The following is a 141044-nucleotide window of genomic DNA, read 5'->3' as shown; positions in this document are numbered from 1 at the left end:
AGATCGTCAGAGACAGTCCTTGAACCCAAGTCCTGCAGACATGGAGCCTGAGTGTAATCCTAATGCATGAGCATGAGGATCAGAGTTTTCAGGCCTGCCAAAGTTGGTTTTCTCTAAGGTTGTCATTCTAGACGTGGTTCTCATTGCGCTCCCTACTCCGTGGCCTCTCACACTGTCCACTCCATTCACCATTTCTTCTGGCACAATTATATTCCATTCTATTAATATGCTATCATTTGTTTAGCCATTCAGAATTTCAATGCAATTCAACATTTACTGAGCATTCCTGGGAGGAGGAAGAGTGTGGCCTCAGGCTTAGCGAAGACAGTGCCCATTCTTAGGAAGTTTATGGTCTAGGACAGAGAGAAGAGACCACCACCCCCACCCCCCCACACACACCCCAGCTCTAGAGCCAAGTACATAGGTGAGTCAGAAAAGAGGACTGGTTCTGGAGAGTCTGGCAGCCCTGGGGGAGCGCTTTGAATGGTCTCCTCCCTTCACTTCACTCCCAGCCAGGAGGTCCTCCCTCCCTCCCCCCTCCTTCCTTCCCTCCTAATCTCTCCCACAGCCCATGTGCAAGACCCAGGGATTGTGTTGGTACTGACAAGTATGTATGTTGGGGGAAAAGTAGGGATATCTTCCACCTTCGCATCGCCTTCACCTTCCCAGCATATCATTTTCCCCTCTTGTCCCCTGAGAGCCAGCCCCTACATCAAAGAATTAAAAAGAGGTAGGAGAGGCAGCTCAGTAACACGCATCACACAAAGTAGATAACACACACTGTGTTCCACACCCATTGTCCCCCACTTCTGCAAAGAAGGTAGAGAGGTGCCCTTCCTTGTCTCTTCTTCCAACATTCTCCATCATTACTTTTACACCTCTCAGTTTGGTTTGGTTTGGCTCTTTGCATCTATTTTGCTGTTATCATTGGGTGTCATTTTCCTGCTTCTGCTTGCTTCACTTCACATCAGTTCATATAAGTCTTTCCATACTTCTCTATTCCCCATAGTCCTCATTTTGGGGAGTCTCTTCCTAACCCACCCCCCTCCACCACCTGCCTCCATCTCCTACATAGACCTCTTGACTGTCAGAGATGAAGAGCCTAGGTCACCCCAGCAGCCTTCCCTCTAGGCCCTGAGTCCTGGGCACTGTCATTTGACCCATTTATGTAAACTTGGGGCCTCTGGGCTTTGCACAGCAGAGGTGTTGTAACATAAATCTGCAGCTGACACAGTCACCACAGTTGTGTAACGTTCTCGACCTTTGTTGAGCACGTGTGTAGGAGCAAAAAGTACAGCATGGTGGGAGTGAGCCATGGCTGAAGCTTGGCCAGGATGGATAAGAGAACAAGGACTCACCAGAACAGTCCGGTGTAGAGTTAACTGGCTCACCAAGGGGTCAACATGAGGTGAGAGGAGAGGGGGAGAGACTGGGTCACTGTAGGGGAGACAGCCTGTGAGAAAACTAAGATCGAAAGTCATGGTGTCCACAAATGTACAGACCAATAAAGACATGGTAGTTTGGAAGGCAGCTGGGGCGGGGGGGGGGGGGGGGGGGGGCGGTGCAGGTTGTTGGAGTCTGCAGCCTAGCCTAGAAGGAAAGGAGTACAGCAACGCTGCCTATATACTGTGATCTTATTTATTTAACTTATAAACAGAGTACATCATGCAAAATGCCAAGCTGGATGAATGAAAAGCTGTAAGGTTTCTGGGAGAAATATGAACAATTTCAGATATGCATTTGATATTACTCTGATGGCAGAAAGTGAAGAGGATTTAAGAAGCCTCTTGATGAGGTAGAAAGAGAAGTGTAAAAGCTGACTTGAAGCTTAACATTAAAAAAAACTATAATCTCAGCAAATGGTCCCCTCACTTCCTGACAAACAGAGGAAGAAAAAATGGAAGCAGTGTCAGATTTCATATTCTTGGGCTCAGAGATCACTACAGGTGGTGACCGTAGCCATGAAATTAAATGATGTTTGATCCTTGGAAGGAAAGCTATGGCAAATCTGGACAACAGACTTAAAATAGAGACATCACCCTGCCAACAATGTCCATATAGTCAAAACTATGGTTTTTCCAGTTGCAATGTATGGAGGTGAGAGCTGGACTATCAGGAAAGCTGAGTGATAAAGAATTTTTGAATTGTGGTGAGAGCTGGACTATCAGGAAAGCTGAGTGATAAAGAATTTTTGAATTGTGGTGCTGGAGAAGATTTTTGGGGAGTCCCTTGAACAGTAAGAAGGTCAAATTAGCCAATACTTAAAGAAATTAATTTAGTCTATTCTTTGGAAGGACAAATACTGAAGATGAAACAACTACTTTGGCCACATAAGAAGATAGGACTCATTGGAAGAGACTCTTTTATGGGGAAAGATTGCCGACAAAAGGAGGAGAGAGCAGAGAATGAGATGGATAGATGGTGTCATGGCAGTGATGAACATGAGCTTGGACAGACTTCAAGAGGCAGCAGAGGATAGAAGGGTCTGGTGTGTGATGGTCAATGGAGTCACAGGAGCTCACAACAACAACTAGTGCAGTGTCCCAAATATTGTCCTTGGCCTATTTTTCTCCCTTTTAATTTAAGATTTGTATCAATTTCATATTCAAAACTAAAATGCCACAGTCACTGACCTCAAAAAGCCTCCAGCAGAGATGGAGAGCTATCCAATTTGTAGGCACCACAGAGTGAGGGAAAAAAGCTAATACATTGGACCCAAAAGACCCAAGTATATCTCTAGGCAAAGACCTAACATTTTTATAGCCTGTTATAGTTTCCAAAACATTTTCCTAAAAGCTACCCTATGAGGGAGTACAATTCCTATTATCTCCATTTGGCAGATGAAACGGACCCTAGGAGATTAAGTAATCTGCCCATGGTCACAAAACTAGGAAGGGCCAGAGAAGTGGAATGAGAACCAGGTCTCCCCACTTTAAGTCACAACTCCAGAATCAGGTTCAAAAGATCAATGACTGGGAGAAAAGACTGAACAAGATTGCACAAGAAAAACACCTGCGGTCTTAGTGGACAGCAAATGAATTACATATCAGTGGTGTCACACGGCAGCTGAAAACATGAATACCATCCCAGGTGGCATTGAAAAACGAACACAGTGTCCAAGATTCAGCATCCTCTGCTCTGCTCAGCCTACATCTGGAGCTTTGTTCTTAGGTCTGAACAGCACAGTATGAGAAGACAATTAATAATGCAATTTTTAAAAATGCAGTTTGTTGCCTTCTTGGGGAAGGCGTAGGGAGGGAGGGAGAAAAAAATGGAACTCAAAATCTTATCAAAGTGAATGTTGAAAACTATCCTTACACATAATTGGAAAAAATAAAATACTGTTAAGTGGAAAAAAATTCAACTAGCATCCCTCCCACTGCCCCACCATCCCACCCCACCCCACCCCACTCCACCCCTTACCCACTTATTGCTTGATGACTCAGCTGGGAGGAGGTGCGTTGGCTGAAAAAACCTGGGCTTTTCAGGCCAAAGCAGACAAAAGGGGACTGAAGGACACAGTAGCCACCCCCCAAGATTTGCAGGGCTATTATCTGGACAGCTGGCAGTCTGATGGCACACTGAATACTGCACCACGTCCTGAGTTCAAATCCAGTCTCTGAAACATACTGGCTGTGTGACCCTAGGCAAGTCACTTCACTTCTCTCTGCCTCAGTTCTCTTAGCTATAAAACAGGAATAATAAAAGCTGCTGCTTCCAGGGTTGTTGTAAAGATCCAAAGAGGTATTTGTAAAGCGCTTTGCAAACCTGTTCTGAAGGATTCTGCTTGGCTCCAGAGAACAGAACTGGAAGCAATGAAGGGAGAAGGGGGCCAGATACCAGCCACTTGGGAAAGGCAGCTTTCTGTTCAATGCAAGGAAAACCTTCCCTAAGGGCCCTGGCATCTCCAGATCCATGATGAGATGGGCTGCCTTTTCATAGGTAGTAAATTCCCCATCCCCATAAGTGTTCAGCAGGGGCCCGCTTTGTTGAGGATATGGTGAGAGGAGGATTTCAGTTTGAGTCCAGAGTGGATTAGATGCCCTGGGACATCCTTCCCATACTGAGGCTCTGCAAGGCTGCAGGTCAGTCTAAAAGAGCAGGCTGTCACATTACTCACATATATTCTCCTATTGGGTTACACCTGAATCAGGCAAGAATGAATGGAGGGAGGGAGGCAGAGTTTGAATTTGTGACCATGAAGGGAACTCCCCAGGAGAAAAGTCTCTGTCCCAATGCAGGCATCTGCTGAGAGGCTGCACCTGTTAGCCTAGGGAGGAGCCTGAGAGAGCTGTGCCCAGGGTTAGGGCAAAGGCAGGGCTTGAAACAGGACTTCTTGCTGTGAGGCCAGCTTATCTCTGCTACACTCCATGGCCTCTCAGCAACAGGCTAATACTTTCTAGAAACATTAGGTCAATCACTCGTATCATACACTTTCAGGTTATACAGTAGATTACATTGTAAGCTCCTGGAAGGCAGGGCCTGTGTTTTGACTGATTCCTTTTGTATACCTGGGGCTTAACCTGCCATGTGGTAGGTAATTAATTGATTGATATATTGATAATTCAAATGAAAGAACAACTCATTTTTATTATTTCATCCCAGTTTACAAAGCATTTTCCTCACAACAACCTATAAAACTCAACAAGCAATTTTTAGAAATTGATTTGTTTATTTGTAGTTCTCAACATTCACTTTTACAAGATTTTGAGTTCTAAATTTCCCTGCTCCCTTCCCTTCCCCCTCCTCAAGATGGCATGCACTCTGATACAGGCTATATATGTAAAATCATATTAAACACATTAGTCATGTCAGTGAGCAATTGTTAAGCACCTACTATATTCCCAGCTCTGTACTAGGGACCGGAAATACAAAGCAAAAATCCCAAACAGTCTGCAGTGAGTTTACATTCTCCTTTCACTACCCTGGTGCATAAGTGAATGGATCAAGTGACTCTTCTCAGCCCATCCCCGTGGGTCCCTGCTGCCTCTGAGGTCAGATGCCAAGTTCCTGCTTTCCATTTTGAAGCTCTACACAACCTGACCCCAAATTACTTTTACATTACCCCTCATCCCCCAGTCGTCTGTAAACCAGCCAATGCATTTCTGGAACTCAAGACACTCCATCTCCCATCTCCAAACCTTTGCACTAGTCATCTTTCCAGCCTAGGATGCACTGTCTCCTTACCTACCACTCTTTTTAAAGATGCAGCTCCAGGACCACCTTCAGCAGGCAGCCTTCCCTGACTCCCTGAAGGCCTTCTGACCCTCCCACTGTAGCTGGCCACCCTTCCTCCCTCCCAACTTGTTGGCCCCGAACTTCCCGTATACTGGGGTCTATTCAAGGTTATATACTGAAAAACTGCCTAGATTTATGTAGGTACTTGAGATCTTCCCCATTTCACTCTTTCCTTCCTTATCTAGGTTCTCCCAGATCCATCTCCAGTTCTCCTGATTTATATCTTGCACCTGGGCCCAGATAGCTCAGGAGGAGAAGGTGAGACTTCCCTCACTTAAATCCAACTCACTTGCAAGTCATGGCATCACCTTCCTGATGTCATGGTCCTCTTCCAGAACATAGGACAGAGACCTTAGTACTCCCAGCTCCTTGCCCAGAGCCAAGCACACAGCAGGACCTTAAGGTGTCTGAGTGTCTTTGGATTGATAGCTGCAGTACCAATGATTTGCTGTGGGACCTTGGGCTAAATTCTCTGGGCCTCAGTTTCCCCACCAGTAAAATGGCAATCATTGCTGGGCCTGGCTTCCTGCCCCCAGGGTTGCTGGGGGGGAGGACAGCTGAAGAGATAAAAGCTAAGCTCTTCCTCTTCCAGAGGGAACTGAGCTAGAGACAGGTCAAAGTTTAGAGGCACTGAGGCACTACAGTCTCCCTTACAAAAGCCACAACCTGACCCTTCTCTCTTCCAGAGGCTTTGCTCCTGCTCCCACTGCCCAGCAGGACCTTGATCCCTCACCCCCTCAACTCCCCATCCCCAACGGAGTGGTCTGACTGGCAGCTCTTAACTGCATTCACTTAAGGGCCCTTGTGATTACAAATCCAAGGAAAAGAGGAGGAAGGCAGGAGATGGAAGAGAAAAGGAGGGGAAAGGAGGGGGAGGAGGAGGGAAGGCAGGGGAAGGAGAAGTTGCTCGAAGCTCCTTCCCCAAGGAATGCCACACATCGATCGCCCTTAGCACCCTGTACTGACTGGCTTCTGACTTCCTGGGTGAGAGCTGACCTAGGCCCTGCAGCAGCAGCAGGTCAGAGCTTGGGGGGCTGCTCGCCTCCTCCCGTTGGTTGGAGGGCATCCTTTCCCTCCCTCTCCTCTGGCTGGGATCCAACCAGCCAGCAGCCCACAGGCAGTGCTGGCCCTCAGCTCTTCCCTAGCTTGAGTTCTAATCATCTGGGACTGGGAACTGGCTGCTCCCAGGGCTGAAGGCCACGAGGGGCCCCAGGGCAGGCAGGGAGGGCTCCGTGGATTGGTGTCTACCCGCTCCCCACCATTGCGTGCTATCCCTGGCACTTGCTTGGCTGCAATGCCCTTCAGTCTTCTTGGCTGTCTCCCCTGCTGCCCTTCACCCCCCTTTCCCCTGCCGGTGTAGCCTGAGCCTTCTGGGCACCCTGTCAGCCTTGTCCCACCCCAGTCCACTCGGGTCCCCTTTTCTCACACTTCCCGGGCCTTCCCCCTCCTTGTACCCAACCACAGATGCCAGTCGAGTACTCGGCAAACCATCGACTGGTCGGTCACCCTGGCAGGACTTTGGACACAGACAGCTTAAGCCTCACGGAGCTCACTTCCCAGGTGAGAAAACGAGACCCAGACGCAGGAGACGCTGGCAGACCGAAGCTAGTCTCGTGGAAAGAACTCTGGATCGGCGCCCGACTTCAAGTCCAAGCGCGGCCACTTAATACTAGCAGTATGTGACCTTGGGCATGCAATTTCTCCTCTCTGGGCCTCAGTTTCCTCACTTGTAAAATGGAGTTCCCAAGCAGGCATGTACAAGTAAGTACCCATTCCGGGCTATTTGGGAGGAAAGCCCTCGGTAACCAAAGTTTTTGTAAATGTGAGTGGTTCTTAATGACTCGAGCTCAAGGTCACTCAGCTGGACTGCAGCCGAGAAAGCCTCAGGTCCCAGGTCTTGGAAATCCCTCGGCTCCCTCTCCCCCGAGGCCTATTCACATTCCAATTCGGACCTCCTTGGCCCTCATTTTAGAGAGTACCATGTTCAGACTGGGCTGGGACCTTAGAGGCGATGGGGACCCTCCACCCGCTCTGGTGCCAATCTACTGCCCTAAACCTGCGGGGAGTCAGACTGTGACGATGGGAGGGAGGGGCCCAGTTCCAGTGAGGGGGAGGGGGGACGGGAGAGGGGAAGAGGGTCCTCTCCCTCCCACTGATCCAGCACTGTCTCTCCTCTCGGGGTCGGAAGCCAGAGAGCCAGCTTCAGGTACAAACCACAGGACTGAGGCACAGCATAGGCGAGTGAGAGGCAGGGCCAACTGAAGTGGGGGGGGGGGCAGTACGTAGCCCGCTCCCCCTCCTCCCAAGGACACTCCCCCCCCCCAGAACCCCGCTCAGGGCGCCCCCCGCCTCCCCCCCAGTCAGGGTCCGCGTGATTCGCCCTCAGGCTCCATGGTCTGGGTCCCACCCCACCTCTCCGCCCCGCCAAATGCCAGCCCCTGCACCACAGCCAATCCTAAAGCCAGATTCAGGGAGGTGTGTCTCCTCTTTCCTCCCGGACGCCAGCAGGAGGGGAAAGGGAGAACCACAGGGAGGGGAAGGATGGGAGACTATGAGAGAGGGGACAGAAGGATAAGAGGGGAGGAGGAAAGAGAGGAGAGAAAGAAAGAGGTATGAATGGGAAGGATTGAGGAGAGAGAAGGACTGGGGATGAAGAAAGGGCTGGGAGCCGGGGCTGAATGGGTGGGGGCTGAGGTAGGGGTCGGAAGGGAGAGAATCGGTTGGTAGAGTGAGGGTGGGCTTGGGGAAGAGCTAGGGACCGAGAGGAGGCTTTTCTCGGGAGCAGAGGGAGTTCCGGGGAGTAATGTCCTTTCTCAATACTGAGAAACCCCTGCTGTACCTAGGTATAGTAGAGAAGTGACCCGCCCAAGGGCCCACAGCCCCCAGTCTATGTAGGCATCCGAAGCAGGCCCAGCATCTCCAGCCTTTGAAGGGAGCCCTCATTCCCAGCGCCAGCTGCCCGAAAGATGGAAGTTCCCCACCTCCCACGCCGGGCACCCCTCTGGGCCTCGGTTTCCTCCCCTATAACCTGAAGAATTGAACTAATATCAGCCTCTAAGGTCCCTTCCAGCTCCAAGTCTATGACTCCACCCTCGGACTGCTTCAAAGTGCATTCCATTGACTGTGGGGCAGGGGCGGGATCCCTACATCGGGCAATCAACCCCTCTGGACAGATGAAGAAACTGAGGGAGAACGGGGAAATGACTTTTCCAGGGGCACCCTGGCAGGACGCAGTCGAGACCGGAGGCGCGGGGCGGAGTCTGATCATTTACACACACACACACACACACACACACGCACACACACGCACACACACGCGCACACACCCCTGACAACTCTGGACCCCCCCTCACCCTCCCGGGCAACAGGTGTCTGCGGGAGAGGTCTGGGGTGGGAGTGGGGGCGGGGCGCCGGGCGCATGCTCCGCTGCGGGGAGAGGCCCAAAGCTATCTAGGCCTCCCCGCGCTCGGCCCCTACTGTGGGTGTCCCACTGTCAGCACGCCCCGCCCCCCGCCTCCGGCCCCGCCCCCCTGCCCGGCCCGGAGCCTCAGCCTGAGCCTGAGCCCCGGCCGCGAGCAGGCAGTGGTGGCGGCAGAGGCACGCGGGACTGGGCACGCGGGGGCACTGGACTCCTGGCGCGGGAGAAGGCACCGATGGGCACCTCCTCCCTCCGGGGCTCGGTTCGGCTCCGCTCGGAGGGCGTCCGCCGGGTAAGAGCGAGCGGACACTAGGGGCACACGCGGGGCCAGTGCCCAGGGGACTGGGGCACACTCGTGGCCGATGTCCCAGGAACGAGGGCAGCGTGAAGGCCGCTTCCCACCCCCATCCCCAGGTGGCCGAGCCTCCCTCTTCGGGCACCGGGTCTCCCAGGGCGAGGAGGCCTCTGGGGCCCGGGCACGAGACTTGTCCCTGAACTTGGCACTTGTGGTCCTTACCGGGAAGTCTCCCGGCCTGGGGAGAACCAGAGAACTGGCCGCCTGAGGCAGGCAGCGCCGGGCCCCCGTTAGGCGGTCCCCTTCCGGCTGGGGCAGGGGATCCCCGCCCGGTTTCAAGAGCTTTGGGGTGCTGCTGCTCTGGACCCACCAGGCCGGCCCAGGTCGGGACGCAGTACCCCGAGGCCACCTCCAGGAGGCAGGATGAACCTGAGGAAACGCCCGGAAAGTGCCATTGGGGCCAGCATAGAGTGAGACCCCCGACCGCCCATGGGGCGGTAGTTCCAGCTTGTTGGAAACCAATGGATGGCCCAGCTCCTGGAAGGGAAACCCGGGTAGTCAAGAAAGCTCTAGACTGAGGGGAGCGCCCGGCGGGGCGGGGCTTCGCTTCGGGCTTGGCACCCTCTCTGCTGGGCCCAATTGGGGTTCGAGGGAACGCAGGACAAGAAGGGAAGGTCTCTCGCTCCCTTCCCGGCACTGACGGAGCTGCGGCTGCTGCTGCTTGGCCCATCTCTCCTTCTGCTCCTTCCGAGGTCCGAGGCCCGGGATGGCGCCCAGAGCTGGCTCGGTTCTCGGCTCCGCCTCCCTGGTGCTGCTGGGGGGTCGCACGGCTGGGTGCCAGCTTCCGGCGGGGGTGGGGGGAGCTTCTCCCACTTTCCCCCCAGCTCCATTGTCTTGCAGACTTATCTGTTGCCAAGTTTGCCCCATCCACCAGGTCCTGGCCAGAAGTGTATCTGAGCCCCCCCACCCCTCCCTGCATCTCGGTCCCCGGGGGAGGCTGCCGGCTACTGGGCTACTGCGGAGTCGGAGGAGCTGGCCTCCGGGCCCATCCCCGCCCCCGCCCCGCCTCCGCCTTATTCTGGGGCTTCCGTTGCTTTTTAACTGGGCCTTCTTTCCCGGCGTGGGGAGAGGGACGGAGAGAGGAAGCGGGACCCGGGTTCTCCCGGACTCTGGGTGACTGCACCAAGTGTGAGCTGAGCCGAAAGAGACTCAGCGAGCAGAGCTAGCTAGCTGCCTTGTGGCCAGGGCAACTGGAAATTCATTGAAGATGGAGGCTGGATGGCTCCCTGGGGAGCCCCTGTGCACCACGACCCGCCCACTGAGCCTGCCCGAAGCTAAGGTGCCTGTCCTCTCCCAAGGTGCTGTTGAGTTTGGGGGGAGGGTCCAGAGAACATCTTGTAATCCCGTCCTTCCCCTTCTCTTCCTGCCAAGGCTTTAGTTAAGAGCTCGCCCTCAGTGGCAGAAGCCACCCAGAGCCCAAACGATGCCCTGACAGGTAAAGAGAGGGAATGCCTGCTCTGCGCGGTCTAAGCCTGGGCTGTGCCCTCTCGGAGGACTGTGGTGGTCTAGGGGGCAGTGGGGGCTAGCATGAGGGCTTTGGGGAGCTTGACGGTTTTGTTAGACTTTTTGAGCCTTTGGGGTAACATTGTTGCTGGGGGTCGTTATCCTGCGATAGTTTCCAGTGTTTGTGAACTCAGAGTCACTGGCATTTCTCTGTGAAACAAAGTTCTGGATTTGTCTTTCCTGTAAGAGGTTGCTTTGAACGCCTTTAGCAGCACCTAGCCTGGCAGCCAGAGAGAAAAGCTGGCCTTCAGATAAAGATGAGTGAGGACTGGAATTTATTAAAGGCTTACCTGGTGCCAGACTCTAGGGCTACAGAGAAAGGCAGAAACACCCTCTCTACCCTCGGGGACCAGAGAGTTACTGGATATGTACACAAGACATATGTTGTGTAAATGGAAGGAAGGCCCCCAGGAGAGGCACTAAGCAGTAAAAAGGATGAGGACAGTTCCAGACAATTTTGGGTCCCAGGAGATTTTGTTCCTAAAGTGAAATGAAGAGAGAAAAAAGGTTTTCCTCCCCCTTGGTCCCCAAATGTAGAATACCAGTTAAGAAAAGGCATTTCTTCAGACTGTGAGAAAGAGCTTTATGAGCCTTGAGATACAAAGTATGGGCAAAAGCCTCCTATTAGAAAAGTTGTTGCTGAAGGTAGTATAAAAATGGCCCAAGGTTAAATTCTCCCAATTTTACAATCCTTCCCCCAAAATGAACAAAACTAAATAAGGCCCTTGACTTTCTAGTCCTAAACCTTTTCTTGGGTGATAAAACATCTTGATCAGAGAGGATTGGGCTAGGGATTTTGCCTTACCCCTTGCTGTGTCCATGGTATTTAAAAGGGAGAGAAAACCCAGCCTGCTGGGTTAAGCGCCCTGGGAGTAGCCCTGGAAGCCTTCTCTTCCTAGGTGCCACCTGCAGCTGAGAGAGAGAGAGAGAGGTTGCCCAGAAAGGCAGAGACAACCTCCCTCCTCCCCCATCTCCTGGCCTACCTATGAGCCCAGTGCCCAGGGCCCGAAGGACTTGGGTTTTGGGGATTGCCTCCTGTAGCTCCCTGTTAGTGAGGGTGGAGTGGAAAGAACTTTTTGGCCTTGGTGCTCTGGTGCTCAGTTAGCTATGTGACCCTGGGCTGGTCACTTGCCTTCTGGGAAATGAAGATTCAGTTTGCGCTCCCAGGGCCTTCGGAAAGAAAGCCCTTTGGGAGTCTGAGCTCATTAGAGTGGCTATTCCTCTTAAGAAATGTTTCCTTCAAATCGTATATATCACAGCAACTGAGATTGTAGAATTGGAGGTGCTAATGAGAGGCTTGTCTAATAATCTTTATTTGGTGCTGGCCTATGTTGGTTATTTAGTCAGCAAACTGTAATCAGCTACCAGTTGGATGCATCAATATTCCAAAGCTTTCATTAATAACTCCAGAATCAGCCTACCTACCAGGAGGGGGCTACCTACGCCACCCACTGGGGGGTCCCTGGACTCCTCATTCCATCTTGCTTCCAGTTCTTTGGTGTTGAATTGATATTCTGAAGAGGATCTTTGAAAAAAAACTTATTTTCTAGGAAATAAACAGAATATTGCTTGTTAATTGGCCTTGCTGAGGGTCTGTGGGAAGGAAGCCAGCTCTCTGAACTTTTCTTCCATAGTTTTTATGCTCTTGACTGTTCCCTTGAAATGTCTGCTGACTTCTTGGGGATAAGGCATTTATCCTTTTTGACTTGACCAAAAATGATCTGGATCACAAAAAGGCACAGAATTCAGTAAATTTGATCAGTGGCAGTCTGGCACCTGGATAGGGCATTTTGCTAGGTGTTGGGGTAGAGAGGATTTACAAAGTATTGTGCAACCAACCCTTCCCCTGGGGCTTATTCCTACCCTTCGGTGCTTCCCCCCTTTTTCTTCACATACACACCCCCCCCCCCCAGCCAAGTTCATCTCAGGAAGGAGTGTCCTATACAATGACGTGCACACACCTCATACATGTACATACCATCACATTCTCCAAGTTTGACCAATACACCCTGGGCAGGAGTAGCTGCTTCAGGTTTCTCTTGGCCTCAGCAGGCAGGACTGGGCCAGGCTGGGCTGGACACAGACCAACCGCCAAAGCAACTGATGCTCCGGGTCCCAGGTCAGAATTCAAACCCAAGCTCTGTCACTTCCTCTTCCATCCTCTTTGCACAGCTGAGGCTGACTTTAAGTCTTTGATTTGGAAACTGCCCCTGTGGCTGGACGCCTTTTTCCTGTCCTGTCTAGAGTCATTTTTGAGACTAACAGACACCCACTCCTGAAAGTGACCCTGCAGGTTCCTGGAACTGAACACAATGCCAAGCTACTGCTGTTAATGTGCAAAGCTGTGGGAGCTCACAAACAGAATATAAATCAGGAAGGTGAAGCTCCCTCTTCTGACCTACTTGCCTCCACTTAGAATTTAGAGGTCACAGATAATCCTTGGGACAAGTGTCACTGCAAACAACCAGTCTTGGCAAAGCAAACCTTGCCTCTGATCTGAGACTTCAAGGACAAAAGGTCTCTATGGAAAGGTTGAGGAAATAGAACAGAATTCTTGTTTGGCTTTGAATTCTTAACGTGAGGTGAAGTACTAGCTTAGTGGACACAATTTGTAACCGAAGCAGCCTGGAGTTACGAGATAATCACGTTTCAGTGACAAGTTGCCAAGATACAGTAGAAGGGAACTGGTTATTTAAAGAGAGCAGCCTGTGAGTGCGTGCTTTTCTGAACCATGTGAGTGGGGGTCATCAGGCTGACCAATGGCCACAGCGCTCAAGGAAGCTTTCCCTAAAGGGCAGTGGGTACGGACAGAGGCCACTGATGGCAAGGACATTCCCCCCACCTCTTCATCGGCTTCCATAAGGAAATGCTTCTGGGGACATAGGGCCAGAGACATTGAACGCCTTCATGAGTTTTTCTTTAAAACCTCTTTTCAGACAACTTTCTATTAGGCTGCTAAAATATGAACTATTTAAATCCATGTTAATAATATATAACAATCTAAACTATTGCCCATTGCTGCCTGCCTGGGGGTTGGCTGATAAATTCTGAGTTTAGAACTGTGTTGAGTCTGCCTCTTCTCTGAGCTCAGCTTATCTTGGCTACTGGCCTCCTTACCTCTATGTCGAGTCATCTTGCCTCTCAGCTCTGTCCTTGCCTACAATGCCTGTAATTTCCTGCCCTGAGAATGCTGGTGCAGTAGTGAAGTTATGCAGGCTTTTGTTGGGAAAAGGCAGACTTTAAGAGATTCTGTGAGCAAGACCAGGGGGCAGGGCTGAGCTTGGCTCTGCTGCCCCCAGGGAACATTAGATAAGACAGAAGGTTCCTGTGAAGGCCTCAATTTCTTCATTTGTTTCAATCAGCACCTTCAGCTGGGTACTTTCTTCCTTCTAGGGGAGTGCTCCTACTGAGAGAGATTCCTGCCTCTCTGGGGCTGAGATAGTTTCATGAGAAATTCAGCTCAGCTGTGCCCTTCCAACTGGGGATGGACATCCACAGAGCTTGTTTGCTGCCTCCCACTGGCCTAGGTCCCAAGAACCCAGAACCACCTTAAAGCTAGGACCAGAGGCCCTGCATATTCTGGACGCCTCCCCCAAGCCAGGTGGTCTGATTTTGATCTGTGCTCTTCTGTAACCTTTCCACAGGAGGTCTACCAACATGGTAGAATCTTCTTTGATGTCTGCTGACATGCCAAGAGTTACAGTGGAGCTCTCTGGCTAGTCACCTACTGCCCCTGAGTCCAGGTGGACATCTCTCTGAGAGCATTCCAGGTGCCCTTCTGTTTCATGTTTAGCCCCTTTCCATGGTCCTTTGGGGGATCCTGCTGCAGCCTCTCAGGGCCAGCAGAAGTCTGGGAAAACGCCTATGGGGAGAATGGTTTTAAGGCTATTTTCTTCCAGTTTGTCTTTGTTAAGTCTGAGATAAAGCTCCTTGCTAGTATATAGGGCAATGGAGAAGGTGCTGCCCACAGCCTTGGACACAGCATTTGTATGATGTGATTTGGACTAAGAATGGCCCAATTGTCTTTGGTCAGAAAGAAAAAGCAGCCAGGGCACTTGGCTTAATGTCTCTCAGGGGGGAAAAACTGTGCTCCTCTTGTGCTGACCTGACTGTAAGAAACCCAAAGCGTGAGAAATGAAGAAAAAAATATTATATTTCAAGAGGGCTTGTTTCTCAGACTAATCTTACGGTAGTCTCTAGAAAGAAATGAAGATTATTGTTTCTCAGATCCAGAAGAGAGAACAAGGATCTCAGTGGACATAGCACTGAACTTGGAGTCAGGAAACCCTGGGTTCAAGTTCTGCCTTCAAGTCTTAGAGCCGTGTGATACTGAGCAAGACTCTTCTGGCTTTCAGTTTTTTCAACTCTAAAATGGACTTAATGACCCCAGAGATGCCCTGAGATGTCCTCAGATCCCCTGAGATCCCTCCATCTCTGGGTCTATGAATCTGGTTCAGTTCCATGGTTCTTGTTTCTAAAGGGTTGAAAAGCCCTCCCTGGTCAGGAGGCAGAGTAGACAGGGAATCATTGCATTTAGTGATGGAGGCCACAGGCAGCAGAATATTTAACTGTGAAGATCAAGGCAACTGGCACAGTGACAGACAGAAAAAAAACAACTGGAGTGAGATCGAAGAATCTGCATAATCGTCCCTGTGTAGCACAGTGATCCTGAGGGTCTGGGGGAGGAGAGAGCATACACTCCATTCCCCACTCCCTTAGAGGCTACCCTGCTCTTTACCTTGAGTACAGTCAGTAGTGCGTTTTTATTCAACCACCAAGCATAGATTAAAACACCTACTGTGCCACTCAGTGTTCCTGTGCCACTCAGTACTCCTGCTGATAAGGCTGCTGCTGCTCCTTACTACCACTACTGCTGCTACTACTTAATGCTGCTGCTGCTACTGCTGCTACTATTACTACTACTACTACAAGTAAGCAGAGAACCAGGATACCAGCCAACATTCCCTCACTCCAAATCTAGCGGGGTCTCTTTTCCTCACTGTGAGTCTCTAAGAGGAGGCTGGACAGCTGAACTCATCCATAGAGCTGAAAGGGACCTCCAAAGTCATCTAGTTTATCCCCCAGATTTGACAGATAGAAACAGGTCTAAGACAGTGAAGCCCCTTGCTTATAGCTTGTGCCCTGGGATTGGAAAAGGGGGATTAGGCAGAAGAGACAAAACCACAGAATTTTCTTGAGTCTTTCCTCAGACTGCTCTTACAAAGTTGGATTTTTGTATCTTGGTCACAAGTCTAAACAAAGGGTGAATATTTAACCACCTTCTAGGACAGCCAATGATCTTTGACCACTAATGGAGCATGAAATTAGGACACAAACAAGAATTCTAAATCAAAATTTTCATGTCATCAGTGTGGCAATAGTGAATTTCAGGTTTAAAGCTTTATCGAAAGGATTTGGATTCTTAAGAAAACAAAAGTTGGAGCTCCAACCTGGGATGTTGGACTGGTTATATTGGTTCCAACCTGGGATTTGGACTGGTATATTGGAATATGGAGAAAGGGAGGGAACCCTGGGCTAGGCCTGGTTCTAGACCCTGACTCAAGCTTGCTACATGATTTTGAGCGAATTCCTTCCCCTTTCTGAGCCTCAGTTTCCTAATCTGTAAAATGAAGGGGTTGGACTAAGCTGTCTTCCAGTTCAAAAGATTCTGAATCTACAAGGATAACTGTGTTTATCTGAGAGAAACTAGTTGGCCAGCATCATCAACAGAAGGCATGTTTTCTTCTCTATTCTGACTCAGACTGACTTCTAGAAGTTTTCTTTCAAAGGTTAATGATCTAGGTCAATGGGGGAAATAAGAATCTTTCCAGGTGTTGTGACTCCCCTCCTCCATCCCTTGTGTTCTGCACCAGAGTGTTCTGGAGGCATAGAACTCAAGCTAAACTTCTCAGCCATTTAGCCAAGAGGAGATAAAATTCTTCTTCACTTAATGGCATATGCAAGAAGGCTGCCAAGGGAGCTGCCTATTAGACTCTGCTTTGTTATTCCAGGACTATAAGGAAAAGCAGGCCACCCACACCTCCCCCCCAAAGTCCCTCCTTTTCAGGGGACCCTGTGGATAGGGAAACTGCATGATCTGCTCTGGCTCTGCCTAAATGGCAAATGACTGGAGCCAAGGCAATCCTTTTATGGAAACCCCCTTTCTAGGGTAATAGCGACACACAGTGGGCATGTGAAAGGTTTCCTGGTGAGGGTGGGGGGCATTTCCCAGCCCTTTGTTAAATGTAGACTCCATCTGATGGACTTAACTTCCCTAGGAGAAGCTTTTTCATTGACTCTTCTTTTCTGGGAATAGATGAGGGAATCCAATGATTTTAGTCACCTTGATGAAAGGTAGTGACAAGTCTGACAAAGTGTCAAAGGCTGTAAGTCGTCTTTTCCTCCTGGTCACAAGCTAATCCTCAGGAAATCACTGGCCTCCTTGGCCAGTTTCTGTCTGTGAAAGCAGGAGTCTGGGATGGAGGCCGAGGATGATGGTCACCTCCAGCTCAAATGTTCAAGGCCTTGATTGTAGCATGGAGCTGAAACTTGATTAAAGGTTAAGGATTGAATTTCCCCGAAGTTGAAGGGAGGAAAGGACTGAATCTTTACTGGTGAGAGGACTCATTATGGAGTCAGACCACAGAAAGCTTTCTAAGGAGATCGACAGTTCATTTTTATCCTTGTAGTCTCAGTACTTCTCACAATACTTTGTGAATGATAAATGGTGGTGGTTGTGAGATCTTGGGGAAAATCCCTTAACCTCTCTGGCTCTGTTTCCTTATCTGTAAAAGGAGCTTGAGGGACTAGCTCGCCAAGGCTCTTTACAATCAAATCAACCAAAAAGCATTTATTATTCTCCCACCAACCCTCCCAACCCCCCATTAGGAAAAAAAGAAACCTTTGTAACAGATAGACACAGTCAAGCCAAACAAATTCCCACATGGGCCACATGTCTTTTTGGGTACTCTGGCCTCATCTGAATGTCTCTCAGGAGGGTGGCTGCCTCTTCAGAGTGCCTCTGATACTGTGGTTGGTCAGGGCACTGACCAGCATTTCTTCAAAGGAACTTGTCTTTATAGAATTGTAGTGGTTATTGGATCCTGGTCCTGCTCACTTCACTCTGCATCGCTTCATACAAATCTTCCCAGGCTTATCTAAAACCATCTCTTTCTTCACTCCTTGTGGTACAATCATATGATATTCAAATGCCATAATTTGCCTTGCCATACCCCAACTCATGGATAGCCCATTAGCTCCTAGTTTTTTACCACTAAAAAAGCTGCTATAAAAATGTCTGTAGATATGGGTCCTTTTCCTCTTTCTTTGAAATGAGGATGTTATCCTCATTATTATAATCCAGTCCTGGGTCCAAAGTTTTAGAGAATCCTTTATTTTGAGGTATCAATTTTAGCAATTTTTCTGCAGATGAAGGCTGATTGGTTTTGACTTTACTGTTTCTTGCCTTTTTTTTTTTTTTTTGCAGTATGGTTAACGCAGAAGTATATTTTGCGTGAGTTCACATGTATAACAGGTATCATATTTATTGCCTGTCTTCTCAGAGGGTGAGAGACAGGCTGAAAAAGGGGGACAACTTGGAATTAAAAATTAAAAAGAAAAAGAGAGACATGTTACCCAACAGGAGGAGCAGTTTTACTCATTGATACGGCTTCATAATCAATCAGTGCAGAAAAATCGCCCTTGTAAAAATCTCAATATAGGGTACTTCTGCCCTGCGACACTTTAGCTCCCTCCTTCCTGGCCTTCATATCTTATGTAGAATCCTTTCATTCTTGTTACTGGTTTTTTGAATGAATGAAGAAGTAGACCAAATGTAACAACAGCAGAACAATAACAACAATAGCTGGCATTTATTAAATTCTTCGTGTCTTAATACCTAGTATCAAGGAAAGATTGTCTACTTCAGTCTTCTTATTTTATTTTATTTTATTTTATAAAGGAGAAAACTGAGGCCCAGAGAGGAGAGGGAGTTGCCCAAGGTCACACAGAGACAGTCAGTGGAAGAGCCAGAATTTGAACCCAGATTCTCTGACTCCAAATTGATGAAAATACTCCTCAGCACAGAGGCAAACCAAGTCCTTGGGCATCCACCGGAGACCTTCCAGGGTGGTGCTGATGGTTCGATGACCACACTCTAGGTCATTCTGAATAAATCTGTTGTTCAGGCTGCATTTCCCCATCCCGTTCACAACATATAATGGTGGACCTGCTCAAAGTGCCCTGTGAAATACTGGTGTGCTGTGACATTTTCAGGTCTGGCAGCACTGTGTCTGTCAAAATTTAAACTGAGGTTAGGTTCATTTGCATGAATGAACTCAGACATGAGTTGTGCTCCACACACCCATGCAGGGTCCCAGTGGCCATTGCTTCCCTTGAAGAACACCAGAAACTTTGAAGGTTGCTTCCTCTCTCTCCACCTTCTTTCTTTTTCCCTCTTTCTCCTCCCTTCCCTCTCCATCTCCCCCTTTCCCTCTCCATCTCTCTCTTTCTCTCTGTCTGTCTCTCTGTGTCTTCTGTCTCTGTCTTTCTCTCTCTATCTCTCCCCACCTCCCTCTCATCCTTTCTCTCCCTCCCTCTCTCTTTCTCTCTCTCTTCCCTCTCTCCTTTCCCCTCTCTTCCTTCTCTCTTTCTGTCTCTTTTTCTCTAGTCTATTTGAGTAGGGCTGGTTTAGTGCCTACAGAGCTTACTGGCCAGAGCTGGCAGTGCCTGCCCCTTTGGCCCCCATTTGCCCACACCAGCTTTTGCTGATTCTCCAAGGTGCTGGCTTAAGCCCTGGCAATGTTCTTCCAGTTCTTTGGGAGCACTTTGGCCATGGTTCTAGGTAATGAAATGGAGTAAAGGAAAAACAACAGTCACTTAAACCATGGACCAAAAAGACTGAACACATTTAATGTTGTCAGGGAGCACTTGCCCACCTTCTGTCCTTCAGTGTCTTGAGGAGTAGAGATGGCAGAACAGTGAATGACTCCTGGATGTTCCCGTTTCCCCCTCAACCTCTGACAGGAGCCTCCAAGGATTGCCCTCCATTGCGTCCTCAAGCCTTGAAAGCCCCTGAAGTGTCCTGACCTAGTCTGAGGTGCCTGGCTAGCTGGTCTGAGGGTGCAAAGTCTGGGCTAGTGAAGCACTGGAGCCACAGTCAATGCATCTGCATAGGAACTGGCCTGGCACCCCAGGTTTCCAACACCTGAGCCAACTGATCCAGACCTGGCAGCCCCAGAGAAAGCCTACCCTCCCCAAGCCACCTGTGGCTACAGCCAGCCAGAGCTATTTAAAAAATGCTCATTTCAGTCTATTTTGCATGAATACATTCTACAGTTAACTCCACTACAACTGCTCAAGTTGCCTGCCTGAAGAAGGGCAAAATGGGAAACTGAAGGACTGAGTTAACCACCCTCTGACTACTGAGTAGCTCCTTATATTAGCAGCTGATTTCCAGGTTAGTGTTTCCATAAAAGGCTGGGACTCTGTTGAGGGACATTAGGAGGAGTTATTGGGCCAGTGGTTTTCATCTTCCCCTAGAAACGATATGATAAATGGTGTTTAGGTCAAAGGAGCTGGTTACTCTCACCATGGAGCCAACATCTTGCCCCTCCTCCCCGCTTTAGGCAGGGTACGTGCTTGGGAAAGGACCTGGAATCCCATATTCCTGTGGGGATTGTGTATTCCTGACTGAAGACCTACTATCCAGCTGGCCACATGCTCCCCAACCCATTAGAAATGTTCAGACAGCCAGCAATAATACCAGCTAACATTTACGTAGCACGTACTTGGTGCTAGGCCTGTAGAAAACCATTGACAATTATTATCTCATACGAGCCTCACAGCAGTCTTGGGAGGTATATGATATTATCATCCTCATTTTCCAGAGGAGGAAACTGAGGCTAACACTTTGGGTCTTCAGTAAAGATGGTCACAGCTATGTTCTCTGCTTTAGCAGCAAGGCTCATTGGGCCAGTTAGTCATCTTCTTTTGGTTATTCCTGCCCTTTTTTTTTCTAAAATTAAAAAAAAATCAGAAGAGAAAGGAACCCCATTAGATAACAGAATTGCAGAATTTCTGTGGGTAGGTTTTGGCAGGCATCTTTGGAGAAGCTGAGGCCACTTGGTGCCTTCTTGGTACCCTGAAGCCACAGGATTGTCTTGGCACTTTTTGAAGTGCTCTGTAATGTATCACATTTACACAAGCAATCCGGTCACTCACTTAGTACCTGTGTTACTGTGGGTAAGTCTCTTCCCATCTATGGACCTCAGTTTCCTTCCCTGTAAAATAGGGGGTGTTGGATTCAATGGCCTCTAAGGTACTAGGTTCTTGCCAGCTCTGACTTTGGGATCCTCCGACCTTGTGCCCAGAAGAAGACAAGTCAGGGCTCCTGCTGAAATGCAATCTGTACTTGTACAGATTTGGGGTACCAAGTTTGGGGAGCCTGATGTCCCCCAATTTCAGTGTTTCCATTGAATCCACAACTCATTCATTCTGCCTTGTTGTGGTCCACTGAGAATGTCACTCCATATTTCTTTTTCCTTTTTACCAGCCCTTCAGGGTTTAAGTAAAAAGTGTGACAACTTGAATGGCTGATTAAAAAACTAAACAGACAGGCATCTAAATGAGCATTTTATTTCAAAGTACTCATTTTCCCTTAAAACATGCCGAAACTCCATTTTTTAAGTGTCCTCCAAGCCAGATTAGAAATCCATTCTTGGTAGTTTCTAAAAACACCAAGTGCTCCCATTGCTCTACCCTCCCTCCATGGCTCCCTTCTCTGATATCTGAGCTGGTGTACAAGAACTAATCTCTGTTCAAGGCTACTGCTCTAAATCCATGAGACTCTAGAGAAAGGGGTTCTGTGAGCCTGACCAGGACTGGGAGTCCAAGAGAAACTTGATGGGAAAGACAATAGGAAACAGAATGACCATTCATCAGTGAGTTTATGTCCTGCTCTAAGAACTCTGGATGAATCAGGAACTACTTGTCCAGCATATTTGTAATGAAAAATAGGGGAAAACCCATTGTATTGTCTAGGAATTTCAAGAGAAAACAATTGAATTAAAGAGAAATAGTATTTTATTTAATTTTAATAACTTTAATTTTCTTTTTTACAGCAAAGTGGTGGCTGTAAACTTTTTGTAAAAATTTGGAAGGGGCCTCTTTGGCACTATGAAGGGTTTTAGACTTAGACATTAATAACATTGGTTTCTTCTGATAACCAGGATTAGGGATTTTTGCTCTTTGCCTTACAGATGGCATTAAAATGGGCTTTTCTGAATTAAATGAGCAAGAATCAGAAGAAAGGAGGAAGAAAAGGTTGGGAGAGAGTGGCAGAGTCTAATTAGCTCAGTTACAAGTATGGGAAAAGAAACAATGGGCCATTTAGACAAACTCCCTGAGGAGAGGAAGGGAGGTGGTGGGGAAGACACTCAAACTTCTCTAGGCACAGGACAGGGACTTTGGGGAATGACAAGTGATGTCAGCCCTGCTCGAGTATAATGAGAGTCTCTTCCCCGTAATTACTTGTAAGCCTTTTATTCTGGAAAAATGTACATCTAAAGCTGAGGCTCTTCCGGAAATGCCCCGATCTGCTAGCACTACCTTTTTGCTGTGGTTTCTAGACCCCTGATGCTCCTGTGGGCCATCGTTATGGAATCTCCTCCTGAATGATTTTGCCTAGCCCTCACCTCATTATTGATTGTTCAGAGTCAGATGCTGTGGTGTTTGTTCGCCTTTCACTGGCCAGCAGGCGAACTAGGACTGGGTCAATCAGTTCTTCATGCTGACCACGAAGTGGTTTCATTGGCCAAGTTCTGCTTGGTTCCTGGGGAGAAGGAAGAGGAGGGGAGGGGCCTGGGAAATGGGTGAAGAAGGACAAAGAAAAGCAGTTTGCAACTGGCCATGCTCATTTGAAAGCTGGCTCTAAGTCGGGGATGCCTAACTCAGCAAATACCTGTATTCCTTCGGTGGTGTGAAATCTTGACTGAAATTGCAGTCAGACTGCTACTCTTTCTTAGGACTATGGAATCTGGGAGGGCTGTAGACTGTTTTATAGATGAGCAAAGTCTGTTATTAAAGGCATTGAGTTGAGAGTTGCCAAAGGCAGAAGAGGAAGTAGAAGTCGACTGAGAAGAAATGACAGGTCAGCCAAACAGCTCTCCCCTGGGGAAGCACTGAACTGGCCAGGAGTGTTTCAGGGGCTTTGAAGGATCTTCCCTCAGGTTTCTCATGTTTAAAGAGGACGACAGTGGACCTCTCCGATCACTTAGCTTGAGTCTTTGTTGATGCTGCCCTGTCTCCAAGGATTCAGCTACCTGCCTTTCATTTTCCTTCATTTTCTACTAGCTCGTTGACAATGTACTTGGAGAGACAGCAGATATTCCACTCTCTGCCACTGCTAAAGATGCTGCTTATTTCTCTTCTAAGATTTAGGGGGGAAAGATTTGTGTGATCTGACTGGACCTGTTGGCCCCTCGAGTCTCACTTTTATGATTCTGTTGGTTTACAAATATTTATTATTGAGGAATTATTTCCAAATGTGTAAGCCCTGAGCATATTCCCATTTCAATTCCAATGCCTAGGACAGGGCCTGGCCCATAGGTCCTTAGTAAGTATTTGGGGAATGAGCATACAACACTGCCCTTCCTTTGCTTCCCTTTCCCGGCTTTGGCATCACTGAGGCCTCTCATGGATCTCCTAGTAGTGTGAACTTCAGACCTCCTTTCCCTTGCCTGTTTCTAGCCTTCACTGTGATGACAGAAGGCACAGTGATTCAGGTGAGGTGCCACAGGTGCAGAGGACAATAGGACTCTCCCCTCCCTGCTCCTAGAAGTTGTGCAGCCCCAGGTCTCATCAGCCTCTTGTCAAGCTTGTGGTCCACTAAAACTCCCACATATTTTCCGGACAAGTAGGTATTGAAACCAGGCCTCCTCCATCCAGCACTTTTGAAGTTGATTCTTTGAACACAAGGATGAACCTTTACATTTTTCCTTATTGAATTTTATCTTATTTGATTGAGTTCAGGGACTGAGCCTAAGAAGAGGAGGCATCAGTTAGGACAGAGCCCTAACCTTGTATCAGGAAGATCTGAGTTCACATCCACCTTCAGACCCTCCTTAGTAGTATAACTGTAGGCAAGACACTCGACTTCTGTCTAACTCAGTTTCCTCATCTATAAAAATGAAGATCATAACAGAACTTCCTTTGCAAGGTTGTTGTGAGGTTAAAAGTTGATAAGTGTTTTAAAAACCTAAAGTGGGGAGCAGCTAGGTGGCACAGGGGGTAGACCACTGGACCTGAAGTTAGGAAGATCTTGGTTCACATCCAGCCTCAGACACTTACTAGCGAGTTTCTGTTTGCCTTAATTCACTGGAAAAGGGAATGGCAAACCAGCAACTAAACAACAACCTTAAATACTATAAAAATGCCAACCTAAGAAATCTTCTCCCAGCCCTCTTGGATCCTGACAGTCATTCATTGTGTTAGTTTTCCCTTTCATCTTCCTTCAGTAAATTAGATGTGCCTTTTTCTAAGTCACTGATAACACTGCGCCCAGCCCAGACCCTGGGGCCCCTGCACCATCACCCTCCTGCCATATTGACATTGGCCTTGGAGGTCATCCAGTCCAACCCTCTAATTTTGCAAATGAGAAGACTGAGATGTGGAGAAGAAAAATGGATGCTCAGGAAGAGTCAGGGAATGGATGGCAAGGCTGAGGTTTGCCCAGACATCCTCTGTCCCCAAACTCAAGACTCCCTCTATTGTGCCATGCTTGGGGAGGCCACTGCATGGTTTGAAATCACGTCTCTCACCAAGGGCTCCCAAACCATCCTGTTAGCCAACTAGCCTAGAACTTGGCCACCTTCAGAGCAGAGAAAGGACTAGGGATCCCTGCTCTCCTTCCCTCTGACATCTGCAGTCCCAGACTGAGGGAATCCTTTCTGCCTGCTGACTTGGGGCCAGCTTCAAGGGAAGGCTCCTGTGGCCCTGGAGCCAAGCCCAAAAGAGCCTGAGTCTCACTCAGGAACCGTCCTCATTTGTCCAGTTGGCGAAGATTGCTATTGAATGTCATTTTCTACTTTGTAAATATCTACTAGGTATGTGCAAGGCATTGGACTGGGCCCTATGGTCCCTCTGCCCTCAAGGGGCTGCCATTTTCTTGGGGGTGGGCTGCAGCCTGAGCCTAGTCATGTGAGGAGGAGGGAGATGACACAACCCCCACATCTTGAGTTCTGAGCTGCCCTCTTTCCATGAAATCATGTATGGGAGCAGCTGCAGCATCAAGATTTTAAAATGAATAGTTTCTATGCTGGCGCATTAGGTCATTTTGATGTGAATCACAGAAGTCACTAGGTTACAGTCATGTTGTACAAAAGGTGCCAGAAAGTGCAGAGTTTTAAGCCAAAGAAACTTCTAGCATGTGCCATGTGCTTCTGAACAATAACATGATATTCCCAATCTCAATCACAGGTTATTTTCCATAGCTTTCTAACATTGATCCTCCCAAGGAGATGGAGGCACAGGTTTTCTGAAAACATAGGGTTATAGCCTTAGAGTTGAGAGAACCCTAAGGGCTAAGTCATTGTTTATTTTCCTCATTTTACAAACAAAGAAAGTGAAGTCTAGAGAGACTCACCCCATGTCACAGGGTCTAAGTCAGGATTCAAACCTAGGTCTTCCGTGAAGGCCTGAAGCTCTATATACTACATTTCTCAACCTCCCATGTAGTCCATTTCAAAGTCATTGTTTGACAGATGTGGAAACTAAGACCCAGACAGTTCCCAGGGCCACAGATTTAGCCTTGGAAGGGACTTGGGAAGCCCCCAAGTGCAACCCCCCCAAGTTGTACTTGCCTCTGCCTCAGTTTTAATCACATGGGCCATGGGAATAACATTATTAACTAGCCTAGAAAGCTTTTTGATGAACAGCCTGTAACATTACTATAGATGATGGGATGCACAAATACTTAATAATTAACCTTCAGACCAGATCTCCTTCATGGTTTCTGAGGCCCCGTGCTACGTTGCTCTCAATATGCTTCGAGTTTTTAAACTTCCAATGGGAGCTGAGTGGGCAGTCAGGCTATGTCATTCTGGGGACACTGCCCTGTTGAACCTGCCCTTTGGCCACTCTCTGTTTGGCTCTGGTCAAGGGGAAACTGATTCAAAGTTTGTCTGCTTGAGTAAAATATTATGCCAATGACTCTGTGCAAATGTTCAAGGAGGAAAGGTTGAAAAACAAAAAGGGAAAAAAACCCTTTTTGAATTCCTACAATAATGAAGCTTCATGAAGCTTCACAAAAGAGTGTCAGTGGCCAGAAGGGACTGACTCTCCTTACCTTTGGTCTTCTGTTGACTTGGTTGTCTGTGGAGTAGGTTTGAGATAAAGGTAAAGGAGAATGTTCTTTTGTTCATTAGTTATAGCTCACATGGTCCATCTGTCTAGCAGCCCAGGCCCTATTCCATAACTGCACATGGAATGTTTGGGAACATCCAAACTAGAGGAGGCTCCATCATTTAAGCCTGAATATTTCATTTGCTGCTATGTGGCATCATTTGAACAAATCTCTCCCATGTTCATGCAGCTTTCCTACGTTGTTTGTTTACTTACTGAACTCTGCTCCTTTCTAGTCCCTCTGGTTTATTTCTTATTCTGTCTTCTCTGCCTCTGCATTCTAACAAGCTTAAGTGTTTCAGAAAAACATGAACATTAGTACAGTATAGTGGGAAGGGTCCTAGATTTGGCAAAGGGGACCTAGGCTCAGACCCAGAGCTTTCACTACCCCCATCTCATAAACTTAGTTTAGGATAACAGACATTTCTTAAAAGCCTGCTTCAGTAATGGCCTATCCTAGGCCTATCCTGCTTATCTTGTTACGTCCTTATTCAATACAGACATTATATATATATAAATCCCCTTCAAGTCATTATATGCCTTTTTGTTAATTACATTTTCCCACTTTATTGATTCTACAATTATGTGAGGTTAAAGCCTGAGTAGATAGTGTTTCATTGTTTCTTCTGAATCTGCCATGGGGTAGTGTGACAAAGAAGACATGATTCATCCTTTAAGACTTGATTTTTTACTTTGGAAATGGGGAGACCTTGGGAGTCAGGGACCATGCCTTCTTGAGCTCATGATAGGCAAGGAGGGAAATGTCACATACAGACTGTGAGAAGAGCAGACTTCAGAGTCCAGATATGGACCATGTAGGAGCCTATCTCCTGAGATGCCTAAAAGGGAAGGCAGCCCAAGAGCAAGCAAAGATCTGAGAATGAAATTCTGGAAATGTGCTTGAGTTCCTTGAGGACAACGAGTCCTCAGCACCTAACACAATGCTGAGGCCCTAGGACAGAGGAAGCTTTTCCATTAGCTGATTTGTTCTAATCAGGAAGAAAAGCAGGGGGTCAGTGCTGAAAAGACCGATGTATAGGGAGCTCACTGACATACAAATCTGAAATGTACCCATATAAGAAATGAAAGCAAAAGCAGGTAACTGGGGATGGATAAAAAAGGAACAGCCACAAAAAGAATAGTGTGAGCAGGATGCAGGGCGCATGGGGAGAATGCTACAGATGGGGGGAAAGGCCTTTTTCCCTCCAAGTTACGTGAGATACAACAGCATGAGAGCCCTTTTTATGATGGCTTGAAAGCGTAGAGAAGTGAGAGATGGTAGAGAACCCCCTCCCTCCATGAGGTCAAGGCAGCAGCCCTGAATTAAAAGAGCTCAGGTGCTCCAGAGCATCCTGTGGGATGATAGAAGTACCACTGCATTAGGGGAACTAAGTGCCCCAGTGGTCCAGAAGAGAAGGTGAACACTTTGACCCAGTGGCATCAATTCCTGGTCAGATTCTACACCTGAATGTTACTGTGTTTGTCCTTCCTTCTCGAAGAGGACCATGACATCAAGATGATGTCATGACTTGCACTTGACTTTGATTTGAGTGAGGGAGTAGGACTGTGCAAGGTCACCAACCTCACTTTCTTCTCCTGAGCCATCTGAGTCCAGTGGCCTGATATTCATCAAGACAACTGGACACAGTCCAGGATGCAATGTGGGACCTCGGCCATTTTAGGCTAAGTTCTTTTCAGATTCTCACTTTGAGTGAGATACACCCATTCAGTGAATAGGCCTCTTTAAGTAGTTATTCAAGGTATGACCTCTTTTAATAAAAGAAAAAAATAACCAAAAAATCAAACTGGGAGGGGAAGACCCTCAGGGTTCTTAGGTAAAAGAGAAACAGTTACTATTTTGTATTTACATTCACTCTGTGCTAGGTGGGTGGGGACTTGTTGTCCAGTCTATGAGCCCCAGAGTGAATTGGCCGTAAGGCTTGTTATTGGAGCAAGAAATGTAGCCAGTAAACCTAAAGGAGAAACACCTGAATAACTGAGGGACCAGAGGAGAGTCACTAACACTTTAGAAATTGGTGATTGCTGCAGACAAACTGGAAGGAATTAATTCAGTAACAAGTTAGACCAGATTCGTTTGGAGAAGCATAGGAGAAGAGGGGCCATCAGCACAGTAGATTAAGGATTTTCACAGGACATTTGCCCAAGACTGACATGGCCTCTTTGTGGATGAGGCTTTCTGATCAAGAACACTGCACTATACCTGGGGATTCAGATGTTGCAGTTTCCAGCCCCCAATAAAGAGAAGTGTTAAGGATTAAGCCTGGACACATTTCCCTATTCTCCATATCTGTACTGGATGGAATCCTTCAACAGATGTCAACAAAACAATCCAGATCATTTTATCCTGGTGAATTACCTTTGAGAGTCGCGTGTCATGTTGACTTATATAACTGGCAAGGTCATTGCCCCTTTGGCCCCTTCTCTGTAATCTCCCCCTAGTAAAAGTTTCAACTTTACCCCCTTTTTGTGTTCTGTACAGACAGAAACCAAGCTCTGAGGCAGCCTCAGTCCAGCTGACACCTGCCTCCATCTCACTGACAACAGACAAGGCAGCTTTCAAAACTGCCCATTTTTCTTATTTGAGTTTTCTGACATGAAGGTGAATTAAGGTAAGATTTTGTTTCAAATGATGCCTAAATAAAGAGAGCAGACTCAGGGGTCTGAGGACCAGCTACCTTGAGAATGAAGGGAATGAATACATCCATCACCTCTGTGAACCCTGGAGGGGCTGTGTCTGTGTGTTCCTTGGTAGGAGAAGGGAGCATTTGGTTTCTGTTTTAAATGCTAGTTATGCAGGTACAGAAATGCTTTCTGCTTGCAGCCACACCCATGGACTGGTGCCTCAGCCAGGTGTATTTCTCTATTTGCAGATTCCCGGTAGAGTTGCTCAGGATTGTTGATGAAATAAATAAATATTTCTATTGTGTGCTCAAGGCACTAGCTTGGTTTTTATTTCTTTGGAGAAAATTATTGTTTTCATTTCTGTTTCCCCATAGGCTAGCCTAGGGTATTGGACTCACTCAGAGATGACTTGCAGCCAGTAGCTAACACTGAGGTTGGCCAGCCTGGCATGGATTTGGGGATCCAACTTCTTCCCTCAGGTCCAAACGGGAGCTCTATATTTTAGTACTTGTAGTAGCTTCGTTACCAAGTTAATCGTTATGTGGGAGATTGAAGTTGGCTAGACTCCTCCAGACAGACATTCTAAGGTGGAACAATTCACTTTTGTCTGGGGGCAAGCAGGAAGGCAGAGAGGAGAGTTCCACTTGAACTGTCTCTTGAAAGATGGGTAGTATCTTTCAATAGGCAGGGGTAGAGGTAGGGTGGGCGGGAAGATGGTGCTGATTGGAACATGGCTCTCCAAACCCTGGGGGTGTCCAAATAAATTCTGGGTCACCCTGTGCTGGGAATGTTGAAGAAAGGACTTCAGGCAGGGTTTGGAGAAGAGTCTCCCCTTCTCTCCATGGAGAGCGCTAGTTCCCACTCTCACTGCACAAAGTAGTGTGGGTGTTAACTGAGCTTTCAAGACGAGAGGCTTGCCCAGACTCACGTTACCGGGTCCCCTGACTTGGAACCCAGAACAGCTTTTAGTCTAGGCCAATGTTTCTCACTGACTTGAGTGGAAGGGGCTGAGACCCCTGGGGAGGTGGCAGCTTCTTGTTTTAAGGCTCTGAAGATACTTAGTGTCAGGAAGTTGGAATCTGCGGTCTTAGTGCTACCGTTTCAGCTCATTTTCTCCTCTTTGTGGGTTGTTGAGTCTCTACTTTGTATAAACAAATGCTTCCAGCAAAGAATATGATTCCTTGGTTACCTCCCGTGGTAGTTAATTTCCTGAAGGTGATGAACCTGTTAAGCACTGAGCTGAGTACTGGAGGGAGAGTTCAGATAAGGCACCAGCACAAATCATTACAGGAACAGGCTGAAGAAGGCAGGGTACAATACAAAGTCTAATGGAGATGGCAGGGGTGGGGAGTCCTCACCCATGGTTCCAGGAAGGCTGTATGGAAGAAGTGGTAAGAGGTGGTTTAGAATTAAGGAGAGCAGGAGTGATAGAAAAAATGTGCAAGAAGGTGCTTTATGTAAGGAGAGAGTATGAGCAAAGAAAAGATGTGGAGGTGGTAAAAAAAATGGCATGTGTGTATGGAGGGCAGGGGAAGGAGTCCAGTCTAGGTCTGGCCAGAGCAGGTATGAAAAGGAATCTTATAAGGCAACTGAAAAGGTAAAATGGGGCCAGATTTTGGAGGTCCCTGAATGGCCAAGTTAAGGAGTGTTGACTTTATTTAGAAGAAATATGGAGTCCTCAGTGGGTTCTGACTGTGACTAGATCTACCCATAAGGCAGATTAGATGAACCCTAGGCTTAAGGATAGACTGGAGAGGAAGGGAGTCAGAAGCAGGAGAGGGAAGGACCATGTGGAGGTATTTACTAACAAACTAATGCTTCCTTCTGCATCACAACCCCATCCTAGTCTCGAAACCCTAGAGAATGAATCATTTGGTGATGCCTTTGACAGAAAGGAAAAGAGAACAAGCCTGGTTTGGGAAATGGGACTGGCCTGCTGTGGGGGGGAAGGGGGGCATCCTGACCCAGAAATCTTCTAGGCAGTGAGAGATGGAAGTCTTCAGTTCAAAGACAGGGTGGGCCTACCTCTGGGAGACTTCTACAGAAGACCATTGAAGCTAAGGCAGTGAACAGGATTAGCAAGAGAATTTTAAGAGGCTGCAGCAGAACCTGGGGAAGCCCCTACCTTACAGAAGAAAGTGAGGACCCAGGGAAGAGGAAGAAGGAGAGCAACAAGCAGGGGTGGGGGATATCTCTGGAACCCACAGAGACTGGAGTGTTCAGGGTGGGGCTGGGGGTGGAGTGGAGTCACCTCCTGTCCAGTCATAGAGATAGCCCAGAGGAAGAGCAGGAGGGAACTCAGGGAGAGAGCACTCGGGTTTGGCCACTCGGAAATCATCGGTGACTTTTGAGAATGATTTTGTAAATTGGACAGGAATGAAAAAGGAGAGGGTGGAGGCATGAGGAAGTTGGCATGCCAGATGAAGATGACTGGGCCACAGAGAGAGAAGAATTGGAGGAACTGATGGTTAGAATCCAAGGACAAGAGACAGCTTTTTAAAAATTAGGACCACGTGACCATATTTACAACTAGGAAGCTCCCCTCATAGAGGGCAGAGCTGACTCCTGGAACAAAGCCCTGGAAGGAGAGAAAGGGAATGGAGTCCAGGTCACAGTGATCTGGATTACTCTTAGTGAGGAGAGGAGTGTGGGATACCCCGGCTTTGGGCACAGGCAAGAAAGAATGTGTTTGACTGCCCAGTTTAGGAGAGATACTAAGGGAGTAGGTAACCCATAGCCTCAGTGATTTTAGTAAAATGGTCCATGGTAGAAGACAGGGTAGTGAGGGGTAGGGGGTTGAGCCTAAAGAGATGAACAGTTCTGCAGAATCCCTGCAGAGGGCTCAGTTGGGTCAAAGTCCTTGTTCTTCTACTTTCCACCCTGCCAGATATAAGGGCCTTTGAGAGCAGAGTCCCCAACTCATGGGTAAGGGTCCTGTAACTAGGACCCAAGCTTCATTGAGTCACAGATACTGACAGCTGAATGGCTCTGCATGAGCTTGTATGTGTGTGAAAACAGGATGATCTGTGAGGGTGCAGCTTCTGGCTCCCTAAGGAAATAAACCAAAAGGTGTCGTATTCATAGGATGGTGCTTTGGGGATGTAAAGGCAGCCTCCTAACAAAAATCAGGGGCAGAGCCTGTGATCTCCCAGATATCTCACTAGCATCAGTGCTACAAGCAAAAAGGGACTTCACTCCCAATACTTCTGCTCCCCAGGCAGCCATCAAAGACAACCTAGCTGAGGAGTCTGAAGATCAGGCTTTCCCCCCAGAGCACTGGCATTCACTAGTGACAACCCTCTCTGCTCTCCAAGTGTCCTCATATGTGCTATATGCACAGGGACTGGCCCTGGGATTTCTGGGCAGAGTCAAGTGGCACAGATTGAACTGTGCACCATAGGAAGAAAGATGAGGCCACCTCACTGGGTTTTAATTTACATGGCACATGCTACAGACATCATTACACTTAAAGCTCACTAAAGTCCTGGGAGCTGGGATTCCTATCCCTTGAATAATAATTATAACAATAGTATTTATCAGGCCCTTTACAAAGAATATCTCTTTTGATACTCACAACAACCTGGGAGGTAAGTACCATTGAGATTTACATGAAAGCAGACAGGCTAAGGCACTTGTCAGGGTCTTGCAGCTAGTAAGGGTTTGAAGATGGATTTGAACTCAGGTCTTCCTGAATCCAGGCCCAGCCCACTGAGCACTGTAGCACCTCTTAACTGCCTTGAGAGTGGGGGAGCTGACTGGCATCAAGCCACTGAGAGGTAGCAGTGTAGTCCCTAGAATCTGCAGGGTTCACAGCCTTTGCCCTCTTTCCATGTCTCCCAAGGATGACCTGGCCTCCTACCTCATGGAACCCATGCCAGGTTTGATGATCAAGCAGCTTCCAGGCATATCTCACTCATCTCCTTATCCAAGTCAACTGCTTATTATCTACTATAGCTGAAGCTGGAAAAAGACAGTTAGCGAAATGGTTTGTTTGGAAGCCAATGTCTCCCTGACCAAAGTACAAGACATTATCTCCTGACTTAACTTTGTGGTTTGGATTTATTTACCTCTCTTTCCTAAGTTTAAAATAAACCTTTAAAAAGTCAGATTAGTCTTTAAACACAAACTAAGGGGGGGAAAGGACAGTTTTCAAAAACAGATCGTAACTTCTTAGAAATGGTGAGCTGGAAACTGACCCCAATGTCCTCTAGGCCCAGTCTTGATGATACATTTCCTCCTTAGTCAGGTCAACTTGAACGTCTGTGGTTTAACAGAAAGGTAGTTCTCCTAGAGTTCCACAATCTCAGAGAACCTACTTGCTGGCTCCTAAAGACAAAGTTCCTTCAGCAGTGGGAAGGAAGACTAAGTGGGATGGGGACTGGGATACAGCCTGTCCATTGCATGTCATGGCCCTTGGTCCCAGGCAAGTGCTTTTTATTGGGCTGAAATATGTGACTGGTTTCTGGAAGTTGGAGGTGGTCAACTGTTTAACCTCTTCCTTGCCTCGGTGGTTGCTTTCGAGGAATACTTCATGGTCACTTCTTGTGGTCAGAATATCTTGTCCGAGGCTGAAGTGCTGGGGTTGAGGGAGGAAGGGCAAAACCTTTCCTGGGCTGAGCTTTAGCAGCATAGAATAGACATGTTCAGTGTGTCCCTTCCTGTCCTCCTTCAATGTGGGCAAAAGTCCCAATCTGCAGCCCTTTCCACACAGTGCATGCACAGGTAAAGAATTTGTGGTTCTTTGTGACTGAAGCAGCTGTCAGGATCTGTAACTGGAGTGGAGATTTCATTAGCACCTTCCTTTGTACACCACCTTCCTCATAACAATCTTCTGATGTAGGAATTACAAGTGTAACTTCATTTGACAGATGAGGAAACTGAGGCTCAGAGTGGGGAAAGTGATCCATCCAGTTACACAGCAAAGACATAGAGGAATCCAGCTACAAACCCAAGTCTTTTGGTTCCAAGCCCAAGTTCTAAGTGCTTTCCGTGAATTACATGGTACTGGCTTGTCTTTGCCTTTTCAATGGGAAATGAAAAATCACCTGTGGAATATCATTCTGTCTAAAACTTGCTAAATGTCTTTCAGCAGCTCAGTTCTCAGATGATTCTAAGATCTAACAGGAATTTAGAAGCTAGAAGTTACAAGGAGAGAGTACATTTAATATATGATAATTTCTTAACCTAATTAACTTGACAAATTAAACATTTTCTTAATAATACGAAAATCATTTAAATAGTGCCTACTATGTGCCAGGGACCATGTTAAATGCTTTACTAATATCTCATTCAATCTGCATCACAACTGTTGAGATAGGATCTGTTATCCTAATTTTTTGCAATTGAGGAAACTGAGGCAGGCAGAGGTTAAGTGACTGGCTCAGGATTTCACAGCTAGTAAGTTTCTGAGGTCAAATTTGAACTCAGGTTATCTTGAGTCCCAGGCTTAGAACTGTGTGCACTGTGGCACCCCCATCTGACTGCTGCAAACTCCTTGAAGGGAGACTGTCTTGATAAATGATTGGAGATCACAGATCCCCAGACTTGGAGAGCTGAAAGGGCGGTCAGCAGCCAATCCATGTTCCCTAAAGAACCTGCACCACCTCGTAGCCAACAAGGACCTGTCCAGCTGCAGCCCATTCTGATGCTGGACAGCTCCCGCTTGGTGCTCCTGGCAAGGCTCCTTGGCCACACACCGGCCCAGGATCCCTGATGCCTGACACAAGTATCACACCTGCCCCCTCCCCATCCTCAAGTCTTCTCCGAGCTAAATAGCTTTAGTTCCTTTGTCAGATCCTCCTAGGGCATGAATGGGAGGCCCTTCCCCATCCTGGTAGCAATCCCCCACCCCCCATGGTTTCTAGCTTATCATTGTTATTTGTCTGATGTGGTGCCCAGAACCGAAGCTAATTCTTCTGATGGCGAAGAGAATAGGAGACCCTCCCTCCCCACTCCTGGCAGCTCTGCTTCTCTTACTGAAGTCCAAGACCATGCGACCTTTGGGACCAGCACATCATGCTGCTGACTCATGCTGAGCTCGCAGCTCACTCAAAGCTCCAGGTGGTTTTCAGACAGACTGTCTTCCCTACCTTATACTTGGGCTGTTGGCTTTCTGTTCTGAATCCACATATGACACTTTACATGAATCTCTACTGAATTTCTTCTGATTTGATCCAGTCCAGTGCTCCAGCCTGATTTTTTAGGAATCTGACTTTATCATCCCATGTATTAGCCATTCTCCCAGCTGTGAGGCTGCAAATCTGCTGAGCATGCTGTTTCTGACTTTGCCCACGTCACTGATAAAAATAAAGCTAAACAGTGAGGCCAAGCCTTGATCCCTGAGGCACTCCACTGGAGACCTGTTGCCAAGCCAACCAACAAGGGATGGTTAATTAATTACCCCATCACTCAACTGGTTCAAAATCTATCTCATTGCAGTCCATACCTCTCCATCTTTTTTCACAAGAATGAGACTGGAGTCCTTCACCAGAGGCCTTGTCAAATCTAGAACAAGCAAACCCAGAGCATTCTTGAGATCCTATGAGCTTCGTAACCACATCAGAAAAAAGGTTTGCTTGGCAGGGTCCTAACCTGGTGAAGTCAGGCCAGCCTGGTAATTCCCACTGTCCTTTCCAGACACCCATGCCATGAGTCATTTGTGATCTGTTCTAGATTTTCCCAGGAGTACAAGTCAAACTCCCTGGCTTGAAGCTGTCCAACTCTGTTCTGAATCTTCTTTGAAAGTTTGATGTCTGCCCTGGTCCAGGCCTGTGCCAGCCCATAAATCTTCTGCAGCCTTTCAGAATTGCAGGTAGTCAAATGTCTAGTCTCCTGCTCTAGCTTCTAGCATCTGGACACCTGTTAAAAGCTGAGGTGGAGGGGGAGTTCTCTCAGGCATTGATTGAGCCCTTCAGATCCCACCCACTCCCATTTCTCCTCTTCAGTGAAAAGGTTTCCCTTTGTACCTTGAATTTTCTTCAAGATTCTGACCCTTGTGGGCTGACTTCACTACACCAAAGGCTCCTGCTCCTTCTTGTGTCAGGTAGATGAAGCCTGTGGACCCTTCTCTGAATCGTATTTAAATGCACAAAATAAAATACCTGGGATCACAAAGCAAACCAATTATATTTTTTAAAAAGATACCATTTTTTTCCATCTTCCCCATTTGCACCCCCTCCAGATTAAGAACCCTAACCCTTAGAATTTCAGGGCATGAGATCCAGTCTGTCCTTGCTCTGAACCCTTTCAAATCTGCTTTACTCAGACCTATGCTGCATGTCAGACTATGCCCAACTTTCCCCTGTCATGGAATAAGTGGTCCTCACCCCTGAGGGTTCCCCAAATTTCTGATTGCGGAAGCCAGGAGGAGCCAGAGTACACAGAGCATTGGGCCCAGAGTCAGGAAGATCTGAGTTCTCATCCAGCCCAGGCACTAGCTGTGGGACTCTAGGCAAGTCACTTAACCTTTGCCTGCCTCAGTTTTCTCACCTGTAAAATCAAACTAATAGCAGTACCTACCTCCCAGGGTTGTTGTGAGGATCAAATAAGATAATATTTGTAAATCCTTTAGCCCAGTGCCTGGCACATAGTAGGAACTGTAGAAATATGATTGTGACTGTAACAGTTTTCTTATTAGCAGTGAATCAAAAGGTTACCACCTCACCCAGGTCCAAAATGGTGCCAAGGCCTGTCAATTTCGCCTCTGTACCATCTCTCAAATATGCCCCCTCCTCTCTGCCAGCACCGCTAGCCCTCTAGTGCAGACCCTCATCACCTCCCACCTGGCCTATTTTCTTTCTGCCATTCAGCTATGCCTCAGATAACAAGTGACATTTTAGCCAAGTAGTACATCTGATTTTATAAAGATGATTTTCCCTTCCTCTCTCCAGGTTAAAGACCTTTAAAGGGACCGGCTTCACCTTGCCACGATGGTAGACACTGAGAGCCACATCTGCCCCCTCTCTCCACTCGATGATGAGGATCTGGAAAGCCCACTCTCTGAAGAGTTCCTCCAAGAGATGGGCAGCATCCAAGAAATCTCTCCCTCCCTTGGTGAAGACAGCTCCGGGGCCTTTGGTTTCGCAGAGTATCATTGCTTGGGAAGTGGTCCAGGATCCGATGGGTCTGTCATTACAGGTCAGCGATTTATTTGCTGTCAGGTTTGTTTAGACTTTTGTTCTCAGACAAAACCATTCACTGTGCAAGAAATCAATCAATGAATAAATACTCGTTGAGTACCTACTGTGTTCCAGGAAAGAATGAACACTTATTGAATACCTACTGTGTTCCAGGTGATTTTAGGCTTAGGTTTAAATGTTCAGCTCTGGGGATGCAAAAAGAGGCAAAAGACAGTCCTTACCCTCAGAGAGCTCATACTCTAATGGAGGAGAGGATCTATAAAGCAAGTTGTGTACAAGATAAAAGGGAAATAACTAAGAGAGTGAAGATCCTGGCTGAGGAAGGGGCTGAGGAAGACCTCCTGTAGACAGCTGAATTTTAGCTGGGGCTTAAAGGGAAGGTGGAAGGTGGAACTGAGGAGGGAGCCATTCCAAACACAGGGGAGGACCAGAGAAAATGTCCAGAACTAAAAGCCAGAGATTCTTGTGGGTGGAGCAGCCAGGAGGCTGGGAGGACCTATCTGGGGAGTCCAGTGCACCAAGACGAGAGAGGGAGGCAGGTTATGAAGGACCTTGAATTCGGAGCAGAGCATTTTATACTTGATACTGGAAGCCAGGGGGAGTCACCAGACATGTATGGACCTTCATGTTAGGAAAATCACTTCAATGACTGAATGGAGGATGGCCTGGGGTGGGGAGAGCCTTAAGGCAAGCAGACTCTGACCCCCAGCAGCTACTGTCATAGGCCAGGTGGGAGGTGATGAAGGTCTGCACTAGAGGGGTGGCGGTGCTGGCAGAGAGAGGGGGCATATTTGAGAGATTGTACAGAGGTGAAATTGACAGACCTTGGCACCATTTTGGACCTGGGGGAGGGTGTAAGAGAAAGTGAGGAGTCCTAGGATGACTGCTAGGTTGTGAGTGTGGGAAGCTGGAGGGTAGGAGGGGAAGAAAGGGGGGAGGGTTTAGGGGCAAAGATCACAAGTTCAGTTTTGGACATATTGAATTTAAGATGTCTGCTGGATGTCCAAGTCGAGATGCCTGAACAGCAGATTGGAGGTCAACAGAAAGTTTGGGGCAGAAAACAGTAGTTTTGACAATTGGCAGCATAAAGATGGATATTTGTCAATGGGAGCTGATGAGATCACCCAGTAAAATAGTACAGAGGGAGAAGAGCAGAGGGCCCAGGTAGACCCCTGGGGACACCTCGGGTTAGAAGGTATGATCTGAAGGAGGATTCAGCCAAGGAGGTACAGAAGGAGCAGTCAGAGAAGGAGGAAGAGAACTAGGGGGTCCCCAAAACCTATAAGATTAGAAACAGAACAAATAAATCTCACCACCCACTTCATATCTGAAGTAAACTGTGCATTAATTCTTCAGGTGAACAACCTGTTTTAGCCTACCACACAAATCAGCAGAGACCACTGTGGTTAAAAGAGGCAGCTTACAGAGCATGCCAAAGCAGTGGGCACCCCCAGATGGCAGACCAGCCAGCTGGCCATAGGACATCCCGCTGTGTGCCAGTCATGTCAATCAGGCTCTCCCTCCCAGTTTCGCTTGCTAGGGAGTGACCTGTCAGACCAGTTTCAAAGAGAAGAGCCCCTTTAAAAAGCTATTTTTCTAGTCATAATTAGATTTCTGTTTTCTATCTAATCTGATCCTTTGTTAGACTGTTTTCTCAAAATGATGCAATTTACCGATGGAGAAGGACCTTGTCTAAAGCATATTTACTTTTTATAAAAGGTTAAGCCTTGGAAGCCTAGTGAGTGAAGGTGGATTGTTCCGAGCAAACAATAAGTTTCATGTTTTCCTCATGACCACAATATCCTGAGGCTTCCTTCTGGAAGCAGGCAGACTGGAGAAAGAATTTCTCTAATCAGATAAATTACTGCAGTAATTGATGAAGAGGAGGGATGACTTCATGTTCTAAGAGTCAACTGCATGTGGCCTGAAATGAAGAGGAGGGTCCCCAGGAAGTCTGGCAGATTTGTCCTGTGCCATTCATGCAATGAATTAGCTATCAGAGGCAGAGGAGGACACCAGAGCAGCCTTGAGCCCCAGAACGGTGGCAGGAATGGGAGCACAGCCTCAGGTGGGGGCCCTGGGGGCTAGGAGAGAAGGGAGAGGGCTCCAAGTCAGAGACCTACGATAACCTGCCTCAGTACAAGGAGTCAGCAGTCAGGGAGGGAGGCTTTTGTCTTAATCCAAAGGGCCACAGGTTGCAGGGACTTTGAATGGAACCCTTGGCCAAGGACAGGTAATGATAGTCTTCCACTGAGACCCAAGAGAACACCCCAGCCCTGACTAGAGGCATCGAGGAAGGGAGGGACCTCCTGCACCTCCTTCATGGCAGTCCTACAAGTGGGACACAGGAATCAGCTGTCTGGGCTCCCTTCTGCTGCTCAGGGCTGTCCCTATGGAGGTCAAAGGGGTTTCTCCTGTGCCCCAGAGCAGGATTGCTCTACTCCTGACCATGGGGAGCAGGGGAGGAAGGGGCTCCTGGCATACCCTCCTCCTCCAGCCACAGCTTTCCTTACTGGGCCTGTGTGTTGTTCCCACCACCACCACCATTGGATTACAAGCTTCTTGAGGCGAGGTGCCATCTTTCTTTTTACCACTTGCATCCCCAGGGCTTAGCACAGTGCCTTTGTGGGCACTTGATAAATATTTATTGGCTTGGTTTCCTCCCTCATTGAACCCACCTGGGCACCTACTGCCCAGGGTACAGAGGGAAGCAATCCCCCACCCCTCCCCAGTGCCAGAGTGTTCTATCTGTGTACAGAATGGTTCAAGAGGAGAGCTCAGCCACTTACCAGCCTTCTTATGTTTTTTGTTGGCACTCTTAGTGTCCTGATTTTTTTAGATGGTTCTCACATAGACAGCCTTTGGGCAGTGAAATGCTAGGGCCTCCAGTATTGACCAGACTCTTCCCTTTCCCTCAGACACCCTTTCCCCAGCATCCAGTCCTTCCTCTGTGAATTATGCTCCAGCTGCAGGCGGTGCTGATGATTCTTCCACGTTAAACATCGAGTGCAGAATTTGTGGGGACAAAGCCTCTGGCTACCATTATGGCGTGCACGCCTGTGAAGGCTGTAAGGTGAGTGTGGCAATGGCCAGACCACAAGCCCAGTGTCTGACCAGCAAAAGTGGCAAATGGTGATGTTAGGTGAAGCCTGCGAGGGTCTCCTTGGGTGGCCTGGGGCAAGTCTGGGCCTCAGTCTCCTCAGCTCCAGAGGAAGAGATGGTTCAAAGGCCTTCTAGGACTGGACACTTGTCTTTGTTCCATCCACCTAAAAAAGAAAGAACATTCCACAGCCTCCTCCCCTCCTGTCTGTGTTATCAGAAATTCATCTTCTGTGGGTGTCTCCACAGGCCTCTCCTTTCCTTTGATGAAGCCTAACTAATGTTCAAGGGGAGTGCCGTAGGAAGAGGGTTGTCAGACCATTCGAATCTCTGACCTGCTCACTATTCGTGCATGGTCTTAGAGAACCATTACCAAAGGGAAGCGTGGAGGACACTTCCTGCCACAGAGTACGAATCTTGGGCCCTGAAACAACCCACTCTCCTGGGCTCCTCCCAGCTCTGGCTGGGCCATGGACATCCTGCTGCAGCCCAAGGACCAACCTTACTAAGTACAAAGAGGTCACAAGGGGTATAATGGGGTCTGGACACAGCAAGCCATGGAATGGGTCCAGGGTCTGCGATCTGCACAGGTGAAGGGTTGGGATCTGCACTGAGACCTTTGCAGGCCCAGCATATGGCCAGGGTGTGAGCTGTGTGAAACCAAATTTACTGGGCTAGAAAGTATTTGAGTGGCTGGCTCCTCTGGCTATCTATGGTCATTTTCATGGAAGAACAACAAATGCCTCTTGCATTGGATATCTCCCAGGCATTTACCCTGAGTCTCCGTTCTGGGGCTGAGGAGAGAGAGGCTCCAGGCTGCTTAAAATTTCTCTCCAGTCATGGCCTTGAGGCTTATGCGTTGTGCACTCACCCTGAAAAAGTGAGAGCTAGGAGACCCTTCAACGCTGATCAGAACTTTTTTAACATGATATTTACTTTCCCCTTAAATTGAAGTCATCAGTGGGGGCTCCCCACCCAGGCCCACTCCCAATAAAGTCTCTGGTGCCCCAGGCCACCTCCACACCACAATGAGGCACCAGTGTCAGGCTTCTGGACGTTTGAGACTGTACCTCTCTATTCCAAAGGCAGCTGGACCAGTCACCCAGAAGGGCAGCCACATGTGGCCCACACCCTCACTCCCTCAGTTGTAGAGGGTTATGAGTTGCTCCCTTCTATTGGGACCCACCCTAAAGAAATCTCAGCTTCTTGAGGGGAGCTGGGGGGCTCCTGAGGTGACCAAAAAGGACAGAATGGTTCAGTGGTTTGAGTTTCAAGGCATAATTCCTAGTTGTTACTTAGCCTCATGGTAATCTGTCACAGGGGTTTTTCCGGAGGACCATTCGCCTTAAGCTGGCTTATGACAAGTGTGACCGCAGCTGTAAAATTCAAAAAAAGAATCGTAACAAGTGTCAATATTGCCGTTTCCAGAAGTGCCTTTCAGTTGGAATGTCACACAATGGTAGGTAAGGTCACCCTTCCTCTCTCTGGCCCTCTGGCCCTCTCTCCTTCCCTCCTCCTTCTTGCCCTCTCTCCTTCCTCCCTTCCCTCCCTCCTTCCCTCCCCCCTCTTGCCCTCTCTCCTTCCTTCCCTTTCTCCCTCCCTGGGTTTTGTTTGGTTTTTGAGAGTCCTGCTGGGTGGTCCCTCTTGGTATTCTGCTGCTTAACCACCATAACATGCTTTTCATTCAAAAAGTCCTGAGGATGGGGGGGATGGGGAGTTGAGCTCTCATCAGAGAAAGAAAAAGGGATGGTTTTGTCCCTGAGGAAGAGGATAACAGCCTTCCAAGCCTCTGAATTTCTCAATTTGCTTCCAAGCCTGAAAGATGGGCTCTGCTTGAATCCAGCCCAGATGTTTCCATGGTCATGGTGGGGGGAAGGGAGAGGAGCTGTGGCACTGGAAGACCACCAGAGTTTCCCCAAGATGGACAGGGCCTCCATGAGCAGCCTGAATTAGTTCATGGGGTGCAGGGGGAGGGGGTAAGGTCTTTGACTCCTCCAGGCTCAGCCCTGGTGCAGAGGCAAGAAGAGGCAATATAGGTGAAGTCACTTTGAATGCCCAAGGGGTGAGAAACCAAACCCAGTGACAAACTGGCCCTCATTGCATGCATTTTCCACATTTTTTAGAACAGATTAGAAGAGACTACAAGGTTGGGACTTTATTCCTCAGTTCTTTCCAGATGCACCTCTAAGCCCTGCCTTAGGGTAGACTCCCTCTCCTGGGGTGGGTGCAAGAGCATCCCCAGCTCAGGCTTTGAAAGCACATGCTTCATCCCTGACACCCAAATGGGTTCCTTGTCTATCCGTGGGTATAGAGACCAAAAATCTAGGAAATAAGCTCCCCACCAGGGACCAGAAACCAGTAGCCTCATGGATGACCTAATCTACCTGGAGAGTCCCCACCTAGTGCCAGACAAGCAGCAAACATTTAAATAAAGAGCATTTACGATCTTTAGCCCGCCCCCCCCCCCACTTTCCAATTCATCTTTAAAGTCTAGCATCTACACATTCCATTACTACCCAATGAGGTATTTGTCTTGTGAGTAGCACTGAGTACACGGTGCAGAGTAGGCCTTAATAAATGCTCGTTCTCTTCTCCCTTCCCTACACAGTGAAATTCTGACTTCTGTGTTCACCTTGACCTTGTCATGAGAATGCAAAATCAAAGGTTACCAGGAAATGACCTTTATCTCACTTGTCCATTTTTAGAAGAGCCTCACTCCTATCCTAAATGGGGATCTTCAGCCACCAGTCATTCTCCTTTTAGGCACGAGAGTCTTGCTTGTGACATGATTTTAATTTCCATCCATATTTCTCCACTATCTTTCCCTCCAGCCATCCGTTTTGGGAGAATGCCGAGGTCTGAAAAAGCAAAATTAAAGGCAGAGATTCTTACATGTGAACATGATCTAGAAGATTCAGAAGTCGCAGATCTCAAGTCTCTTGCCAAGCGCATCTATGAAGCCTACTTGAAAAATTTTAACATGAACAAGATCAAGGCCAGAATCATCCTGGCTGGGAAAGCCAGCAACAACCCAGTAAGTGTCTTTGTTTCCATTTTACTGTGGGGGACAACTGCAAGGGGGTCAGTGTAGAACTCAGAGACCTTGGTGCGATCAACTCTCTTCCAGATCATTCTGTAAAAGAAGAAACTGAGGCTCTGGATAGTGGGGGAGGAGAAGAGAAGAGGGACCTGCCCGAGGGCAGACAGTCAGCACTGGAACAGACGTCTGCTGACATTTGTTGGCGCCTTGTCCTTGCTGATTTCCCAGCTCACTTCTGCTGTTCTTTCCACCGATGTTGTTGTGATTCTTGTTTATGTTGTTTTCCTGGCTTGGCTCCCTTCACTCTGCATCAGTTCACAGAAGTCTTCCCAGGCTTCTCTGTATTCCCCACATGCATCATTGTTGTTCAGTCATTCAGCCTTGTCCAACTCTACTTGACCCCCGGGGCTTTTGTCCAGATGGTTTTCTTGGCAAAGATATTGGAGTGGTTTGCCATTTTCTTCTCCAGTGTGCTCCCACTGTACAGATGAAGAACTGAGGCAAATAAGGGTTAAGTGAATTGCCTGGGGTCACACAGTTCCTAAGGGTCTAACCTCTCAAGGTCAAACCTCCCAATTTCAAACTCTATCTCTTAGACATCCCGTAGCATCTCGTAGCTGTCCTATCATTTCTTATAGCTCAACAATATTCCGTTATGTTCATGGACCACATTTTGTTTAGCCCTTCCCCAATCAATGCACATCTACTTTCTTTCCAGTTTTTTTGCTACATGTGCTGCAGTGAGTGTTTTGGGGTCTATGGGGCTCTTTCTTTGACCTCCTTAAGGTATTTGAATGACTGTGGGACCTCTGCACTGAGTCACTTTCTTTATCTTTTTTTTTTTTAATTTACTTGTTTTCGGTTTTCTACAATGGCTTCCATAAATCTTAGATTTTCTCCCCCTTCTTCCTCCCTCTCTCCCCGAGATGGCGTGCAATCTTATATGAGTTCTACACATACATTCTTATTAATAAAGTTTCACCTTAGTCATGTTGCACTGAAGAATTAAAATGAATGGGAGAAACTATGAGAAAAACCATAACAAAGCACAAGAGAAAATGGTCTACTTCATTCTGTGATCCAATTCCTTAGTTCTTTCTCTAAATGTGGAAGGCTTTTGGCCTCAAGAGTCCATTGGGAACTTTTTATGTCCTTGCATTGCTGTGAAAGGTTCAGAGCTTCTATAAATATTTTTGTACATGTGTGAGACCCTTTCCCATTTTTATGATCTCTTTGGAATACAGTCCTAGAAACAGTATTGCTGGGTCAAAGGGTATGCACATTTATGTAGCCCTTTGGACATAGTTCCAAATTGCTCTACAGAAGGGTTGGATCAGCTCACAGCTCCACCAACAATGAATTAGTGTTCTAACTCTCCCATAGCTTCTCCAACATTTATCATCTTCCTGTTTTGTCGTGTTAGCCAATCTGATAGGTGTGATGTGGTACCTCAGGGTTGTTTTGATTTGCATCTCTCTAATCAATAGTGATTTAGAGCATTTTTTCATATGACTATAGATAGCTTTAATTTCTTCCTCTGAAAACTCCCTGTTCATATGCTTTGACCATTTATCAGTTGGGGAATGACTTGTATTCTTGTACATTTGACTCAGTTCTCTATATATTTTAGAAATAGGCCTTTATCACAGATGCTAGTTGCAAAAATTCTTTCCCAGTTTTCTGCTTCCCTCCTAATCTTGGTTGCATTGGGTTTGTTTGTGCAAAAAGTCTTCAATTTCATGTAATCAAAATTATCCGTTTTGTACTTCATAACGTTTTCTATCTCTTGTTTGGTCAAAAATTTCTCCATTCTCCATGAATCTGATGAATACACTATTCCTTGCACCCTTAATTTGTTTATAGTATCAATCTTTATACCAAAATCATGTATCCATTTGGACTTTACTCTTGTGTATGATGTCAGGCATTGGTCTATGCCCAATTTCTACCTCACTGTTATCCAGTTTTCCCAGCAATTTTTGTCAAACAGTGAGTTCTTATCCCAGAAGGAGTCACTTTCTTAACATCGTTCAACATCAGTATACAGTATGTTTGGGCCAATTCACAACTCCACCAATAATGTATTAGTGTACTGAGTCTCCCACAGTCTACCCACAATTGATTATTTCTCTTTTGTCATCTTTGCCGATTTCCTGGAAGGAAAGTAAACCTTCGAATGATTTTGATTTGCTTTTCTTGTGTTGCTAGAGAATGCTTTGGCATAATCTTTCACGGTCTTGTTCATCATTTGTAATTCTCTTGAGAAATGTTAGTTCCTCTCCTGTGACCACTTCCCAGTTGGGAAAAGGGCAGCTTTTGTCTATTTGCCATCAGACGACCATTGTCCCTAAAGCACAGAAGACAAATCAGTGGTTTAATGGGAGCAGCAGCATTTATTAGCATCTCAAGTTCACAACTATTCAACTAAAGGTTGCTTGACATCAGTTCCTGTTTTCTCTCTTTGTTTAGCACAGAGAGACCTGGGTTCAAATCCCACCTCAGACACTCACTGTGCAACCTTAGGCAAGTCACTTATTGTCTCTCAGACTCAGTTTCCTCTTCCATAAATAGGTGGCTATGAAGGATTCCTGTCTATAAAGTGCTTAGCAAACTATGGTGCAACAGACATGTCTGATGATTATGGAGTGAAACAGAGAAAAATTTCCATTTTTAGAGGAAGTACAGTACATCATTGGGAATTTTTTTTAAAAATTTTTTAATTCTTATCCTGGAAACCTCTTCATTCCTGCCTCCTACACCTTATTGCAGCCCCAGCTCTCCCCCTCACTTCCCAAACCCCCACCCACACGCCATGATCTGGATCTTCTCCTTTTAGTAGCAGGAGGTGTACTGGGGCAGAAGGGCTGTGTGTGTGTCAGCAGGCAGGCTTTGGGAAAGGACATCTCATCCCCCAAACACATCTGGAACCACCACCAACATCATCATCTACCCACATACCTTTCTAGGCACTGATCCCCCATGCTTGAACTAATCACCAATTACCTTCCCAAAGTAGCCAGTCCGGTCCTCGAGCATCTTCTTTTCTCTTTCCGAACGTGGTCAGACAAGTTTCCTCATGCTAATGAGTAGTTTGAAGCTGTTCTTATTCTGAGTTATAAAAGGAGAGTTTTCATATTTCACAAGCTGCTTTCTTTCATGAACACACCAAACCTCCTTTTACAGAGTCTTTCATTCTGCGGGATATTCTCAATCAAAGAGAAACAGGTCATTTTGAAGTTCAAACAAGCCCTATTTATTAATTTGGTAAAACCGTGCCCTGGTGGAACAGCCCAAGAATGTTCCAACAGTTCAAGGGTGCTGGCAATAGCAGTGGAAGCAGGTCATGCCCCCTTTGGGGAGAGGGAAAGAGAGCAGAAAAGGCTGGTGACTTTCCTATGCTTGGGTTAAGTTGTTTGTAAAGAAGATTTGAGAAGAGGAATGTGGGGTTTTGCATCCAAGAAGGGAACTGATCCCTTTGGGGACCTGGACTCGGCCCTATGGGTTTGGCTCTTGTAGCTTTCCTGCTGGAGACTGGTTTTGCCAAGGGCATCAGATGAGGCAAGGTCAGGTTCCTCTGAGGACACACACACATGCACAGATACATGCATATGCACATACACACACACACACACACACATATCAGAGAAGAATCTGTTTTATATTTAGATTCTGCCAAGAGGGCTGGATATGGGGCACTCAGGGAGAGCCAGCTCTCTGATGGGAGGGCTTGCCAAGTCCTTTGTGGGACTGTTCATCTACCTTTGGGGTCTACCTGGTCCCCAACTCTCACCTGTGGCTCCAAGGAGTCCTATAGCACGTGTAGTGGCCACAGCCTGGTAAATGGTCTTGGTAGACAGGCCAAACCAGGTGGAGCATAACCAACAGACCTCAGACTCTTTGGTGATTTAGGGGCTATCTACTCCAAGCACATGAAGATATCCCCCAGTGGAATGGGCAGAAGAGAACAATTTGTTCCAACGACCATGAAAGTGGCTGAAGCAGGCGCTGTGAGTGCTTAGAGTTTGGTCAGACATTGAAGACACCAAGGTCTTCCCCACCCTCAGCACTCACCCTGACTCTTGTCCTGCCACTGGACTTTGATGGCTCAGGGAGACAGAGCAAGGCTGACAGCTCTGTGCAACTCGGCCTCAGATCCAATTCCACAGGTCACAACATCACCCCATGATGTCCATATCCTCTTTGAAAACAAAGGACAACGAATCAGTGTAACCCCAGTGGCATGTGGCCCACTCCAGGGATGGAGGCAGGGAAGATTTGTCCTCATTGGAGCTCAGTGTCTGCTCAGTGAATCACATTCAGCAGACACATGAACTTTCCCTGGTGAGCCTGGCCCTCTTCTTTTCCCCTGGTGCCCCACCTAGACTGAGCACTGTCCTGTGGGCAGTCCACTGGCCTGTGCTGGGATACCTCCCCTCTCCATTCACCAAGGAAGATAGCATCTTCTGCCTGATGAGAGCCCTGCTGCTGCTGCCTTGGGCACATGGGCAGCCTTGGACATCTGGAGAGAGGGTTTTTCTTGGGATTCTCACCAGTGGGCTCAGAGTATCATTCTCAAGGCTACACTGATCCTCACTCTTCTTCCAAAGCCATGGAGTATAAGAGAGAGGAGAGGGTAAGTAAGCTCCAGTCCAGATGAGAGGAGCCTGAAAAAATGGGGCTGACATCCTGAAAAGTCTAATATATGGTTCACTTCAAATGCAGACATTCAATAGGGTCTGGCCTGTCCCTGATCCAGGCTCAGTCCTGGAGGACTCTAAAGAAGAAAAAGGAGAAGCTGCCCCATCCTTGGTCAAACAGGAGAGCCAAGGCCCACTGTTTCCCATCTCCACACCTTTGTGCTGGCTCTCCCCTTACCTGGAATGTCCTTCTCTGAGCCTATTCCCCCCTCTTAGCATGTCTGTAGCTTCATCACTTGAGGCCTTTCCTGATTCCCATCCTTTCCCACATACCCCAGCATCACCTTGTCTTCACTTCATATACATACGTGTGTGTCATACTACATCTTTGTGTCTCATGTGTGTATGGGCTGTTTCCCTCTAGAATACATGCTCCCTGAGGGCTGGGACTGTTTCATTTGTCCTTGTCTCCCTAACAGCCAGTCCAGTGCTTGGCACTTTGTAGATGTTTAATAAATGTGGGTTGATGAACTGATAGAATGTCACAATCTCATCACCAAAGTACCAAGGACTGTGAGAACAGAGGAGGATGAGGGCACTCCAGTTAGGGAGGAGAGGAAATTGGGGAGAGCTCTCGGAGGGGGCAGCATCAGCCCTGGGCCTTGAAGGCTTGGTGATGGAGGAAAAGGATGAAGATGTCCGTGAGAGGAAAAGGATGAAGATGTCCGTGAGAGGCAGGAAGAAGAAGGGAGGCCAGTGAAAAGTCCAGGGTGGGGCAGCTACCCCTCTGCACAGCCAGCCTCCCTCGTGCAAACTTCAGTGCAAAAATAATCTCATTTATTAGGAACAAAAGTGGCAAGAATTGTTATAATTATTGACTTAAGTGCCAGTTGTTATGAAACCTCAACCAATGATAATAGCTCACATTGATATCATGCTTAACATGTGCAGAGTTTTTTGACAAATATTCCCTCATTTGATGTGGGGTGTGGGATGCTTACCTTCCACAAGAGGAAACTGAGGCTGGAGAAACAAAGTGACTAGCCCAGGGTCACCCAGCTGGTCAGATTTGTCATGAAGACACTGCAAAGAAGAACTATATTCATCATCTGGGATGAGACCATAAAGAACCCTGTAAAAATCTCAAATGCTGCTTCTTTCCTCTTCTCCCATCCCCCTTCTTGGATTTGATGGTTAGCATCCCTTTGCCCCAGCAGACACTTCCAAGGAAAGCCAAAGTCAAACAACCCCCTGAAAGGACCCTTGAAAACACATGCCACTTAAAAGGAACTCCAAGGGTGGGGCTACTCTCCACACATGCCTCCCTGTGCCCCCTAGGCCACATAGGGAAGAATGCTGCTTCCCATCCCCTAGAGCTTTCTGTGGTGGCCAGGCCAGTAGAGAGAAGATACCCAGCTGGTCCAACCCAGGAAGAGCAGGGGAGAAGCAAGGCCTGTATAATTGAAAAGCAGCATCCCTGGGAAAAGAGGGGAGCTCAGACAAAATCTCAGAGCACAAGCTGGAGAAACCTTAGAAAGTTTCTAGGCCAAGCCTCCTTCCTGAGAGAAGAAAACAAAGACTCCTAGACAGTAAGGAAGTGAAAGAGCTTTCTCCAGGTCCCTGGGAGAGGGAGGCTATGGCAGAAGCAGCATTAGAACCCAGGACACCTGAACTCAGCACTGGCCTTTTTACTCTACCACCTTGCCCTGCAGAAGAGATCAATAGCCCTGCAAGAGAAGAACAGTGGAACACATTGGAGTTTTGCACAAAATAAAGCAAAAAGAGAAAAACCAGCAAGTCTCCTAGTCTGGTCCCACTGCCCACCCAGGGCAGGCTGTCTGCACGCCACACCTAGCTACCTTTGCCCAGGGTGTAGGAAAGAAGGCAAGCCCTTTCCACCAATTAGCCAAGGAGAAGCTTTTTCTCCTTGTTCTCCAGGCCCCTAGAGGTTAGCTTTCTGCCCAGCAACTGACCTTTGGAGATTGACTTTTGAGACTGAGCCCTCAGGAAGAGTGGCAGTGGGATTCATGTGTCCCTTTAACCTCGTAAAAGGGGAGTATGGATTTTGGAGGTGGCTGCTTCAAGCAGCCCTCCTCTACCTGACCTGAGGGGGTGGGGCTAATGCAAGGGTGCCTGAAGATATGTCTTTTTCAAAGATGAACATCTTATCCTGTATGGCTTCAAAACCCCAATCCTGGAGGGAAGGTGGGCTGGGCATGCCTTGGTCTCCAGGCTGCTGCCTTTGATTATTTGCAGTACCAGGTCTACAAACTTACACTTGATCAAATGTCTCCCTCCCCCCAGGGCCTGGGAGAAACAGCCTGGCCAGGGGATCCGAGTAGTATAGATGCATGTGTGAGAGACATCATTCCATCTGGGCTTTACATAAAGAATGGAATTTCAACTGGAATTCAGCAGAAATCCCGGAATAGACAAGAGATCCATTTCCTTCATAGATTTCTGGTTCTCCCGATGAAGTATCTAAAGTTTGCGTCAGCCACCAATCACATTGAATGTACACTCGAGTTAATACCCGAAGTCTAAAGATTCCCTTTGGCTACGCAAAATTGGAAGGGACCTTACCAGTCCAGGCGGTAGCACCGTGGACAAATGATGTCCCTGACTGAACTTGAACGCTCACAGCGACAGAGAATTCACTGCCTCCCAAGCCCGTTCCATCCCCTTTGGAAGGAGTTCTGATCGGGAGGAAGACTCCTTTTAAGTCTGAATCTGACATGGAGGTCTTCTTGTGAAGCAGCTCCAGGGAGAGGAAGACGCTAGATGTCGGGCTAGAATCCCAGCTCTTCCATTCTTTCTCGATGGGATCGCTTTCTCTGAATCTCAGTTTTGTGATGTGTAAAATGGGTGGAATCAATCTTGTCCCACAGCATCGCTGGGATAAGGCAGACGGCAGGCAGATCTTTAAAGTACTTTCTAAATACTACGATGTTCCGCTATCTCACCGTTGCAGGGACTCCGTCCATTGGTTGCATGCAGCTTGCAGCCCTCCCAGATATTTTCGTACTCTGTGATTACTTGCTTGTTACAGAAACCTTGCCTCCTCATCCGATTCCACTCAGGCGATGCTCCAGAAAGGGACAGAACTATTGCCCCACTTTCTTCCGGACAGCCTGAGTCGTGCTGGCATTTGGAGCTGCCCTGATGAACTCCGAACTCGGCCAAACGACCACTTACAAGAGATCTTGTGGCCTCTCTGTGCAGCGACTTCACTCACTCGGCAGATTTTCCTCTATGATGACCTAGGGATAGATGGAATTGACCTTGACCCGAGACACTCACTGGTCTGACCGGCATCCCCAGTGTTTTGACATCCGGATATTTAGGACACAAGCCTGGGGCTTTTCTTGTCTCCATTCAAGTTGCTGATAAAAGGTGATGTAGGTTCCTGGCTAGGGAGTCAGAGGAAGTGGGTTCGAAATCTGCCTTTGTCCCTTACTGCTGCCTCTGTGACTTGCTGGGGCTCCAGTCACCTTAGCTGTAATCACAAATCATCTCCTTGATTTCTGTTTTCAATAACAATGGCAGAGCCAAGGGGCACTCTCTTCCAAAGTCGGCATTGAATTCATAGTAGCTACTTTTTGGGTCCAGTCAGCCAACCATGTCTCACTCTACACAACTGTATTACTGACATTTCTCTCCATCCTTTTCACAAGAATGAAGAGAGATTTTGTTCCCTGCTTCACCAAAATCCAGGTGAATGATATTTGGGACAGTCTCATGAGCTACTTGGACTACTGAAGAAAGGGGTTGGAGCTGAACCTTGATTCTGGGCCCCAGGGAACTCCCAGGTGAGGAGAATCCATTCCCCAAACTCAGGTTGGCACCTTCAAGGGAGGCTCAGAGCAATCTTCCCAGGGTCACACAGCAGCCAAGGTGTCAGAGGCAGAACTTGTCACCCAGGTAAAAAAGCAGCAAGTTTAGTACAACCTGGCCTGTTGGTGATGCGCACTAGCCAGAAATTCATAGAAGACAAAATCCAGGAAAGGGGTCCACAATAGAACCCGTGGCCCCAGGTGTCTAAAGCCCTTTGGATTAGAAGGTAGATTATGAGAGCAAAAGAGAGATTCACACAAGGCTTTCCAGGAAAGTATGGGCTGGAGAGCCAGGAAGAACTGGAGAGCCAGGAAATCAAATCCAGGAAGTCCACCAGGAAGAGGCCCCAGCTGGGGTGAGCTAAGGACTATGAAAGGCCACATGCAGAGGAAGCACCTCCCAGTCAAGAGTGCAGAGGGGGCAGGGGGTCTTTGCTATGAAGCAGCCCCTGGGGAGGTCATCTACCCATCTCTGGTACCCTTCAGTCCTCCTGCTTTCCTAAAAAGTCCCAGTTTAACACTTGCCCATCTCCAAGTCTACCTCACCTGCCCTGCTGTCCAATTTTCTCAGAGGTCCCTGATGCTGGCTCAGCATCACATCCACTAATGATTTGGCCTGGTGCCTTCTACACTGAGCTGTTAGGAACAGGGTGGCCTCATACCAACTTGAAGTCGGGTAGACAGACATTTGAACTCTCCCACTGACCTGTTAACTATGGGACCACTGGCACAACTGAGCCTCAGTTTCCTCATCTGTAAAGCAGGGAATCACAGTTGTGGTACCTACCTCACCAAGTTGTTACATGGCTCCCATGAGAGAAAAGATCCAAAGTTCTTGCAATAAATTACCTACTGACCTACTCCGCATGCCTGTGAAACAAGGAAACATATAAGGAGAGAGGGAAACATATAAGGAGAGAGGAGATCGAGCATAGAGACTAAGTTAAAGAGAAGTTCCCTATGGAGGAGTCAAGTTTCTCTTTTGTGAGAGATTTTGTGCTGATCACATTGAATTATGGGAAACCTCAGGGCCTCCAAGAAGAGATCCAGACTCACTCAGATATCACCCAACAGTCCACACAGGAAAAATTCAGTAGTGAAAACTGTCTAGTATCCGGATAAGGACACTAGAGGACACTTACTGGGTGTGTGTCATGGAGCCTTGGGCAGCCAATCTGCAGAAGCGTATGGATGGACGCCATAGAAAAATGTTTTTAAAGTGTGAAATAAAATGCATTAGGATCACACAGGAAACTGATTATACTGAAATGCAGTTAGCAAAATATTTTTATTTAAATATTCTATTTTATCCAATTACATATAAAAACAATTTGTAGCAGCTATCTTTAAAAATTTTGAGTTCCAAATTCTGTCCCTCCCCCCCTCAATAAGAAGGCAAGCAATTTGATGTTTTACATGTGCAATCATGTAAAACATTTACATTAGTCATGCTGTGAAAGAAAACAGATGAAAAGAAAGAAAGAAAAAGAAAGAAAGCAGAAAGGAAGGAAGGAAGGGAGGGAGGGAGGGAGGGAGGGAGGAAGGAAGGAAGGAAGGAAGGAAGGAAGGAAGGAAGGAAGGAAGGAAGGAAGGAAGGAAGGAAGGAAGGGAGGGAGGAAGGAAGGAAGGAAGTTTAAAATAGTCGGCTTCGATCTGCATTCAGATTCCATCAGTTCTTTTTCTGGAGGTGGAGAATATTTTTCATCCTAAGTCCTTCAGAATTGTCTTGGATCATTATATTGCTGAGAACAGCTAAGACATTTACAATTGGTCATCCCAGTGTTTCTGTTACTGTACACGATGTTTTCCTGATTCTGCTCAATTCATTTTGCATCAGTTCATGTAAGTCTTTCCAAGTTTCTCTGAAACCATCTTGCTTGTCATTGCCTAATAGGCCAATAGTATTCCTTCATAGTCACATACTACAACCTGTTTAACCATTCCCCAGTTGATGGACATCCCCTCAATTTCCAATTCTTTGCCACCACAAAGAGAGCTGCTATAAATATTTTTGTATATGTGGGTCCTTTTCCTTTTGTTTTAATGTCTTTGGGATACACACCTAATAGTACTATTGCTAGATCAGAGGGGTATGCACAGTTTGATAGCCTTTTGGACATAGTTCCAAATCGCTTTCCAGAATGGTTGCATCAGTTCACAACTCCACCAACACTGCATCAGTGTCCCAATTTTCCCATACCCCTCCAACATTTGTCATATTCCTTTTCTGTCATATTAGGCAATCTAATGAATGTGAGGTGGTCCCTCAGAGTTTTTTTAATTTGCATTTCTCTAATCAATGATTTAGAGCACTTTTTTTATATGGCTGTAGATAGCTTTGATTTCTTCATCTGAAAACTGACTGTTCATATCCTTTGACTATTTACCAATTTGGGAATGACTTATATTCTGATAAATTTGACTCCATTCTCTATGTGTTTGACAAGTGAGGCCTTTATCAGAGAAACTTACTATAAGATGCTTTCACACATCACAGTTTTCACAGTTATGTATTTCCCTCCATCCTGTTTTTCCCTTTATCCTCTCTCTGTCTCTGTCTCTGTCTCTGTCTCTGTCTCTGTCTCTGTCTCTGTCTCTCTCTCTCTCTCTCTCTCTCTCTCTCTCTCTCTCTCTCTCTCTCTCTCTCTCTCTCTCTCCCCTTTTACCTTATCCCTCCTCAAAATTGTTTTGCTTCTGACCTCCCCCAGTCTGCCTCCCACTTCTCTTATTCTGTATCCCCTTCCCCTCTTACTTTCCTATAGGGTAAGGTAGATTTGTATACCCAACTGAGTGTGCATGTTATTCTGTCTTTGAGCCAATTCTGATGAGAGTAATGTTCAAGCATTGAACCCCCCCCACTCCCATCCCACCATCTTCCCTCTACTGTACAAGCTCTTTTGTAACTCTTTTATGTGGGACAATCTATCCCATTCTACCTCTCCCTTCCCCCTTCTCTCAGTACATTCTTCTTTCTGACCCCTTAATTTTATTTTTTTAGATATCGTTCCATCACAGCCAATTCATATCTGTGCCTTCTGTCTATACATAATCTTTCTAACTGCCATAATAATGATTAACTTTTTAAGAGTTACAAGTATCACCTTCACCTGTAGGAATGCAGACAGTTTAACCTTATTAAGTCAATTATGATCTCTCTTTCTTGTTTACCTAAAAATGCTTCTCTAAAATCTTGAATTTGAAAGTCAAATTTTCTATTCAGCTCTGTTTTTTTCACCAGAAATGTTTGAAAATCCTCTATTTCAATTGAATGTCCTTTTCTTCCCCCTGAAGCATTATACTCAGTTTTGCTGGGTAAATGATTCTTGGTTATAATCCTAGCTTCTTCAGAATATTATATTCCAAACCCTCTGATCCCTTAATGTAGATGCTGCTAAATCTTGGGTTATCCTGAATGTTGCTCCACAATATTTGAATTATTTCTTTCTGGCTGCTTGCAATATTTTCTCCTTGATCTGGGAGCTCTGGAATTTGGCTATAATATTCCTGGCAATTTTCATTTTGGGGTCTTTTTCAGGAGGTGATTGGTGGATTCTTCCAATTTCTATTTTATCCTCTGGTTAAAATTGGGGCAGTTTTCCGTCATAATTTCTTGGAAAAGGATGTCATCCTTTTTATTTTTTAATCATGGCTTTCATGTAGTCTGGTAATTCTTAAATTATATTACTTTGATCTATTTTCCAGGTCAGTTGTTTTTCCAATGAGATAGTTCACATTTTCTTCAATTTTTTTCATTCTTTTGGTTTTGTTTTATTGTTTCTTGGTATCTCATGCAGTCCAATTTGCCCAATACTAATTTTTAAGGAATTATTTTCTTCAAAGAGTTTCTGTACCACCCTTTTTATTTGGCGAATTCTACTTTTTAAGGAGTTCTTTCTTTGGTTATTGTTTGTAATTCTTTCTCCATTTGGCAAATTCCGCATTTTAAGGAGCTCTCTTTAGTGCATTTTTGTACTTTTTTTTTTTTTTTGCCATTTGGCCCATTCTGTTTTTTTAAGGTGTTTTTTCTTCAAGTGTGTGTGTGTGCGCATGGGGGGGGGGGATGAATGGGTGTGCCTCTTTCATTACTCTCTTTTCATGATTTTCTTGCACCACAATCATTTATTTTCCTCTACTTTTCTTTTCCTCTCTCATTTATTTTTGAACTTCTTTATGGACTCTTCCAGAAATTCTCTTTGAGTCTGAGATCAATTCACTTTTTATTTGAAGCTTTGGGTATAACTTTTATGACTTTGTTGTCTTCTTTTGAGTTTGTGTTCTGTCCTATCACCATAGTAACTTTCTATGGTCAGATTCTTTTTTGTTATTTGCTCATTTTTTTCCAGCCTATTTGTTGACTTTTAACTTTATGTTGAAGTTGGACTCTGCTCCTTTAGGTTTTCTGTGTGGCTGTTTTCAGAGATAGTTTTGGAGGTCTTTAAGTTTTTGGTTCTTCCAAGATGGTATGATCCAAGGAGAAGCATGGTCACTGATCTCCTGGCCTGTGCTCTGGTCTGTGAATGACCATAAGCACTCTCTTCTGCCCTGCAACTGTGACCAAGGTCCCTACTCTTCTAGAGCCACATGCTGTGGTGTGCTAGTGCTCCTCCTCATTCTGGTACTGTGCCCAGGAATCACATATGGACAATGCAACAGAGCCCTACACCCAGTTCTGGCGAAAGGTCCCCTGTAATCTTCTAACCAGCTATCCAACTCCCTTACTGTCTGTGGGCTGAGAGCTCCACGGTTGCTGCTACTGATTCAGTCACCCCTCAGGCTTACTGTTGGCTTGTTGGGGCTCGGCCTTTGAGGAAGTGCACTCCATTCTCACCCCACTTTTCTTGCCCTTTTCTTGCCAACCTTTTAAGTTGTCTTGGCTTGGGAAATTGTTTCACTCTGTCCCTTTGTTGGTTCTACCACTCCAGAATGCATTTTGAGGTCTTATTTTAAAGTTGTTTGGAAGGGAATTTGGCAGAGCTCAGGTGAGTCCTTGCCATTACTCTGCCCTCCCAAAATATTTTTTAAAATGGTCCCAGAGCCCAGGTTAAGAACCTCCATGTTAGACAGAAAGCCTATAGGGCTTTTGCTTGAGTGTATATATTTGTGGCAGCAATACAAAAGAGGAGCCTTGGACTCTGGAAGAAAAGAGTAGTCTGGATCACCTTCAGGAAGTTGAAAGGCTTCCCCTAAACTTTCCCTCAAAATAAAGGCCCACTTTTAAATACCAATAGCCTAAGCGGGGCTATCTCTGAAGAATAAAAAATGAAAATCACACAAAAGGGCAAATGGTGAGTGTGGGTGGCTGTTAATACACAGCAGACCTAGAAGAACTAGGGCAAAGGACACCATCAGGGAAATGTCTGAAATAAAAAAGGAAGTAGTTAGGAGGGATAAGAAGACAACCTGAAGGCTCTGTTGATATGCGGATGATTTGGGGACACAGCACAGCACATGATTTGGGGAAGGCCCCCAGCATGTTGGGTGAGCCCTCCGTGGCTAACTAATGGGAACACTTGGATTAGAGTCCCACAGAACAGGCAGACAAGGGAGCTACAGAGTGCAGTGGATAGAATGCTGGAGTGAATTCAAATCCTGCCTCAGATATCAGCTGTGTGACCCTGCTAAGCCACTTTACCTCTGCTTCTGTTTCCTCATCCGTAAAATGGGAATAATAGCACCTAGCTCTAAGGTTGTTGTGAGGATCACATGAGATATTTGTAAACCACTTTGCAAAGACACATAATACAAAGACCTACTTGGATTCATCTTCATGGCGTGGGGGTGATCTTGGGTTCTGATAGTCTCTGTGAAAGGAAGTTTTGGCTCTGGGTAGATCCCACTGAGAAAGACTCTCAGCCCTTGGTGCTTCCTTCCAGTCCACCGAATCATCTTTACGGGCTGGGGGAGGAGACCCTTAAGTGCCCCCCACTGTATCCAGCCATTTCCTCTACAGCTGGGCTTCAGTCAACATGTCACAACTAACTGTGTCAGTACCTGGACAAACCTCTTAAAAACAGTTGTCTTGGTATCTTCTTCCATAGCCTTTTGTCATACATGACATGGAAACCCTGTGCATGGCAGAAAAGACACTAGTGGCCAAGCTGGTGGCCAATGGGATCCAGAACAAGGAGGCAGAGGTCCGGATATTCCACTGCTGCCAATGTACCTCGGTAGAGACTGTCACAGAGCTGACAGAGTTTGCGAAATCAATCCCTGGCTTCGCCAATCTAGACCTGAATGACCAGGTGACTTTGCTAAAGTATGGGGTCTATGAAGCCATATTTGCAATGTTGTCGTCAGTAATGAACAAAGATGGGATGTTAGTAGCCTATGGAAATGGCTTCATAACCCGCGAATTCCTGAAAAGCTTGAGAAAACCGTTCTGTGACATCATGGAACCCAAATTTGATTTTGCAATGAAATTCAACGCCTTGGAACTGGACGACAGCGACATCTCCCTCTTTGTGGCCGCTATAATTTGCTGTGGAGGTGAGTAGTTTTAGAAGTCAGTCTGCGACGATCTTAAATCTTGGGGTGGTACAATGGAAAATATACCATTTTATTTTTTTTAAAAACCTGCCTTGGGAAATTGAAAAAAATGATACTTGATAACCACCAATAGACATTTCCATAAGTACAATTAAAAAGATCATATATAAACTGAATTGTTCACAAGGTTTTTGGTTTTTTTAAGAGCACATTAACCAAAAAACAATTTTTTTACTGTTTGCCTCTGATCTCTTCTCCTGGGTATGTTTTGTCACTGTTTAGTTTTGTTTAGTCTATGCAGACAGGGCTAGGTGACTTGCCCAGGGTCAACCTGCTAGTAAATGTCTGAGGCCAGATCTGAACTCAGGGAGATGTCTTCCTGAAGCGCCTCCCAGCAGCCCCCAACAATAACAAAGGCCTGTGTTTTAGCCTGACTTCATTCTACAGAATTGTAAAGTCTTTCTGTTCTTACTTTCACATGAATTGTGATGTCTACAGCACAATGATGTTCCCGTCTTGCCATGTCACATTGGATTGAGCCATTTCAAACCATACCTCCCTCGACTGCCCCAGAAGCTCCTGGAGGGCAGGCCCTGTCTTTGCTTTGCATGGGACTGAGCCATTCTTTCTTCCCCCATTCATGCATAAGTGCACCCCCTAGTCCTTTCCCATTGTTTTGCTATCATGAATAAAGTGCTATGGTATAACAGATGCAGATAGGTGTAACATCCTTGGGTAGGGGTGGGGAATGCAGAGTCCTGGTAATGGAATCATTGGATCAAAGGGAATATCTATGGGTTAATTTGCTTCTCCCAACCTTACCAGCTCATAACACACCTGTTTGTTGCTCATGGCCCAGCTAACTTGAGCTGCTCTGTCTTTCCCAGTGTAGTGGGTACAATTCGGTTTGGTGTTTGACTTGCATTTCCCTGGTCAGAGCAGTCATTCAGATGGTCCCTAAGGATTGTTCTTGGAGAACACGTGAGCCCATGCTCTTGTCATCGTTCCTTGCAGAGTGGCGCTCTCGTCATTCGAACAGAATGGTTTGGGGCAAAGCCGTTTCTCTCCTTAGATGTGCTTTCTGCTGCTAACAACAGTGGGAGACGATAATTCTGCAGGAGATAAATATGGGCCTCCCTGCCCAGCAGGGAAGTTGGCTATCCTTCACCAAATGTTTGGCTCGCTCATACACCTTAAAATAGAGCTGCTGCAGAAGGCCAGCAGAGGCTGTCCCCAGAGGAACTCTGTAGAGAACGACAGGAGAGGTCGTTTCTGCCAGGACGATTGGGCTGACCTTTTCTAGCCCTTCAGGAGATGGAAAAGCTGAGGATCCCATCACTCTTCCTTAAGGGAGTCCCAAGTGGTAGAATCCTCTCCTCCCCTGCCCCAGTTATTAGGCCTGGATCAGACATCCTGAGAGAAGCTAGGGCATGGCAGCAACACAGTTGAGGCCACTCCCATGCTTGGAATGCTCTCCGACCTCATTTCTGCCTCCTACAATTCCTTGCTTCCCTCCTCACTATTCAGGCAACCCCTTCTTCATGAGGCCCTTCCTGCTCCCCCATACATTCCCCCCCAAATTCACTGGGTATTTCATTTGTAAATAAATTCATTTGTGTTTGTGTTGTCTTAGAGTGGGAGCCCTTCGAGGGTAGCAGCTGTTTCATCTTTATCTTTTCATCCTCAACACTAAGCACTGGTTTTAACACTGAGGTGGCTGAGTGATTACTTCCATGGTTGAGGACTATAAAACACTGAATTAGTGATGTACCTTTTTAAAAGGCAATATCTCACTTTTGTGTAATGCTTTATTATTTATAGACTATAAACAATATACTTTCCCTTGCAAAAGTCCGGCTGTAGGCTGTGCAAAGACCTGTAATAAGACTCAGTAATTGAGACTTCCTAGGTCCCACAAATGGTGTCAGATTGAGGATCAGACCACTGTCTCCTGATGCCAACTCATGCTCCTTTTTGCTGTGCTCTGTAGAGAATATAGACATATTCTCCACACCTCAACCTAACTTATCTGTGCTCTAGGGACAGCACCAGGTACTAGGAAGAACGCCAGATCTAGAACCAGTCTCAGACCTAGGTGTGAGTCCTGGTTCTGCTAGCTGTGTGGGGATCCAGCAGGCCCTCAGAGCTTCACTCCTTCCTACACATCCCAGCTCTCAATGCTTTTCCCAACCCATGATGACTGATTTTGCTGTTGACTATCATTTCTTTCTCCTTTTTAAAAAAAATATTACTTTCAATTTTGTTGGATCAGTGACTCAGTAGATCAAGTGCAGCGAAATGCATATTCTTCAGAATTGTTCTGCACAGATCTAAGTATGAGCTGGTGCCACTTTAAAGATGTGAATCTTTAGGTTTTGACTACTAAGGAGGTTGTTGTTTTTCATTCCTACGTGGAGCCCAGGTGGGCCTGGGGCTGCTCACTGGATCTAAAGATGCCTCTTTTTCCTTCTGAGACTAGATCGGCCAGGCCTCTTGAACGTGGGACACATTGAGAGAATGCAAGAGAGTATTGTGCATGTGCTCCAGCTTCACCTGCAGAGCAACCATCCTGATGACATCTTCCTTTTCCCCAAGCTGCTTCAGAAGATGGCAGACCTTCGGCAGCTGGTCACAGAGCATGCTCAGCTGGTGCAAGTCATCAAAAAGACTGAATCTGATGCCGCCCTGCATCCTTTGCTGCAAGAAATCTACAGGGATATGTATTAAATTTTTAGGTTTTTTTTTTTAAAGACAGAACTTTTTCCAGAATATTTAAAGCCAACAGAAATATTAATGATAGATGGGAGCAAAAAGACTTTGCACAAATGTCAGCTGTGTTTTAATCCTAGAACATGGAAATCACTCATGATCTAGACAGCTGGAGTACCACATTTCTATTGGTTTTTGAAACAGTTTCAGAGAGTTTGTCAGGTGTCCAGTGATGGATGGTCTTGGATGATGAGAGTCAGGGTAGAATTGGGGGGTTCTGTCTGACTCTGCTGAGGCCCATGATTCTGATCAATGCAGATTTATTCATATTATGTGATTTAGTATTTGGTTAATTGGTCACTTCATCCTAAGGACTCAATCAGTTCTGCTCATCACCTTGGGTTCTCCTACTCATTCTGTGCTCGTCTAGGTAACCATGGAGCCTTCCTGATAATGCCCTCAAGTCATAACTGGAGAGGTCCGAACACAAGGGTTGAGGTGCTTAACAAGCAGCAAAGGATTTCTTAGAAAGATTTCACTTCCATGAGGATTTCGATGAGGTTCTTGGCACTTTTCTAATTAAGATCTTCTCAAAAGGCTTTTTTAAAAAATTAGACAGTCAAAAATCCACAGTTTGCACTAGGCATTCACATTTACAGTTGTTGAGAGTGTACCAAGACAACTGATCTCAGATTTATGCAGCAGACTCCACAACAGTTTCTCCAAGCCAACACAGAAAGTGCTGGTTTGCAGAATCTAGAAGGATTTCAGTGCTTAACATCACAAATTGGGTGATAGCTGAATCAGAGAATCTGACTAGAAAGGACCTCATTATCTCATTGGGCCTTTTTCATCTTACAGTTGGCAAATGGAAACTCTTGGAAGGGGCCCCCCTGCCTGCCCATTCAGGGTCACTCAGTCTTCCTCATGGAATCCAGCCAACACATCACACTCTTGTCTTGTTCTTCCCCCCTGGGCTTTCTGCCTTCTGTCCTGGTCACATCTCTCCTCAACAATGCTTGTTTGGGATTGCCAGGTCTTGTGAACCAGTCCTCCTGCTCCTCTTGAATCTTTCTCCCATCTCTGGATCCATCAGTACAAACTGCCTCTTTCCCCAGAGGTGAACCAGCATGATCTGAACTCAACTGACCATGGCATACACCCAGGGATTCATTCTGAACATCCTATCCACCCTTTCTCTTCTTTTCCCTTGTCTGCATTTTATTAAGGGGGCTCCTTTGATCCTTTTTTCTATGACTTTTTAACCTTTTTTTCCATAGCAAACTCCCTAGTAGAGAAAATTAAGCCAGTCAGATTTAGCATGCCAGGATACTGAGTGGCCTGGCCGTCTTACCTTAGGGGCATACACTTCACTAACAGAAATGACCTGGGGAAACATGGAGATTCTTCAGAATAGACAGTGGCTTCTGCTTTACTCTCCAGGTTTAACAGCATCGGGGTTATTCAGTGAGCCTCCTTTTATTTACCCATGTCAAACTATTTCCAGGGTTACTGTTTCCAGCAGCAGCAGAAATGTTGGTCACATCCTACATTTCTGTCCAGTTCTTCACATTGGGGATTATCCACCTAAAACACGTTGTCTTCTCCTATAGTAGATAAAGAGCCCCCAGAGCATCCTATGAGCAATGGCTGTGAATACCAGAATACTACATCTTGTTCATTCAGACTGAGAGACAAAGCACTTTCTTTTCCAAGCAGGAGCACTAGAGCTCCCTGAGGTCTTGATGCTCTTTGGCCAGTGAGCTGGTTGGGCTCCTTGCCCCTCAGCCTATTTTCACTGGTTATATTAGATCCAGAATTTCAGCACTAGAAGTACTGGAGCCTTCATCAATCACTCCCTCATTTCTTGGTGGAGATGGGGTCATGGCATGTCTTATCTTGAGATTGTCAGGAATTCTGCTAAAGAAGAACCTTAATAATATGTTACAAGGAAGAGGAAAAAATGTAAAGGAATGTCTAGCTTAGCATTAGTTCTTGAATTAAACCTAACTTCACAGGGCTGTAAGAGACCTCAGACACCTCCTAATCTAACCCCCTCATTCTACAGAGGAGGAAACTGAGACCCCAAGAGGTTAAGGGACTTGCTGAGGTCACACAAGTGATAAGTGTCAGAGGTGGGATTCACAGTCAAGTCCTTCAGCCCTAGAACCAGCCAATCTCCTTCCCAGGACACTGGGACTGCTGACATCCCAAACCTTTAGCAAGCTCTTGCTCACTCTCAATATGAGACAGGACAGCCATTCATGTCTAGCAACACTAGGCTGAGCACAGGCCCATGCTTCAGACTCTGGAAAGCAAATTATTTCAGTTTGGCCAGCCAGACTCCCAGATGATCTGGCTTGTCTCAGATGACTGTGAACCCTGCAGGTGTGAACTCTAGGTGATAAGGCTGGATATCTGCAGGGTGACTCTGGTGGGCTCTGGTTGGGTCCCAGCAGTGCTGACCATCACATCCTTGGTTCACAGAGGCTTACAGCATCTCAGCACCTACCAATGATCATAAAACATTTGCTCCAAGTCTACATGTATTTAAGTCCTTGGCCACATAAGGTCAAGATTCTAACAGGTTATTTTCTATGTGGGATTATAGTCTCAGGGAGAGCTCAGAGAGTAGGTGGCACATTTAGGGTTAGATGCAGATAAGCAAACTCCCCAGGGAGGGGAATGGACCTGCCTAGATCACATAGCTGGTCCTCCTGACTACCACCCCAATATATCCATGTCATCTTTAGAATGGGAAATCTAGATAACATAAGGGCTGCTCATTGAATTTTCCTTTAAATTCCAAAGAAAATGACCAATAAGCACATTCCTCTGCACAGAAATTGGTCTTGGGGCATCTGTCTCTACCTCTAGCTTACCCTAGCCTGGAAGAGATGACAATTGGCCACAGCCTCAACCCCTCTTCCATGCTGAGTGGACAATGGAACAAACCCCCTGCATCCAGAGGTCTGAGACACAGCAAGTCTCCCATCCCCACAGGACTCCTGGAAGCCACTCACTTCCTGTTCTCCCACCTGCAGGAGCCAGGCACAGGAACAGGGATTATCTTCTCTGCAAGGCTACAAACTTGGTCTCACTCTGAGTCTGATGGTAAAGAGGTCTGAGAACATGCACTCACAACATTGGGAATTAGTGTCTATTCAGAATGGAGACTAAATTCAAAGCCAGGTTCTTCCATTCTGTCTCCATCAGAGTTGGGCTTCCATATCACGTAAAGTCATAAAACTTGGCTTATCATCCCCCTCCTGTTCAATGTTTCCCAGACCTTTATTACAAACCCCTATAGGGGCAAAATGAACATCTCTCTGACCTCACAGTGTAGAGGGAGATGACTGAGATTCTGAGCACCAAAGAGCACATCCATCACTCTCCCTGTTTTTTAAAAAGAGTGTCTGAGAGCTGTTTCTATTGGGTCAAACTCCTTTCCTCTCAGTCAGAATTTGATAAACATATGGTAGCCTCAAAATAGAGAATCTTAAACCTTATTGCTGGGACTGCTGTGGCTAGTGCCCTCAAGTTGATATGGAGCAGAGGGGAGGCTGACTTGCCTGCAGCCCCAGGCTTGGCCTCAAGGGATTCATCCCAGGTGCATGAACACCAAAGACAACCCCGACCTTTTCATGATTTCAGCACGAGAGTTCACACTCTAGTGCAGCCCAATAGTACCTCAGGAGATACTTACAAAGAACTAGTGCCAACAACTACTGTACTGAGGTGCTGAAACTTGATTTCTTTTTTAACAGGGCTGAGAGATGTGAGTAGGCAACCCTCAGTGTAAATGAAAAGGCTAAAACAGCCCCTCCTCCCTAGGCCTGTGTGCTCCTTGCTGCTTGGGAGCAGGTCACTCTGTCCTCTTCTCCCCATATCCATGAGCCTCCCATTAGGCAGAACACTAGGCCAGTCAACAGGGAGAAGCCACGGGCAAGCAGCCAAGCTACAGCTGACAAAGCCAAGGCCCCAAAATAAACCCAAGGAAAAGGGTGAATGGTGAGTTGTCAGGAAAGCAGCAAAGACATGGGAGCAATGACAGGTCGGGGCCACACATTGCCATCAGTGATGGACCGTCTCTGCATGCCCACACACCAGCACTTTGGAAACCAGGCAGCTGTGACCTGGAACTTTCCAGCCAACAAGCAAATCAATAGGAGACTCTTGAGGGGCTGACTAATGGGAAGCAGCAGCGCAGGAGTCCCCACAGGAAGATCCTCCCTACTTTCCATTTTCATCTGATGTACTTTCAGATTGGCATTCACATCAAAGGCTGGTCTTGGCTTCCCAGCCAATGGCAAAGCTCAGTTCTCCATGGGCAGGGCAGCCTGCGCTCTTTCGATGGCTGACTTTCATCTAACCTGGGACGTGATAAGTAATTGGATTCATTACTTAGCTTTTTTCTTTTCCTTTTTTTGCAAAGCACCTTTCTTGTACAATCATCTGAGGGAGGTAGATATGCTAATCTCCACTTTATAGAGAAGGAAGCTAAGGCCAGAGAGAGGTTGGCTGACCTGCTTGGGGTCACCCCAAGGCCTCTCAAACCTCTTTCTCTGTCAACCCCCAGTAGAGAAAAAGCAAACTGGTCACTGTTGGCAGGAACTGCTGAGCACTCATTGTTTTTGTAAACTGTCTGTCAGCAGCAGCATGGTCTCTGGCTCCACTGCCCAAAGGCACCCTGGATAGGGAAGCAGCCACCTGCAGACATTTATTGTTCCCTTTGCAAGTCTCCACATTAATGTGGCCCAGTACCAAGAGCACCAGACCTTGGTTCCAGGTCAGGTTCTAACATTCACTGTAAGCTATATCACCTTCTGAGCCTCAGTTTCCTCCTTTGTAAAAAGGATCTGATGATCATGGGATGGACTGCCTCCCAGAAGGTCTGGAAGGAAAAGTCTTTGTTAAGCACAAAAAGTCAGTTCTAAAGAGGTCATTTGTCTTTTGTATTCTAAACTCACCGGGTTGCCTCTCCACCTGTCCAGATGAAGACTAGGGCAGGAACAAGGGGAAAGAGCTCAGCACTTTCCCTTCACCAGTTACAGGGCAAGAAAGAGGGCAGCCACACCACAAGCCCAGACCCAAAGGATCCATGCCCACACAACAGCTGAGATGACAAACAGCAGTGGCTAACAAGAATGTTCTCCCTCTTTTGTCCATGTTCCCCAGCTACATGCAGCAGCCCCTGATGGGGAAGGCACAGGGGAACAGGGAGGATGGTGGGTTCTGCTCTGGGTCCTCCTTTTTCAGCACCTGTAACCCCAAAGTTGGCTGAAGGAACTCTCCCTTTCAGCTCTAAAGATTTCATCCTACCAGAGACACTCTTCCAGGATGAAGAATTAATCCTTTCATTTGACCAAGTTTCCGGTGAGTTCCTTTTCACAAACTGAATGGCAGGTTTTTATTGAGCCATTCATCCCACAAAGCTTTGGGACTGTCTCCTGATGTGCCCAGAAGGGAGGGAATCCCCCTTGTAAAATATGTAATATGGGTCTAGTCTTGAGTGAATGACACAAAGCCTGTCGGAAGATCAATGTGTGAGACACTACCTGCCAACTATTTCCCAGGGGCTCAGTGCCTCTAGCCATCAGGGAAGTCAAGTATAGTCCTGGAAGCTTCTGGGAATACTGGAAACTTTAGAACCACAGTGGCTTGTTCAGAGTTTTGGGCTTGCTGGGATATTGTCAAAAATCTCACGAGCGAGAAACGGCCAAAGCAGCCAGTAGGCTGGGATTCCAGCCCTGCTCCATCCCCTGCACAGGCGTGAGTCTTCCCCACCTATCAGCTGGGCAATGATGTTCACACTGCTCAGCTTGTAGGATAGTTGTGCCAATGAAACATGCTCTCCATCCTGCAAGGTTGGGGGATGTCTCGGACCAGGGATGCCTTGTAATGTCAGTTCAGAAATGTATGAGGAATGAAGTTTAATATGATTTTTTAAAGATGTGTGTGGGAGGGGGAGTCCATGGAAAATATGCTACTAAGGTTGTTCCAGAAAGATTCAACCTGGAAGCAGCATTAAGCATCAGTTAGCCCAAGCTCATTATTTTACAGATGAGGAAACGGAGGTGAGGGAGGCTGGGTGCCCAAGGTCACGTGGGTGGTGACAGCCGAGCCTCAAATAAGCAGGCCTCCTGACTCCATGCTGCTCTTCTTCCTGCCTTATGCTACCTTCACCATCTCAGCCAGATCCTTTTAAAGAACCTTGCCATCTCTCAGCACTCAGTGACATTTCGATGCTTCCTATGAGTGACATTAGTTTCAAAGGGAATTTTGCAGGGAAGTTGGTGGTTTGGAGTCACCCAAGCCATGTCTTGGAAGTCCTACTGAGACCTGGAGCACTACTGAGTATCTTCACGGTCCATGGTTAACCATCCCCCAACCTTAACAGTTAAATTCACAGTTTCATAGCTGCCTGAAAGAGGAAGGCTCTGTTTGTCTCACTATGTGGAATGAAACCCAACCACCTCCAAACGAAGCAACCCAGCACTGACTCAAGGACACACTGTTTCTTTCTGATGCCCTAGCTGGAGCTCCTGTAAAGGGGTAAAGGGAGAGTCACCCTACTCTCCACCCTCTCTGCCCCCATCTTTAATGTGCCTTTAAAGACTAGATGGTCCTGTGCCTAGAGGGCCACAGGGCCAAGAGATGAAGGGAATGCCAAAATTTGGCAACCCTCTGAGAAGACCTGGGGTCTCCAGGCTCTAGACCCCACTGCTCATGTAAGGGCTGTTCCCCCACGCTTAACTACACAAACCAACTGCTGGAGGGTTTCAGTTCAGTTCTGAAGCACTCAGGGCAAGCTTCTACTAATCATTTCAAAGACAATTTTTCTTTTAAAAAATGGCAGCAGCACTCAGTGAGAGGGCTTTGGAGCATCTGCATGAATGTAAGCATTATGGCTGGATGAATGAACAAACCAATGAAGGGTTCACTTAGGCCAATGTCTACTACACTGCCCTTTGGGGTTCCTTCCAGGCAGATGCTGGGAGCTGTCCATCTCCCAGGCTCTTTCCATGTCTTTGTAATACAGGGATACTGCACTGCTAGAGTAACATTTGGGTCACTTTACAAATCCCATGATGCAAAGGTACGTTAATCAAACAAAATAACATCTGTGACATACACGATAGGCTTTTAAATCTGTGTCTTCTGTGAATTCTTACAATGTCAATAAGGTGCATGGTTTTCTGGAAGATTAGAAATACAAAATGGGTGGAACAAAACAAAGTTCTGGTCATTCTGATTTAAGACATGTCATTTCTTTTTTAATTTTTTTCAGTTAACAGACATTTATTTTCTCTCTTCACCTCCCTTTCTCCCCAAATGGAGAAAAAAAAACAAAACCCTTGTAACAAAAATGCAGTCAAGTAAAACATCCCCACATTGGTCAGGTCCAAAAATGTTTGTCTCATCATGCATATAGAATTCCATCCCCAATCTACCAGGAGATAGATAGCATATTTCAACCTTGGTCCTTTGAAATGGTGGCTGGCCATTGCATTGATCCAAGATTCTAAGTCTTTCAAAGTTGCTCATCTTTATAGTATTGTTACTGTACACAGTGGTCTAGTTCTGATCACTTCCCCCTAAGTCAGTGCAGAAGAGTCTTCAAAGGTTTCTCTGAAGCCATCTTTTTCATTTCTTGGCACACAAGTGTAGTCTATTACATTTATATGCCACAATTTGCTTAGGTACTCACCAGCCAATGGTTTCTAACTCTTCTTTCTTTGATCTTTCTGAGATAAGCTAAGTAAGGGTATTACTGCTGGGCCAGGGGGTGCATTTATAGTGACATTTTAGGCTTTCCAGAATGACTGGACCACTCTCCAACAGGGCATCATTGGACCTGTTTTCCCACAGTCTCTTCAAAATTTGCCATTTGGCTCTTTTGTCAACTTTGCCAATCTTATCAATGTGAGGAGGAACCTTTAAGGTGCATTTCTCTAACCATTAGTGATCTGAAACATTTCTTCATGTAGCTATGAAAGCTCATATTTCTTCCCTTGAGATCTGCCTGTTCATACCCATTTAGCCATCCATCAATTGGGAATTACCTCTTATATCCTTCTAAATTTGAGTCATCAACTCCTGATACATCTTGGAAATAAGACCTTTCTTAGGGAACATTTTATTTCTACTTAGTGACTCAGAATTTATTTTCATCTTTGTCACATTAACTGAAGTTCCTGGCACCTAATAGGCACTTAACCAATGTTTATTGGTCAACTAGACAGGGTAAGACCCGCCATGTCCAATCTCCAGTTTGCAAAAACTAGCTCTTCTTTCTCAGTCAGCTGAACAGCATGCCTCATGTTTGCCTAACAAAGATGACTCTAACACATCTAAGGAAGCTCTCTCTCTCTCACTGCTGCTGTTAATCATCAAGTATTCATACCAAAGAAAGCTGTCACCTTTAGAGGCTGGTTCACTTAAGTGTCTGCACTAAGTCAGTAAGAGGGAAGGCCACAGAATTGTGACTGCAGGCGCCACTCCATCAAGTTGTCAAAAGGCAGTGTGTGTGTCAGTGTCTTGGCCTTTCTTCCGCTGACTCCTACAAATGCCCATGTTTCTCTTCGCTTCCACTAAGCCAGGATCTCCAAGAGGGAGGGTCTCACTGGACCTGGGCAGAAATTGCCAATTTCCAGAGGGCGGTATTCAATTTTGTCTCTTGGTGTGTTTGTGTTTATGTCAAAACTTCTTAGGTGCCTTTACTGCCCTAAAAATGTCACAAAATTTGGCGAAAGCTGTTCATTCATAACACTACTAAATAGGGAGAATTCAAAAGGAGCTGCTACTGATGAAGCTTCCTGTATAATCCCACTAACTCAGGTGAATGTCTCTAGTGTTCTTGCATAACAGCAGGACAGGGATAGAATGGGGCTGAAATGAAACGCTCAGACCTCAGGAAACAGAAAAGCCCTAACTGACAAGTTGCTGTCTGACACTTGGGTAAGGGAGGAGGGAGGGAGAAGGGAGATGGCCTTTTTCTATTCCCAGGGATGGAGCATGGGTGCCTCCTATCTGGCAGAGTAGAAAGAGCCACTTCCAATTTTTTACCTTTTCTTATGAGCTTTCATTCACTAAGAAGGGACTGAACTGAGAGTATCCACTAATGATTTCTAGCTTGACTTTATAGGAACTTATGTTCTGGGGATGTCATACTATAAGACTGATGAATGTAAAGAGCTAATTTCAAGGTACAGTTTGCCTTAAAAGGTTTTTAAGAGAATAAACTATTTTTAAAAGTCAATTGGTGGGTTGTTAGTGACCTGTTCATTTGATGGGATGAAATATTTCCCCCTGGACCACAGACTCTTCTCGAGTCTCTTCTCAAACCAAAGGCTTTCCTTGTTCACCACCTACTGGACAGAGACTGGAATGAAACTCCCTGTAATCCTCAAAGTTCCTTAATTTAGGCAGCTTGCATAAAGCACTTGGGATAACAACATGATGTCAGAATTAAATCTGGTCCCTTTAGGCAAAACCTGTCATTCTCTTTCATTCTAACTTTTAAAAACGGGGCCATTTTAAAACAGGTCAGATCTGATTACAGCATAAACCTCTTAGTAAACCAAAAGACATTCAAGCAAGGCCCTGCCCCTGCTGAGAGGCACAACTGACCCTCAGCACCCCCGTCAATGGGCCTGGGCCTGGCCTAGAGGAAGAAAAGATGAAATCTGGTGATTGTGGAGAGTCTCTGGTACATTTCTGGTGTGCCCTCTCTAGCATGCTGCTGACTTAAGATCGCTACTGGGCCTGAAAAAGCTAAATAAATGAAAATGGGAATAATACAGAGTACATCACAGAAAGTGCTGCCAAGAGGGACAGCACCCTGGACAACTTCTACCCAAATATTGCTGAGAGGTAAAGGAGATTCCCCATCATGAGTGTGAAGGGTTAAGAAGCTGGCTGCAGGAAGCATGGGGCTGAAGCTGGGGGAGAAAGCCTATGCTTGCCTCCCCTGCCAGAGGAAGAGGAGGGGGTGGGTCTCTTGTTGCTCTCATCTGCTCACCCTTCTCTCTCAGCCCCTGTGGATGGATGCCAAAGGCAAGGATTGTCCTGGGCTCCCCTGTTCAGTGGCACTGTGTAGCACTTTTGGACCCAGGATGGCATGGGACTAGGCCAATGGACTACCTCAGGGGCTCACTCTAAAGAAGTCTCTGAATTAGAACTACTCAGATCAACTGAAGCCCAAATTCCCACTGGTTTCCAGAGTTGGAAACAGTGAGCACAGCTAAGATGATAGAAATCCTATAAGGGGGCTTGGCTCCCTTTAGAAGCCACAACAATGGCCAACTGAAGGTCCCCTCAGGTCCTCTGTTCACAGGAACAACTGAGAGAAAAGTGTCGGGACAGCAAGAAGTAGCCAGGGCCTCTGTTCCTGCCAGAATCTCATGTTCAGGGCCTCGAATCAAGCTTCCTAGAGGCAGCTCTGGACAGAGAGTGTCTCTTCTCCACATCTTGCTGTATCTCCTGAGGGAAAGCACTGAGATTCTCACGAACACAGGGGAGGCAAAATCTTTTCGAGTAGAATAAGCTACACTCCTGAAATGGGAGAGAAAGGTGAGACTGTCACAGACTTCTTTGAGTGCTGCTGTCTTACAGCCATTAACGCCTCAAGAACTTCAAGGGCAGCTGCTTTAGCCTGGCAGGCCAGCCTGGCTCCTCTCCCTCCCCCTCTCCCCTCACAATTCTCAGTGACCACTCTTGCAACACCATGGCTGCCTTCTACACCCTGCTAATTCCCCTCCTTCCCCCCATCCTCCCAAGCCCCATCTCCTCATGCTCTAGGACAGAGGCCAAGACCAAGCAGAAACTGCAGGAGATTCAGGAGACACAGAAACAGGCTGATGAGTCAAAGGAACACACACTGCTGAAGTAAAGTCCCAAGCACAAGGACTGTGGTCGAGGGGACACCAGCCTGCCCTGGGTTTCTCCAAAGGGCATCAGATCTCTCTTCTATCCCAGGCTCTGTGACTCCCTAGCCTACGCCCTCCACTCTCCCATCCCTAACACCCAGATTCCTAAGATTCAGGGCTGGGGGGGCGTGACCTGCTAGGTCACTGACTCCAGGGTTCTTCACCTTGCTTGAAGCCCTTGGCAATCAGTGTGGTGAAGCCCAGCAACTCCTCAGCTCATGTTTTTAATTAAGGAGATGTTCAAAGTCAGAGGGGAATGAAAACAAAGAATTTTTCTCATCCGACTTCACGGATGCCACAGACCCCCATGGACCTCAGGTGAAAAAACCCTTATCAAATCCAGCCTCACTCTACAAATGAGGAAACCGAGGCCCAGAAAGACCAGTGACTTGTCCAAAGCCCCACAGATGAGCCACCTGATTCTCTGGCTCCAATTTCCAAGCACTCTCCTGTTCTGAGTGATGATGACAAACTGAAATATATCCTGAGGGTGATCTGAGTAGTGAAAGGACTGAAAACATCATCATAGGAGCAACAAATGAGAGACATGACGCATTTAATCTGAAGGTCAGGTGGAGGTCTGGACCCCAGGTCAAAGGTGGCTGAGAGATTTCCACCCAGTGCAACAAGAGCATCTGGCCATTCAGAAGAATGAAATGGGCTGCCTGGGGAGGTGGTGAGCTCCTCCACCCCAACAGTCCCAAGAGGAAGCCAGCCGCCTGGCTGTGGACGAGCTGTCTCCAGGCTGGCCAAGACAGCCAGCCAGTTGAGGCACCATCACAACCCGGCCCTGCCCAGTTCCCCACCTGGCCAGGTCTGCCCTTTTCTGCTCTATCACCACTATCTACCCTGCTCCAGCAAGGACAAAGGGAAACAAAGCTGCATCCTCTCATACCTTCAACTAACAAACAGAGACATCTTCCACGGTCCCGGGACAGCTATTTGTCCCATCCCAGCTTCTCATGGTCCAGGTGATGGTGTCAGGAGGTTTTTCTCCCCATAGCTGATACTAAAGGCCTTTTTCCCTGCCTAAAGCTTGGTGGGAAATAAGAGTAGAGCTGAGCATCCTTACCAGCACACCCTACCCACTCACCCCTGAACAATCCTCATGAAACAACCTGTCCATCTCAGGGCCCTCTCTCCAAAGGAGCTCCTAATGATTCCCCAGGTGTTACCCTGCCATCCCACTGGCAGGCACCTTCCCCTACCACACCTGGCCAGCACTCATCAATCTCCACCTAAAAATCTTCTAAAACCTGCTCCCTTTCTCCCACAGTTGACCTTTGGGGATCTGGCAAATGTGAAGATTGTGACCATGTGCCCCCAGACCCCACCGCCCCTGGGTTGCTGGTGTCTAGTTCTACCAATCACTTTTTGTTTGGTTTGTTCCAAAGTCCTCTCGTGACTCTGGTGGCATCCCTTGTGTGGGAGGGTCTTTCCTCAAATGTGTCACTCAGCACTCTTGGGGGGCGGAATTGGGGAGGCAGGGGGGGGACGACAGTGATCACAGCAGAGGGCAGCAGGCACCTCACCAGCTTAGGTCTTTCTCAGGGGACCCAGGAAGGCACTGACTTGCTTGCCTGTTCAATCATACTACTGACTCAGATGAAGCTTGCAGTCCACTCTGACTCCCAGATCTGTTTCTAGAAGCACACCTCAGATGGCACATGTCTTCTTCTCAAACTCAAGCATAGGCTTAGACACAGTCTTGTTCATGTCCCTGCCAAGGTTCAGTGCCCAGTTCCAGCCTGTGGTGATCACTCTGATCCTGACTGTCATTGAGTGTGTTCCAGACTCTCCTGCCAGCTCGGTGGACAGATCCCCACCCCGTTCTGTGTTTTCAGCCAAGTCCCTGGTGAAGATACTGAACATCCCAGGGTCAAGGGCAGGCCACCCTCAGAGGGCCTGCTCCTCAGGCTGGTCAGTCACCTCTCCTCCTCCAAGGTGCCTTTAATCCATATTTGTCACCCAATCAGGAGCCTGGTGCCTGTTGTCTCCCCTTCCTTCCTCAATGGGCCTAGTGCCTGTCTCACAGCCCTTCTGTCCTTCCCAATGGCTGCCATGTACTAGGGCACAGAACATTCATTCCAATGCCCAGTCCTCCAGCCCACCTCAGCCACACACCAAGATCTTGCTAGCCACAAGTGTTCCATGCCCATGTTCATGCCCTTTCTAACCACAATTTATTGCCATTCCATGACTCCGTCCACTTCACAAGCCCACACCGCAACCTATTGCCTCCCCCCCTCCCCTCCCCAGCCCTCAGTTCTGCCTTGGGCTGTCACCCCTGTGCACTGCCCTTCTTTCCCTCTTCAGATCACTGGGTGAGCCAGCTCAATTTCTGTCTGTCTCCTTCCCTTGAGTCCCTCATTCCTTAATCGTATCACTGATTATGCTCCCATCCTCTGCCTTCACTCCTATGAACATGCTGTGAAGGAAAGTGGAGAAAATCAGGAAACTTGCTTGCCTGCACCCATGTCACACAGCCTCCCACTGGGCCCTCAAAGCAAGAGGTGATTCTCCCCACAGCAGCTCCTCATCCCCCTTCTCCTTCAGGTGAGAACTTTGCCTCATGTTTTACAGAGAAAGGTGGCTGCTGGTTATGAGTTTTCTTATCTAACATCACTCCAACCCCTCTGCTACCAGCATTCCTCCTTACCAACCTCTCCAAGGATCCTCTCTGCCTGTCTCTTCCAACAAATCAGAATGCCCCCTCACTAACCTTCAATCTCTCCCTCTCCATTGGCTCCATCACTCCTGCCTACAACATGTCTCCCCATCCTCAAAAAGCCCTTCTTTATCCCCGCTATGGTCTTGTATCTTTCCCTTCTTCTGACTAAATTCCTTGGGAAGACCACCTACAACTGGCACCTCCATTTCCTTCCCTCTCCCCATTCTCAGCTCTCTGCATCCCGGCTTCCAACCTTGTCATTCACCTGAGGTTGGTCAGAGTCTCCTAAGAGCTCTCCATGGCCAGATCAAATGGCTTTTCCCATCCTTGGTGCTCTCAGACCCAAAGGCATCCCTCCGCCCATCTCTCTCTTCTCCTCAGGTTTCTCTGCTTTCTGAGTTTCTTGACACTGTTCCACTCTGTTCTCTCCCTGCCTGCTCCTTCTCCAGCTCCCTAGCAGCAGCCTTCCACACGCAGCCAGTTATTCCCCAGGGCACGTTCCTGGGCATTGTTTCCCTTGGCAACCTCATCAGCTCCCATGGACGCAATGGTCACTGCTATGCTGATGACTCTCAGATATCTGCTCATTCAGCTATCCTCCAGTCTCATCTCAAACTGGATGTCCGTAGGTATCTTAGACTCAATAAGACAAACAGAATTCCTATTTTCCCCCAAATCCTGCCCCCTCCTACCTCCTCCCATCCTCCCAGCCCCCCAGGCTCACAATCTGGGAGTCACCCTCGACTCCTTGCTCATCCTCACTCCTCATATCCAATCTATTGCCAAGTTCCCTGATTTTATCTTCACAATATCCCAAATCCACCTAACCCTATATATAACCCTCTTCGGCACTGTTCCAGTTTTCCATGTTCCTACTGTGGCCAGGGAACTGCCCCCTCCCATTTACCCCCTGAAGCCATTAAAGACCATAGCCCCACAGTCATGCCACCTGACTCATTCACTGATCTAACTTCATCCACCATGTGTAATGGGCCTGTCCTATCTCTGATCTCCTCTCACACCCAGATTCCTTTTCCAAGTCCCTCTGGTGCGTCTGTGCAAGCTCTGCTCACCTTGTCCCTATTCTCTGAATTCTCCTTATTCGGTCTCCCATCTCAATTCGAGGGACTTTCCAGGTAGTTGTGCTATGGGTGAGAGATGGCTCCCTGATTTGATCACTGCACCTTTCTGTTTCGGCCTTCAGAATTTCAGAGCAGCATTCTGGATTACAAGATTCCCCCCCACCCATAGCACCTTCTGCCCACACGTGAGTGGGTCCTGAACCCTGCCCAGGGGACCCTTCCTCTTTCTCTCACATTCTCCCCTCAACCCCCAGCTTCCTAATCTTATCACTTGGGCAGCTGGCTTCCTTGTGTTGGTCTAAATCAGGCTCAGAAGGGTATTTCTCCCCATCACCTCCTTCACCTTGAAGGCTGAGGTCTAATGGCTTAGATTTCCTCTGGCTACCTCCTGGCACTAGCTCAAAAGCCTGGGTGAAGTATGTGATGACAGACAGATGGATTGACTGAGAGCCTGTGCTTCTCCCCTGGCCCAACTAGGCTCCTGGGTCAGTGGTGAGGAGGTCAGACCCTAGGGAGGCAGGCTGTTCAGTACAAATTAACAAATGTGTGCTAAGTGCCTACTGTAGCAGAGCCCTGGGCAGAGGCAATGCCTAGCCAGGCTCCCTACATGTTCTCACAAAGCACCCATGTCAGAGGAGCCAAGATGGCAGAATAGAAAGATACACATATGCTTAGCTCTTACCCCACAGCCCATAAAATGCCTGCAAAGAAGAACTCTCAACAAATTCTAGAGTGGCAGAAGCCATAGAACAACAGAGTGGAGGAGATTTCTGTTCCAGAGAGACCTGAAAAACGGACAGGAAAGGTCTGTCGCGCACTGGACCCGGAGCAGAGCCCAGCCCTGCCTTGACCATGTGGCACTGAGAGGAGCAGATCTGAGCAGGCTTCAGGGATGGAATCTCCAGCAGCAGCACAGATCCCTCAACCCAAAGGCCAGTGACAGAGTCTTTTCAGCTGGCCGAGAGGGGAGCGGAGTGTCCCCATAACTCAGGCCCCCTCAGGAGGCAGCAGCAGAGGCAGCAATGGACAAAGGCTCCCAAAGCAGGCAGTGGCCCACATCCATTACTGAAGGTCTCCGAGTAAAATGAACTTAATCTCACACTGAATAGAAGCCCTGCCCCCTCTGAAAACCCCTAAGGCTAGGGAGCAGCACATTTGAATCAGCGCCCAAGTGCTGGCTGGGCGGAACTGGAGGTGAGGTGGCTGTAGAGAGGAAACTCAGAAGTCAAGTAACTGGCTGGGAAAATGCCCAAAAAAGGGGAAAAAAATAAGACCATAGAAGGTTACTTTCTTGGGGAACAGGTGTCTCCCCCCATCCTTTCAGATGAAGAAGAACAAGGCATACTGTCAGAGGAAGTCAAGGCTTCTGCCCCCAGGGCCTTCAAAGGGAACTTACACTGGACTCAGGCAATAGAAGACCTTAAAAAACAAGTTAGCAGCTTACTAAAGGAGAACCAAAAAAATGCTGAGGGAAAACAACAGCTTTAAAAAGAGGCTGACTCAACTGGAAAAAGAAGTCCAAAAAGCCAACAAGAAGAAGGAGGTTTTAAAAAGCAAAATTAGCCAAATGAAGGAGAGGGTTCAAAAGCTCACTGAAGAAAATAATTCGTTGAAAGAGAGAATTGAGTTCAGGGAAATGAATGACTATGAGTTAAACCAAGAAGTTAGTAAACAAAACCAAAAATTTGAAAAAATAGAAGATAAGGTGAATCAACTAACTGGAAAAACAACTGACCTGGAAAATAGATCCAGGAGAAATAATTTAAAAATTATTGGGATACCTGAAAGTTATGATCAAAAAAAGAGCCTAGACACTGTCTTTCATGAAATTATCAAGGAAAACTGCCCTGATGTTATAGAATCAGAGGGCAAAATGGATATTGAAAGAATTCATCGATCACCTCCTGCAACACGAACAGAGAAACTCCTAGGAATATTGTGGCCAAATTTCAGAATTCCCAGATCAAGGAGAAAATACTGCAAGCAGCTAGAAAAAAACAATTTGAGTACTGTGGCAATACAATCAGGATAACACAGGATCTGGCAGCTTCAACATTAAGAGATCGAAGGGCTTGGAGTGGGATATTTCAGAAGTCAAAGGAACTGGGACTGAAACCAAGAATCACCTACCCAGCAAATCTGAATATAATACTTCAAGGGAAAAAATGATCATTCAGTGATATAGTCGAATTTCAAGATTTCATGTTGAGGAAGAGACCAGATCTGTATTTAAAAATTTGACTTCCCAAGACAAGAATCAAGAGAAGCATGAAAAGGTAAACAGAAAAGAAAAATCATAAAAGACTCTCTAAAGCTGAACTGTTTACATTACTACATGGAAAGAAAATATTTTTAACTCTTGAATCTTTCCTCAGTATTTGGGTAGTTGGAAAGATTGTACATACACATACACACACACACACACACACACATACACATAGATAAATAGAGAGTACAAGGTGTGTTATATCAGAAGAGATGATATCCACACACAAAAAAATAAAATAAAATAAAAATTAAGGGGTGAAGGAGGAAAATTCTGGGAAGAGAAAGGCAGAAATGGAATGGGGCAGGTTATAACTCATAAAAGAGATAAGAAAAATCTTATTCAATGGAGGAGATAAGGGAGAAGGGGAGAGGGGGGAAAAATAAAGCTACTCTCCCCACATGTGGCTGAAGGAGGGAATAACATGGTCACTAAATTTGATATGAAAATTTATATACACCACAGGAAAGTAGGAGAGGAGGCGACAAGTGGAGCGAGGGGATGTTAGAAAGGAGGGCAAATGGGAGAAGGGAGTCACTAGAAATAAACACTTCAGAGAAGGGACAAGGTCAACTGTAGGGGGGGAAGATAAGGGGGGGATACGGCAGGTCAGAGGGCAATATAATTAGTATTACACAACATGATTACTGTGGAAGTCTTTTGCTAAACAATACATATTTAGTCTGTATTGAATTGCTTGCCTTCTCAGTAGGGCTGGGGGAGGGGAGGGAGAGAAGTTGGAATTCAAAGTATTAGAAACGAATGTTGAGAATTTTTATTGCATATAATAGAAAAATAAGAACTGCAGGGATAGGGGGCGGAGCCAAGATGGCGGAGTAGAAAGACGCACATACACATAGCTCCGAACCCACAACCCACAAAACGGCTACAGGGAAGTAACTCACGGCGAATTCTGCACCCAGAGGCCACGGAACATTGGAGCGAGGGAGATTTCTGTTCCGGAGAGACCTGCAAACCTCTCGCAGGGGGTCCTTCGCGCTGCAGACTGGGCGCTGGGACCGGGAGCTGAGGGCAGCCCTGCCGCGGCCGCGGCTCTGGGAGGTACAGATCCAAGCAGGCTTCAGGGACGGGATCTCCAGCGGCGGCACAAGCCCCTCCACCCACAGGTGACGGGGGTCGGTGAGAGAGTCTCTTTGGCGGGTCAAGAGGGAAGTGGGGTGCCCCCATGATTCGGGCCCCCCCAGGAGGTAGAAGCTGAGAGGCAGCTGCAGACCGGGGCTCCCCAAGGGGGCAGGAGCCTGGATCCATTGTGGAAGGTCTGTGCATAAACCCCCTGAGGGAACTGAGCCTGAGAGGCGGCCCTGCCCCCGACCTGACCACCTGAACTTAATCTCACACTGAATAGCAGCCCTGCCCCCGCCAAAAGCCCTAAGGCGGGAAGCAGCATTTGAATCTCAGACCCCAAACGCTGGCTGGGAGGATCAGGAGGTGAGGTGGGTGTGAGGAGAATATTCAGAGGTCAAGTCACTGGCTGGGAAAATGCCCAGAAAAGGGAAAAGAAATAAGACTATAGAAGGTTACTTTCTTGGAGAACAGACATTTCCTCCCTTCCTTTCTGATGAGGAAGAACAATGCTTACCATCAGGCAAAGACACAGAAATCAAGGCTTCTGTGTCCCAGCCCACCCAATGGGCTCAGCTCATGGAAGAGCTCAAAAAGAATTTTGAAAATCAAGTTAGAGAGGTGGAGGAAAAGCTGGGAAGAGAAATGAGAGAGATGCAAGAAAAGCATGAAAAGCAGGTCAACACTTTGCTAAAGGAGACCTAAAAAAATGCTGAAGAAAATAACACCTTGAAAACTAACCTAACTCGATTGGCAAAAGAGGTTCAAAAAGCCAATGAGGAGAAGAATGCTTTCAAAAGCAGAATTAGCCAAATGGAAAAGGAAATTCAAAAGCTCACTGAAGAAAATAGTTCTTTCAAAATTAAAATGGCACAGATGGAGGCTAATGACTTTTTGAGAAAGCAAGACATCACAGAACAAAGAGAGAAGAATGGAAAAATGGAAGATAATGTGAAATATCTCATTGGAAAAACAACTGACCTGGAAAATAGATCCAGGAGAGACAATTTAAAAATTATGGGGCTACCTGAAAGCCACTGAGTGGGATAGACTTAGTGAAGACTCCTCAGATTGTAATTTTTCTCCCAGGGGTGAGGTAAGGCCTAAGGCTCAAGGTTACAATATTTTTAGAATAGAATAGTTCCATATAAGGATATAAAACTGTGTAGTGTATTAGGGTCTCAATGATTGGACAAAACTTACATAATTCCTCGATGTCTTCATTTCAAAAGGGATTGGTTAGATTTCGTGTCTAGAATGTAAGACCATATTCTCAGCTAACGAGGATAATGGTCAGTGGGGGAAGAGGGACTTGTGTTAGGGTCTATATAAATCACTGTCCTGTTCTTTGTCTTTGGCTTTCCTACTCCTACAGGGGAGCCCCGCTTCTCGAGAATCGAATAAATCACTTTTCTGTCATCACTTTGAGAGACCTCTGAGTAATTGATTTATGTAGGGACCTGAGCCATCCCACACACCATGATCAAAAGAAGAGCCTAGACATCATCTTTCATGAAATTATCAAGGAAAACTGCCCTGAGATTCTAGAACCAGAGGGCAAAATAAATACTCAAGGAATCCACAGAACACCGCCTGAAAGAGATCCAAAAAGAAAAACTTCTAGGAACATTGTGGCCAAATTCCAGAGTTCCCAGGTCAAGGAGAAAATATTGCAAGCAGCTAGAAAGAAACAATTCAAGTATGGTGGAAATACAATCAGGATAACACAAGATCTAGCAGCCTCTACATTAAGGAATCGAAGGGCATGGAATAGGATATTCCAGAAGTCAAAGGAACTAGGACTAAAACCAAGAATCACCTACCCAGCAAAACTGAGTATAATACTTCAGGGGAAAAATTGGTCTTTCAATGAAATAGAGGATTTTCAAATTTTCTTGATGAAAAGACCAGAGCTGAAAAGAAAATTTGACTTTCAAACACAAGAATGAAGAGAACCATGAAAAGGTGAACAGCAAAGAGAAGACATAAGGGACTTACTAAAGCTGAACTGTTTACATTCCTACATGGAAAGACAATATTTGTAACTCTTCAAACATTTCAGTATCTGGGTACTGGGTGGGATTACACACACACACATGCACACACGCACACATACATAGAGACAGAGTGCACAGAATGAATTGAAGAGGATGGGATCATATCTTTAAAAAAAAATGAAATCAAGCAGTGGGAGAGAAACATATTGGGAGGAGAAAGGGAGAAATTGAATGGGGCAAAATATCTCTCATAAAAGAGGCAAGCAAAAGACTCATTAGTGGAGGGATAAAGAGGGGAGGTGAGAGAAAAACATGAAGTCTAGAACTACAGGGATAGGGGTATGAAAATGTATCTTGCCCTGCAAGAAAAGAGAGAAGATGGGGATAGGAGAGGGGTGGGCTGTGATGGAGGGGAGGGTACATTGAAGGAAGGAGTAATCAGAATGCAAGGTATTAGGAAGCAGGGGGAGGGGAGTAATGGGGAGAAAAACTGGGCATGTTACAAAGTGAGGTAAAAGCAATTAGTATTAAAACAATAGACTGAATTAATTACTGAGAATAAATCAATGACATCTTCAGTTTGGAGAAAAGAATTTCAGTCTAAATTCCCTGGAGGAAGGTAACCTCGGGTAAAAGTTGGCATTGATGGAAAAGTCTGGGCTTTAATGGTAAACTTGATTTTGTGATTGCCATTTAATCAGGAACTAGGACATGTGTAGAAAGGCATGTACGCCACTTAAGACTTGCCTCAAAAGACGTTCCTTAGCCAAAGTGAAACTATAATCATATTTGAAACCTGGTTATTGGAACTTGTCATTTTTAGATGCTATGGGACTCTTAAGTGACTGTTCTTCTGAGTCTAACTCCAGATATTGATAGCAAGAAAGGTGGTCTGAGCCTCCAGTCCATGATGCCAGTAAGCCTGTGAGATGCTGGTATGAACTGCATAGGTGATCTCAAGGGAAGGGTGGGAGAGCGGCTGTTCAGCACGGGCTGAGGTGGGCTTCTCCTGACTCAATTTCCCCACCGACACCTGGCAGACTTTAAGCCTGACTGAATACAAGTGGACAATCTACTCCTGCCTGGAACTGACATGAAGTTGGGGAGATTTTGTATCCCTGCAATGTCACTACTCTTGGTGGCAATTTCCTATAGTCAAAAGGTTGGTAAGCTTAACAGCAGGTCTATTCAATTATAGATTATTGGTAGGGGAACATCCGAGGTTGTCTAAAATTAAGCTATTAGGCATAGGACTTTAGACCAACAACAATAAGTTAGGGCCCTTTAATTCTTAGCAATACTGTGGAGACAATTAGGTCAAGAGCTTGTGAAGTTAGCAACATAAATATTATTTGTGTCTTAGTTGGTTAATGTCTAAAAAAAAAAAATCTTTTGTGGTCCAGATTGTAAATGCTTTAAAAAGAAGTATCACCTGACCCAAAGTTGGAATTGCTTTATCTGTTATAAACTGTGTTAAAAATAAATAATAATAAAAAAAACAACAACAAAGCACCCATGTCTGGAAGAGAGAGGAGACAACCTCACAGAGGAAGGCCAACGCAGGGAGGTTCAGGGAAGAGCATTTTAGAAGGGTCCAGGAGGCGACCACGCCCAGGGCTGATGGGCCCAGTGTGGGGGCAAAAGGACAAGGGCATGGAGGAAAGTCAATGAGAAAGACAAGGCAGGAGGGCAGTGCCAGCCTGCCAAGGGTTCTGAAAGCAAAAGACTCAGAATCTCAGGTAATGGGAGAGGGAACCTGTATGAACTCAGAATATGGCCATGTCTATACATCCAGATCAGTTTGTCAGGGGTCCAAGAGGTGGCCTGGAGCAGAGGAGGAGTGAAGCGGGGAGAGTCCCGGAAACCCACGCAGCCATGGGGCTTTAGAAGGCTGGGCCAGAAGAGCGTCCTGGGTTCAAAGCCTCCCCGCCTGCCAGTGAGGTATGGCTGGCCTGGCTTCCAATCCAGCGACCTGACAAGCCAGCCATCCTCCCCCATGTAAAAGGACCATTACAGAGAACCACCAAAGTCCTCTGAAGTCTGAAGGGGAGCTGGGTCCGGGGGATAGCTCCCCTAGGCAGAGGGACAGGAAAGTTGGGGCTCCCAAAGAGTCTTTTGCAGCAATGGGTCTGAGCATGGGGAGAGGGAGAAGGGGCCTGGGGACAGCCAGAATCAGGAGCTGGGGTGAGGAGGTAGCACCAAGAAGGAGCAAGCAGAGATGAGTCAGGCAGGACAGGCCTCCACAGGCTGATCCCAGACACAAAGTGACTGCCTTTGACAAGGGGGCCCCAAAGGCAGCCCTCCAGAGGAGCTGGGGCAGAAGCCAGAAGACTGTAAGGAGTTAAGAAGACAGCTGGCAAGATGGGAGCACTGAGCTGAGGCAACTTTCCAAAAGTGTGGCTCACCAGCTGGAGGAAGCCTTTGGCCTGGAGTGGGCGAGCCAAGGCATTGGGCGAGAAAGATGGACAGATGTAAGGACATAAGGAAGGATGCCCTGGAGAGGCTTTGCAGCAGAGATCCTTCCTGGGGACAGAAAGACATGTCCTCCCACCCACTCCCAGGCCCTGCCTCCAGAGGCCATCATCAGAGATGCTGAAGCTCTCAGCCTACCTATTTCCCTCCCACAGGCCTTCCCTTTCCCTGCAGCAGACACAGCCAGCTTGGCCCTCATAATCCCACTGTGGGAGCTGATGGTGGGGAAGGATCCCCAAGGGCTGCAGAGCATGAGCCGACAGTCAGGGGCCCTTCTCATCCTTTACATCGACAGTCTCTTTCCTGGGAGGTGGGGGAGGGGGGAATGGGGGGAGGCCAGCCCCATGCAGGCCTTCTAGTCCAGGACCTGATCCTCAGCCACATCTACTTTCCCTGATTTCTGGCCTCATCTTAAGTGGCTCTAACAGAGACTACCTGGTGTCAGGAATGCAGAACCTGGGAACTGGAGTCAATAGCTGGGTTCAAATCCTGCCAAACTGAATAGCTTTCTGGCCTGGCTGTTGCCAGCCAGCAGATTCAGAAATAACTCCCATGCCCATGCAGGGTCAATCCCTCCCTGGACACATCAATACACATCAAATGTTCCCACGAACACAACCACTCCCGTTTTCTGCAAGGTTCTCAAGCAAGCGATGCAACAAATGGACCAGGTTTCTGTGCTGAATCTGACTGGGCTCCTCTCATGCCTTGCCCTCATCCATCTACTCAAAGTGACCTTTCTGAGCCTTGGTTTCCCCAGCTGTTGAATGGACATAACATCTCATTCTGAAGGCCAAGTGGGCTGGGGAAGGCCTTTGCACATCCCAGAAACCTGACTTTCTACTCTTATCATTTGTGCCAACTTCCTCCTACCTACCCTCAGTGGGGGAAGAGATGCCAGGGAGGGCAGCTCATCTCTAAACCTGGTTTACCAAGTGCTCTGCTACTTTGTCAGCACCTGGGAAAGCAGACGGCAAAGGGAGGAGTTTGAAGGGGTCAGACAGACCAGCCATCCCCCAAATCCTGACCTGCAAGTGGTATTCTTCCTGCCTCAATGACCCACAAGAACCTCCAAGGTCCCTTCTCATTGGCAAGCCTCAGACAGCTTCGCTAGGCTGCTCTTTCTGTTGAGCTCAAAACTCCCAATGCCATCACCTTCTGGTCCTGTGTCTGCCCTGATAAACCGAGGCTTGAAGTTGTCCTTCCCCCTGTCCCATGGCCTTTGGGGAAGGGCAATTCTCAATAGGAAGCTAGCCCTGCTCTTCTTCCTACCCTGTCCCATCATCCAGAGGGGCTGGTCAGGCCCTCAGTGAAGGGGAGGGCCTTCTGCCAAGCCCCCAGTTGTATGCTTCTCACCAGGTGCACATCTTCCTCACCCCAGCCCCCAGTCACACGTTGCTTACTGGGCTGAGGCCTCCTCCCACCCCCAGTTCCCAAGTCCTACTGTACTTACCGGGCCCACGCACACCAGCTTGCTGCAGAGGCTACACTGTGAACCCAGGATCAGGAACTTGTCTTTGTCTGAGGTGAAAGGGTCCTTCAGCACATAGCATTCCTCCAGGAGCCTGCAAGGGGAGAATCCAGGGCAGTGACCACATGGCCTGGGGCTCCCAGAGGTTAATGTATAGGAGGCTGAAGGCTTCCATTAGCAGACTGTGGAGGACTCAAAGGCACAGTGATCAATGGAGACTTCTCATTCAAGGTGAATCAAGGTTTCCAGCCCCCTCACTAAGGAATGATGAGGAAATTGAGACCTAGATGAGTGAAGGGACCTGTCCAAAGTCAGGCAGGAAGGAGCAGAGGAAGGATTCGAACCCAGACCTTGCCATCCCATTGTCCTACTCTCCCCACTTCAGAAGGAAGGGTGCCATCCTGCCAAAGCCTCAAAGCCCCAGAGGAGGAAGAGAACAGGGCCAGGAAGATGCTCATGTGGGTACCTCCCAGCCATCACCTATGGGCTGCACTCAGGCCTCGGCTGCCCTTGCTCCTTCCCAGGTGTTCAGTAAATACCTATCAGCTCTGCCTGGGCCACGGCCCAGGCCTCCACCACAGCACCAGCAAGGCATGTCCCCGATCTGGGTTCCCTTGGTCAACCTCACAGGGGCAGCCTGGCCATTGGCGGGGGGAGGGAGGGGGAAGAGTCCCCACTGGGCAGCTGGGAGAGCTGCAGGCACAGGCAGCTTCTGGGATGCCAGGAGCAGAAGAGGCCACAGGCCAAAGCAGGAAGTGGACAGGCCTTCCCTCCCACGGATCTGGGTTCCCCACAGGCCCCCCTCAACCCCCAGCCACAGCACAACTTGGAAACACAGGCCTCTCTACAACTTCCTCCCACCTGCAGCTGGGCCTGCAGCTACCCTGAGAGAGAGTGGGCTTAATCTCCATACACCCCCCAACCCCAATAAATGAGAAGAGGCCCAGAGAGGAGATGTTAATGGGTTAATTATGGGCTTCATCAGGAGAGCAGGCACCCTGTAGCTGACTTGCGACCGAACTGAGAGGTAGGGGCTCAGCGCTCCAAGAAGACAGATCATTCCCTAAGCTGTGGGCCTGGCTGCCAGCAAGTCTCTTCATCTCTCTCATCTCCCTCAGGCTCTGTTTTCTCATCTGTGAAATGGGAACAACTATGGCATCTATCACCTAGGCTGGCACAAGGTTCAACTACAGTAATGATGAACTTTAAGGTATGAAGAGCACACTGGAGACTCTAAAACCAAAGGAGCAGCGCTATTATCATCTCCATATTACAGATGAGGAAACTGAGGATGAGAAAGGTTTTGGCCAGCATGCTCCCCTAGGGTGCCACCTTGTGGCGACAGGAGGCAATACAGGGAAAGCACCCTTCACACACCCCTCATCCTGGGGAAACACTTTGGGTTTTCCTTTGGTAACCTCGAGGCCAGAAGAATTCTGTCCCCACGCAGAATGTCTGTCTTTGACAGAGAATGCCCAGGCCAACAGAAGCCTGTGTCGTTCTGGGCTCCCCTTCTCAGAAAACTAGACAAGTCATCTCAAAGCAGAGATTCTGAGTAAGGCCACACAATCCATTGTCTGAAAATGCCCACTTGTCACGAAACAGCACCCCCCACCCACCAAGAAGAGAGCAAAGGCCTCCCCGAGGAGTACTCTGTATGCTTCTGCCCATGGGGCTCAGTGTCCACAGTCACCTCCCAGAAGGCACTGCATGTGCCTACATTCCAGGTGATTAAAGAGAGAAAAGCTCTATATTTTTTTTAAAAAGGCATTTTATAGCCCTTCTTTTTAGAGTGAGAAAGAAATGGAGGGGTGCCCATCCCCTGGGGCTTGTACGTGAACGGGAAGGAATACTAGTGTACTATCAGAGAAGTCGGGGAAGACTTATCTGAACAGATCCAGAGGAGGTGAGCGGGTGAACGAAGAAGATACAATGTATACAGTGACATCACCACCACAGAAATGAATAATTCTGACAGACTTTTACAAATGCTGGTCATTGCAAGGATGAGCCAGGATAGCAGAAGCCGTGGGATAGAGAAGACACCATTCTTTTATAACATCCTAATAAGGACTGAGCCACGCCCTAATATGAAGGTTTCTGAGCAGGGTCAGTTTGCCTCTGCTTTTGGGAAAGTAGGAGGCAGGAAAAAAAAAATCAATACTTGAAAACTGGAGGAGCTTTTTAAAAGCAGGCATGACTCACATCTGTCTGCCAGCACCAAGACTCTCTCAGGGTCAGTGGGGACTGTTTGCCTTGTGAACTAAAACTCTAGAGGCCTCCTTACAAAAGGCAGGGTGGCAGCTATTACGTTCTCAAAACAAGAAAAGTCTTTTTGGGAGATGTTAGTTAAAATGCAGCTCATCCAAGTGGGGTGAGCACATTCTCCCCCTGATAGCAGAGAGAATGTGTGGCTCTGGGGGAAGGGCTGGCCCTGGGTGTCCCTCAGGGTCTCCACTGGAAGCTCCCATCAAGGAGTACAGGGAAAGCTTTCTGCCATGTTCCAAGTACCACAAAACACCAGCCCCCCAAGGCCACCAAACACTCACCACAGTCCTGAGGGAGGCTTGCCCATCTCACAGATAAAGAAGCTGAGGACTAGGGAGGAGAAAGGGGGCCCAGAGAATGGATGTGTGGCTTCTCCAGCCCAAGGTCACACACCCAGTACATGGTGCTGCTAGAATATAACCCCAGACCTCCTGATCCCCAACCACAAACTGACTCATATTCTCCATCCCCATCCCCCACCCACCCCCATGGAAAGAGAGAGGGCAGAGACTGGCCTCATTTTACACATCAGAAAACTGAGACCCAGGGAAGTTCAAGGTCTCAGATCAGGTCATACAGCCAAGTTCACAAATACAGCTGTGGAACAAGATGATTTTATAAACATGCCTTTTTCCACTTGTCACTGGTTTGAGCAACAAGAGGAAAATGGATTTTGTCACTAGCTCTGAGGCAAAGTCTTCTATCAGGGCCATGCCAGGTGCCAACTTCAGCAGAGCCCCCTTGAGCCATAGCACCATCCCAGAAAGGGAGAGCGTGGAGGATGCTCCCCTGCTGAAGAAGGCCCATCTCCTCATGGCCACCAACCCAAAATAAAAGGAGGCCCATAAATTTCTTCTGACAGACCCCACTGCTTTTCAGTCTTGTTTGATATTTCATCCTGTGACCAGAGCATATCTTGGGATGAATTTCAACATGGTTGTTTGCAGCCAGCACTGCAATCTGGACTAATGGGACACAGATTGGAGAAAAGTAAGGACACACAAGCCATTCCTCACTTGTCAAAGCTCTGAGGAAGGAAACATCCCAGGGATGAGATTTCCAAGTTCATGGCCTCGGCTCTCAAGGACTCCGAGCACAAAAGTCGGAATCCCTGAGCCCAAAGTATTCTTGTTCTGGGGGCTGCCCAACACACAAAGCCCAGAACTGCCATATGTCAAGAGGCAGAAGGAACCTTGAAGGTCACCCAGGCTGACGACCCCAGCAAGGACTAGCTAATGCACATTTCCCCAGAGCTTTAAGCCTTCCAAAGTGCTCTCCCCAAAACCTATGAGATCAGCAAGATCTATATTACTCTCCCCCTTTCAGAGATGAGGAGATGAAGGTAGAAAGCCCACAACTAGTGGCTGAGAATATGTACTTCTTCCTAAACAACAGGCTCTCTCCACTAGGAAGCTAGGGTATTAAGCCTGGGAGAGAAAAGAATGGGATGGGAAGACAAGGACACCTACATGGTGTCTGACTCCAGCTACATAGATATTAAGAATAACTGTCTTCCTCAAAAAAGAACCATGGCATTCAGGAATGAAGGTAAAGCTGGGGTGAAACAGGGTGTCTGCTCTGGGGTCTGGCCAGGATCATTTGAGAACCCCAGATTCCAGCATGCCTTGGAGTCACTTTTTGAGTGGTAAGGTGGGCAGGCAGAGGATGATCCCAGTACCCCAGCTTCTCAGGGCCCCTCTTTTGGGGATGGATCTTCCACCAAGCATCAGTGAGCTCACTTCGCCTTTGTTCACCAAATCTCACCTCTGTTGAGTCAGTCGGGAAGTCATCAAGTGGCAAAGCCAATACAAGCACCCAGGCCCTTACTTGGTTTTCATCAATTTGGCAAGCTCCTCAAACTGCCAGCAATGTTGGGTGGGAGGTATTACGAGCCCTACTTTACAAATGAGGAGACTGAAGGGCAGAAAAGGGGAGTGAACTGTCTACAGTCACTAAGTGCCGAAGGCAGGCTTGGAACTCAGGTCCTTCCTGATTCCTGCAGCTCCCGCAGGAGTCCCTCTCCTGTTTGGGCCTCATCAAGGACATCCTCCATGACAACCCCAACTTCTTGTGTGCATGTGACCCTTGTCTGACAACTCACTTGCTGATGCAGCCCCCTAGAAAATGGATGAACAAAGGTCCATACCACCTGTTACGTACAGCATCTTGTCTGACTGTATCATCGACACTGGACACCTCTTGACAAGTTGATCCACATCTGATTCTCTTTTTTTCACGGCCACAAACATGAATCCACCCAGTGGGATCTCCTCTAGGGCTCCCAATCAGTCCCATAACTGTGGTGGTCCTCAAGAGTGAAATCCACCCGGGCCCTTCTCCCATTACTCCAGGAGGTCTTCCACACTCTCCTAGGCCATCCTCTACAGATTTCACTGATGGGGATGAACGCAAGTGGGTCAGAAGCTGCTACAATTGGCCTTTTTTTTTTCTTGTTTTGGCGATTTCAATTTTTCTGGAATTCTCCTCCCTGGAGCCCAGGCCTCTCAGAATCTGTCTCCAGGCCAGGTCAGGGTTCTTCCTGCCTCAGGGCACATCAAAGCCTGAGGTGGAAAAGCCCCAGGGAGGCAGCTTCACTGTGGCTGTGGAAACAGCAGTCACTATGCAAACAGGCAAAGCTGTCCCACTGTGCACCTGGTCCTCCCTCCAGTTTAACTGACAAATACTGATGGCTCTCACTAGGTCCCTGCCACACTCTCCACATGGGAATTTTTCCTTTCACTGTTTTTTATGAGACAATAGAATTTAAGAACTTCCATTTCCTCATCCATCAAGTTTTGAAAATGAGCTTGTCCTCCCAACCAATGTTGTTCTTGTCTGCCATGTCTCTGCTTGGCAAGGAGGTCAATTTGAGGCCTAAGAAAGTTTCAGGGCTCTTTCATCCTAGCCATGGGGTCCAAGGTACCCTGCCTTCATTTCCCTCTCAGCGTGGCTTCTGACTTACCAGACTTCAGCACCAGGTTCAGGCTGAAGTCTTACCGTGGGGCCTCCCTCTAGGACCAGCCTCACTCCTGGGAGGCCCAGAAGGAAGCTGAGGGGAGAGCAAAAGGGAGCACAGCACACCCTGCCCCGGAGCACAATCATCTGGAGAGATTTCCCCAAGGCACATACTCACAGAACAGTACAGGCGTTGGGAGGTTTCTGCCCCATGTAGCTGTACGGTGCAGTCAGACCACACAATTGGCATTCAAACGTGCCTTTGGGCTCCTGCTCATCGAGAGATGCCATCTGTAAAGTCAAGGAAGTAAAGAAGTTTGCGTTCTGAGGCAAGTAAACTTTGGCTATTGTTGTTCAGTCAGGTCCAACTCTCTGACCCTATTTGAGGTTTTTTTGGCAGAAATACTGGAATGGTTTGCCATTTCCTTCTCCAGCTCATTTGACAGATGAGGAAACTGAAGCAAACAGGGTGAAGTGACTTGCGCAGGGTCACACAGCCAGGCAGTGTCTGAGGCCAGATCTGAATTCAGGTCTTCCTGATAGGCACTCTAACCACGGCACCACCCAGCTGCCCAGAAGAAAGCTTTAGGAGTTGTGTTAATTGCTGGCAAAGGACAGAAGACTCTCTACCAGCTAAATCACTGCCCTTGGCTAAGGCTCGGGCCAGTGGGGTGGGCTACACAAATCACTCAGGTTCCCATTCCCCATCTGCACTCCATCTCCGGCCTCAGCACAACGTTCTCCGCAGGCGGAAATACAGCATTGAGATACAATGTATCCTAGCCCCGGAAGGTCTCAGAGCAAGGGAGGAAGGAGGAGGGGGCGGATGCTCAGAGAGGAAGGGGGGCGGTGGGGCGTCAGTTTCCACCTTCCACACGTGCAGGGGCCGACGCCCCAGGCGCATGCGCTTGCGCACGCGCACCTCCTTGCCCCCTCCCATAGCCTCTGACCGCGCTTACTTACCTAGCAACTCCCCGGCCTCCGGGCTCCTGGCTCCTGGACTTCAGTTCTGATTCCCTGAGGTTCTTTAGGGCGGAGCGTGGCGGCCTGGCGCTGAGGAGAGTCAACCTGCTGCCGCCCTAGGCCTCGCCCCGCTCCGCCCCCGGCGTCCTCTCACGCGCAGGCCCCGCCCTCACAATGCCTACGTTGTTTATCTGGTCATTCATTCCTTCAAGCACTTTAATAAATGCTCCATTGGCTGGAATACAGAAGAATCCTCTGTTTGGCGTTCAACGTGGCCCCACCCCTCTTTAGTCTCTTACACATTCACACATTCTTCCCAGCCTCCTGTTCCTGCTGTCTCCATCTCCCACCTCTGCACCTTTGCACCAACTTCACAAATGCTTGTTGGCTGACTCCCTGCTGGGGCCACCCCAGGAGGAGTGGAGGGCCACTTCCAGGGGAAGCCCATGGCCATAGTCCAGAGCCCGAGAAGAGCCAGCCCTCAATGGGCTGCCGCTACTGGAGAATCAGACCGCAGAGGAGTTGTCCTGCAGAACCACAGACTTTGGAGCTGGGTCGGGGGTAAGCTCAGGTCTAGATTCCAAAGGTACCGGCCTGGGCATGGGCTTTCCTGATGTCCAGCAGCATTGTCCTTGGGGAACCAAGCCAGGAGTCCAGCAGGAAGAGGAGAGAGTGCAAACAACAGAGCTCCTAGGACCAGGTGAGGTGTCTGATACACAGAGTGACATCCATGCAGGCATGAGCTCCAAAACCTGGAGGCTGCCCTAGGACTTTGGAGACAGCAAGGACTCACTAACTCCAGGGTGGCCCCTCCTGGCCTCTACTTTCCTCCCCTCCAACTTTGCTTGACCATCCCATTCAGGCCGGTGGTGCTGCTGACCACTGTCTCTGCAGAAGACTCTCTAATCCACATTTCCAGGCACTGCATAGAACTCCTCTCTAACTGTAATCTTCTCATATTGGTTTGCATCATCATGGTTCTCACAAGTACTTAGTAGTAGTGATCATTGATTCAAAATGGTAGCCCCATGGTGGCAAACACAGGCAGTTGGACTATGGATGTGATTAGAAGCGTGATGGAAATGGTGACGTGAGAAGAAGGAATGTCTTTAGGAGAAAAAAGACAAAGTGGAGCTGGCCTTTCAGCTGAGCTGGTGTTTTGTCATGGACAACTCCAGGTTAGTGGAGAGGATACAGAGCATAGAGATGGTGAGACCTTGGGTCAGGGCCAGGGTTGGCTCTAGACTCACAGATGTGGGCCAGTAGCTCCAAAGAATGGTCTAGGTTAGAGATACAGATTAGAAAATCCTCTGTGGAGAGGGTAGTCATCGATACCATTGAAGTGAATGGGATTGTCAAGGAAAAGAGAGTTGGAGAAAGGCCAGAGGACAGGAAGGCTCTTGGGGGTTACTCACATGAAGGGGTTGAATATCAGGTATGGAGCCAGAGAAAAAACCCACTGGAGATCAGAGAGGTAGGAAAACCAAGGAAATGTTGTGTTCTGTATAGCCAGAGGAAGAGAGAGTAGCAGGGCAGGGGGAAATCACCCAAACTTTGGCCTTCAGAGAGGTCAAGGAGGCTGAGGACTGAGCACAGGCACACTGGACCTAGGGATACACAGGTCACTGGAAATCTTCACTAGCAAGAAGACTTTCAATTGGGAGTTGTCAGTCAACAAGTGTTTATTACAGATTATGTATTCTGCGAGGGGTGGTGGTGGTTGTTTGTCCTTCCTTCTCAACATCATGGAGGTGAACACATGACCTGCAAGTGAATTGGATGTAAGTGAGGGAGGGCTGTGCAGTCACCAGCCTCACTTTCTCCTCTGGAACCATCCATGAGTGCAGTGCCTATGTGGTCCACAAAACGGCCATCAGAGAGGTCTCACTAGCCACTGAGTCTGGTCTTATAGCAGCCAAGCGGCCCACTTCCCCTAGCATGTACCAAGACACTATACCCAACAAGGACCCCTGAAAGTGGGAGACACTCATCCACTGCAAACACACACACCCAGAAAAGTGAAAGGGTCTCCTCCAGCCAATGCTAGATCATAGGCACCACTAGGCATTCCCTCTTCTATATGGGTGTCTCACTCCCTTGTTCTTGCTCACTCTCCTCAGGCTTAGGAAATACCATGGTGATTTCTGTCCTTGCTGGACCTCAGTGAACCTTCCTTCATCAAAGCTGATTGACATCCACTGGTTGGTTGATGGTAGAGAACACACCACATTGGGGGCCTTGTGAGCAACATCTCAGCATTACCTCGTACAGAATATCAGCCCCCCGGGGCAGGGGTGGGGGGAGTACGATAAGCTGCCAATACTTCTTTCATGTTCTTTCTCCCTTCATACGGTACTTGTCACAGACCTCCAGATTAACTCTTGGAGAGGCGCTACACTAAGTGCCATAGATACAAAAAAGGGCAAGACTTAGGGAGTGCACATTCTAAGGAGAGGGTGGGGTGGAGGAAATCACATGGGGGTATCCAAAGATGGAACATGGTATAAACCTTACCCTCCACAGCTCCCTCTCTACTGGGGGATGGGACAGGTCCACAGGTAAGGATAATACAAGGTCAACAATCATTGACTTAAGGACTTAATAAATAAAGTCTTTTGGAGACGCATTGAGAGACTCCAACATCTGACCCAGTGCCTTAGACCCAGGTGTGAAATTAAAGTTTGGGAATCTAGTGACCACCAATCCTCATTTTGCATAATGATGACAAGGAAAGGGAAATTTTATAGAACTGACCACCTGTCCTAATGTTGATCCAAACAGGCCATGGGGCTGACCCTGGCTACATGTGAAATCCCATCAATCAAAACTGTCAGAGAAGGCTCAGAAGGGACTATCAGATCTCAGAGACTAAATCCTCAGGTAAAGGATAGCATCTCATAGGAATACGGAACCAGGGATGAACTCTGAGTCCCAGCAGCAAGAATGGGTGACCTGGCAGCCAAAACATCATAACCCACAGAGGTCATGCACAATTCTGCCTCAAGGGAGCCGCAGCTGATGAAATTTCTCAACAGCTGCTGTTTGTTTTTCTACAAGCAGTGTACAAATAATGACACGGTTCTCCTCTACACGTCTGTCCCCTGTAGGGGAAAGGCAGGCATGGTGATGATGGAGGCCTGAATCAGAGGTCCAACTCTGCCACCCACAGCTATGTGACCATGGGCAAGCTGCTCTGACCTCCTGGGCCTCAGTTTCTCCCATTGTAGAAAGGGAATAATTGTCCCTGCCCTGCTTCACTCACAGGGCAGTCGTGATGAATGAAAGAGTGGGCCTCATTCTGCCTTGGATCCATGTCCCATTGGATTTCAGCTTCATAGCAGCTTGGTCATCTTTGTGGCCCATTACGTAGGACTAAGAGGGACAGCCTCACTGACATCTTGGTGTCTAGAACCAAACTGGGTTTTTGGCCATAGGTATACTTTACCAAATTCCAAGAAAATGAACTCAAAAATTAATTTAAATAGTAACTTCAGCGAAGTGGCAGAATATGAAATATACCCACAGAAATTATCAACCTTTCTGTATGCTACCAACAAAGCCCTGAAGGGAAAGATAGAAAGAGAAATGTCATTTAAAATTACTATAAGAAGTAGTTGAGAATCTACTGTCTGAGACCCACACAGGAACTGTGAGAAGACAGCTATAAACACTGTACAACTAAAGTTGAATCTAAATAACTTGTCTGACTCTTTGTGACCCCCTGGACCACAACACACCAGGAACATAACACACCAGCTTCCCTGACACTATCTCTCCATCTCATCCTCTGCCATCCCCTTCTCCTTCTGCCCTCAGTCTTTACAAACATCAGGATCTTTTCCAATAACTCCTGTCTTCTCATTATGTGGCCAAAGTATTTAGGCTTCAGTTTCAGTATTTTGTCCTTCCAACACCAAAGTGAAATAGCCTTAATTAGTTTCTTTAAGTATCGACTGAGTTGCTCTCCTGGCTGTCCAGGGGACCCTTAAAAGTATTCACCACAACTTAAAAGTGTCAATTCTGCAGCGCTCAGCTTTCCCCAGCCATGCATCATAACTGGAAAAACCATAGCTCTGACTGTGCTGACTTTTGTCGGCAGTGAGGTCTCTGCTTGTTAGTATGATGTCCAAATTTGCCATAGCTTTCCTTTCAAGGAGCAAGCATTTTAATTTTATGGCTGCAGTTCCTGTCTACAATGATCTTTGAGCCCAAAAATATAAAATCCGATGCTGCTTCCATTTCTTTTCTCTCTGTTTGCCTGGAAGTGATCAAGACCAGTTACCAAGATTTTAGGTTTTCAGTTGTTTTTTGGGTTTTTTTAAGGTTAAGCCAGCTTTTACACTCTCTTCTTTCTCCCTCATCAAGAGGCCTCCTAATTCCTCTTCATTTTCTGCCATCAGGGAGATATCATCTGCACATCTGAAATTGTTGCTATTTCTCCTGACACCCTTAATTCCAGCTTGGAATTCCTCCAGCCTGGCATCTCACATGATGTACTCTGCACACAAGTGAAATGAATGAGGTGATTATAGTCTTGTCTTACTTCTTTTCTCATCTTTAACCACACGATACACAAAGGGAAGGGAAAGACGGGGGACAAATATTTAAGTATTTTCTTTTTTGTTGTTGTTTGTAGATGATTGTGCACACAATTCGTCCTCTGAAGCTGAGATGCAAAGAAGTGTGGATTAATTCTCTGCAGCTTGTGCTAATTTTGGCCTGACAATGAACACCAAGATTAGCTAACAATATACCAGGTCTCAGCAAGACGCCAAAGAAGGAAGGAGTGGGAAAGGAAAAGATTTAAGATGAAAGCAAGCTGATTGCCTATGGGACAGGCATTCCAGAGGGTGGAAGGGCTGGGTAGTTCTGGGGTGGGACATTGTTGGGGGTGGGTTGAGGGGAATAGGAATAAAGGGTCAGGCAATGGAGGATGGAGGGAGTGAAGGGGATATGCATTCATAGAGGGTCTGCACAGCTAGTAAGTGTCTGAGGCTGGGTTTTAACATGGGCCTTCCTAACTCCAGGCTCAGCTTTCTATTCCCCTGGCTGCCTTAATGAGCTGAGAAGATTCGAAATCTCTGGGATGGGGAGGATCTGACCAGAGGGGAGTTTGTTAATCATGGATAGATTTCCAGTATCCGTAGGGCTTTGGCCTCAGCTGGAGTCTTTTCAGAGCCCCGGGCAGTTCACAGTGAAAGCTTGCACTTAGAGTGGCAGGAGGGTGTTAGCCTCTTTCCCCCAAAGCAGGGCACCAGGCTGGATTTGTGATGGGGTGACTCTTTCACCCTTCACCTCAGCAGCAGGAGAGGAGTGCCTCACACTGCTGCTGCCCTTCTGTGGAAGCTGGAAAAGGTGGTTTCAGAGGAACCAGGAAGATTTATTTGAACAGATGCAGAGTGAAGTGAGCAGAACCAGAACAATGTACACAGTAACATCAACCCACAACTTTACAGATGGAAGAACTCTGATCAGTGATATGACCAACCCTGATTCCAGGGGACCGATGAAGGCACGCACCACACACTTCCTGAGAGACAAATGATGGACTCTCAAGATGCAGAATGAATGAAACACCCTTTTGTGAACCTGGCCAATGCAGGAACGTGTTCTGCTTGACTATGCATATTTGTTAAAAGGGGTTTGCTTTCCTTTTCAAATGGAGAATGGGAAGGAGTGAAAATAAATGTTTCTTAATTGGAAAAAACAATAAAATTTGGAGGAAAACAGTGGATTAGCCAACGTTCTCTGGTACTGAACTCCCCATCGCTAGATAGTCATTGAATTGAATTGTAGAGGGAATTCCTGTACATTGTGTGCCTTGTATGACATTATGTACCTTGTGTGGCTTAATAAATATATGTAAACAGATTAATTAGAGATGAGTCAGACTCATCTCTGAAATCCCTCTGAACTTTGATAGTCTGTGATTTTATGAAATACAAATTTAGTTTATAGTTTAAATAGAGACTTATGAAAATGAGTAGGTAAGGGAGGAAACCACTTTCCTTGCCACCTTCGCCAACTGCTGGCCAACTGCCACATCAGACTGGTGGGCCCAAGAGTGCTGGGAATGGCAACACTCCACAGACCACAGCTTGCTTCCAATTCATCAGTGGCATCCTGGGAAGTAAGTGGGAGTCACCAGCCAGGCTTATGACACGTGGGTTAAGAATGCCTGCCTGGCAGCCGCCAACCCCAAAGTGCCCATGGAGCTGCAGCCTGACATGGAGTCTGCTGGCGCTAATGCTCCCACTGGTGCTAAGGCCCCTGCTGGTGCCAAATATGTGGAGAACAAAATGCTCACCACCAAGTCCAACATCAGAAACATACGTGATATGATCAGTGGGAAGGACCCAAAGGGAGAGACAGGGGAATCTACCTGGCCCTGGAGCCCTGAGCACCACCAGTTCTCTCCATTTGACTCACAGCTGAAAGCTACTGCATTTGTCATCTCCCCCACCAGAAGCGGGGGATGCTTCCTCAGAGCTGGGGCTAGCCAGCTTTTCCCTTCCTACCCCTTGCACTTGGCATACAATAAATGCCTTAGTCATTATTAATGAAGTGGCACCAGCTTGGCACCATGACTTCTTGGCCAACTAAACTCCTGTCCTGTCTAGGAAGTGTCCTTGAGGGATACAGAGGGAAGGTCCCTGGCTCTGCAGGCCCAGGAGCCGGGTTCAAATCACACCTCTGACATTTATGACCCAGTCACCCACCTCCCTGGGCCCCATTTTCCCCAGCTATAAAAGGAAAGGGATAGATCTGATAATCCCTGAGGTGCCCTCCAGCTTCATCCTAATTTCATAATAGGAGCCTTCCCTTGATTCCCCCCTACCACCCCTCCACCAAAAAAAATCAGCAAGACCTATGGAAGAAAAGTTTCTTTAATACGTGAAAGTTTAAAGTTACAAATACCAAAAATGAAGCATAAACAGAGAATACAACAGTGCCCAGATGCCCGAGAAAAAGAAGCAGAGCTTTTCTTGGCAGTTTTTTTCCATGTTGCCTGGACTGCTTTCTAAGGGGCAGACTGAGCCATGACCCAAGACTCCATCAGCCCACCTCTGTGTGTGTGTCCATGGGAGAAATAGAGGTCACAAGGTCATATCCATGGGGAACATATTTATAAGGTTTTGTGAAAAAACCCTTTTGCAACAGCCTGGTTTTAAGAATACATAACAGAAAGATTTTAGCCAGAAACAGTGGAGATTTGCCCAAGTGATTCTGTGCCTGACTAAAGCCCCCTAATACTCCTAGCCTTTTAGAGAAGGAGGCTATAACTTCTGGAAACTTCCACTGCAACCTCTCCTGCCCTAAAACCACTGAGACTAAGACCCATTGAGGAGGTCTGAGGGTGGATGGTGGTAGATCATTGCGCTTGCTTGCTGAGGAAGCTCTTGAGGGCCCCAGCATCCTTTGAGGAGTCCCTGCTCCAGCCCTGTACCCCTAGGGGAACCTGTCAGGGCTGTGTCTTGAAAGGAAGATGTCCCATAGGAAGGAGAGTTAGAGCTGGCAGAAACCTGGGCCCATAGATTTCCTACCATATGCCAAGGGATGGGAAGTGAGGGTACCAGCTAAGGAAACTTTCTCCAGGATGGACAGACAGTTGCACAGAGCTCTTCAGAGTCCCATAGGAACAGCCCAAGCCAGGATGCTTGTTTCAAGGAAGACAATCTTTCCCCAACTCACACATTTCTAAGCACCCTTAGCTGCCCTCTTACCCTAATAGAAACTAGCCACCTGAGTTCAGGAGCCTGGGGACCCAAGGCCAAGGACTGGTGTTGGCAGAGGACTAGCCAGCCTGCTTGGGTCCTTAAGAGAACTGGCTCGTTCCTTCCAGGGGCTGGCAGGGACTCACACCACCACATAAGTCATCCTTCTCCCATTGATGTTTCTGGTCTTAAGCCCCAAGTACTGGTAGTTTTTATTCTCTGGATGGCCGTACAGGATGTCAGTGAAGTAGGCGGGCTCCTCCTGGGCGGGTGCCCTGCACGTGAGGAAGCGGAAGAGATTCCTCACCTTGTGGAAGAGGTAGGTTGCTGCCTCCACTTCCTCTGCAGGCTCCTCATACACGAGCTGCTTCATCTCCTCGTAAGCAGACAGAATCACAGCTTGAAACAGGTTAATTAAGACACAAATCATCACCAGCATAAAGGAAGCCAGAAACAGGCCCCCGAGAAACTGCTTGTTTAAAAAGGCAGTGTCCTCGAAGGCTGAAACGCAATAGGAGAAGATGGTCTGGGTGGAATGAATGATGCTGCTATAATGCCACTGGTGCTGGCCAAAGACAAGGTAGCCAAAGATCACATACACAAAGATGTACACGCCTACCAGGAGGGCCATGTGGAAGATGCCGGGCAAGGCTGCCAGGATGGCTCTCTGAGCCAGCCGCACATCATAGAAGAATCGAAAATACATCAGTGTCTTCAGAATGGTCAGGAAGACCAGGAATCCCAGAGCAATGCGAAGGACCTGGTCCAAGTGAGAAATGGCATGAAATGGGGTGAAATCATCCAGGTTCTTGAGGTAAAAGTCAAGGATTTCCTTGGCCATCCTGAACTGTATGTAGAGAAGCAAAATAAGGAAGAGAAACATCGATTTGAGGCCGAAGCTAACGAGATTAAATCTATTCCTGATGTAGTTCTCCTTTTCCTGGTGGATGGTGATGACTTCCTCCACCAGATACACCACCAGAAACACCATGGCAGCTCCGTACAGATACAGCTCAAGCTGACTCCGCCTGCGGAAGAGAGGCAGACTGAACGAGTGGACTTCCAAACTGGGATTGATAACCCCCAACGGGGACACTTCAAATACAACCGAGACGGTACAAAATAAGCTGGTGTCTGAATTAAAAGTGGCCAGCTCCAGGATCACAGCCCACGTTCTTTCATCAAGCCACCTGCTCTTCTGAAGTTCCTGCAGCCTTATTGTGGAATTGTACTGCTCCTGGTCAGGGAAGAAATAAAATGGGTACCCCCCCACTCCGTAGGCGTGAACCAGACCGTAGGAATAATAGGCCCATTTGCCGAGCTTTGGCTCGTAAGTAAAGCTGACGGGCCTCGAATCCACAGAAGACTCAGTTAGGGAAGTCCAAAATCTTCCATAGTTTTTCCGATCCTCCATGGACCAGCTGTATTGGTGTTGACAATGGATGCCCTTTTTCATTAACCTATTGGCTGCGGTACCAGAAAGGAAGCAGGACTTTTTGATAGACTTTGCCCTCACTTGTCGCATCCTCGGCAAGCCAAGAATCCTGGACCAACTGTTAGAGAGAAAAGTTGGATGCTGCCTGTTGTGGACCAAGGGCAGCAAGACATCGGTGAGCCACCTGTAGGTGTCATTCAGTTCTCTGACCTTTTCAAGGTTCGTGGAGAACTGACTCCTGACCGCCTGGTTATGGTGGAAGCTGTGGGAGTGCCGAAGGAGGGAAACGATACATAATAAGAGCCCGAGAAAGATGAAATGGTTGACGATATTCCTTAGAAACACGATGGCCCTCTTTTTAATTCTCGTCCTCCTTCGAAATATTCTGATTTCGTCTTCCACCAAGGGTTGGTACATTCTCGTGCCACGGACCCGGACGATCTCATAGTGCAGTTCTCTTGTGTCATCGGCATTCAAGTTCAGGCCGTGCAGTCGGATCTCGATGTAATTGTACCTTGTCGTCCAAGGAATGTTCTTACAGTACTTGGCTCTGCTTGACTTGATGCCCGACAAGAGCAGGATCTTGGCCACCTGGACCACAAATATGGACTGGCACAGGGAAGACACAGAGGCAAACAGCCATTGCGTGGACTTCTGGTATCCGTATGTCAGCCCGTACACAATGATGAAAAAGGAGGACACGCCTGTTGTGCCGATGACCAGGAGCCAGGCCACGTAGACGCACCACCAGTGGAGGACAAAGTGAGGCCGGGCTTCAAAGAGCATCACCTTCTTGTGCCTGTCTTCCGGTGCATCACTTGAAGAACCCTCGACTTCTCCGTCTTTAGCTGACCCCTGTTCTGCATCGGAGGGTGATGAACTAAAGGCCCCATCCGCTGCCTCTCGAAAGGTCTGGTCCTCCCTGTCCGTGCTCTCCCTTTCTGGATTAACAGGGTTTGGGGAGGCAGCGTTCTGTCCTGGGGACACTGCTGCCGTGGGCTGGAGCCCCGAGTTGGGGGGCTTCCCCTTTGTCTCTGTGATGGCGTTGGCTGCCGCCTCGGGAAGCATCACGTTGTTCCCCGGGGCCTGCTTTTTTGTGGGGATGTCCTGGCCCTGAGTGTGTGGGAGGACCGTCTCGTGGCGGTACCACATCTCCAGGCGCTCCTTCCAGTTTCGGAAGTCCGACTTCATCAAGGGGTGGAGGCGAGGAGCCACGTGGGTGGCAGGCACCTCAGAGACCTTCCTCTGGGAGTAGTTGAAGAGAGCACCGAGGACCATCTGCATCGGCTCGCAAATCAGGGCGCTCTCGATGCCCCTCATTATGCCCCGCAGGTGCTTTAGCTCCACAGGCATGACCTCCTCCTCCTCGTCCTTGTTGAAAAACATGATGTTGCAGAGCAGCGTGCACAGCAGCGTGGTCAGACAGCAGGACAGTCGCTGCAGCCGGTTGAAGGGCCCCGTGACGACGCTGGCGAAGACGGACAGCCACAGGTGGCTGGTGCCGAGCAGGTCCGAGGCGTGGATGAGGAAGTAGTCCTTCCTGCTAAGGGGCTGCGCCTTGTCGGCCGCCTGGAAGGTCTGCTCCAGCGACTCCACCGACAACCAAGAGCGGCACAAGAAGAGCCAGATGTGCCGGTTGAAAATGTTTTCGACCTTGACCCTGCTCAGGTACCAGCTGGGATGGCTGCCTTCGTTGTTATGCCACACCCGGATGGCCCGGATGCTCCCTAAGTCGCTTCTGGTAGTCAGGAGGAAGGTGTCGGTGCTGCCCCTGTAGAAGGTGGTGAAATCGGGGTGACTCAGGCAGTGCACATCGCTGGACGCCTCTGTCCCCAGGAGTTGGAGAAAAACGTCGGCCCGGGTGCCGGAGCCCAGGCGGCTGCCAGTGTAGAAGGTGACCAGGTAGCACACGTGATCGTAAGGGTCGTTATCAGGCAGGATGATCACGTGTTCCCGGAGAAACCTGTCTGTCTCATCTTTGTGCATTGCCCAGAAAGCCAGCACCAAGTAGGTGAAGACGATGAAGATCACGGTGAAGAGGCTCACCGGGTTTTGGGGGAGGGTCTGGATGATGTCCACGCGCAGGTCAAGGCTGTTGGGAATCACCACCATGCGAGCAGTCAGGTATTTGATCCTGGACCTGTAGAGCCAGGGCTCTCTAGGCTTGGACGCATTGGTGGGCTCGGGCTTGAGGTGACAGATGCAGTGCACGCGCCACCAGCTGCTACCGTTCCCTACAGCGCAGTCTTTCCATCCCCATTCCTGCTGAATGCTGTCCATCTTCAGACACTGCGCGGTGAAAATGGAAATCCTCACCAGTTTATGATTGGGCTTCATGACGATATAGGCAGATTGCAAGACCACGGAGATGTGCCAGTTGGTGGAGTCGCTGCCTCGGGCGATGGCCTGCAGCAGAGACTGACTGAGGCAGATAAGGTAAGGGACCTTGACTTTGCAGGTGGGATCAAAGAGTGCGCTCTCATTGGCCACCGGCGGCATGTCCGGGGGCGCTAAGAAAGAGACGATGGGGAGCGTGTGGGTGATATTGCTCCCCACGTAGATCAAAACCCTGAACAGGACTTTCACTTCCGTGATGATATGGATAAATACCTCCTGATAGCTTCCATTCACCACAAAATTAAAAACTCCTGTGGTCATTTTGAGGAAGTCTTTATCTGGTCCCACAGTGAGATTAAAGGCAACTTCCTTCAGGTTTTTTCTAAGGATAAATGCTTCCACTGTCTCTGGTTCGACCTCAAAGGTGTCCCCATTCTCTTTGGTCTCTCTCATCCGGAAACCGACGACATCTACAGAAGGCCTTTCTCCTTGACTCAGCCAAGGGAAGGGGTCGTCCTTAAACTCATAGAACACAGTGGAAACGGGACCTTCGCTCTCCAAGTCAGTGACTTTACTTTTTCTCAGTGTCGGGTAAAAACAATTTTGGCAGTCTTTCTTGGCCAAGAAAGCCCCAGTGACATTATGCTTTTCATCTTTATTGATGTGCATTTTGAGGTTTGGGGTTGATATAACTGTCTCCACCTCCCCAGGTACTTTAATGGATGAAACTGTATCTGCTAGCAGTTCTGTGACATAGAGAGTCTCATTAACTGTATCTTTTTGACTACCAGTTTTGAAAATATTAGATAAACTGGTTGAGATGCCAGTACTCACAATTTCTATTTGTTCAGAATGGAATGTTTTTTCCCTCTGCCTGTAACTCTGCAGTGCCAAGTTCATTTCCATTAGCCTGCTGGTTGCTGCCTTCTGGACACCTGCAGTCAAACCGGAACCTTCCTGGGTGAGTTCCACAATGGCCACTGTCACTTGACTAATTTCCACCAGGGTGTTGGTGGGCAAGTGGTTACAAAAGTTGATGAGGCGTTCCTGGATCTCAGAGTGGTTTGTTTGCAAGTCAGGCAAAGGCTTCACATTATTTAAAACGGAAGCCACCAGAAAGACAAGATAGCCTGCTTGGATAAAGTCCCTCTGTTGAAAAAGAGTGGTCAGCATTGCACCAGATGAGTTCTGAGTGAGATTGAACAGGAGGCCCAACATGGTATTCGGTGAGTCTTTGACCAAGGGAGAATTCACAATGGCATCCAGGGTCACTTGGGAGAAGGCACCCAGAGAATCATAGACCTGGGCATATATCTTCACCAAGTAGTTATTGACTGGCATCCCAACAGGAAGAAAAGAAGGAGGAGTTACAGGCTGAGGCCCAAAGTACATCACGGCCCCCAGAGTATTCTGGTCTAAAGAACTAATGTCATCCACATCCCAGAAACTTGAAGCTATGATTTTAAAACTGAGAGGTAAATTATAGTCTCTAAAGTTGCTGCACTGGACAACAAATTTGGTCACTAGGGCTATGCCTTTGTCGGGGTGAATCTTGCACTGACCGACATGGGGTGGAGAATTGATATAAAAGGAATGGTTAGAAACTGAGAACCCTCCACCCCAGTTTGACACCTTTAGAGAAATGAAGCAGAACTGGTCTCGAAAACCCTTAAAAGCAGAAGCTTTGATTGACACATAAGGGTTAGTTCTCCCAGTGGTGGTCTGATGGACCCAATCAAATGGGATCTCTTTTCCTGATGCGGACAAGAGTGACCAGAGATAGTAGACAGGAGCTGACCCACAGTCCGTGCACTTTCCAGACAAGGAAAATCGATCTGTTAGAATTAAGTTATTTTCACAATTTTCAATGCATGAAAAGCTTGTGACAGGTGGGGGACCAGCAGTCACAGTGACCCTCTGATCCTTAAATGATTTCCTCTCATCCTTCTGAACCACCAGGCGGAAATAATACACCTGGTTACCTCTGAGTGTTCTGGGAAAGATGGTATACACAGGGACAGATTTGTGAATCCACCTCAAGTCTGACATCCAGGGAAGGCAGGCATCTCTTGTGGAGTGAGGCACGATCACAGACTCAAAGTGTATCCAGTTGGTGGTGCAATACCATCTATAGTCCAGGCCCTCGGAAGGGTCATGGGAATCAGGGTCTGAGGAAGATGATCCATCCAAAGTCCATATCTCATTGAACGCCACCCTCCGGGCATGCCCTCCCTCAATGACTGCTACCAGCTGGCTTTTAGAAATGGAAAGAAACATAGCATCTGAGGCTTTCATCTCCTTCTCAGCAGCAGTGACAGTCACGGAAAAATTCACTAGATACAGGCCCTGTTTCAGGACTCCTTCGGGAATGTGGAAGAAGGAAAAGTGTTTCATTTTCCTAATCCACCATGTCCTCAAGGGCCTGCTCCAGTCTGGAGTGGTGTTTGCATCACGGATGGGGTAGAAATTCCAGTCCCGGGTCACGTTATGGGGGATGCTACAGTTGACCTGCACGGCAGTATTTATGGTAAAGCCATCCATCCCACTCAGTTCTAGCCTATTACCTTCCTTGATTCTCACCTTGTGGATGAAACAGGGGTTCTGGACACAGGCCACTGGTGACTTGAGCACTTTGGAACCATATGTGTCCAGGGAGGCTTCTAAGATGGCTGGCTCCAGATTATTTGTGGAGCAGTCTGCTTTCTCCATGAAGCCTGCGTAGACATCAGGGTGGAATGGCAAGACAGAACGAGGAATGAATCGGGAGGCAGTGGGGAGCCGGTCTTGGTAAGTGTACGTCCGGTTGTGCCTGAGACTGGCCCCAGGAAGCTGGAGGTGAAAAGTCCACTGGAGGTGCAGGAGAGGATGCTGTAAGGGGACGAACCACACTAGGTGGAGGAGCCCATGAGTCCCCAAGGGCCCAATGTTGAAGAAATGGACTTCCAGCTCTTGGTGGGACCTGGTCCCAAAGAAAGCCACCCCTTGGGGGCTGAGATAGAGGTGCACACTCAGGCGGTCACAGTGACTCCCAAGAAAATCCACGGCAAATAGCCAGGACAAGCCTTGCTGCTGATAGAAAAGGAGATGGCTCTGGGCTTGCCGGGCACTGCCTCTGCCTGGGGCTGCCCTGGAGTAATAGATGCCAGGGCCATAGGAGCCTGCCTGGGCCTGTCGGAGATTCAGGGTCAGAGTGCTGCCCCTCACTTGGATTCCCAAAGTGCTATTGACCAGGTGCAAGTCTCCTTCCATGATCTGACCAATGAGCCGGCAGGCCCTCCAGTCCCAGCCCTGGCCTGGCAAAAGGAGGTGGGCCAGAGTCCCGCAGGGGACTCCTCCATCATGAGTATTGCCAGGGATGCAAGAGATGCCACCAGTCTCAAGATAAGGGTTGCAAGTCACTTTCCAGACCTGACAGAGACCACAGCCCCGGGATTGGTACAGCCTGAAGGTTAGCCTGGATCCTGTGGGCTGGAGACCCCAGGAGAGATGGAGGGCGCCAGAGGACCTCTGGCACAGGGGAGGGGAGCTTGCACTAAGGATGTGAAGCAAAGCAGCTTCCGCAGGCCTCCCAGGAATCCATCTAGAACCTGATCTGGATTTTGATTGGGGAGCTAGGTGAGGGCACAGGACACCCTTGCAACCTGAATCTAGGCTGGGCTTTGGGGCCAACTCAGGGCCTAGACCCAGGGCCCATCTGGAGCTCCGCTCTGAGGAAGCTACAGGATCAGGACCACGGTCAGACTCAGGGGCTCGGCCTAAAGGGAATCCCAAAAGGGATTCTGGGTGAGGGGCCAGGGTTAAATTGGAGCCCTGGTAGGGCCCGCGGAAGGATAAAAGGAGCGCTTGGAGGCATGGGTGGCGGCTCTGCCTGGAGGCCGGCCTGGCCAGAGGTGGAGGAGCGGGAGCCGCCCTGGGACAGCGCCTAGGAAGCGAGAGCGGCAGCAGCAGCAGCAGTAGGAAGCGAGGGAGCGCTCCTCCATGAAGCATCCTCCCATCTGGGCTGGCTGCTGTCGGCCGAAGTGCGAGGCCAACGACCGCCACCCGCAGATCCACGCTCGCTCGCCCCGCGCAAGCATGTGAGAGTGGGCGCGCGCGTTTGTCTCTGGAGGAGCCGCGTTCTCCCCGAGGCCCGTGAGCCCAGAGCCCATTTCCACCACGGAAAAACTGAGGACTTCAGAGCCCTGCGAGGTCAGCATCCCATTGCTCCACATACTAGAAAAGAAGAAAACCCTCAGAAATCCAGGAACCTCTTCTGTCGCCTTTTCTACACAGAACAGGGAGTGCAGCCCTCAAACTAGAGACTAAGAAACAGAGCTGGAGAGTAGAGGGGGCCTCAGAGACCCTCCCGCACCCGCAAATCCAGCTGACCAGTCCACCAAGGACCCACGAGGAAACGCTATTCACCTTCTGACAGAGATGGGGTGCAGAATAAGACTTTTTATCGACATGGTCGATGAGGAGGTTAATTTTGCTTGAGGGTGAGGGAGTGGGAGGGAAAGAAAATGGGTTTTGGTTCACTGAAATAAATTTAATTTAAAAATGAAAAATATTTATAGCTGTTCTTTTTGTTTTAGCAAAGAACTGGAAACTAAGAGAATAACCATCAATTGGGATATGGCTAAGCAAATCATAGTATATAAATGAGATGCCATAAAAAATGATGAAGATGGTTTCAGAGAAACCTGGGAAGATTTGTATGAACTCATGAGGAGCGGGATGTGCAGAACCGGGAGAACAATGTGTACAATAAAGACAACAGTGTAAAAAAAATTCTGAAAGCAATAAGAACTTCAGTCAATGCAATGGCCATCCATGATTCCAGAGGACTGGTGATCAAGCTGGCTACGCTCCTTTTGACAGAGAAATAAGGGACTCGATACCATTGAGATGTATATTTTTGAACATGGCCCAAGTGGGTCTTTATTATATGTTTTCCTTTACTATATGTTTGTTACAAGGGCATTTTTTTTCTTTTTTCCAATGGTGTGAGGGTCTGAGGGGGAGACGAAGTAGGAATAGGATGGCAAAAAGAAAAGAAAACAGGATTTTTAAAAAATGCAAAGTCAGTCAATAAACATTTATTAGGCACCTAGTATGTGACCAGCACTGGGATAAGTGGCAGAAAAAAAAACACAGAAAAGTAGGACAACTTTGAAAGTGAAGTATTACATTTATTATGTATTTTAAATGAAAAACAAGCTTTATATAGCAGACATGCGGTTTCATATAAAATCTTTTCTATTCTACTATATACATGGAAATACCCATATTATTTGTTGTTTGTTATGTTCAGAGTAAAAATAAATTTTAAGAAACAGAACTAGGAAGGATGCCCACTCTCCCCACTATCATTTGATATAGCTCTGTAAATGCTAGCATTAACAATAAGAAAAGAGAAAGGAACTAAAAAAAAAAATTAAGTAAAGTGGGAGATAAAACTATCCTTATTTGCTGACCATGTGATGGTTTGCTTTGAAAATCCTAGCGAATCAGCAGAGATACTAATTGAGAGAATGGCTTTAGCAAGGCTGCAGGCTACAAAACAAATCCTCAAAAATCAACAGCATATCTATCTAATAATAACAAAACATAAGAAGTAAGAATAGTGAAATTCCATTCCAAATGCCCATAAAATGCATAAAGTAGTTGGAGACCCAGTCTCCCAACCTCTCAAAACACACAAAAGACTTGTATGAATTCAGTTACAAAGTTCTCTTTAAAGAAATGAAGAACAATTGGAATAATCGGAGAAATATTCAGTGCTCATGGCTAGGCCATACCAGTAAAATAAAAATGACAATACTACTAAAAATTAATTTACACCTTTAATATTATAGCACTAAGATTACCAAGGAGATATTTTATAGCACTTGATAAAATAATAACCACATTCATTTGGAAAAACAAAAGATCTAGACTCTCAAGGGAAGTGATGAAAAGAAGCAGGGATAAAGGAGGAATACCACTTAGAGATCTCAAACTACATTATAAAGCACCCATCATCAAAATCATCTGCTGGTATTGGGGGGGGAGGGGAGAAGGGGAGAGAGAGAGAGAGAGAGAGAGAGAGAGAGAGAGAGAGAGAGAGAGAGAGAGATCAATGAAATAAACAAGACTAGGGAGACTCAGAAACAACAGAACTTAATAACCTAGTGTTTGATAAAGTTGAAAACACAAATTACCAAGGGGAAAACCTCTTTGTTTAATAAAAACTAGAGGGGAAAATGGAAAGCAGCTTGGAGGAAGTTAGGTGTAGACCAGCACCTTACACCACACTTCACAATACATCCTAAATAGATTCGCAACTTTAATATTAAAGATCATACCATTTAAAAATTAGAAGAAAAACAGATCGTATTATTCTCACTTCCATGGGCAAGAGATGGATTCTTAACAAAACAAGAGAGAGCGGGAATTACAAAAGATAAAATAGATAAATTTGATTACTTGAAACTGAAAAGCTTTTGTCCACACAGCATTAATATATCTAAGATAAGAAGGGAAGTTGGTAAAATGCGGGGAAAAATCTTCGTATCAGATTTCTCTGATAAGGGTTTGCTATTCAAGATATGTAATTAAAAAACACATACGACTAATAATCATTCCCCAATAGATAACTGGTCGAACGATATGAACAGTTCTCAAAAGAACTGCAAAGTGTTCCTAACTGAATTTTTAAGAAATACTGCAGATCACTAATCATAAGAGAAATGCAATCTAAAGAACCCTGAGGTTTCACCTCAAACCCTGCAAGTTGAGAAAAAAGAGAAAAAGTGGCACCAGATGGAGAGGTTGTGGAAAGAGAGGCACACTAATGCATTGTTGGTGGAGCTGTAAAAGGGTATAAGCATCTTGGAAAGCACCTTGGAATTCTGCAAATGTGTCCAAGCCCTTTGAATCAGAAACTCCATTACTGGACGTATACTCCCTAGGAAACCACTGATAAGAAGAAAAATACTCGTGTACTCCAAAATATTTAAAGCAGCACTTCTTGTGATAGAGAAGAATTAGAAACAAAGTAGATGACTGCACTATAAGAAAAGGTGTGTGATGAATGCAGAGAACCATGAAAAGATCTACCTGAGCAGATGCAAAGTGAAGTCAGCAGAGCCAAGACAATCTACCCAGGGACTACCACAGTGTCAGCGGAAAGAATCAAAAGTAAGTTTAACAGAATTAAAGTGGGGCTCAATGAAGGAGATGCGGAGAGGTGGGAGGTCCACACGGGGATACATGGCACGTGTTTGTGGACTTTTTAAATGCGTTGCTCACTTGTGCTGACTTTAAAAATACTCTCTCCCCTGGGCTGGTTCTCTAGGAGAGGACGGGAGGGATACTTGGGGTACTGTGTTCACCTGAGAGACAGAAGACATCCAACAAACACTTACTGGAGGGAAGGAAATCATCCCACGCTGCACTCCCCCAATATGCAGTCGCTAAGCTCCCATCCCCCGCTCGGTGCTGGGGGGATACAAAGACACAAAGCGAGGCTAGGCTTGATCTCAGGGAGTTGCCACTGACTCAGGGGAACCGCTGGAGCGCCACTAACACAAACCATTGCCGGAGAAGAAATTTCGAGCGGAGTCCCTGAAGAAGACGGGACTGCAGCTGAGCACAGAGCGCTGCGCCTGGACTCAGCAGGACCTGAGTTCGAATCCCACATCAGACACTCCTCACGGCAAACACTCGGGCATCTCCGCCAAGAAAACCCCCAGTGGGGTCGCAGAGGGCTAAAATGACAACAAACGTGTGTGTTATCTACCTGCCCACGCACGTGTCACACCCACACCCTGTGGGTCTCTCCCAGACCCCGCCCCAGGTGCTGCTCTAGGAGATCCCGTTCTCTTATCCCCGCCCCCATGTGCCCAAGTCCACCCTCCCTCTGCACCGCCTCGCTATCAGGCCCCGCCCAGCTTCCCTACGGGCCCCTCCCTCCCAGCGACCTCCAGACTTCGCCCCGCCCCGCCCGCCCTTCGGCCGCGCCTCCGGCTTTCTCCCCGCCCCCGAGTCAAGCCTCCTTCCTCTTTCCATTGTTTTCCCTCGCCCCGCCTCCGCCCTTTACCCTCCCGAAATCTCCTTATCCCCGCCCCCAGGCTCAGCCCCGCCCCCGGACTCAGCCCCGCCCCCAGGCTCAGCCCCGCCCCCGGGATGAGCCCCGCCCCCGGGCTCAGCCACACCACAGGCTCAGCCCCGCCCCCGGACTCAGCCCCGCCCCCAGGCTCAGCCCCGCCCCCGAGATCAGCCCCGCCCCCGGACTCAGCCACACCACAGGCTCTCCGCAGCTGCAGGACGCACCATGGTCTCTCTGGTCCCTCTCCGAGACTGCCAGGTAGGTCCGGCGCCCCCTGCTCTCCCAGGTGCGGGAGCTGGGTGTGATGGTCCCACGCCTTCCCCAGCCTGGACACGAGGCCAAGCTCCTCTCCAGCCGCCCCCCGCCCCCGCAGCCGCCCCCAGGCCGCAGACCCTCACCCTCTGGCCCACTCCTGCCCTTCCTCCCTCCCCACACCCACCTTGGGGCTGCCCACTGGCCGCCTCTCAGTGCTTCCTTTCCTTGGCCCCATGTCTTTGCTTCTTGACTTACTCGTGTATTTGTCTGTTAAGTCTCCCAAGGAGACAAAATGCGTTTCTTTCTTAGGAGAAAGTGGCCACAAGGGACTGGGATTCAGTCCCTTCTCTGTCAGGCAGGCCTGGCCAGCCCTGGACTCTGCCCTCTGGGCCCCTGGCTCCCTGCCAAAGGGCTAACCGGTTTTGCACTGGGAGGAGTGCAAGGCCTGGCCCCAAACCTAGGGATTGCTTGACCTGAGCCCCGGTACACCCGGGTTCTTCTGCTCTCTCACTTTCCCAGAGCCTCAGTTGCCTCATCTGCAAAATGGAGTCTGGACACCTGCCCCTGTTCAGGCCCCTGACTCAGGCTTAGGCAACGAGGGACAAAGGGGTAGCTCACAGCTCCTGGGGAATGGAATTCTCCTCCCTAGACAGATGCCCCATTCGACTCTCTCCATGGGCATAGCCCAGGAGAGGACGGGCGCGGGTCTGTCCTCCTGGGGGCAGACACTGCCATGGGCCGGCTGGGCAGTCCTAGCCCTCCAGCCTTTTTAAAAATGTTTTTATTTTCAACTTAAATACAAAATGAGAGAAGAAAGAAAAACATTGTCATGTACACAGCAGACCTTAAGACAGAATTCAACAGGAAACAATCAATTTCCATTTCAAGAAAACCTCTGGAATAAACAGTACACGTTGTTGTCCAACGTGTGCGGCTTTGCGTAGCTTCCCTGTTGGTTTTCTTTTGTTTTCGGCTGAGCACTTTTTACTTTATTCTTTCCCCTCCCTCCCCTCACCCCCCTAAAGAAGGATGCAATTAAGCATGGACGACATACTGTGTGATTAAGGAAATATATGGTTCCAGTTTGCACCTACAATAAGACACATTTGAGAAGAAGAAGCTGGATATTTTATTGATTTACAGAAAAGGCAAATGCATGAACAGTTTAGAGCTACAGCAGAAATAATTAATATAGCCTAATACTAATATAATTATAGCAATATTAATATAGATATAAGAGGAAATAGAAAAGCATCACCAATTCAGGGAAGCACCAACACCTGAATTTTCTCAGCTGGGGAATCCTGGGATACAGCTTTCAGGGTCTGAATTGGGAGCAAGTAGTCCCAGGCAGAGCGTCCTCTCCATGGGTGAGATTCCGAGGACTTACACTAGGCCAGGGGACTTTATAGGGACCTAGACAAAGAAGGCTTTTTGCCAACAGCTCCACACACTGTTCCAAGCTGGTCAGGCACATGGCCATGGGAATACAGGTTTTGTCCATCAAGGAGATATCATATGGGGGCCACAAGATATAAGTTAATTAATCATATACTGGGAGGATTAGCCAAATCTTCCAAGTATTATCTATCTGTTCCGGGAGTGGCTAGTTCCCGGAACATTAATACATGGCCAACTCACATATGTTATATTCCTTGAGAGGTCACCAAAAGGACAGAGTGAACTTACTTTATTCAAGGGATATGAAATATTCCTTCACATACATACGTGGATATCTGTAAACATTCACATAGATACACATATACACTCATGCACATATGGGTAAGACCATACTATGCTTATCTCCTCCTACCATCTGTTTCTCTGAAGGTGGAGAGCATCTTCTGTCCTATGTCCAAGTCTTTCCATTTCCTCTAAATCAACCAGCTTTCCTAGACCCCAGCAATATTCCAACCCACTCACATCCTATCTGAGAGATGGTCAATGGAACTTGTCCCCCTCAATTTTCTGAATTCCTTCTGTTTTTGGTTACACAGGTTTAATTTGTACAAGAAAATTTTGATTCAAAATAATTGAAATTATCCTTTTAACACTTCAACAATGCTCTTGCCTTATAATATAGCTTAAGCTGGCTCTACTTCCTTTACATCTTTTCCCCCTGATTTCTTTGAAATTCCTGATCTGTTGTTGTTCCAAATGAATTTTTTTATTATTTTATCTAATTCAGTAAAATAATTTTTTAGTAATTTAATTGGGGTGACTTTGAATAAATAGATGAGATAGGTAAAGTTGTGATTTTTAGAAATGACATTGGCTTCACCGATCCATGAACAACAAATCTTATTGCATCAGTTATTTAGATCTGAGTTCATTGGTTGTTCTCTCTTTAACCCACTGGGGAGGAGAGTAAGGTTTCAGCACTACCTGCCCTCCCCCACCCCTACTAGCTTCTTCTGTATCAGCTTTTCCTTTCATACCTCACTTGTGTGAGATAATTTCTCTTTTTCTCTCTCCCTACACAGTTTTATTTTTTTAAGAATCACCCTGTCACATTCAGCTCAGCCCACGCCTTTCTTCCAGCTGCCCAAATGACGATGGCAAACATGAGTACTGTTAGTGTTGTCACATATACAAAGTAAACAACGTGACCTTGGGTTCCTTATAATTAGTCTTTAATGCTAACCTTATATTTCTCCCGGATGTTATATGTCAAATTTTTCCTTAACTTCTGGGGTTTTGTCACAAAATCTTTGAATTCGTTAAATGTCCTTTTAAAAAAAAAATCAGGATTATTTTCACTTCACTTTCCTGCATGAATTACCCTTGATTGTAATCCCAGCTCTTTCGTTCTATGGAATACAGTATTCCAAGACCTACAGTCCTTCAGCATAGTAACTGGTAGGTCTTGTGTATTCCTTATTGTAGTTCCATGATATTTCATTTTTTCTTATTGTTTCCAGCATTTTCTCCTTAACCTGGAAGCTTTGAAACTTGACTATGATATCCCTGTGAGTTTTCCTCCTGGGATCTCTTTCAGATGGTGATTGGTGGATTTTTTTTTCTATTTCTACTTTGCCTTCTTGTCCTAGAACTTCAAGTCAATTTTACTTGATAAGTTCTTGCCGTAGTGTATGAAGATTCTTTTTTTTAATCATAATTTTCAGTCTGACTTCTTATATTATTTCTGTTCAATCTTTGCTGCAGATCGGTTGTTTTTCTGATGAGATGTTTCACTTTGTCTTCTATTTTTTCATTCTTTTGATTCTGTTTTATGATTTCTTGGAGTCTTAAAAAGTCATTGGATCACCCTGACCCAATTCTAGTTTTCAAGGAATGATTTCCTTCTTTAAGTTTTTAATTCTCCATTTCAAGTTAGTTGACTTTCTTTTCATAATTTTCTTGGATTTCTCTTATTTTTTCCTGATTTTTCTTCAATGTCATTTCCTTTTTGAAATCATTTTTAAGTTCTTCCAAGAACTCTTTTTGTGCTTGGGACCACTTGACATTTCTCACTGAAAAAGCAGTGGCTTTTTAAACTCCATTATCTTTCCCTGAATATGAATTCGTATGTTCTGTATCCCCATAGAAACCCTCTATGGTTGGGGTTTTTCTCCTTTGCTTACTCATTTTCATCTATTTATTTGTTTGTTTAATTTTGTTTTCTGCAGCTATTAGTGCAATCAGGTTGCAGTCCCAAGGTAGGGGGAATGATGCTCCAAGCTTCAGGCCCTACTTCGTGTTATTTTCTGAAGTCTGTTTCAGGGCCCGGCCTTGGGCTCTTCTCTCCACTTTTAAGCCTCAGCTAGGGCCCCCAGCCACCCTGTTCTACAAATGATCTTGCTTTCTGTGGTCCCTTGGGTGACTGCAAACTACAGCTGTCCTCTCTGCCCCACTAGTGAAAGCAGGGCCTCTGCTCTCCTGTGAGTGCCCACAGCCAGCAGGGTCCTGGCCCTTGCTGCTGCACTCAGCAGCAGTGTACTGGCTCCTTTGCCCCACAGCCATGCCCCAGGGCATACAGTTAGTGCAGCGGAAGGTTCTTTAGTCTTCTCTTACTCAGCCATCACCCCTGCACACACATGCACTTTCTCCTGAGATGAAAGTTTCTAAGGCCAGGCTGGCTGCCAACCCCAGCTGCCCCTGGGTTCGTTGTTTGTTGATTCCCCAGACTTGGCCTGGAGCTGTTTGCATTTTACTCAGGCTGAACCTTGGGTCTTTCCTGGAGCCCTCTCCAATTGTCTCAGGAGGAGGACCGCTTTACCCTGTTTTTATTTCTGCTGCTCTGAAGCGATGTTCTGTTTTTGTGGAGAATATTTGGAGAGCCAAAAAATTTCTGACCTACTCCACCATCTTCCCAGAATCCTCTCCTCTCCAGCCTTTTTTTGAAGGCTGTCCCCATGTCTACGGGGACAGAGGGAAGAGGCAGATTGTGGTCAGAAATGGTCGCCCTCCTAGCAGGTTGACTTGCACCAGCTACAGGATAGTCCTTGTGGCGTCATCTGCATTCAGTCAGGTCTCACCTGGCTCCCACCTTTGACTGGGTGATTGCACATTGGGGCTGGTGTGAGTGGGACCCACAGACACACTTAGAGGTAAAAGAAGGATCTGCGCTGGGTGATTGCCAAGCCCCTGGTGGCCCGAACTTCTGTGAGCTCTGTCTGTCTGGTGCTTCCCGAGAGCCCCTCCCCCACCTGTGACTCATGAGTCTGGGGGAGTAATGTTACTGTCTTGTAAAGACCCATAAATTGGTGCCCCAGGAACAAGGCACCCAGTCGGATCCCTCAGCTAAGATGGAGTAGAACTGTTGTCTGCCTGAAGCCGTGAGAGGGACCGTCCCTGTGGGTTACTGAGAATCCTGGCAGTCAAGCTGACTGTGGGCCTGGTTCCTATTAAACCTTCATTCTCAAATTCATCTTTTACTTTTTATTCAACCCTTGCCTGTCTTTATAAGATAATGGAACAGAGAGAGCTGCGAGCGACCCTAGACCCCAGAAAGACTACTCTCAGAGGAGCCTTAGAACAGGGGTTGGGAGAACTGGGAGGGTCCTTAGAACAGAACCTAGAGTTTTAGACCTTAGAACAGATACTGTTAAACCCTAGAAATCTGATTGAACCTTCTCATTTTCTGGAGGAGAAACTGGGTCCCAGAGAGGTTAAGGGGCTTGCTAACCCCAGGCTGTACAACATTCAACCCAGAGTCTAGAACCTCCTCCTGGACCACGTGTGCCTCACCAAACACTTTACTCATGAGATGAGCTCTCTATTTCATCTTACGTCATCAAAGAGCATGCCTAGAAAACAATTATCGGGAGGGGGTGGGGGTGGGGGTGGGGAAGAGTTGTGGTTTTTTAATGCACATTTTTCTGGTTTTTCTTCTTTTAAATCACTGAATAAATGCCTTCCTGTCCTTGTGTCCAGGCTTGGAAGGATGAAGGCCTGCCTCTCTCGACCACCAGTAATGAAGCTTGCAAGTTCTTTGATGCCTCCCTGACCCAGGTATTGCCATGGAGAGGGAGGGTCTTTTCAGTGCCCTTGGTTTGGGGGAGTCTCAGGGCTTCCCTGTCCAAAAATCATGTTCCTTAGAGATGTTTCTTTACTTCATGATGGGGTCTGGCCACTCCAGGAGGCCCGCACCCCTAACTGACACAGTTGGATCACAGTAGAAATCCAGAGCCATACGGTCACATCTTCTGTATGCCTGGGTCTGGCCCAGTCCCTTAGGCCTGTTGCCTCCTGGGTAAAATTCAGGTTGCCTTCCTGGCATTCAAAGCCTTCAGCACCTAGAGCCATCCTATCTGCCCATGCACCAGACTCCCCATCTCCCTGGCTTCTCCCATCTCCATGCCTTTGCCCCAATCGAAGTGACCTCCCTCCCATGTCTGTTAATTCATTCTTATTCTTTGGAGCCTCCCACACAAAGTCTTTTTTCCTGATCTTAGCTGGACAGCATCTTCCTCATCTGATCTTACCACACTTTCTACTCCTTTCATATGTTGACAGAAGCAGGGGGGCTTGGGGAAAGACCCTGGATTTGGAGCCAGGAGACCTGGATTTGAGTTCCAACTGGGACATTTACTGACCAGACTGGATCCTAGGATCCAAAACTCTGTAGCTGGAGGGAAACTCAGAGCTGTTCCCCCTTCTCCATCCCCTCTGCTTTACAGAGAGGGAACCTGGGGCCTGGGGTGGGTCACTTCACCCTCTTCAGCACCTCAGTTTCCCCACCTATAAAATGGGATTGACCCACCTCATAGGCTGCTGTGGGGAAAGTACTTTATCAGCTTGACAGCTCTCTCAGGAGGACCAAGATCACTGAAGCCTCGTAGTCTAGACAGAATTCAGTGGGACCCTAAGAGGCACAGTGAGACCTGCGAGCAGGGTTCTGGAGTACTCACCAGCCCTAGACCCCAAGGCCCTGGGTTTGAGAATGTCTTTCCTCATTTCAGTATGTGACATGGACCAATGACAAGAGTGTTGGTGGCCTAGAAGGATGCTTATCAAAAATAAAGGCAGCAGATCCAGCATTTGGTAAGGCCCCAGACATCGGCGAGACACAGGACATGGTTTCTTTGCTCTGTTTTGCTCGGTATTTAGTTTTTGTGAATTATACAAACCCCAAGACCCTCACTACAAGAAGTCCCCCTCCCTGGCCCTGGGCTAAGCTCTAGGGACACAAAGGAAGGCAAAGGACAGTCCTGCTCAGTGTCTAAGAAGGGAGTCTATGCAGGGCAAATGAAAGGTGATCCTAGAGGGATGGCCAGGGATGGAGGAGTGAGATAGGGGGCACAGCACTAGAGGAAACGCCCAGAGGCAGGAGATGGAGATGCCCCAAGGAAGGGCTGGAAGGGGTGCAGAGCCCCTGGGGCATGGGGGAGGGGTAATGAGGGGGACAGAGAGCTGTGCACCTGGGGCTCCAGCTGAGGTACAAGAAGCATGGAGGCAGGAGAGGCCGGACATGAGGGCTTTCGATTTCAAACAGAGCATTTTCTCAGATCTTGGAAGGAATAAGAAGTCCCCAGTGTTAGTGATCAGTCAGACCTGTGCTTAAAAGAGATTCTAGTTCAGTTGCCCAGGATCCCTGCAAACAGAGAGGACAGGTTGGTACTGGGCACAGATGCACCCTGGAGAGTTCAGAAAGAAGGGGTTTCGGCCTGATGTGCTTTCAAGAGCGGCGCCAGCTCTGCCTATTCTCCTAGCCAAGATCTGCAGCTCGCGAAGGCCGTGTCTGGTGACAGCATCCTCAATGTCAGTCCCCTGCCTTCCTCCGAGTCTGCCCAGACCCCTCTCAAATGTCCCCAAGCTAATCATGTCTCCTGGGAAACATGAGTGAGACATGTTTGTGTAGACCTCAAGTAGAAAGAGGGACCCTCACCCACCTAGGGGACCCCTGGGGTGGCAGCATGCAGGCATAGTACAGAATGTGATGGGGACCTGTGTCTTATTTTCTTAAATATTTCACCATTTGGTGGCCCTCAGGAGTGTGGGCCACATGATCCACCCCTGCCCTCAGGTATAGGGCACTCTCAGGGAGGAAGCTCCCCCAGTGCTGATCTCTGCATAGCAGGAAGAGCTCTTACCCTTTGGGTCCACAGACCCTTCTGGCGGTAAAGCCTACTGCCCCTTCTCAGCTTCTGTTTGCAAGTGTCTAATATAGATATAGGGAAGAGAAAGGAAAAGATAGCGGGAAAGTTATCAACACGTTCAGAAGGGCCCTGAAATCCACCCCAGGACCGGCTTCAACACACCCTGCCCCCAATCCCCACCCGGCCTCAGCTGAGAAGTAGTCTCTGTGCTCCCAGGGGCGCTGCCTCTTATCTGGCCATGTCTGTGCAGCATTCCCTTCCCCAGGGACACAGCCTGTTTCTGATACATCTCCCCTGGTTGGGCCTTGATGGCTCTCAGGAATATCCCTTGGCATGATCCTAACTGGGACACCAGGTTGGAGGGCAGAGGACCTTGTTCCTCTCCCTTGCTTTCCAGAGGGGCTGCACCTGCCCAGAAGCAGTAGGTGACATCCAAGGACCAACTGGCAGCTCACTGTCCTGATGGTCCTCCATGGCTTTCTGCCATCTGCCCAACTAGAGTGTGGGGCAGTCTGACTTGCATCCTCAAGGCCAAGAACTCAAGCTGGGGGAGCCTGAAGAGCCTGAACTTCTGGAAACTGGGCCCCACCTCTGCCTGTCAATATCCCCATCTATGGAATGGGGGTTATCAGGCCTGGTCTGCCCACGAGCTGGAGGAGCATCATGCAGGGTCTCTCCCTCCTGGTCACCCTTGGTGGTCACTCATGGCTTTCCATGGCTTTCCCTAGTTATGGGGCACGTCATCGCCAATGGCCTGGCACTCATTGGCACAGGGAACTCGATGGTGCTGGACCAAGCCCTTCGCCTCTCCATGGAGACCATGATGGAGCTTTCCAGGAAACAGCCACTGACCAATCGTGAGAAGCTGCATGTGGCCGCCGTGGATATGTTTGCTAAGGGGTGAGAGGCATAGGATGCGTGAGGAACAAGGGTGTTGTGGCCAGTATGGGCCCTGGGCATTCTCTGTTCACAGGGGGTTGTGGAGAGGGAGGTTGAGGCCAGCTGGGAGGGGCTCTACTGGCCTGGTCAGAGGAAAACAGAAAAGAGAGAGTGGCTCAATGGTTCCCAGAATCCCTCCAATCATGACATTCTGTTATCTATATTCCAACGTCCTTCCCAGCTCTGACCTTTCCTGTTCTCAGGCCCCTCCCGGATCTGACTTCCCTGTTCTAAGCACTCTCTCTCCTCTGACATTCCATGTTCTAGGTCCTCTCTCAACCCTAATTTCTCATGATTCTTAATGGCATAAATATGGACCTCCCCCAGTTAAAATGATCCCTCGGGACTTCACCATTGTAAACTTTTGGTCCTGACTCCTGAACTGGCAGCCACTTTTTGGCAGGCACCGAAAAATGCCTGGTGAGCCAGTGGCCTTGGTTCTGGTGGCCTGAGGGTAGAGAGGTCCTGTACATCAAGTGCTGGGACCCCCAAGACACCTGCCCTTCAGAGGCTCCAGTGCCATGTTTTCTGTTATTTAACCAGCATGGGATGAAATGTGGGGCAATAACAAGGTGTCTGATTTCTCTGCTGCCAGGTCTCCACGTCAGCCAGGGGATTTACTCAGAGAAAGCCAACTCTGCCCTCCTTGGAGGCTCAGCCACAGCAGGCCCTCCTCCTGGGGTCAGCTTCTATCCCTTGTTCCTCTGAGCTTGGGGATCTCAGGCGTGGGTGCTGATGGCTCCTCCTGAGTACACAGGCTTTGAGACTTACTGTGGCCAGGTAGGGCCCTCATGTCTGGTCTGCCAAAGACCCTGTTACAGGCCAGTCCTGAGAGCCTTCCCAGTGTGGGAGATCCTGTCTGGGCTGGTGCCTGAGGATCCCTCAAAGGCCAAGAGGAAGCCATGGGGATGCCTGGGGCTACTCAGCCCTGCACCATCCCCGGCCTCTCCCCAGTGCCCCCTTTGCTTCCAGGTGCCTTCCGAAAGCATGTACCTTATGGGAACAGATTCTCCAGGACTACCCCACCGACATGCTGGCTCTGAAGTTTTCCCATGACACCTACTTTTACCTGGGCTATCAGCCCCAGATGAGAGACTCTGTTGCTCGAATATTCCCTCACTGGACTCCCAACCTTCCTCTCAGCAGGTAGGGGGCTCCTTGAGATGTACTGAGACCCTAGATTTTCATGATATGAGGCAGTTGCCCCTGGGCCAGTAGGAGCTGGATGCCCACTGGACAGGGCAGTCATAGAAGGGGATGCCTGTGCCCATATAAGGTTGGAGTTGGTCCGTCACCTAGCACTGATTGAAGTCCTAGTATGTGTCAGCCACCATACGGAACACAGGGCCAGTCTCGATTTGCATCCCCAGAACTTGGCACATAGTAGGCACTGAATATTGTTGTTTTATTGGTTCTCCTGGGAAGAGGCCACTGGTATGTAGATACGGGAGCAAACACAAGCATTTAAAAGCAAATGAGTCATTGTGGTGGGGGAGGGGAAGACCCACAGGCTGCAGGGCATTGACCAGAGCTATCTCAGGCATTCAGAGACTTGCACTTAATGCCCCCAGTGCTTGGCACACACTAGGTGCTTAATAAATGTGGATTGAGTGGTAAAAGGCTCCTTTTCTTTTTCCCTTTCTCAGCTACGTGAAAGGTATTTATTCTTTCGGATTGATGGAAACGAACCTCTACGATCAAGCTGAACGGCTGGCCAAAGAGGTAAAGGGGCTCATCCCTCTTTTTTTTTCTAAAGTGAGGGTGAATAAATCCAGCCCTCTAGGGTTGACTTTTAAAATTAGCCTCCAGTATAGAGTTAACCTTGAATCCTTGGCATTCTTTCAGTAACTGTCTCTTAAGCACCTTCTAAGTATAATGTACCATAATTAGGCACCTACTTTGTGCAATGCACCATCTTTGGCATGAGTACGGGAGGGTGGGAAAAAAAGGTGAAGGGGGTCATGGGGGTTTTAGGGTAGAGCACATGGCACAGAAATACTGAGAAACAGGAGACAAGTTAGAGAAAGGAAGCAAGGAGTAGTGCAAATAAGATGAGACTTGGTATCTGAGGGTGTGGGTTCCAATCCCCCTTCTGATCCGTACTAGCCATGTGACTGTAAGTAAGGAATGTCCCTTTGCATCGCCCATAAAGGGGGAACACTGCACGGCCGCTGACCCCTCCCTCCCAGCGTTGTTGTAGGCACAGTGCCTCGGACACTGTAAAGCACCATCTTCATGGGAATCATTCTGGGTGTAGTGAGAAAGAACCAACTGTTGGCCACCTGGCTCTTTGGCCAGGCTTTGGTCATCCAAGATGGCTCTGGTAGGGATTCTCAGGGATAGGACTGTGTAGCTTCTCCCCACAGATGGTGACAATTCCCAGGTCAGGCATATCAGGTAGCATGCCAGCTTTTCCACAGCCCTTCCAGCATAGGATTAGTCATCTTTTATTAGATTTGCTCATTGAAGGAGTCTGATCTCTCTACTAGGCTGGGTGCTCCCACAGTACAAGGACTGTCCTATCTAATCTTGTGTCTTGCCCAGCTGAGCATAGGGCTACAATAACTACCTGTATAAGTGCTCAGTATATAGGGAATACAGTGGGCACTCAACAGTTGTGTGTTGATTGACTAGCTAAACCGCTTCCATAGAGATATTTCTTCCTTTGTTTTCTCTTCTACTGACACCAGCTCACACCTGCTGTTCCCCCAAATCGGCACATTCACTCCTGAAGTCCCCACCTTACCTTTGAGCTTTAGACCTACAGTATCTGCTTATGATAAGGACAGGAACTAGCATGTCATGAGTGTTTTATCGATGCTCATCTGTCAAATGAGCTGGAGAAGGAAATAGCAGAGCACTGCAGTATGTTTGCCAAGAATACCCCAAACGGGGTCACTAAGGGTCGACCACAACTGAACAACAAATCGACTAACCAGCACTCTTAAGCTCCTGGTGGTACAGAGAGAACCCTAGCAGCCCATGTTTGCATTCAGTCTCTGTGACTGAGGACCCTTCAGTTCTCCCCCACACCCAGTCTCACTTTCCTCACCTACAGAATGAGCATAAACCCAGACAGTGTCCCAGTTCCTGTGAGAAAGGGCTGTTCTCTGATAAAGGCCATGCCATGGTGAGCTCTCTTCTTTCTAGCACCATTTCTAGATCTTGGACCCCATGACCCAGAGCCCTAGGGTTCCCTTTGGCCCCTGAGGTCAGAATTAGGAGAAAAGGGACAAATTTAGGATGGATGTCAGGACAACCTTCCCACCAGTAAAAGATGCCCCTATTCAGGGGACTGCGTGGGGAGGGCAGGGGCCAGGAAGGAGTCGGTGTCATGGGAGGGCTCTCCCTCCACTGGTCTGGAACATTATCTTGGGGCCTGTGTCCAGTCTGGGCTGGACAGAGTGCTTCTTGAGGTCCCTGCCAGTGTCACGGAGCCCACGTGGAGCTGGGGGATCATTTCCTTCCTCTTTTCCATCCCCACAGGCTCTGTCTGTGAATCCCAGAGATGCCTGGTCAGTCCACACAATGGCCCACATCCACGAGATGAAAGCAGAGATTGAGGATGGGGTGTCCTTCATGCAGAGCTCAGAATCCAACTGGAAGGTTGAAGCCCCATTCCCTAATTACTACTATTCCTTTAATTGGCCCCATTAAGGGCCAGTGACATAGGGTCCAGGGCAAAAGGAATGGATGAGTGAGCCTTCTTCCTTCCTCTCTTCTGCATCTTTCAGTGACATTGGTGGGGGACCCTCCCTCCTCTGATGCGAGATTGCATCCTTCTGCCTTACTAGATGGTCTTTGGAGGTGGCTGTGGCTGCAGAGTTCATCACTGTAGCCAGCCTGCCAGTGAGCCTCCCTCTCTTGGGGGCTGGTCCTCTGGTCTGCCCCGGCCTGCTGAGATGAACTGGAGCTTGTTCTTGGGAGGCCAGGGATAAGAATGGGGATGGGGGGCAGGGGGAAGGAAGAGCAGGAAATGTCCATAAAACAACTAAAATGGGGGGAGAGGGGCAGCGCAAGAAGGCACCTGAGGTAAAGAAGCAAGATAGAGGGGTCAGCTGATGAGTGGAGAGGCTTGGTGAGACAGGACAGCCCCAGGAGTTCATGAAGCTGGCCTAAGGAAGTGAGGACAGGCTGCAGTCTGCAGCTGTGGAAGCAAGGGATGAACCACCATGGGGCCTGGAAGCTTGGAGGAGCGACTCTCAGGTCCCACTCAATTTCTTACTCATCTAGCTTGCCTTCTACTTGAGCTTATCTGGCTTGTCACAGTCTTTTATCTTGGCCTTAGGGCAGCTAGATGGTGCCACAGTGCGCAGAGCACTGGGCCTGCAGGCTGGGAGACCTGAGTTCAAATGTGACCTCAGACACTGACTAGTGTGAGCCTCCCTCTGCCTCAGTTTCTTCATCTGTAAAATGAGGATCCTACCAGCACCTATCTCACAGAGGTTTTGTGAAACTCAAATGAAGTAATCATTGTAAAGCGCTTAACACAGCTCCTGGAACCTAGTAGGTGCCGTATAAATGCTGGCTAGCGTTATCATTAATCATTGGCTTTCCTTCTCCACAAGTGTGTATCCATGCCAGCGAGTGCCTGAGTTTAAGTGTTTCTGACTGTCGGCTCCACAGCCTCCAGCCCAGAACTTCCCCTGGCACACAGCTGGTACATAAGCCATGCTTGGTTGATGGCGTGACTGGCTGGGCTGCCCCAGACTGACCTGGGCCTCCTCCCTCCTAGCCCAGCTCTCTTCCTCCTGCCCTTCCTTTGGCTCCTCCCCCAGCCCTTCTCCCCGGCCCTTGCAGGATCCCTCCAATTTCCCCCTCCTGGCCCCCATTATCCCAGGCTCTGCAGGGGCCCCTGCAAGGGGGCAGCTCCAGTGCCTTGGTCTGCCCAAGCTTGTCCTGACTCTCCTGCCCCCTCCCACATCTTTTCTGAGTGGGACCTTGAAGGATGAAGAGAAAGTCAGGCTTCTCCATGATTTGTTTGTTCCCTCCACAGGACTGTGACATGCTCGCCTGTCACAACTACTGGCACTGGGCCTTGTACCTGATAGAAAAGGTAAGTGGTGGGTGGCATCACCTGTCCTGCCAGGAGCACCTCATTCTTCCTATTGTGCCAGCTGAGCGACATGTCTGGTACTCGGCAAAATGCATGTGTCACGGTAGACCACCAGCTGGTGAGTTAGGGATTCCAGAGTGAGAGGGGCTCACGGAGCTGAAACCAGACTGGGCCAACGTCTAGTTGTCCTAGGGTGCAGACCTCAGGGATGGCAGCAAAGTTCCCATGCTTCCTTGTGGGGAATGCTCTCCCCAGCCTCACCTGCCACTGTGCCTGCCCCACTACACCCTATCTCGGTCCTGCCTTCTAGCCCTGACCCCTTCTCTTGACAGTGCCAGTGCCTCTGATGCCCATCCCCTCCTCAGCTAGTGTTTGTCCCAAGTGAAAGTATTTCAGGTACCATGTCTAAAGTTCCCCTTCCCCACATCTCTGACAGCCTGTCCCCAATCTCAGCTGGGTGGCCCAGCTTGGAACCAGGAGGCCCTGAGTTCAGGTCCAGCCTCAGAAACTTCTTAGCCATCTGACCCTGTGCAACTCTCTTCAGCTCTTTCTGCCTCCATTTCCCCATCTGGAAATGGGGATGATCACAGCACCCACCTCCCAGGGTTGTAGATAGGAGATAATAGGAGGTGATAGTGTTCACAATATAAAGTGCTTTGCAAACCTATCCAAATGCTATTATTAGTAGTACTTGGTTACCTCCAAGTGACAGAGGGCTCACTAACTGCCACTTCAGCTAGCTCCTTCTACTCATCTCCCTCAAAGATTCTAACAAGCCCCTTGAGAAGCACATCCCCAGTGCCTAGCACAGCTTCTTGGTTGTGGATTCAGACCCTAATTTACTATCACTCTTGGGTCTCAGAATGCTGCAGGTGGTATTGTAGTAGGAAGGCTGCCTGAGCTCAGGACCCCTGGGATCCAGTGCTGTCTCTAGTGCTGACTGGCCAAGCCTAAGAATAAACATCGAAAAATGATCTGCACCTAGCATTTTTTGAGGCAGTCCAGGCACTGTTCTGGGTGCAGCTGCCCACTGGGAGTTCCTTCTCTCTGAGCCTGTCTCCCCTCCTCCAGGGCAGTGAGAGTGCTGCTGGATTGGAGGTGGTCTGCTCTCCCTTTACCCCCTCCAGACAGAGGTGATTTAGGAAGGGCAACTCTCGGGACAAAATGAGCCAGTGGTCACCCACTAGCACCTTGCCTGGTTATTTGTATCCTGCTCCCTCAGGGCCCACCTCCTGAGGGGGTTGGATTTCTCAGCCAAGACCCAAACTGGCTCTATTCTATGCAGGCACCCCCCAGGATGCCAGCACTGGAGCGAGGCTTTCTGGGCTTCTCTCCACTCAGCAGCCCTGGGAAGGTTGTCATCAGGAAGGGGAGACTCAGAAACAGCCAGCATTTTTGCTAAGTCCCTTTGGGTCTCCTCCACTGAACAAATAGCCAGTCAGACCAGAGGGCCTCCAGAGTCATTCCAGTTCTGTCTCTGGGGTCCCTCAATTTCTCAAGAATTGTTACAGTTATTAATTTTCATTTAATTTCTTTGTCAATTCACAAAAATTTATTTCTTCTCCCTCCAACCTTCACTCCACTGAGGTAAAAAAAAACAAAACACACAAATCTTGAGGCAAACATGCTCAGTTCAGCACAGCCCACTTGGCACTGGCCATGTCCAGAATGTACAACTCTCTACCCCCCAAGGCCAAGACCAGGAAGAGGTCTGGGCTTCAAGAACCACTACTCATGTCCAATTGGACAAATGTCACTCAAAGTCTCCTTATGTTTTGTAGGGTGAGCATGAGGCAGCCTTGACGATTTATGATGAGCACGTAAGTCCACATGTTGATCCCTGCCCTTTACTTTGGGCCCAGCCAATGGTTTTGGGCAATGACCCACCTCCTGGGGGACCCTCCAGAGCAAAGTCATCTCTGCCCCACTATGGTGGAATGTGCTGTGGGGTGGGAGGGTCTCTTCCTGAGGCCTGCCTCAAAGCAGTATCATTATGTTGTTTCACCTGATGAATGGTCTAGTGTTGGAGTTCCATTAGTGACATTGACTTGTATGTATACAGGACCTCTGGTGCATCAGCTCTGACTTATCTAGAGAGAAGTGTTGGGTCAATAAAACTTTTCATTCCCAAGACCAGAGTTCTTTAAAACTGCCCAAGACAGGTAGCTTCTTACTGTGGAAAGTGGGGTAGGTGTGGCAACAGAGGACCTGAAGGCAGTCTTAGGAGTGACCTTAAACATGTCACTGGACTCTGGGCCTCAGTCTTCCCCTCCAGGAATGGACACTTAGGAAGCCTTTACTGTGCGGTGGGAAGGTAGGTGTTAGCACCAGGTTCTGGGTCTGTATTCTTCCTCCCAGCCACCAGTGTCTTTTCACTGAAAGTCTTACCTCTTCCTGCCTCTGACTTGGTTGCTTTATCTGTGAAATGAGAATAAGGATGCCTGCCTCATCCTGCTTTGCAGGGTCATGAGGAGGCCCAGACAGTTGTGGGGGGGGTGGGTCTTCCTTCCCTCCACTCTATTATTTCCCTGTGGTCTAGGATAGAGCAGCTGGTAGATATGTGTGTGGTGAATGAGTAAACAACCAGTTCAATGAGAGTCCTTTCTGGGCCACAGAAAGTAAGTCTATAACGAGGACTTACTGTCATTGAAGTGATTACATTCAGCTTTATGAGAAAGTTAAATACTCAAATGAAGCCTCCTCACAGACTGACAGTGCCCAGAGCACTCAACCTAGACTCAGGCAGACCCGAATTCAAATGTGGCCTAAGCCACATACTAACTGTGTGACCCTAGGCAAGTCATTTAAGTTCTGTCTGCCTCAATTTCCTCATCTATAAAATGGCCATAACATAGCATGTACCTCCCCAGAGTTGTTTTTAAAGCACTTAGCACAGTGCCAGGCACACGGTAGGCATTATGTTAATGTTAGCTATTATTATTAGCTAGTATTGTCCAATTAATTAGCGTAGATTACTCCCAGGATGCAAACTACCTTCACAGTGTCCAATCAGCAACTCATCTGTAACTTACTGTCTTAGAGAGTCACCTTAGACATAAGAACTAAAGTAGGTGACTTGCCCAGGGTCACACAGCTGTTCAGGGCAGGACTTGAATCTGAGTCTTCCTTTCTGGCCTTTCTCCACTAAGCCTCACTATCTCTATCGGGAGACTGGCCTTGGGACCTGAACCCTGCTGGGGGCAGTGCTTGTAGGGAGGGCTCTCACAGACTCTGGGGGGAAAGTCCTCATTGACGACCACTCGGCCTATGTTGAAATATTTGTGTTGCAGATTGCGCCCAGCCTTATGACAAGTGGGTCAATGCTAGACATGGTGGACACCTGCTCTATGCTGTATAGACTTCAACTGGAAGGTCAGTCGGCCTTCCTTCCTTCCCTTTGTTTAGTGTTTTCTGGAAAAGATCTGGCATCTGGTCTTGGCCTGGTGTGGCCCAACATTTTCATCAATGACTTTCATAAATCCATAGGCAGGTTTCCCCAGTCTCCCAGGGACTCAAAGGAGAGTGGCAGACATAATATATGCCAGGCCCCCCCAAACCTCAGCAGCCTTAAACATTGGCCCAAATATAAAAAGATGAAATTTGACAGAAACTAATGTCAAATCCTACACTGGACCCAAAATTCAATTTTGCAAGTCAATGAAAGAGGAACTTTGGGTGCATAACAGTTTATCTGAAAAAGATCCTGGGGTCTTAAGGGACTGCAAGCTGAATATAAGTCAGCTGGGTGAGCTAGGAGCCAAGACAGCAGATGTGGTCTTGGGCTACATCAAGAAAAGTGTAGGGCCCAGAGCTAGGGAGTAAGGGAGAGAAGCGGGTACTGCTCAGAGTGTCACACTAAGTTCAGAGAACCACCTTTGAGAAAGGATTTTTTTAAAATTTAAATTTATTTAAGTTTTCAACATTCATTTCCACCAAATTTTGGGTTCCAAATTTTCTCCCCATTTCTCCCCTCCCCCACCCCAAAACGCCAAGCATTCTAATTACCCCTATCACCAATCTGCCCTCCCTTCTAACATTCCCTCCCTTCCCTTATCCCCATCTTCTCTTTTGTCCTGTAGGGCAAGATAACTTTCTATACCCCATTACCTGTATTTCTTATTTCCTAGTTGCAAGAACAATACTCAACAGTTGTTATTAAAACTTTGAGTTCCAACTTCTCTTCATCCCTCCCTCCCCACCCATCCCCTTTGGGAAGGCAAGCAATTCAATATAGGCCATATCAGTTAAGTTTTGCAAATGACTTCTGTAATAGTTGTGTTGTGTAAGACTGACTATATTTCCCTCCATCCCATCCTGCCCCCCATTTCTTCTGCTCTCTCTTTTGATCCTATCCCTCCCCAAGAGTGTTGACTTCTAATTGCTTCCTCCTCCCCTTGCCCTCCCTTCCATCATCCCCCCCACCCTGCTTATCCCCTTCTCCCCCACTTTCCTGTATTGTAAGATAGGTTTGCATACCAAAATGAGTGTGCATTTTATTCCTTCCTTTAGTCAAATGTGATGAGAGTAAGCTTCATGTTTTTTCTCTCACCTCCCCTGTTTTTCCTTCCACTGAAAAGTCTTTTACTTGCCTCTTTTATGAGAGATAATTTGCCCCATTCCATTTCTCCCTTTCTTCTCCCAATATATTTCTCTCTCACCCCTTGATTTCATTTTTTAAGATATGATCCCATTCTATTTGATTCACCCTGTGCTCTGTCTCTCTCTCTATGTGTGTGTGTGTGTGTAATCCCACCTACTACCCAGATACTGAAAGAAGTTTCAAGAGTTACAAATATTGTCTTTCCATGTAGAAATGTAAACAGTTCAACTTTAGTAAGTCCCTTATGACTTCTCTTTGCTGTTTATCTTTTCATGCTTCTCTTGATTCTTGTGTTTGAAAGTCAAATTTTCTTTTCAGCTCTGGTCTTTTCATCAAGAATGCTTGAAAGTCCTCTATTTCATTGAAAGACCATTTTTTCCCCTGAAGTATTATACTTAGTTTTGCTGGGTAGGTGATTCTTGGTTTCAGTCCTAGTTCCTTTGACTTCTGGAATATCCTATTCCATGACCTTCGATCCTTTAATGTAGAAGATGCTAGATCTTGTGCTATCCTGATTGTATTTCCACAATACTTGAATTGTTTCTTTCTAGCTGCTTGCAATACTTTCTCCTTGACCTGGGAACTCTGGAATTTGGCCACAATGTTCCTAGGAGTTTCTCTTTTTGGATCTCTTTCAGGCGGTGTTCTGTGGATTCCTTGAATATTTATTTTGCCCTCTGGTTCTAGAATCTCAGGGCAGTTTTCCTTGATAATTTCATGAAAGATGATGTCTAGGCTCTTTTTTTGATCATGGCTTTCAGGTAGTCCCATAATTTTTAAATTGTCTCTCCTGGATGTATTTTCCAGGTCAGTTGTTTTTCCAATGAGATTTGAGGAAGGATTTTGCCAAGCTGGAGCTTGTCTGGAGGTGGAGGATCAAAATGGGAGGGAAGGGGATCCAGATTCTGACATGTCCTAACTGTGTGACCTTGAGCAAGTCAAGTCCCTCCTGTCTGAGCCTCGTTTCCTCTGTGACTGATCTTCTCTGACTGAGTTCATGTTGTATGCAGGCATGCACGTGGGAGAGCGCTGGCAGGCTGTGCTTCCTGTGACCAAGCCTCATTCCAGGGACCACATCCTGCTCTTCAACGATGCGCACTTTCTCATGTCCTTCCTGGGGGCCAATGACCATGGAACTGTCCAGGAGCTCCTCACCACCCTCCAGGAACTGAGCCAGTAAGCAAGTAGGGCCTGGGAGCACTGGGCGATGGTCTCCAGCCTTCATTCAGTGCTCTAAGGAGGAGGATGAGATGTCTGGCAGCAGCTCCAGCTTCCTCCTGAGGATTTCCAATGAAATGGGAAGAGAGTCCTCATTTATAGGGAAGTTTGCTGTGGGAGAGCCTCAGAGTCTCCTGGGGGCTGGCATGTTTCAGGCAGACATTTGACCCTCTGGAGGGTGTTGGGCCAGCACAGCTAAGGGTCCCTAAGTCTGTGTCATCCAAGGACTGGTTGAAGGATCTGGGGCTGGTCAGTCTGGAGAGGAGAGGCCTGGGGAGAGGGGCTGTCTTGCACAGGGGGGATTTGCCTTGCTCTGCTTGGACCCTGAGGACAGAAGCAGATAAAGGGAAGGAGGGAGCAGAGAGGCTGACCCCAACTCATTGGAAGAGAAGTGTTTATTTGGGCCATCAGAGCTTTGGCCAGAGGGCTGGGCTGCCTCCAGAGAGAGACTACCTCTCCAGCAATGCCCCTCAAGCAGAGGTCTGGAGATCACTTAGCAAGGATTTGGGGAGGGGGGGGGGAGCCTGCTCATTTATAGGACAGACGCCTTGTGTGGACTTAGCCCCATAGGAAACACATGAAGTTTACAGCCTAGGGGAGAAGACACAAATACACACTGCTTACCTGCACCCCCAGACACCCGAGGATCCGGCTACAGAGAGGAGCAGGCCCGTATGGAAGTCTAGGGGAGCAGACTGTCCTTCCCAAAAGACCCAAGGGTGGCTTCCTGGAAGGGAGGCCATCAGGGTTTCATCAGACAAAAGCAGAGAAGGCAGGAAGGCTCAGGACAGATGGCCAGGGCACGTGGATTGGTTTTGGGGGAGGGAGATGGGAGCAATGTGGACACACCGGAGGACACCAGGTGGGGGACACTGTGAATGTTGGTCAGACATCTCCTAAGGCCTAAGGGACCATAGGGAGCTGCTGAGGGTGTTTGAGCAGAGGAGCAGGGCAGGGAAGAGGGCATGCCTAAGTGACAGTTGCCATGGAGCCAAGAGCAGAAGAGGCAGAGTCAAGCCTTGCAGCTGATAATGCTCGGGACACATAGGCAGGGGAGACAAGGAGAGCTCAGGGCTCAGGGCCTGGGGAATGGAGGCCACCTCTGCCCAGGAAGCCTGCAGCCAGCGTGGACGCTCCAGCTCACACTGCCTGTCCAGAAGGCATGCAGAGGGCACCCCCTTGTGGCACACGTAGCACCTTCTTCTTCCCCAGGTGTCAAACCTTTTGGGGCCATAGGATCTCCATCTCTCCCTCCCTCAGAGTTAGGTCCAGGCTTCCCTGAAGACCCCTGTCTAAAGAGAGCAGGGCCTCCTCCTTGGCTCCCTGAGTGAGGCAGGCGGGTCAAGACCAGCCTCCCTGGGGACAGGGCAGGGGAGATGGGCTCCTGCCATGGGTCGGGGCTCCTTTAGCTGAGGTTGAAAGGGGGCTTCTGCTCAGGTTTGAGTTGGACTGAGGTCTGTGGGGGCCCCTTTCAGCTCTGAGGTTTTGTGGTTCTGAGCGTGCCATTGGCATTGACAAATACCCACCTGGATGAAATGATTCTACAGCTCTGAGGTTGACTCAGAAAGTCTACAAGACCAGGCTCTTACCAAGCAAGGACACAGAGTGGGGAGTGTGCTTCCAACTCTGAGCTCATGGTTTTTCCAGGATCGGACAGTCCATGGTCCTAATTTCTGTCTCTCAGTTTCTGTCTCCTCTCTCTGTGTCCCTGTCTTATCTGTGTGTGTGTGTCTCTCTCTGCTCTCTCTCTGTCTTTCTCTGTCTCTCTGTCTGTCTCTCCCTCTCTCTCTCTCTGTCTCTCTCTGTATCTCTCTCTCCCTCTCCCTATCTCTCTCCTACCCCTCTCTCTTTCTCTGTCTCTCTCCCTCTTCTCTCTCTCTCTCTGTCTCCCTCTCCTTCTTCTCTCTCCCTCCCTCACTCCTTTCTCTCTCCCTCTCCCCTCCCCCTCTCTCTTTCATTCTCTTTCTCCCTCCCTCCCTCTCTCCCTCTCCCTCTGTCTCTCTCTGTATCTCTCTCTCCCTCTCCCTATCTCTCTCCTACCCCTCTCTATTTCTCTGTCTCTCTCCCTCTTCTCTCTCTCTCTGTCTCCCTCTCCTTCTCCTTCTCTCTCCCTCCCTCACTCCTTTCTCTCTCCCTCTCCCCCTCCCCCTCTCTTTCATTCTCTTTCTCCCTCCCTCCCTCCCTCTCTCCCTCTCTCCCTCTCTCTCTCTCTCTCTCCCCCTCTCCCTCTCTCCCTCTCTCTTTCTCTCTCTCTTTCCCTCTCTCTCTCTCTCTGTCGCCCTGCTCCATCTCTTGCTCAGCCGGTATCAGCATCCTCTCCTTGCAGAAGCCCCGGTGAGAACCACGAACACCAGCTGGCTCAGGAGGTGGGGCTGCCCCTGTGCCAGGCCCTGGTGGAGATGGACAGCGGAAACCCCGACCGAGCCGTGGAGCTCCTGCTGCCCATTCGGTACAAGATTGTGGAGATAGGCGGCAGCAATGCCCAGGTGAGCTAGAAGGCCTGCAGTCTGTGGTCTGACGGTGAGACTATAGAGTGCTGTTTGATACAAGTTGAGTGCAGAGGGAAATTCTGCTTCGTCTTTGTGGCCCCTGAGTGACCAGGCCGAGGGAGGTACAGGGGATGGGTGGTGGCCATTGTAGGGGAGAACCTAGGAACAAGAACTACAGGAAGATGGAATGAGTTACCTTGTGAGGTAGTGCACTCCCCGTCATTAGAAGCACCCTGGAAGGGATGTCTGATACAAAGGAGAGGGCTCTGGCAGGGGGGCCAGAAGGCCTGAATTCAGCTCCTGGCTGTCCCCTTACTACTAGCTGTGAGAACTTGAGCCTGGCCTAGCTGTTTCCAGATACTCTTTTCTCTTCTGTGTGTGTTCATCCTTCGTTGCTGAAGAAGACCATGCCATCAGAGAAATGATGACATGAGTTGCACTTGACTTTGTTTTGAGTGAGTGAGGGCTGTGCAGGTCACCAGCCTCACTTCTCCTCCAGAGCCATCTGAATCTAGTGACCAGATATTCATCGGGATGACTGGAGATGACCCAGGATGAGGCAACTCGGGTTAAGTGACTTGCCCAAGGTCACACAGCTAGTGAGTGTCTAGTGTCTGAGGTGAGATTAGAACTCAGGTCCTCCTGACTCCTGCACTGGTGCTCTATCCACTGCACCACCTAGCTGCTCAATAACTTTGCATGATGTGCTTTGCAGGGGGGTTGTGAGGGAAGAGCGTTGAAAACTACAAAACGCTAGAAATAGGAGAAGTTGTCAAAACTGTGTGAGTGCCCCCTCCCCACCCACATGCCCAGGCCCATGGGACTCTAAGAACCAGAGAAGGGAGCAGATCTTGGCATCAGAGGTCTGGGTTCAAGGGCTGCCCCAGGCCTCCTGGCTGGGTGGGCCCTTCCCATCCCTCTTCCCATCCCTCTTGGGAGCTCCAAGCATGGGGACTGATCTGTATCCATGGAGGGACTCCCTCCAGCAGTAGAACCTCCAGCTTCCCAGCATGCTCCTGGTTTGGGCCACAGAGTGGGGCCAGCCCGGGGACACCCATGTCCTTGGCCCACCGAGGTCTGCTGTTATGTGACCGCAGCTTCTCGGCTCAGTCCAAGGGGAGCTCAGTTGCCTGGGCCTGCTGCATTCACTGACTGAGAAAGTCTCTTTCAGAGGGACATCTTCAATCAGTTGCTGGTTCACGCAGCCCTGAAATGTGAGCAAAGATCCCACAGGAACTTGGCCAGGTGAGTGATGTGCTCCAGGCATCCCAGCTTTGGGTGGGGGGGCGCCTCACCTCTTGTCTGGAGCAAGCATGCACTTTTGAAAACAACATCATTCCCATTCATGTGCCTCTTCACCACATTTCCTGCTCCAGCGCTGCCCTAGGAGGGGGCATTGTGCAATTGGCCATCCTAATGGATGGCACAAGGCAAGCCAGCACTGGGAATGTGCGGCCAGGTGCATTCACTGGCCTTTGGAAATCAGTTGAAAAGCTCCCTGCACCCCAGGGGCAGCAGGATCCAGCCACTGACCTCCAACTGGGGTACTGTGAAGCTGGGAGCTGGACTGGGGCTGGCCTGTAGAGGGCACCAGCCTCGTTTGACCTCAGCATGCTTCTCCTCTAACAGGGGTCAAGGATGAGCTTGGGGGAAAAGACAGGAACAGAAGTGCCTCAAGGACAAGGTCATTGCAAAGGAGACATCCCTGTGAAGAGCTCTGGGAAATTGGAGAAGAGAGAGACAGAGAGGAGAGACAGAGAGAGAAAGAGGGGAGAGTGACAGAAAGACAGAGACAGAGAGAGGAGAAGAGAGGGATAGAGAGACAGACAGAGACAAGAAAGGAGAGAGAGACAGAAAGAGGAGAGAGAGAGAGAGAAAGAGAGAGAGAGAGAGAGAGAGAGAGCCGGAGCGACTGAGTGGCCAGTACAGATAAGGAGTCTGACTGGCCTGTAAGCATAAGGAAGCAGCAAATGTTTTGGAACACCACTGGACTGAAGGGGAGAGAGACTAGATACTGAGACTAATTAGGTAGCCATAGCAGCCATCCCAGGGTGTTCTATAGGGGCCTGGGATCCAGGGCCATTAGTCTGGGTGATTCCATGACCAAGACCCTCCATCTCCAGACTTTGGACGTTTGCACTGTCTATGCCCCATACCTGGCCTGCTGTCCCTCCCCATCTCTGCCTACAACTCCCCATCCTATGGAAATCCTTTCCCAGTCCTCCATGACCTTAGTGCCTCCTGGTAGTCAGGGCTCATTCATACACAGCTGTTTGCAACATGTCTCCCTCCTTGGACTGTGGGCTCCTCCATGGCAGAGACTGTTTCTCTGTGTCCTCAGCACGTAGCCCAGGGTTTGGCACATAGCAGGTGCCTAACAAATGTCTCCAGGTGTACAGCAATGCAGCAGAGCAGGGATTCAGCTGAGCCAACAATCAAGGTGCTCTGTGAAGTGTTGGTCATGATGAGTAACCAGGAAAAATTCTGATGGGGACCAGTTCCTCTCCCCTGACATGGGAGGTGGAGAGACCTTTGATAAGGATTGAGAGGAACAGGAATGCAGGACAGCAATGGAAGGTCGAACTTGAAAAAGCATTTGGGTCCCACCTGTATCTGAAGGCCATTTCCAACTGGTCACAGATATGCTGGTGAGACTGTCACCCTTCAGGCAAAGGCTTAGCCTCTTCTCATGTGTAGAAGGCCAAAGCGAGAGAGCTGTCTCTTCACTATCACTGGGGTCAGTGTGGCCTCTGGAGACCACACTGTGCCAGGTTGACTAGCCCTGGAAGACCAATCCAGGAAACTTCATTGTTGGAGCAGACCCAAATCCCTTCTGAATGTGAAAAGGGGAAGAGACCCAGTGGATGGGGCTGCAAATCTCCACCTGATGCAAACCGAGGAAATACCATGGGCCCAAGTTCAGAATTTTCTTAGGAAAGGATCCATTCCCTGTCCCCAAGGGAACCGACCTGGGAAGCCTGGATGAATCAAGTGTTGGTGGCACTTTGTGGCTGATAGGCAATCTGATCCAGTGAAGAGGGAGTGTGGGGTGGAGGATTCGCCTCCTAGGAAGAGCTTCCATGCTCATGGGAGGCCTGGGCTGGGAAGGCAGATAGGATGTGGGGTAATTGCTTATAAACACTGGACAAAGACTTCGGGGATAGGGAAACTCCAAGCAAGCCTACTGCACGTATAACAGAGGGGATCAGCCATGTGACCTTGCAGATGCCAAATTAGAGATTCAGGCAGTAATTAATGCCTGTGATGGCTGAAGGGAGTGTGTGCAGGCCTCCAAGGAAATGAGTTTGTTAGAGTACAGTTGGGTAGTTGGGATGTTGGCTGGAACCCACCTGGTCGTGAAGAGCTGCTGGACCCAGCAGTCAAATGGGAAATAAGTCTGAGGATGCCCAGAAGGATTCTCGCTGGAAAGCCCAGGCTGCACATGGTTCAGGGGCACATGCCACAACTTGGATCACCGATACAAGGTGGAAGAATGCAGAATTCACAGAAGGTAAAAAGACAATTTCCGAAAGGAATAGAGGCCACAAGATTGACTGTGACCTCACTGGCGATTCCTAATGAGTTTTTTCCACTGGTTTCAGACGACCTGAGACAAAAGTTCCCATAAAAATCGGGTCTGTGGATTGCAGGGCTATTGTGCCCAATGCTTCCAAACAGGAAGCATTTGAGGAAAATCCCTCTAGAGTCTTGGAGGCTGAGTGACAGAGACCACCCATACCTGGGATCCATGGAGTTTCCCAAAGAGGTTGCTGATGTCAACATCATGGAATGTTCTGTCCCTGGTTTGTCTAGCCCCTTCAGGTATCAAATTCGCAATACCAACTGGAACCAATTCCAATCTGTTCCCGATACTAGCTGAGTATTGCGAGCTCATTTTTGGATCCTCCATGCAACTGACTCAGAAGGAGGCATGCCAATGGACTGAGTCAGATGGTGACCATGACCCTTGTTGAGGGCATGTTTCAGTCTGAGAACTGGGTGGGACTGAGGGCGGGGGACAGCGGTAGACTAGAGGACCCTGAGGGAGAGAGGCAAGCCTGGACTAGAAGGGCCACAAGGTGCCCTAGGTGTCACAGTGATGAACTGGTGAAACCAGGCCTTAGTCCTGAGTCTTCCTTCCCACAACCCAGGACCTCAGAGGTCACCTGGCTCAGGTCACTTAGGGGGTCGGTGCCGAGGGGAGGTCTTGATTTGCCCAAGGTCACAGAGGCAGGAAGTAGCAGAACCAGGATTTGAATCCAGGGCCTCTAAATGGGAAGAATTTAGACAAACATCAGAGAGGAAGTTGGGCTTTGCAGGCCAGTGACAGACCCTAGAGGTGGAGAGAAGACCCTGGAGGGGTCCCTGCCTGAGTGGAGGGCAGGACAGAGTCATCCTTCTGCTTCACAGGGACAGCCAGCAGGTGTGGGGAGGGGGGTACACTGGAAGGTCTCTTGTCATTCCCTGACACAATAGGCCATTATTAAGCACCAGCTGTATGCAGTGCCCTCTGTACCAAGTGACTGCCCTCCCAGAGCTCCCAGTCTCATGCCCACATGGCAGAAGGCCCCCCGAAGTTCTAGGGATCCCTCAGCTGAAAATGTCACCTTGTGCAGGTTGCTCTGCCTCCATTGGAGGCAGGTGACACAAGAGCCTGGCAGGGGGATCTCTGGAGCAGAGGGTGTGGATGACGCTCCCAATGTTTCCCCAGGAGCCTCCTCATGGAACGGGATGCCCTGAAGCCTGGCTCTCCTCTGACTGAGCGCCTCATCCGGAAGGCATCAGCCCTGCATCTCATGGAGTAAAGCCTGGACCTGGGATGTGGGCATCTCCTCCCTCCCCCAGAGGGAGCCTCAGCCCCATCATTGTCCATCCAGAGGAAGCCATGATGCCCAGCATGGAGTGGACCAGAAGCCAAACACCAGCCCCTAGCCCTTGGAAAAAGAAATCCCCATATGCTCCCAGGAGATGCTACACTGCCTGCTCCCCCACACCCCCAGGCACCACGCTTCCATTTAGGAAGGGACACCCACTTCTCAGGGGTTTGATACCACATCATCTCCTCTGTGAAGCATTTGACCTGACTGGCAAGTACCCAGCCCCCATCTTTTGTAGAGAAAGAAACTGAGGCCAGGAGAGAGGAGGGTCACGCTCATGCTCCCAGTTAACCAGTGACAGGGCCGGACCTGAGGCCTCCCCTTCCCTCTCCTGACCCAGCACCATGCTGCTCTCCTCTGCCCTGTGTCAAGCGTCTGGAAATGCCATCATTTCGTAACAACTCTCAGTCAGACATGATAAAGGAGTCACATGTACTGCTCCCCCTAACCCCGAGCTCTCAGCCATACCAGGAAAAACAGCCCTCGAAGGGGACGGCCATCTGGGCTTCAGGAGAGTCTGCAGCAGCTTGGGAGGCCTGGCCCCCTGAGTCTTCAGGGTGGGGCCGTGAGGTTGGAGACCAGATTCACCAGTGAGGAGTTGGGTGCCTCTTCTGACTCCAAAACGTTCAGGGTTCTCCTCCATCACTAGGGCAGCCTGGCCAGTGCAGGGACTGTCTCACCTTTCTGGTGGAGGCTTTTTCTTTAATCAGCAACTTTTTCAGGAAAAAATTAGTGAGCTTGACCTTGGGCATGTCCTTCCCTGCTCTGAGCCTCAGTTTCCCTCTCAGTGAGATGAGGCTTGCTGCCCTCCTGCCACCACCTTCCTTGTGTGGTAGCCATGCAGTTGTGGTGAGTATGGAACTTTGTCAGTCACCAGTGAAAGCACGAAGAACACGGGATTTCCAGCTGACCTCATGGATGCTCGTTTCTGAACAATCAGATCATCTGTGACTTCAACCCTGGGCCCATGTGGGCACAGGCCATGATGCTGGGAGAAAATCCCCATTGGCATCTCTTCCCTGAGCCTCAGTTTGTTCATCTGTAAAATGTGGCTGTTCAGAGCTGCACTAGTTTCTCAGAGCTCATTGAGCTCATCTCTTATTCCAGCAGCTGCCCTGCACACCCAATGTGGAGAGCCATGTCCAGAGGGGCCAGGGTCACCTGTGGGACTGAGACCCTGCCATGCTGGGTGACCTGTGGTGATCACTTTTTTTCCTTGGAAACTGCATGAGATCCCACAGCTTCTAGCACATGATTTCGTGGTAAATTTAACCAAGCTATGAGTTTTCCTCACTGATGGGGGGCAGGGGGATAGAGGTCATGGGGGTGCTTGCTGGTCACCTCTAGGGGCTTGGGTCTCAATCAGTCAGAATCTATTCTGTGGCCAGAAGCCTGCTTCTCTGTCCTCTGATTCAGCACTAAACTTTTCTGATTAGAACTCTGTAAAGGTGTGGCTTGTCTTTTATGCAGCTTCTGGGAAGTGACTTCAGAGATCCAGCCTGCCCTAAGGGAGAAGGCCAAAGGAAACCCATTTTCCTCTTTTCCATTAGATAATCTGCCTGCTGTCTCCTCTGCTGTCCCAGGGGCTTGGAGGTACTACCCTCTGATGGATGGTTTGAAACAACAAATTAGTTGAGCAAAGATTAAACAGCTACTGTTTGACAGGGGCCACACCAGGCTCTGGGGATGCAAAAACAAACAAACAAAAAAACCAAGAAGGACACAGTACCTGCCCTCACGGACCTTATATTTTCTCCCAGAGGGAACAACACATACACAGCTAAGTAACCAGCAAATATAGGTTCAGTAAATACGAGGTCATTTCATGGAATTGGGGGAGACGCTAGCAAGTCAGGGGTCCAAGGAGACTTCATGTGGGAGGCAGTGTTTAAACAGGGCTTTGAAGGAAAAGGGGGTTCTAAGAAGTGAAGATCAGGAGGGAGGACATTTGAGGCAGACAACTAGGGCAAAGGCCAGAGGTGGGAGATGGACTATTGGGTGAGGAACTTACAATAAGACCGCTTTGACTGGACTGTAGAGTATATGAAGGGAAGTCATATATAAAATATTTATGTATAAATGTGTAAGAAACTTTAGGAAGGTTCCATGAAGCCTAGTTTGGAGGGGGAAGACACTAGAGGCAGGGAGACCAATGGACAAACTTTGCAATAGTCCAGGCAGGAGGTGTTGGGGCTTAAACAGAGGTGGTGACTTTAGGAGTGTAGAGAAAGTGATGGAAATAGGACATTGTGGAAGCAGAATCCATGAGACTTGGCAAGTGAGTGAATGGCTATGGGGACAAAGGATCTTGAAGGATGACTTCAAAGTTGTTGACCACCATGGAATGACAGTGGTGCCCTTGGTGAGGAGAAGGAGGAGATGGAGGAGTGGGGTTTTTTGAGGAGTATAATGGAGGGGTAACATCAGTAAGGCCAAAGTGAAAAAAGATAAAGGATTCTGTTTTGGGCATAAAGGATTCTGTGTGAGATGCTGGCTCTAAATCCGTGGCCTCTCATTTCATGAAAAATAGCATCAAAGAATCTGGACTTGGCTAAGTGGAGGTGGGGTGTAGGGAACGAGGGTAGTTGTTAGTAGGTTGAAGAATATTATCCATTTCTTTCAAGTAAGCCAAACTGCAGTGTTACTTTGAACAAGGAATGTAAGAGAACTTGAGGAAGGAAAAAACAACTTAACAATTGTAACCTTGAATGGACAAAACTCAACCACAAAATGGAAGAGAGTGACTGACTGGATCATGAAATGTACCTCCCTTAGCCTTGAGGTCCAAGACGACAAATGAGTCTTGTTAACACTGAAACACCAATTAGCTCCAATACTATATACACCATTCTCAAAAAGAAAAAAATGCCAATCATTAAACTCCATTTTTTGAGACAATTTGGTCCTGATAATTATCCCTGGAAGGATAGAGCATAGGAAGAGAATTGTAGAAACCAGTCCCACTAAGGAATAGTGATGTGAAAAATGTTCAGTAGAAATATTAGCCAGGTCATTAGAGTAATCTTGAGAAATATTCACTGTGACTAATTTGATAATATTGGGAAGATCTCCATCACAAACTCATTGAGTGTCCACCACAGGCAGAAGTTGAGGGATATTTCCAGCCTAGGTCACGTTTGGGAGGATATGTACCCAGATATCAGAGTGCAAAGCTGGGCCTGCTTTGATCTACCTACCTACTGTCATGATGGATGAGAATGTCAAAGCCAGGAGGAATCTTAGAAAATGGAACCTGAAAGGAGGCTTAGAAATCAGCCACTCCTCTCATTTTCTAGCACCTTCTGAAGGAAGGTGCTAAGTGGCAGATATGGGACTGGAAACCTGTTTATTTGAAGAACTTCAGAATTTTAAGGTGAGGAAGTCACAGAGATTCCTAGATTACCCCACTTCTCTCTGGGCAGTCATTTCCCTGATCCAAAAGAGCTGCCTGGGATGGGCCCTGAGGGTGGTGGGATGAGGTGAACAGGGCTGGGATGGAAGGAAGGCTATTGTCCTGTACGAAATGAGGAATGAGGAGGTTTCAGAGAAAACTAGGGAGTCTCATACAAACTATCACAGAGGGAGCTGAGTATCACCAGAAGGATGGTGTTCACTATAACAATGATGCTGGAAAGACTGCCATCTGCTCCTCAACGCAATGACCAACAACAACCCTCCAGGGATGGACATGCAGCTTGCCTAGCCCCTAACAGAAAGTTGACAGACTCAGGAGGCAGAATGAGATTCATGTGGAGACAGCCAATGTGGAAACTGATTTTGTTTGACTGGATATTGGTTATGAGGTTTGGCTTTTCTTCTATTTTCAGGGGTAGGGAGAGATGGGATTGAAAAGA

The 141044-nt window shown here is 48.1% G+C and overlaps 4 protein-coding genes and 2 long non-coding RNA genes across 17 annotated transcripts; 3 read left to right on the top strand and 3 right to left on the bottom strand.

Moving 5' to 3' along the window:
- Positions 1–35311: 35311 nt before the first annotated feature.
- LOC140496602 (uncharacterized) lies at positions 35312–39613 on the bottom strand. The gene is made up of 3 exons (XR_011964329.1): positions 39484–39613; positions 35522–36752; positions 35312–35424 (listed from the first exon to the last, which is right to left on the bottom strand). It is a non-coding gene; the product is annotated as an uncharacterized lncRNA (long non-coding RNA).
- On the top strand, positions 36485–69760 carry PPARA (peroxisome proliferator activated receptor alpha). Of its 2 annotated transcripts, none has more exons than XM_072596595.1 (6): positions 36485–36692; positions 39613–39767; positions 41114–41252; positions 42625–42827; positions 57342–57789; positions 60269–69760. In XM_072596595.1, exons 1-6 carry the CDS (start codon positions 36485–36487, stop codon positions 60514–60516), a joined length of 1401 nt encoding a protein of 466 aa, XP_072452696.1. In that variant the 3' UTR covers positions 60517–69760. The 2 variants fall into 2 exon arrangements, with proteins under 2 accessions (XP_072452696.1, XP_072452697.1); XM_072596596.1 differs by having other exon boundaries at positions 60264–69760.
- CDPF1 (cysteine rich DPF motif domain containing 1) lies at positions 42824–90820 on the bottom strand. 5 transcript variants are annotated; one of them, XR_011964328.1, is made up of 6 exons: positions 89873–90597; positions 84454–84565; positions 48472–48553; positions 46905–47031; positions 45837–45941; positions 42824–45180 (listed from the first exon to the last, which is right to left on the bottom strand). XR_011964328.1 is itself a non-coding variant. In XM_072596598.1 (4 exons), the coding sequence occupies exons 2-4, from the start codon at positions 89983–89985 to the stop codon at positions 70909–70911; spliced, it is 372 nt and encodes a 123-aa protein (XP_072452699.1). In that variant the 5' UTR covers positions 90658–90820; the 3' UTR covers positions 67754–70908. The 5 variants fall into 5 exon arrangements, 3 of the variants coding, with proteins under 3 accessions (XP_072452699.1, XP_072452698.1, XP_072452700.1); XR_011964327.1 differs by lacking the exon at positions 89873–90597 and adding an exon at positions 88886–89866; XM_072596598.1 differs by lacking the exons at positions 42824–45180; positions 45837–45941; positions 46905–47031; positions 48472–48553 and adding exons at positions 67754–71055; positions 90658–90820 and having other exon boundaries at positions 89873–89985.
- A 1505-nt stretch (positions 90821–92325) lies between these two features.
- LOC140496603 (uncharacterized) lies at positions 92326–95445 on the top strand. The gene is made up of 2 exons (XR_011964330.1): positions 92326–95179; positions 95294–95445. It is a non-coding gene; the product is annotated as an uncharacterized lncRNA (long non-coding RNA).
- Positions 95446–97530: 2085 nt separating this feature from the next.
- On the bottom strand, positions 97531–106203 carry PKDREJ (polycystin family receptor for egg jelly). The gene has a single exon (XM_072596593.1). The coding sequence runs from the start codon at positions 106129–106131 to the stop codon at positions 98515–98517; it is 7617 nt and encodes a 2538-aa protein (XP_072452694.1). The 5' UTR covers positions 106132–106203; the 3' UTR covers positions 97531–98514.
- A 4182-nt stretch (positions 106204–110385) lies between these two features.
- TTC38 (tetratricopeptide repeat domain 38) lies at positions 110386–138637 on the top strand. Of its 7 annotated transcripts, none has more exons than XR_011964324.1 (14): positions 110386–110473; positions 115847–115924; positions 116875–116956; positions 118740–118911; positions 119905–120096; positions 120597–120672; positions 122437–122556; positions 123947–124006; positions 125788–125826; positions 127297–127378; positions 129617–129782; positions 132151–132310; positions 132813–132912; positions 133485–133558. XR_011964324.1 is itself a non-coding variant. In XM_072596587.1 (14 exons), exons 1-14 carry the CDS (start codon positions 110441–110443, stop codon positions 137116–137118), a joined length of 1410 nt encoding a protein of 469 aa, XP_072452688.1. In that variant the 5' UTR covers positions 110386–110440; the 3' UTR covers positions 137119–138637. The 7 variants fall into 7 exon arrangements, 6 of the variants coding, with proteins under 6 accessions (XP_072452688.1, XP_072452687.1, XP_072452692.1 ...); XM_072596587.1 differs by lacking the exon at positions 132813–132912 and adding an exon at positions 137025–138637 and having other exon boundaries at positions 119923–120096; XM_072596586.1 differs by lacking the exon at positions 132813–132912 and adding an exon at positions 137025–138637.
- Positions 138638–141044: the final 2407 nt, after the last annotated feature.

The sequence above is a fragment of the Notamacropus eugenii genome, chromosome 3 (genome assembly GCF_028372415.1).
Source record: "Notamacropus eugenii isolate mMacEug1 chromosome 3, mMacEug1.pri_v2, whole genome shotgun sequence".
NCBI classification, from domain to species: domain Eukaryota; kingdom Metazoa; phylum Chordata; class Mammalia; order Diprotodontia; family Macropodidae; genus Notamacropus; species Notamacropus eugenii.
The sequence above is the reverse complement of the archived record's forward strand: the minus strand, read 5'-3'. Positions and strand labels throughout refer to the sequence as shown.

Coding starts and splice junctions, on each gene's coding strand:
- PPARA (XM_072596595.1), top strand. CDS start 36,485: ATGGTAGACACTGAGAGCCACATCTGCCCCCTCTCTCCACTCGATGAT. Junction 36,693..39,612: donor CGATGGGTCTGTCATTACAG/GTCAGCGATTTA, acceptor CCTTTCCCTCAG/ACACCCTTTCCCCAGCATCC. Junction 41,253..42,624: donor AGTTGGAATGTCACACAATG/GTAGGTAAGGTC, acceptor CTTTCCCTCCAG/CCATCCGTTTTGGGAGAATG.
- CDPF1 (XM_072596597.1), bottom strand. CDS start 89,082: ATGGGAGAAGGGCCCGGGTGGATTTCACTCTTGAGGACCACCACAGTT. Junction 84,566..88,885: donor GATGCTGTACGTAACAGGTG/GTATGGACCTTT, acceptor CTCCCCTTGCAG/GCTCCTGGAGGAATGCTATG. Junction 71,056..84,453: donor AGCTGGTGTGCGTGGGCCCG/GTAAGTACAGTA, acceptor CTCCCATTTCAG/GAGTGTAGCTTATTCTACTC.
- PKDREJ (XM_072596593.1), bottom strand. CDS start 106,131: ATGCTTCATGGAGGAGCGCTCCCTCGCTTCCTACTGCTGCTGCTGCTG.
- TTC38 (XM_072596586.1), top strand. CDS start 110,441: ATGGTCTCTCTGGTCCCTCTCCGAGACTGCCAG. Junction 120,097..120,596: donor CCCAACCTTCCTCTCAGCAG/GTAGGGGGCTCC, acceptor TCCCTTTCTCAG/CTACGTGAAAGGTATTTATT. Junction 127,379..129,616: donor GTATAGACTTCAACTGGAAG/GTCAGTCGGCCT, acceptor TGTTGTATGCAG/GCATGCACGTGGGAGAGCGC.